At 30.7% G+C, this 143,401-nt stretch overlaps 5 protein-coding genes across 5 annotated transcripts; 2 read left to right on the top strand and 3 right to left on the bottom strand.

Moving 5' to 3' along the window:
- Positions 1-19,830: 19,830 nt before the first annotated feature.
- LOC139426442 (uncharacterized) lies at positions 19,831-28,302 on the bottom strand. The gene is made up of 4 exons (XM_071185330.2): positions 28,220-28,302; positions 24,802-25,115; positions 21,027-21,144; positions 19,831-19,971 (listed from the first exon to the last, which is right to left on the bottom strand). Exons 1-4 carry the CDS (start codon positions 28,298-28,300, stop codon positions 19,831-19,833), a joined length of 654 nt encoding a protein of 217 aa, XP_071041431.2. The 5' UTR covers positions 28,301-28,302.
- Positions 28,303-37,518: 9,216 nt separating this feature from the next.
- LOC107446194 (uncharacterized) lies at positions 37,519-55,331 on the bottom strand. The gene is made up of 6 exons (XM_087165213.1): positions 55,141-55,331; positions 52,753-52,805; positions 49,635-49,739; positions 46,853-46,900; positions 42,199-42,255; positions 37,519-37,730 (listed from the first exon to the last, which is right to left on the bottom strand). Exons 1-6 carry the CDS (start codon positions 55,280-55,282, stop codon positions 37,680-37,682), a joined length of 456 nt encoding a protein of 151 aa, XP_087021339.1. The 5' UTR covers positions 55,283-55,331; the 3' UTR covers positions 37,519-37,679.
- Positions 55,332-71,192: 15,861 nt separating this feature from the next.
- On the top strand, positions 71,193-74,820 carry LOC147808579 (uncharacterized). Its single transcript, XM_087163423.1, has 3 exons — positions 71,193-71,479; positions 71,616-71,716; positions 71,791-74,820. Exons 1-3 carry the CDS (start codon positions 71,327-71,329, stop codon positions 74,399-74,401), a joined length of 2,865 nt encoding a protein of 954 aa, XP_087019549.1. The 5' UTR covers positions 71,193-71,326; the 3' UTR covers positions 74,402-74,820.
- Positions 74,821-77,809: 2,989 nt separating this feature from the next.
- LOC147808578 (uncharacterized) lies at positions 77,810-84,370 on the top strand. The gene is made up of 2 exons (XM_087163422.1): positions 77,810-78,167; positions 83,245-84,370. The coding sequence occupies exons 1-2, from the start codon at positions 77,980-77,982 to the stop codon at positions 83,834-83,836; spliced, it is 780 nt and encodes a 259-aa protein (XP_087019548.1). The 5' UTR covers positions 77,810-77,979; the 3' UTR covers positions 83,837-84,370.
- Positions 84,311-141,733, bottom strand: LOC147808577 (uncharacterized). Its single transcript, XM_087163421.1, has 16 exons — positions 141,560-141,733; positions 138,663-138,770; positions 134,072-134,191; positions 130,148-130,261; positions 125,692-125,799; positions 123,277-123,390; positions 121,743-121,886; positions 120,488-120,541; positions 118,004-118,069; positions 116,782-116,886; positions 105,861-105,965; positions 102,398-102,631; positions 100,232-100,298; positions 96,291-96,349; positions 95,867-95,957; positions 84,311-84,612 (listed from the first exon to the last, which is right to left on the bottom strand). Exons 1-16 carry the CDS (start codon positions 141,636-141,638, stop codon positions 84,561-84,563), a joined length of 1,620 nt encoding a protein of 539 aa, XP_087019547.1. The 5' UTR covers positions 141,639-141,733; the 3' UTR covers positions 84,311-84,560.
- Between the last annotated feature and the right edge of the window lie 1,668 nt (positions 141,734-143,401).

The following is a 143,401-nucleotide window of genomic DNA, read 5'->3' as shown; positions in this document are numbered from 1 at the left end:
GTCTCGCTGAAAAACCAGCCCAGGGTGCTGCAAAAGTAACGATAGCAAAACAGGTCTTAGGTCGTCGACGTACCGCTGTGCAGTAAGTGTACCTCTAATGACAACCAAAGGGGTCCGGCTGTCAAAGGAAATGGCACCCCAGACCATAATGCCTTGTTGAGGGCCGGTGTGACGTGCAATAGTGAAGGCAGAATCCCCCCCCCTCTGCCCTGTGCGTCTCCAAACACGTCTTCAATGATCGTCAGGACACAGTTGGAAGCGGGATTCGTCGCTAAATACTCTACGTCCCCAGTCGGCATCATCCCTGCCTGATCTGTTCAAAACATTCATGCATACGAAATTTCAAAGCAATCGGATGATTGCATCTTAGTGCGCCGATTTTTTTGTTATACAGTGCATATTATTTTTGAGATATTTCAGTTTAAGATTTCCGGGTAAGAGTGGGTAATGTCATTATCAAGGAATATAAAATACTTATTTGAAAGAGTAAAATCTTGAACATTTATATTGCATCATTCTATTGCTTCAATAAGTAAAAAAAATGTGCTGAATTTTCTGAAGGTGATTTTAACTTACTTTTTCTGTAGAGAAACGAGGATATTATACACTTAAGAAAGAAAAAAATTATTTTTTGTTACTCGGGTCTATGTAAAGTATAAGCTAAGCACTAAAATCCTTTAGAACAAAAAAAGATGCGAATATTTTTGTTTATAAAGTACTAAAAAATATAATTTTGGAAGGAAAAGACCAAAAAAAATTATGGTTTTTTTGTATTTAAGGCGCCTTCTGGGTATTTTCCCAAACTTTCAAAACTTCATATTTTTCCCATTACTTCCCAGTTTTTTAATATTTAATTTGAATGAACAAAGCTGGTTACCATCAGTATTTTTTTGCTTAAACTGAAAATTCTAAAGAGAAATGTAATCAAACGTATAAATAAGACCTGTTTTTACCAAACCGAGTGAATTACGGTTTTCAAACAAGAAAATAATAATTATGAATCTTTTGAACCCTTTCTAAAGAACTTTACTTGTTGGGAACTTATAAAGTACTCAACTGTGAGAAAAACTGTTTACTAACTGCTTTTACAAAATATGGTTAAACAACCAGAATTTTATCTCTCCTTCTAGCCAATTAGTTTCTTGTAGCTGGGTTTTTTTCCGAAGAAAGGGTTAAACTATCAATCTCATGCCCGGTAGAGTAGGTGCTCGAGTCCCGGTGATGACAATACACTATTACATTCATTCCATTCATTCGCATATGAAGGGTTTAAAGTGATTGGCGCATTGTAATTGGCGAATCTGTGACCCTTGCCTATTAGAATATAATACTGTCACTCACACATAGATGGCAGCACGATAAAGCAAGTAAACTCATAAAATCTATTATTTACCACTTCTTACAATAAGTGAAGTAAGCAGATAAACCAATTAATCATATGTAATGGTTCATTTGTCAAAACACGACTCCAGACTACTGCCGGTTATTTTATCGTAATTTTAGAATGAAAATCTAGATGTGTAAGGAAGAAAATAATTTTCCTGCCAAAGAATTGCATTTTATTTCAACCAAGTCCATTCATATGCGAAAGAAAAAAAGTTTAAGAAATCTATGGTTGCATACTTTGTAAACATAAAATATTTAAAAAACTCCAAAATTTAAATTTAAAATCAAAATATCATACATTTTCTAGTGCATGAGATCACAAGATTGATTAATTCCACCGCATTTTTAGCTTACAACTTGGCTGCTAATAATAAAGATTTGAAAAACTTTTATCAAAAAAAATATGAAATACACTGGTGGACAAAATTAAGAGATGGAAGACATTTTCCCAAATATCTCAAAAAATACTGAATATAAATAAATGAAATTTGGTATGGATATATCTTATTCCATGATAATTAAATATGCAAAACATCTTGAAAGTGCCATTCACTAGCAAGACCTATTGCCAATAAATCCAATGTAGTCAGAACTTAAGGATAAAAGATGACAGTAAAAGTGAGGCTTGTACAGTGTGTGTTGCCTCTAGTATAGTGTATGGTCACCCCTGACGGACAAACAGCATGCACAACGAGTATGCATGCTGTCAATAAGGGAGTAAAGGAGGACTTGTGGAAGACCCTCCCATTCTTCCACGAAAGCAATTTTTTACTCCAGAATGGTTCTGAGGGGAGGTTGGCGCATCGCAATAGCTCTCCCAGAGCATCAAAAGCATGTTCAATAGGATTCAAGTCAGGGGATTTGTCTGGCCAATCCATTCGTTGAATATCCTCGCTTTTCGGATACTCATCAAACATGAGAGCCCTATGTGGTCGCGCATTGTCGTCCATAAAAATGAACTCAGGGCCAACAACTCCCCTGAAAAGGCGCACGAAGGGCTCTAGGACCTTCTGCCTGTACCTCTGGGCATTCACGGAACCATTGTCAAACACATGGAGTGCATGTGCGAATGAATGTGCGAAAATGCTTTCCATCTCTTAATTTTATCCACCAGTGTATGCTTTAATTTACTTTATAAGTCTTGAAGTTTTAGATTTTTTTTTACTTTATAAGTATTGTTATTATTATTATCATTATTAATTTTAATTTTGACTTTTTAAAAGATCATAACTTCTTATATTACAAACACCACAACTTCTTTCCAGAAAAAAATATTTAAAAACAATATTTTTTATGAATGAATGTACTTTTTAATTGTCTCTAAGCACATTTAAAAAATGTGAGAATTCTTTTTACTCAAAATCAGATTATTTGTTATAAAAAATGAGTTGTTTAAATTAACCATTTCAGTGATTATTAATGATATATTTAAAATATATTCAAATCATCTCACTTTCTTAAAAATAAATGTTGACATACTCATATCACAAAGTTCTTCATGATGAGGAGCATACCACACATACTCATCAATACATTCTCCCTCCAATTTCAATTTTTCCAATTTGCAATACTCGATACATGCCTGAAGAAAAAAAAGATATATATACAACGAAGAGCCATTACATATGACCACCCTCCTTCTATAACAATGGGCTCGCCCAGGTTTTCATGGTTTCTCGCGCAGGAACAACGTTTTCATGGGGCATGGAACAATCCCTAAAGTCTGTAAGCTGCTTGAAAATAGTTGCAGACCAGGATCACCCATTCATGGCAACAGTTTTTCCTGCGGGGGATGGTGTTTACCAACAAGATAATGCACCATGTCATAAGGTTCGAATCGTCATGGATTGGTTCGAGGAACAATCCAGTGACTTTCAAGTCATGTCGAGGCCCTCAAATTCACCTGACCTTAATCCAATAGAGCATGTGTTGTCCTACTTAGAAAATCAAATTCGTGCTGCCACGCTACCCCCTCGCAATGTGAGAAAATTGCAGGACCAGTTGGTGAGCGCTTGGTACCAGATACCTCAGACTACCTATCAGCACCTTGTGGAATTAATGCCACGGCGGGTGCTAGCAGTTTTGAGGGTTAAAGGTTGGTCTACAAGTTATTAGCAGGGTGGTCATAATGTATATATATATATATATATATATATATATATATATATATATATATATATATATATATATATATATATATATATATATATATATATACATATATATATATATATATATATATATATATATATATATATATATATATATATATATATATATATATATATATATATATATATATATATATATATATATATATATATATACATATATATATATATATATATATATATATATATATATATAGTAGTAGGATACATGAGAGTGAAAATATCAACACAATTGTACAGTAATCACAATCAAATTTAATGTGTAAATATGACGGAAATCAAAAGGTTTTAACAATTTAAATTAATAGAGCCATACAGTAAAGCTGCATCATTTAAGCCTTAAATTTTGCTAACTGTTTTCAGAAAAATATTTAATGTAAGAAATTTTTTTTGAATATTCCATTTTTTTCCTATCTTAAACATAAATATGCAATGCGAGAAAAACGAGCCTCGATCATCGGATCATCTGATGATCTTCATTCTCTAGCATTAATAGTTCGAGGGAACAACCCCAAGTATGCTAATTAATAAGAGCACATGATATTTTAAAATACGAAATCAGACGCAAAAACGTACTTTCTCTTAATAAACACAAATTTTTTTTCGACGGATTCGGATTTTTGAGCCCAAAATGTGCGGGTAACTGCTATTTGGGAAATATGGCCCAAAGCGTTTGGTCGGGAGACCGTATTTCGCCATACCTCAAGATTTTTCTAAGCGAATTTAAAAAAATAGTAGTCAGAATTATAAATTTTGTTTATCCAAAGATACATACATCCATGCAAAATAATAACTTTAAAAAAATTGTAATTTTTTTCTATAATTTTATTTAAAAATATATCGAAAAATATTTTAATTATAAGTCACACAATTTTTTACATAATTTTTAAGAACATAATTTTACAAGGAAAAATACAAAATTTGAGCATTATAAGTTTAATAGTTCATGAGAAATTCGGCTTTTTCGCTGGCTTTGTTGTAGAAAGGAGCCAATTTTTAGGATTTTGATTATAAACTTCATAAAGATAACATTTTAATTGGATTATAAGATAAAATAAGAGATTTTAAGTTTTAATGATATTAGTTTGATAAACTTTAATTCCAACTAATACTTTAAATTTTTAAAACATATTTTGTTTAATCATTAGGTTTAAATTTATTTGACGGAGATTTTCTTTTAGCTATTACGAATTTCTGAATTACTTTGGATAATAATAATTTTTCTCTTAATTATTGTAATTATAATTTCTTAATTAAAAATTTCTTAATAAAGTTCAATTAATTTGGTCGATATTGAAACCCGCATAAGTAGACCCATGTGGTGAAAAATGGAATTTTTTGTACCTTAAAAATATAGATGACAACACTTTATTTTCAGGAATTTTGCGAATTCGAAAGAGAAAATTGGAGAATTACTTTGGAGGAATTCGAAAGAGAAAACTGTAAAAATAACATTACTGTTATTATTTAATTTCGATTTTATGTTTTAAGAATCTGACACTTCACATTATTTTTAATTTTTCCAACTGTGTCTTCCTTTTAGTATTTCTCATATGAAGACGTGTCAGCCTTAGTTTTCTTCTCAGTGTAATTTTGAATATAGTTATTGTGCTTCACTGGATTTTCAATCCTTGATATTTTGAGGGATTGCATAATATATTTATTATCTATTGGCAAAATGGATGCTGCTTTGGGTTTGATGGCGTGAGCGCATTATTTGGATGCCATCACACTTTTCAACTGTGAGCAAGAGTAACAGTAGTGATGCGCATGGGCCGTCATTGCATGCTTTGCAACGACGACAGCTACTGTTTGATAATTTTTTTTTCACTTTTAATTTTGTTATGCATTAAGTTGGTGAGTTTATTTTTGTGATGTGGGACCGGAGAGGTTCCATAAATATTTCTTGAGGTGTGAATAAAATAAAATTTCATTATTTCAACGATATTTTTGTTTTAATTGTTTTAATTAAGAATCAGAAATTCTTACCTACAGTTAAAACTGGATCTTTTACAATACTAATTCAGGTGAATATCACAAATAAAGAGGGTTAAAATAAATAAATAAAAAAAAAATTAACTAATTATTTTTATTTTCGTTTTACTTGTATTAAATTGTCAAATATTTATTTCAATTGTTTAATTAAGATAATTTTAGTTTCAGCTGCTTTCTTTATCGCTTTTCTATTCTGAATTATTGTTTTTAAATTGAAGTTTGATCTTAATTTTTGTTGAATTCTATTTTCATACTTTGATTGGATTTAAACCATGTCATATCAAGTTTTTAAGTTAAAGTGGTAGGTAAAAGCAAGACTTATCCACTTGGTGTAGGCAGATACGCACTGCCACTTTTTTCAGAGAGTACTTTTATATTTATAAATGACAATATGTGCCTTGGCTTGAATTGGTTTAATACATGATATAATATATGAAAAAAGCTTACGATACAATATTAAATATAAAACTTTTATTGAAATTTGATTTCAAAGCAATTATTTTCCCGATTGCGTGTATACATTGCAGACAGTAAATTACGATCTTTAAAATGGTCTTACAGACTCTTTGCAGTTAAAAGCTGTTTAAAATAATAATAAAAGAAATCAATAATTATTAAAATTTAATGCACGCATAGAATAATTATTGAATAAATGAATTTCATAACTGTGTGCAATTTGCTAAGAAAATTAGTGATATAAGGTGAAATGTTCAATTTTCCTCAAGAGTTCTGAACTTGTAATTGCCTCAATGAATCATTAACCCATTAACCAATGAATCATTAGCCATACGTTGAGCGCAAACTTTGGAGAAATTGGTAAAGTCATTACGTTTTATACGTAAATAATTTCATGTCATAATGTAATAAAGAGACGCAGCACAACTTATTGTTTTAATGCTTTAATGTAGAATAATAATCAAAATAGAAAAAAAAATCGAAGTGATAATAGGGTAGAGTACCGAAAGTAAATATTACTCGTGAATTTGCCTTTAAATTAAGAAGTGATAAAGAGACATACATCAAATTTTTTTACCACCTAAGAAATCGTTAAGTAAAAAGTAAAAGTTTGTGAATTTCATTCGAGATTAAGTATTTGCATGTTAAATAAGTTTACTTAAGACACTAAAAATACAGCTAATAAAATAAATATATATAGTTACTAGATATATTATGCATGTTACGGTTAAAATAATAAACTGCCGATCATTAATAATTCATTGTCTTTATTAATAAACAACCATGACAAAAATTATGCACAATAATAACATTAATAGCTTATTATGAATAATTGCTAATGAAATTTGGGTAGTGTGTGAGTAATTAAGAATAGTGTATTGATATTTCATCTCTAACATAATTTTTGTCCGCTGAAAAGTGCCTTCGAATATTGTATAGTTCGTTCACCAGGAGTTGGCACTTGGCTCCACCTCCTCGGACGCAGAGTTCATTTCAGCGAGGGGGAGTAAGAGGAAAAACATTCCCCCTCTTGAAATTGAGATAACCTTTAATGTGCGTAAAGTCTCCACATGGTTTTTTATAGGTAGTCCGATTAGACCACTATGAAGACAAACCAGTTTACGAAAGAGCCCTTTAATAGAAAATCTAGTAAAAATAAAAAAGTGGTAAAAAATATATGCCTAAAAATTTTTTTAATTTTTGAATATGATTAGTTGGTCCTATTTATTTGTCTACCACTACAGATTCAGTTCTCAAGTATATATGACAAATTCCTCTCAGTCACTTTTAAAATAGAATTTGGTTTCATGCTCTCAAACTGTTCACTTTTTAAATAGTCTGCGCAACTACTTATAAGAAACTGTGTGGAGGCTTTCTGATGTAGAAGGTGATGGCCAAACACAAACAGTGAATTCTTTTTCAGTCACTTACTTCGCTTTATCATCAGCTATTATACCTTTCGTTATTCTAGCTAATTTACATTAAAAAACTTTTTCCCAGCAAAATATCGCAAAAGGAACAAACTATTCAATAAAAAGAGAGAAACATCAGCAAGTTTATGAAATAAAATGCACATGTTCCTTTTCTATAAATCTCTTCTATAAATATGCACATTCCTCTTCTATAAATAAATTCCTCTTCTAAAATTCCTCTTCTAAAATTCCTCTTCTATAAATATGCACATGAAGATTGCGAAATAAATATTTTTGTCATATGATCCCCAAATAGCAACCTTGTTCACATACTTCTCCCCAAAATAGCGAAATAGTATCATCCGATACCACGTGATGAAGGCGGAGCCAAGTGCCAACTCCTGGTGAACGAACTATATTTATATAGCCAAAACAAAATACAGTCAATTCGCTATAACTCGAAGTACGATAACTCGATTTTTTTATGAGGTCCCGACCCTTATATCTTCAATTTCAAGTTAATTATTCGCGATTACTCCAATTTTATTCCCTTTAACTCGATTTTTTTTTGATCTTTTGAAGCAAGAAAAAAAACCTAGGAGCTGATATCTTGTCCCTTCCTTTGCAACACAGACACAATGTCTTTCGCACTCTTCATGGAGTAGCTAAAGCTGTCCCTCTTGAAGTGTGTGAACAGTGGTTAAATGAAACGTTACCAAATTTACTTCAAGGATACAGTTAAAGTGATGTTTTCAATATTAATGAAATGGGTTTATTTTTTAAATGTCCTCCAAATAAGACTATGATGTTTAAGGATGAATACTGCTCAGGGGGTAAAATGAGCAAGGAACGTTTGACTGTCCCAGTTGAAGGAAATGCGTCTGGGACAGAGAAATTGCCCTTACTTTCTATCGGAAAATACCGAAATCCCCGATGTTTCAAGAATGTAAAAACGTATCCTTTGGATTACAAGTCTAACAAAAAGTTTTGGATGACATCAGTATTATTTGAAGACTATGTAAGAAAATTGGATCGGAAATTCTTCGCTAAGAAAAGAAAAGTGATACTCTTTATGGATAAATGCACAGCGCATAGTGATCTACCTAATTTGAAAGCAGTAAACTTGCAGTTTCTCCCGCCTAACACAACAGAAAAGTTGCAGCCGATGGACCTGGGTATCTTAAAGTGCTTCAAACAGTCTTATCGTAAATGGCTTGTCAGAAAAATTATCTTAATTATTGTAAGCATTTAGGAGATTTGTAATTAATAAGCATTAATTAAATAATCGGACAATATTTTGAAAGTCCAAAACCGAAACTAACGGTAAGTCGAACTTCCGTTAAGTCGAAGTTTTTCGTCAGTTCTATCAGATTCGAGTTATCGCAAATTCACTGTATATCAATACAATAGAGTTAAACTCACTCAAATACATTACATGCATTAGTGTTACACTCATTGTTCTCATTCATATAGCCAAAGCAAAATACATCAATAATCAATATTATAGAGTTACACTATTTTCTAGTGATAGACTAAAGCTTAAAATGTTGAGAAAACATGGAAAATATTAAAGAACAATGAAAAAAGGAAAAAGAAATATAATAATAATAAGAAGAATAAAAATTTGGAAAAAAGAAAAGAAAGGAAAAAAAATATTAATAATAATTAATAAAAAATTCGAGAATTAAAAGATATAATATTTTTAGAAGCTCACACGATTATATCAGCAAAAAGGAGTATTTTCTAATATTGTATCAATATAGCCAAAGATTTTATTTTCCAGAATTTTCATAAATATTTTTTTTTCCTTTTTTTTCTGGAGTTTTATTATTTTTGTCTTTATTATTATTTCATTGTTCTGTAATGTTTTCTCAACGTTTTGAACTTATTTTATGAGTTCTATTTACTTATTGTTTTTCTTAATTTTTTTTCTTTTTGTTATTATGCCATATATGTATGTATGTATATATATATATATATATATATATATATATATATATATATATATATATATATATATATACATATATATATACACATATCGAAACACTTTATCACACTTTAAGAATCGCATCATGTCCTTAAATATATTTTTTGCCCAAGTATGTATTTAATTAAAAGCGGAATATTTTTCCCTTTGCTCCCTGTGGGAATCGTTCGACATATTTGATAAACCAATTACAATTACTAAAATTTCCCTCTTTCCCCAAATTGCAACATTTTACGGATTTACTTTGCAAGACTTTCCCTAACATATAATGGAGAAGCACAACTTTTCGTGTACTCTTTCATGACTGTTCTGTCAAATAATTAATAAGTAAATTTTGCACCCTCCTCGGCTGCATGAGACCTGTTATCCTTCCACTCTCTCTCTCTCTCTTTGTATATATATATATAAATATATAAATATATATATATATATATATATATATATATATATATATATATATATATATATATATATATATATATATATATATATATATATATATATATATATATATATATATATATATATATATATATATATATATATATATATATATATATATATATATATATATATATATATGTGTGTGTGTGTGTGTTTGAGTTCTGCTACATAAAAATCCAATCAATTGAAAAGTTTAGAAATATGTTTATACATTTGGTTGTAAAAATGTAAGCATTTCTTCAATTTAGGTTTAAAAAAATATTTGCAAAATGTTAAAGCACATTTCGTAAAACTAAATTTTCCCGTATTACTTGCAATGTTTTACTTTATTTAAATAGTTTTCTTACCTTTAACTGTTTCACAAATTTTATAAATTATCATTTAGAAGACTTTCAAGATTTCATTTCTGACATTTGGTAAGTATATAAAAATTGCATAAATATGTTTGTATGAAATGTTATGTTGATCAGTAAATCAGTTTAAATAAAATTAATACTCTGAGTTTTGATTAAAAGGAATTAAAATGCGTTAAAATTTCTAAATTACATGCCATAAGACAGAAGTAGCTTGGCAACATTACGTAATTATTATATTTTCTGCAGTGAAAAATTATTGAAATATAAAGTAAAATAATCTTTTAGCATACCCTTTCGTTTAACGGTCCCGAGCCATTGTTTTCATTCCAAAGTCTTAAATAATCGGTGCAATTTGTAGCGTATGGATAAGAAAGTCTGATGTCTTCTTTCTGAAACGGTATGAGAAAATTTTCCAAAGATTATTTTCTCATAATGAATAATAATTGAACTCAAAGTTTATTAAAAATATATCATTTCGGGTATTATTATCATATTCGGGTATATATTCATAACTTTATTTTAAATCATGGCCTTTTTTTAATTCTAGATCCTGAATTATAAAGTAAAATACACATTATATCCTTGAGCAAAGCTTGTTCTGCAAATCTAAAAGGAGAGAGAATGCCATGAACAAGGTGATGGACAAATCAAACCCTTAATTTACACTTTAATTTCATATTTCGTAATCTGGCAGCTTAGTTAGGAAAACATATTTAAAAAAAATTTTGCAAGCTATTCACAAATACATGACATTCTTTCTGCCCTCTTGCTTTATATTTCCTTTTATTTGTCTTTTATTACAAAGTTTTCTGCACTAATTGAATTTTCAAATTTGAAAAAAATAAAATAAAAATAGAATTATGATTACGAATTGATCTTTCTTTGCTAATTTTCGCACTATCATTTCGCTATGTTTTGCTTTGGCTATATACAGAAGCTGGATTTATCTGAAAAGACGGCGCCAAGCCATTCCTGCGTCCTTGTTCGTCGTTGATTAGACCATTGGAGGCAGTCTGCCTGTGAAGCAGCTCCAAGAGTAGCAGAAGTCATGGTCCCCGTGTTGACAGTCAATGCTACAGCAAACGTTGTCGAACTGCTCGTGCAGACACTTGTTGTCTGGCCAATGACGTCATTTGTTGAGTCAGGGTTCGGCACGTAGCTGTATGTTCCCTTAAGGCCATGTGGATTATATGTCTGTCTTTTCGGCTGTTAGCATATATGGCAACGTTACTTTCAAAAAGTAACGAGTAAAAGTACAAGTATTTTTTTAAAAAAATAACGAGTAAAAAGTTCTTATTTTAAAAAGTAACGAGTAAAAAGTACAAGTAAAAGTACAAGTACTAAACAAAAAAAGTAACGATTTAAAAGTACATTTCTAGGAAATCGAAAATTCAAAGTAACCTAAAATTTTATTGAATAATATTCTTATGTTCTTTAATGTTTTTGCAAAATTGTTGTTATTTATTTAATTATTTTTAAATTTGAAAGTTATGGATATTAATTTATTTTTAAATTCGGAAGAATATTATAATTTAATTTTATAATATAATCGTATAATATAATTTTAATATCAAACTTTTTATGGATTTGCACAAAAAAGAAATTTTATCTATTGATTTTAATTCTTAGTTTATTATTTTTATTTATTTAAATTACCATTGATTTAAAATTGTTTTACTCTTTAGAATTGATTTTTAAAAGCACAAACATAAACAAAGCAAACACGGGGTTTCAGATAGCTTTGTGATCTTTGAGTTAGTAAAAAAAAATTGAATGTGCAGTATAAGTTGAAACCAGAGCTGGATTATACCTTTCGTAGGACCTAGGCATAGCCGTTTTAAGGCATAGCCTAGGCCGTTCTAGCCGTTAGCCGTAGCCGTTCTAGGCATAGTTATAACTCTTTCTAATTTTTTTTGGCAGGACAAAAAGTTTACTATATTTCAACAAAAAAAAATTAAAATCGTAATCTAACATACACCATAAACTAAAAGGTAAAACTTTCTACTGAAACTTTGACGGAAAGTACAAAATAGTTATCATTATTTAATAATACCCGTTCATTAAACATTATAAAAGAACTGTATTATTTATAAATAAAAAAAACATTACTTGCCATGGAAACAAATAATTTATATAAATATCCCCCTTTGAGAACAATTCCTTCTTTATATGGATTCACAAGATGTCGTCTATTGTGAACTACAATGTACATTAAGACATCATCTGTGGAAAAGAAGTATTCCTCCGGAAATGTTTGAAGTTGTATTTCATATTCTGAGAAATATTAAATAAAAGAGAAAATAATTAATAAAAGTATACTTATTTTCCTTCGAAAAATATAGCGGATGAGTTTCATTGTTATAAGTGAAATTTTTCTGATTCTCTTAGACACGCCACACACTAAAGCAACATGCTGTGGCTTCACTTAACCCTGTACCGCCCCCCCCACACACACAGGGCATCCAGGGAATACTATTATATTGAATGATCAGTTTAGGGCTAATCCTCAATGCTCTTTCAAAAAGTCTTTTAAATATCCCCTCACCGAATTTGTTTATTTTCTTTTGGTTCCAGTTTCCTTTAATGGTATCAAATTTGAATTGTTCGGAAAAATCTAATTCCTAAACTATCATAAACTGGGCAGACAGTAAGTATGTCAGTCCAATTTATGCGGGAAGAAATAGAGACGACTAAGATGTGCTGCTCATCTTAGCAGTACAGATGAAATACGATATACACTGGAGCAACAACTGCAGTTTTCCCTCACGCTCAAGTCCCGCAGTGGACTGATCGTTAAGACACGGTTCCCAGCAGATCACCGAAGTCAAGCATCACTGGCTGCGGTCAGTGTGCGGGTGGGTGACCACTTGGATCAGTCTGCGTAGGGACCGAGGGTGTGCGGTATTGGTCCTCGTTAAACTGTGCTACCGTAAAGTGCTCGACTTCGCGCGCAGGTCGTCGGGCTACCGAAGCGGGGGTGCCGTCCCCTGCGCAGAGGATCAAAATTGTGATGGCATGTCCTCGGATCATCCTCCGGGATGTTTCCCTGACCGTCGCCAATAGCCCATTGTGCAGCTCTAGTGCGACGTAAATTTACAACAACAACCCTCACGCTCAAAAGGAATATCCAGATCCACCAGGAATTGGGTATTTGCACTTCAAGAAGAAGATCACAGTAACCGCACATGTGACCTATGACTTCAGTGTCAATTTATAGCTTATAAGCAAAATGGCATGTTGAAGTTTAGCTAAGTTTCTCCACATGAGTTAGAGTGATAATTAACGTGAAGTTAATTAAATGCAGCTCCGTATCACATATGGAATTTGATGAAATATAATTGATTCTCGTCTACGCCTTTTATTTAACTTAGATTCATTATTTGCTTAGGTATTTCATTGTTATCGTAATGTATTTTGCGTGTGTACTTGGCAGCTTGGATGCATAACTAGTTTGTTTATGTCTTACATTACTTCGTGCGGGCTTGGCTTACTCGAAACAGAATGGAAATAACAATCGCTTACGCAATCATAGCGTTATGTAGGAAATCAATATTTCAAACGTAACGTTATTTATGAAATCAAGATTGCATGCATAATTCGTAGGAAACCTTAACTTCCAAATTTTTTAATTTCAGTAAACTGCAATACAATGGATTGCAAAATGCAGTAGAGTATAGAATATGCACTCTCAATTATACATATTTTTAGAATAGGCGTAAGGAAAAAAAGCGGACAAAAGGCATACATATTAGGAATGTAGGTCAACACAATTGTAATTTTGTGAAAAACTACTGGCAAAATTGGAACGGAAAGCATTACCATTCAATTCTATTGCTGGAACGGAGCTCAAGAATATTTATTTGAAGCAAATTCAAGTTTTATCAAACAGATAAATTGGTTTGGACATTTTCAGTTAAGTCATTATTAATAGTAATTCCTTAAACTTAGTTAGCATTTCGTTCTTCCCTTACATAGATGTTATTTTGCCAACCCCTAATATGCATACTTCTTGGCTTCCTTTTCAACGATTATTTTAAAAATACAATAATTGCCTTAAAAATTAACTCACGTAGAAAGATTGTCAGAATAAAACGAATTCTTCTATACTAAAATGCAGTTTTAAAAATCGATGCAAGTATTTTATACTAAAAGCAAGTATTTTAAAAATCGATGAAAACTTATTATAGGGGAAAATGCAAATGATTGGAAATTTCAGTAACCTCTTGCACCACCTCTACTGAAAATGCAGGATGAGATATGATCATATAGTAACACATATGAGTTTCTTATGCTCAACAGCACCTCGTTCACAGTTGCTGTATAAAAATTGCTAAATCAAATAAATTTGGAGGTTGCCCACTTGACTGAAGTGGGGCAACATAGGATCGTTCGGAGTCAAATCTGGGAAACTAGCAGGAAAATGTGATAATGTGACGAAGGCTTTCCTGGGGCACCACTGCTGTGTGTTGCTGAGCAATGTATAATTGAAAAATGCCTCCTGCAATTCTTCCCTTGAGTGGCAACACATTTGGCTGAAGGATGTCACAAACGTAACACTGAGCTGTCATCACATTATGGATCACTATTAGTGGTGATTATGTATGATATGCGATGACACAAAATATAATCTCATACCATCTGTAAGAGTGATGAGTAATGTAAGCAGAGGGGCATTCACCCAATGTTGCCTACATTTCGAAGGGTGCTTCTATCGACAGGATCGGACTGCCACCAAGTGAAACCAGGTCGTCTACAGTGATGAATCCAGATTTAATTTGGGCACTGATGACTAACGCATACAAGTGCGGAAGCTTGTTAGTGAATGTCTCAAACTTGGCTACAATGTATAGCAGTATGCCGTTTCTACAGCTAGTGTGATTATATGACCACACATTCCTAATATTGATCCATGGCAGTAGCATGGTAGATGCGCGATATCATCTGGCCACGTCTAGAAAGGCCACTCATGGTAGGACTCTTACGAGCCTTTTTTCAACTAGCAGTTCTCGACCACACGCAGCAAGAGTGTCACACGAATACCACCGTCTCATTACCGCACTTCCCTGACTTGCAAGATCCCCTGATTTGCCATAGATTGAGCATATATCTGGAACCATTTGGGACAGCAAAGTTGGACAACTTCCCAGTTTAGTCGATTTCTATACTGGAGTCATTACAGCATTACATCAACTTGGAGTCATTACAACAACTGTGTAACTAGATACCGCAGAGCATCAAAAAGGACTTGTATGCCTCAGAGCACGACTATGTCGTATCCTGCATTCGTTCTGAAGATGGTCCAAGAGTTTAAGAAAATCTCCACTCATTTGTGGCAATAAATGAAATTTTTTTTCTTATTTTGATCACTTTAATTTTCGATCAACTTTGTACTTGCATATGTATAATTTTATATCAACAATTCCTTTTCGGTGAGCTTATGTTTATGGTAATGAATGTATATAAAAATGGCTGTTGTTACAGAACATTCTGTTTTCCAAGTTCTCAAAACCCTTTCTTTACCCAGTCACTTAAGAACTTTAAAATTTAGTTTGTCTTAAGAGCAGGATACATAGGCTTGTTGCAGAAACATCTTTGTATAAATCTCTATATATACTTTTGAGATAATTCATACTTGCCAAAAGTGTTTGGATAGATAACATCAGCTGAAAATGGATAATTTATTTGCGACTCGACAGTGTATCAAAATGTTGGATTCACTCTTTGAGACACCACGGGAAATCTTCGAACCCTAAAAATAAATGTATTTCACCGTAAATTAAAAAATAAAGTGCATTTTAAGGTAACAGTTTATGTGCGTTTACTAACACTTCTTATAGAACCAATTCGCACAATATCTGCTAGTCATTATTATTTTACTTATAATGTATTTTAAGTTTCATTCATTCACAACGTTTTTCATGATTCGCAATAAGATTTTCAGTAAGCTTCCACCAGCCCATCGCTTTTATCATAGTAAACAACCATTTTGCTCTTTGGCACTTAATTGCGACAAGCGAAATCAAACACTATTATCACCTGCTTCCTTAATGGCCATCTGAAGGTTTTGAAGTATACTGAGGCTAACTACTGATTTAGATCAATGTTGAGGTTCTAACTGATTTAACTTGTACCCGTTATTCCTTCAACTAGGCATTCACTGATCATATTCATGGTGCTTTCCTAATGGGATCTGATCAGTAACCTATGGTTGGTTTTGTATTTCTTTAGGATGTGGAAAATCATGGACTTCATTTAGCCTTTCTTATCTTAAGCGATTTGTAACAACAACAAATACAAAGGGCTCAGAAGAGGGCTGACTGCTTTCAAAATTACAAATTCTGAATAAAAAGATTATAAAGGAGTAAACAAAAGATATGCTTATTATTAAAACTTTCACTTTTTTTACATTGAAAATTAGGAGTTTAGTAACTACAATTGCCATCAGAGGACGCTTTGAAACAACAATGATCAGAGCAATCAGTTTCAGCTTTACAACATAAAAGAGGCCTCAACTTTAGCTGATAGGAGTCCCAGGCAGTCAATCGAACATCAATGGCAAGAAATGCAAAGTGAATCTTACAGAATGGTAGTTGGCAAAATCCATTCCTTTAAAATTACGTAAATCATTCCTAAGCTTTAAAAACCAAATATCTTAATAGTAGTATCATTCCGTCATTATTACATAAAATTTATGTATAAAGAGTACTAACTTTCCCAATTTCCCCCAAATTTTCGTTTAATTTACGTATTATGCTACATGGGAGGTCCTGGACTCATCGCCAACAACGCCATGTCATTTTCCCGATTTGCTCCTGATGTTTTGGTCTAAGTTGCCACTACTTTATTAAATATTTATCATCCTAAATTATCAATACTCTAAACCAGCGTTTCTCAACCTCTCAGTATTCACGGCCCTGTTTTCAATCATAATTTTCATCGCGCCCCCCTTGTAATAAAATGTATACAACAATAAATGTATATTGAGTAAATAGGATTCTGTCTTAAAATTATTTTTAACTAACTGCCAAAACAAAAATAAAGTAAAAGCCAACAGCAATTAAGATTGTAGAAATTACGCTTGGAGATAATTTTTCAAAACACTTGCACTCCATACCTCTTTTAAATGATACTGTTGCTCGTCGAATTGGTGATATAGCTGAATATGTACAGTGTCAGGTTTTCTCGAAGTTGCATGACAAATTGTTTTCAATACAGCTTGAGGAAGCAACAGATAGTAATAATGATGCTCATTTAATTGCTTATGTTCGATTTTGTGTTAATATGTCAGTAGTAGAAAAACAAACCAATAGAAATAAAAACAACAGCGCTCGCATTATTTGCTATTTTGAATGATTTTATGAACGAGGCAAACATTTGATGGAAAAATTGCGTCGGAATATACACTGATGGTGCTCGCTAATTGTTCGTAAGATTAGAAAGTATACAAGCACTTGTAAAACGAAAATCTCTTCAATGCGTCTGGACAAATTGCATGATCCACAGAGAAGTTTTGGCTTCGAAACAAATGAGTCCTGGTTTAAATATTGTGTTAACTACGGTTGTAACCGTAGTAAATTATTTTAAAATGAGATCCCTGAAATCGAGAATCTTTTCCGTACTTTTTAAAGGCATGGGTCCAGTACATTCAGTGTTACTATTTAATTGCGAGGCAAGATGTTTATCAAGTGAGAAATTTTTGCAACGTGTTTATGAATTAGGCGAAGAAATAGCGATTTTCCTAGAAGAGGAAAACAGACCGAAAGCCGAGAATTTTCGTGATGGTTTATTTCTGATAAAATTGAGCTACTTGGTCACCATATTCGAGAAATTAAATAACCTGAATCTTCAACTCCAAGGAGCAAATTCACATATGTTGGATACTTTGGATGCTTTTTGTAGAAAATTGGAATTGTGGGGCAGAAATTTAAAGCAAAAAAACCTAACAATGTTTGCATATGTAGATGATTGTATTAGAACTTATAAGGCTGAAAAAGAACATGTAAAAGTTGTTTTTGTAACCATTGAAAATCATTTAGGCATGATGGCAAATAATTAAAACAAGTGTTTTCTTGCTGACGACTGACTGATAGCAAGTTGCGAGTGAATTCATTTCATAAGACTCCCGAAGGGCTCTCAATTGATGAGGAAGAAAAATTCAAAGACTTCAAGGCAAGTGGTGAAACCAAAAGACAATTTAGTAATAAATCACTGTTTGAATTTTGGGCAGAAGTAGAGGATGATTTTTCTACATGAAAAACAAGGGCATTTCGCATTCTATTACCATTTTCTACATCCTACCTTTGTGAAACTGTATTTTCTGTTGTGGCTTCTTTGAAGACAAAATATAGATCTCGGCTAAATATAGAAACAGAACTGAGAGAGGCTCTTTCTGATATTAAGCATTCCTTCGAAAAACTTGAGAGACTGGAAGTCACTAATAATTATTAAATTCGTTTTTAATTTAATATGTTTTGATTAAGTAAGATGGGTGAGCCAAAGGTGGCCAGTGCTCCTAACGTAGTCCACCCCTCAAAAATAGAATTAATTTAATTTCGAATCACAAGATAGCTCTACTGCATTGTAAATCTTGTGTCTGAGGTGCACGTGGCTGAATTGGAATAATATTTTGACGTTCTCTGCATTTTAGTATATTTTGCGATATTTTGTTTCAAGTGTTTTGTTTTGTTTGCATTTTTAAAGTATTTTTTCGGGTATTATTTGGTATTTTTGTGGTAATTATTGGTGTTTTTGTGGTAGATTCTGGTATTTTCTTGTAAATTTGAGTATTTTTATACTAGTTATGGGTTTGGTTAGTTAACTTTAGTATGGTAAGTCAACTCTTACTAACTAGTTATGGTTAGTTAACCCTTTTGAAAGAATTAACTAATTAATTCTAGATTAATTCTTTATTCTAATGGTCCTCTTGATTTCTTCAAAAGAATCGATAGTGACGTCGCACATGAACTATCAATGTAAATGATACATAAAAAAATAATGCACTCTAAAAACAAATATCTTTTTTAAAGTCGGGAAAGTTGTCCCTACCAGCAAGACACTTAAAGTGTCTTTTTAAAAGACGTTTGCCAGTCCGAGTATCTTTTCTAAAGATAATTTGAGTAAGTGAAAAAGTGATTTCAATATATTGCCCACCTTTGGAACCAGTGGGAAACCGCAGAAGTGGTGAAGAAAGCACAGAGGAGTAGAAGTTAGGTGCAGAAGGTACAATTTTAAAATTGTACTATAAAATAAATGAAATTTTATTTTACAACTAAAAGTATACGTGATATGTATTAGAGATAGGTGTAAGACGTTACAAAAAAATTTCAGCTTCTCTGACTTGACCAGAAAATTTGGAAAAATCCTCAAAGCAAAGCCACCTTCGACTACCCACCTTAAAATTCGACTACCCACCTTAAATTTGTTTTTTTACTTTAATAAGTTATTAAATATGTCCAAAAAAAATTTCTATATGCATGTGCGCTTTCCTTTCAGCCAGTAAATCAATTTTTTCAAGTTATATTTTCTCTTAGATATTCTCGCGCCACCCCACTAGTGTGGTCGCGCCCCCTTAGGGGGGGGGGGCGCCCCACAGGTTGAGAATCGCTGCTCTAAACAAAAAATTACACATACGAACAAAATGTGAAATTAGAATCTGTGATCTTTCTGCAGGTAGAAATCATTTCTTCTGTGGGGGAAAATTCGATGGCTTCTTCCCAAGACGTAGAGAATACATTACTGTAAGCATCCAGTACTGTTGGAATCTGCATAAAATTTTTCATTAAGGCAATTTACAAATTTTTTCACAAATTTTTTGCACTGATGAAACAAAAATTTTAAACATATTAAATATAATTTAACATATTTTAATATAAAGAAATAAATACATTTTGATGCAATTGAAATATTTATGATTTAATCTTGAACATTATGTCATTTTTTAAACATTATCATCCGATATGTATCCAGAGCTGTAGAAAATATAATGTTAAAAACTAATTTGTTTCTTTTATTACGAATATCAATTATATGATAAAATGCAAAGTTTGAAAGTTTCTCATTGCTGGGATTTTCCAATTGAATCTGGGATATGGAATAATATATAAGAGCATCTTCTTCAAGTTTTGCAGACGAGATGTCAAGATAAGAAATGATTCGAAATGAAACTTAAAGTTTCCAAAATCTGAGAGAGGAAAAAAAATGAAATTTTAGATTTTATTAACACGATAGATATGTTCGTTATCAAGAAATATTTAATTGCTTTACATTGTTGGAATCTTGGGAGTAAATTCAATTTCGACAATGCTAAAATTATTTCAACCCCAGTTACATCAGCTATTACTGTTTTTCATTTTTTTTTCCACTCACGACTTCTGTAGTTTTTCATGACTTGCTTATCACTTTTATTTTTCCATTTTTCTTAGGCAACTTTGAGTTTGAATTTCAAACCATTTTTGTTTCTTTACATTCATGACCGGCTGGTTTTGAAAATGGATGTCTATTTTTGATGCACTTTAAACATGTCAACTGTTATTTTCATTCTGTTTATTTCTTAAGTTTCCAATCAGTATCATACCATTTCAGTTTATTGGGATTATTTATTTCATTTTATAATAATATTTATATATATATATATATATATTACTGTGAACCATTAGCTTATATTGTTTTGAGAAAATAAAATTAATGAAATTAACTTTAGATCCAATTTTAATCATATTTCGATATTGTTTAACGGCCGAAATGATCAAAAATATAATTATAGAAAGAAAAGTGGATTTTAAGTTACAGAGAAAATGATGATCCCATCTATACTTACTCCGTAATATGTTTCATTTTTTAAGCAATATGAGGGAAAGGAGTTGCAGAATTTCTCATGATCATCAAAAATCTCACAGGAACTGTCATTTTGCTCACAGTAAACTTGTCTTCGAATTCTGAAATTAAAAATTGACAGCAATGAATTATCAAACATAACATCTTCATACTTTAAAAAATAGCGGAGAAAGAAACAAAACATATTTAAAAAGTTTAATAAGTTTTTAAGTAGAGATATACAGTTGTTGATTCCAAGATAAGACCAACGTTGGTGGCCATAAGGTTTTGCGGTGTTATTCTTAAAAGTTTTTATTTTGTTTCATTTGGAGTAGTCTCACAAGATAGAGGGGATACCATCTAAAAAAATAATGAGCTTGAGTCGTTCGTAAGTTAACCGCTGCATTTGCGCGGAACTAAAATTTTAAATCCGCGAGGGGGAAAAAATCAATGTAAAATAAGTCTGAAGAATCAACTTAGGTGTGATTTTTTTTTAAGTAAAGCTCTTATAATGATTTATATATTTGGCATTATTGTCTTTACTCATATTCATCTTTAGATATCAGATATTGCAATATCTCAGCATTCATTTAACAGTATCGATTTCAAATTTTTGAAAAAAGCAGCATTTTCTTTTCTTACAATTCTTGAAAACATTTTTTTACTTGAGAACACTGAAACATTTTTCAATATATTATCTTAACTATTTGAGGTTGACTTTTAATTTTTTGACTTGAACAAATTAAACGGAAATAAATCGTCGAAAACTAATTGCAGAGAGCAAATTAATAAAGTCGTCTAATGTTACAAACAGCCCGGAGAATTTAAATATCAGCACCTGCAGCAATAATAGACCAATTTACCACCTTAAATTGAACCATGTTTACATACAAATTGAACCGTAGGAAAAAGTACGATAATATGGTTATATTCAGCGCCTTATAGTAAGGTTGCAGATAAATTGAAAGATATGTTCATTCGATAAGCTCTTAATTTCCCAGCTGTGATTTTAAAATTAATATTAAGAAGCATTGCTCGGGGAAATGACAGGTGTATGTTTTTAAAATGGCAATTGTATTTTTTTCTAGTATTTCAGACTCTAAATCTATATATATAAAAATCTCTTGTCACAGTTTTAGTGGTTAAACTCCTCCTAAACGGCTCGACCGATTTTATCGAAATTTTATACGTATATTCAGTAGGTCTGAGAATAGGTTTATAACTAATTTTTTTTTCATTTTTTGGACAAATTTAACGTACATTTTAAATATATCTTTATTTAATCGTATTCGGATCCAAAAGAGACATAGAGACATGATAAATCAAAAGTAATATTCACGCACGTTGCAACAAGTCATATTAAACTTTAATACTTATGCTCGCCCTTAAAAGAAGAGCATCAAACATATTTGCAAGTATGTGAATGAAGGCAGTGATATGGCAGTATTTCGAGTCGAAAATACTGCTCTTCAAGTGAATAACAACGACGAAATAACGCTGTACCAAATTGGCAGGTACATCAGCTCCAATGAAGCTGTTTGGCGTAACTTTGGATTCCCAATTCATGATCCAACCGTTAGTCATTTAGCCGTCCATCTTGAAAACGGTCAGAGCGTATATTTCACGAACGAGACTGCGATTGACCGAGCTAGAAATCCACCAAAAACTACGCTAACCGAATTTTTTTGAATTGTGTAATCGTGCGAATGCTTTTGGTGCCTTTGCACGGACATTACTCTACTCAGAAGTACCACACTATTTCGCATGGGCTCAAACAAAAAAATGGACACCCTGCGAGCAAGGCACACCGGTTGATGCATGTCCCGGTTTATTCACATCAAACACCGTAGGGGAGAGTATTTACAGTCAATCCAAGGCAGACTGAGTGCTTTTATTTTCGACTGTTGTTGGTTAATGTCACCGGCTCATTGTCCTTTCAAGATATACGTAAAGTCGATGGACATCAGCATCCAAAGTAAAAAGATGCATGCCTTGCACTCGGCTTGATGGAAGACGACAACCCGTGGAAATGTATGCTTGCTAAAGCAGCACTGAACTGTACTGCAAAGCAAATTCGTCTACTATTTGCTATAGTATTAACTACATGTATCCCGGCCCGTATAGGAACGTTATGGGATAATCACAAAGATTCGATGACTGATGCCATACGGTATCAACATCGCACACGTTGCAACGATCTAACGATAGCATTCAGCGATGCTATGTGCAATGAAGCACTGATTGCTATTGAGGATCTTTGCATTATTATTGCGAACTTGCAACTTAGTCATTTCGGTATGCCTTCGCCAAATCGAAGTGCATCTGATTTATTAACCGCTGACATGAATCGTGAACTTCAATACAATACGATAGAAATGGCAGCGATTGTTACTCGCAATGCTCCACTAATGAATGAGGAACAAAGGAACATTTATGACCGCATTATGCTCGCAGTTTTGTCAGAACAAGGTGGATTTTTTTTGGATGCACTAGGTGGAACTGGCAAAACATTTATTATTTCGTTAATTCTCGCTGAAATGCGATCAAATAATGGCCTCACGTTGGCCGTTGCATCATCTGGCATTGCGGCAACTTTATTGGATGGAGGCAGAACAGCTCATTCAGTATTTAAGTTGTTACTAAATATTCAAAACAACCCAGATGCAGTGTGCAACATAAAAAAAGCAATCGTCTATGGCCACAGTGTTGAAACACTGTAAAATTATCACCTGGGATGAATGCACTATGGCACACAAACATTCGCTTTAAGCGTTGAACAGAACATTGAAAGATATAAAAAACAATGACAAATTATTTGGCGGCACTCTGTTACTCCTTTCAGGTGATTTCAGACAGTAGCAATAACAAGGCCAAACAATGTCTGTTTTTGTCTTAGATTTGAGCACACCATGTTTTTCACACGGAGTGCTCAAATCTAAGCATTCATACGTGGATAATAAGCATTCATACGTGGCATGCTCTCGAGTGGGCAAACCATCCAATTTATTTGTGTTAGCTTAAGATGGAAAGACAAAAAATATTGTACACTCCATTGCACTAAGAGATTAATATTGTTGACTAATACTTTCAGAATTCGTTGTATATATAATTTATAAAAAAAAGTTACAATAAATTAAAAAAACTATTATTTGGTGTGCTGTTATTTTCACATTTTGTCACCGTTCATGCCTCTTCCACTCATATACCACATACGCACACACTTACTATAAATAAAATGTATATTCATACTCTAGAAATAATTCATATGGCAAAACAACGTTTGCCGGGTCAGCTAGTATATATATATATACAATATGATTTGTTTGTTTTTTTTATTTGTGAAATTTATTTTGCAACTCTCATGCACATTATATTTTGTCTGATAAGTTCACGCAGTAAAATATTCCGGATCAAGTTGCGATAGAAAGTACCGGTAAACAAGGTACTGGTACATTTTACCGTAAACTTCATTCTTTCCGGAACATATTACGGAATAAAATATCTCATACACAGTAATTTCTCAGTTATAATTACAGTAAAATCATTGAAACACTGTAATTAAATAAATAATAGTAAAATTATGGTATGATATTTTACGATTAAAATGGATTTTACGGATGATGCACTCAAATTCCCGGTACTTTATACCGTAATTTGATACGGATTTATTTATTTTTTACAGCGTGCAGGTTAAATTAAATTTAAAAATGATCCATTTTTTATCACGATTAAAGCTAATTTTAATATTTTAAATTTTAACCGGGACTTAAATCTCTTACTGATTATTACTGCAGAAAGTTAATGCTGGCTGTACAACTTCATATGGACTGCTGTCTTCAATGTAAGAAACTGTAGGATACGTCCAAAAATACTGTAAAAAATTTCCTGTTTGATATAAAAATCCCATTAAACAAAACAAAAGAATTAATATTTTTCGAATTCTTCTTCTCCACGTTCTGCTGTTGGCAATCTGAGGCAATCCTGTTACTAATGACTTTTTAAATACAGACTTTGCATACATTTGAAAAGATTCGTCTCTTATGTTCCCCGAAGAGTTTTTGACAGATTTGTCAAAATTTGGAGATCCTTTTGCCTAGATATAAAATAGAAAAAAAATTATTTTTCTCACAATGATTCGTTGTTAAGAATTATGATAGTACGGCATGCATACAATTCCGAAATTTTACGAAAATGAACCAAACAAAATTTTGTTTTAGACGACATATGGAGTGATCGGGAAAGGATGTTTAAAAGTAGGAATTTTAAAATTCCTTTTTTGCATTCATTCGTTTTTATTAAAGCTATCCAATCTATTTAAAGCAGGTTGTTAAGCATACAGTTTATGTAAGAATAAATTAATACTTTGTACTGCATTATGTAAGGTATGAAGTTATAAACGCTACCGTAAGCAAATTTTTGATAAAACATTAGTTTTTGCTTGCTAAAGAGGTATATGAAGCTAAATTTTTAAAAAAATGAATACTGAAAATAAATACATATTTTCATTTAATAGAGATTTTTTTTGTTTTCATATTTCAAATAAAGAATAACTTGTTTAACGTTGGTTCAGTTTCGCGTATTATTAACAGGTTAAAATCAAACAAAACATAACTGGACACTTTCCCAATTTTTTTCAGAAAAAAATTTGCAAAAAATGAATATATTTTTTATTTCGCTAATAAATAATTTTAATTTCTTTATGTGTAAAAAATATTTAATTTACCATCAGTTTACTATCTCGGTCACATGGACAAAATAAAATATTAGTCTTTGTATTATAGTTTTTAACAACACAAGAGATACATCACATAGTGATACTTTCCATTCGCCATTTATTTAATCTTTCTTCTATGTAAATTCTACTACCATCGTGAAAACAACCAACAAAACTCCTAAACAAAACTTGGCAAATTTCCAATCTCGGCAGATGGTGTAAAAATATTATAGAACAAAATGTACAGACAAATTCTGCTACCCCCGAGTGTCCTCCGAAAAATAAATAGTTTTAATTTATGCATAAAGTGTTAACTTTGGATAATCATTGAAGCGTGATTTTTGAGGAAAGAATGTTGTATTTGCTCTCCTGCAATAAGCAGAAATCTATAAAAGTCTCAATCAGTATTTTAAACGTATTTAAGTAAAATTTTCATAGTTCACCATTAATTTGAATTCAGCTAAATAAAATGTAAGTAAATAAATGTTAAAAAGAAAAACAAATATTTTTGCTAACATAAGAAGAAGAAAAAATATGCGTCAAGTTTAGAGAGATATTGACATAGAATATTTAAATTTCAGACCTTCAAAAATTCAAATCATGGGACACTCATGATTTTGGAGCAGTGTAAAAAGCAAATGTGAAAACCAATTCCGATGCATTTCTGTTTAATTACTTTAATTAGGCCAATTTCAGTACTGCAAGCCGTAATGGCTTTGGGGATAGAGCGTTGGCCTTCCAATGAGGTGAAACCGGATTCGAATCTAATCAACGGTTGGTCGATATGAATTCAGCATCCGGCTTTCCCCAACCACAGTGCTGATATAAAATGTCCTCAGTGGTAGACGGATCGTGGGTTAGAGTCCCCTTTCCTTCTGGCTAATCGTGGCAGGCTCTCCATGTAACGCAAATGCGGATTAATTTCATCAAAAAGTCCTCCACGAAGGCAAATTTCTCCCAATACTTGATATAGTAGTTCACTTGTCTTCTGGATTGGGTTCAAAATTACAAGGCTACGTAGTTAAACATTAGTAGTCGTAAGTCCAAATTGGTTGGATTGGATCGGATGTTCAACAACGGTTATAAAATTTCAGTATTGCTATCTGACGATGCCACAACTCTCAAGAATCGAAAAACCTCAAACAAATAGGGGTAGAAACTGAATTTTGTTGTTGTTGTAGAGCTGCACAATGGGCTATTGGCGACGGTCTGGGAAACATCCCAGAGGATGATCCGAAGACATGCCATCACAATTTTGATCCTCTGCGGAGGGGATGGCATCCCCGCTTCGGTAGCCCGACGACCTGCGCGCGAAGTCGAGCACTTTACGGTAGCACAGTTTAACGAGAACACCCATACCGCACACCCTCGGTCCCTACGCAGACTGATCCAAGTGGTCACCCACCCGCACACTGACCGCAGCCAGTGATGCTTGACTTCGGTGATCTGCTGGGAACCGCGTCTTATCGATCAGTCCACTGCGGGACAGAAACTGAATGAGAAAAGGAACGTTATACATTGAAACTTGAAAAAAAAGGATAGTGTAGTTCTTCAGGACAATCCTGACTGGTCTGTTTCCGCTTTCAAAATGGATGTTTACCTTTTACAAAATCACTGATTTATCAGTACAATAATTAGCTAGATACCAGATTTGCGGGTAGATTAACCCTGCTTTTTTGAAGCTCTGTCACCAAGGAAAATAAAAAAAAAGCCATAGTCTAAGCAATGCCTCACACTTGAAGCAATGTGATGATTTTAAACGATATATATAGTCTTGCTATTATGAAATATCTAGGCTTTAGAGCAGACAAATAACTTAAGCTTTTTAGAAGTTATTGAACTGTCATTAAAATTGTCTATTCGGCAACTTTTTTCCACCTAGATGAAAATTATCAAAATGGCTGCCGTATTCTCAATTTCCGAAAACTTTTATGATCACAGATAAATGCAACATTGGAGTAAGTTTTTAACAATTAAGAAACTAGACCACGAACGCTTTTCATTTTCACTAAACAGTGGCTTTTCTCCATATTGACGTTTTGCGCCATTTTCAAAGCAACCGTAAGCAGCACTGGCTTTGGATAGGCTAAACTTGACCCAACTGTCATGAGTAACAGTTGCAACTCACAGCAGTTATGAAAATAGCATATTATTCGAGAAGAAGCATAATTTCATATTACGATGGAGCCTTCGAAAAATATTCTTCATCAGACCAACGGAGACCTCGATCTCTTTATTTATCTATCGTACATCGTTTCGTAATTATTCTTAAACAATAACTTAAAATAAACCAGTAGACTCGGTGAAGTTTATCCTATCGCCATAGAAAAAAAGAACTAAATATTTCTTTGTTAAGAAATATGATATAATTTAAAAAAAAAAAAAATCATTTTTTTTCTTTTTTCGAGTAATGATATTTGGAATCAAATTTTTTCTTTGAAGCAATTTTGCTTGCAAAAAAAAAAACAATAATTTCATTTTACCTTATTTCGAAAGCTGGCTATTTTGTAACCTGAAACTCTTCGATTTCGAATGTACCAAATGCCTGAAGAATTCGTATCCATTTGTCTCTAAAATAGAGAAAGTTATTTTTAAGAACTAATAATAATGTAACCAATATCAATTATTAGAAAATTAAACGTTGAACTGCTGAAAATTTTATATGTAAACAAGTTTCATATATTTATGACTAGCTGAATACCCGTTCTTTTTACGAGGTGAATAAAAAATGTCAATTTATCTGTACTGAACTACATTGCAAAATAATGCAAAAAACTAATGTTGCACAAATGTTAATTCTATGAAAAATAATAAAAAAAATCGGTAAAAAGCCCTAAGTATTAGGACATAAAAGTACAAAACTTCAGCTTGATGAGCGATAGCTCAAGGGATAGAGAGTTCACCTTCCAATGAGGGGAATCACGTTCGAATTCAAGCGATGGCTTGCGATACGAATCCGCATCCTTCTTGCACCGAACATAGCGTTGGCGTGAAATATTCTTAGTGGTAGACGGATTATGGGTTAGAGTCCCCTTGCCATTAGGCTTACCGTGGGAGTTTCTCGTGGTCTTCCTCTCCAAGTAACGCAAATGCGGTAGAGTTCCACCAAAAAGTCCTCCAAGGAGGCAAATTTCTACCACTACTCGTTCCAAGAGTTCCCTTGTCTTCTGGATTTTGTTCCAAATTGCAAGGCTACGGAGTTGCATAATAGTAGTCGTAACTCCAAATGGTCGTAACTCCGTGGTCGACTTTTTAGCAACGGTTCTAAAAGCCTTCAGCTTGATTTTATCGCATCTACAAACCCTCTCGTTTACCAAAATATCGACACGCCACCGAACATATTAATTCCAGCACATATCCGTTGTTTTATTGAAACGTACAGTGCGAAAATAAATAAATGGAACACCCTAAACGCGTTTTGACTTTTGAAGAGGAGATGTTGTCTCCTATTTTTCTTAATAATTTATAAATTTACGAACAGTGCTAATTACAGGATAAACAGAACTGAAAACATTATTGTTTTTTTTTGTCGTATGCCTGTCCAGGCAGTGGGGGTGCGATTGTTCCTGTTTTTCAGTGGCGCCATCTTTGGCCAGGAATTCGACTTCTGCCACGCCATTCACGCAACCACAACCCGTTTAGAGGGCGGGTCACAGTCACACACGAAGGAGAAAGGACATAGAACACACAGAGAGAAAGAAACATCCATGCGTTGCCCGGGATTCGAACCCAGGACCTTTCTGATACAAGGACAGTTCCCTGCCCCCTACAGAGGCCGGTCGGCACATTATTGGTTAAATGTAAGAACAAGAATTTAGGGGAACTCGTTAGCACACTGACATAAATTGTTCTAGCTCCAGGCATTTTATTATCTCTAAATCTTACTGAAGCAATCGGAAGCAAGAAGAACGGTTTTTCATGTTCCAGGACTCAATCTGAATGGTTCAAAAGGATGATCTCAATTAACTTGTTAGACAATATAAATTTATCTTGTAAGACAATATTTTAAGTTATGAAATTAGACTTAAAAACGTACTTTCACTGATTAAACATACCTTTCTTTAGACGGATTTTTGACCTCATAAATATAAGGGGCTATTGCAATCAGGTAAAAATGACCCATATAGTTTGGTCAGGAGGGCTGCCCAAAATTTTAACCCTTTACTGTTACTTTCTCTTTTGCTTATTTCGAGAATACTCGAGAAATTTTTAAGAGAAATGAACCATTTTTTCTTACTATTATAAAATTTGTTTTACGAAGATAATTCCAAGCAAAATATAACTTTTAGTAAATAATTATTATTTTTTACTACTTTATTTAATAAAAGACTAAAAAATTTAGAATTGTAAGGTATATTAATTTTCGCATCTTCTTAAAGAATTCACTTTTCAATGATATACCGCAAATATTGAGAGAAATTGATCTTACTGCTCCACTGAAAATGAATTTTAAAAGCACGACATTTTAAAAATTCTGTTATGCCTTTTTCTTATTTTGCGCGATGTACTTAAATATAAAAAAGATAACTAAAAGAAATATTTATCATAGGTAAAAACTTTTATAATTATACTTACCTAACAAAAGTGACGTAATTTGTTATGTATATTTGAATTAAAATTAATTCACAGTTATTTCTGGAGCAGAACTACAATTTCAAAAACATGGGAAAGTATAGAGAATTGAATTTATAAAATGCTCAAGTAAAATAAACAACCTGTGCAATAAAGTTGTTACTTATCGACAACATTCTAGAAGTTAAAAGCTGGAAGTTTTTTTATTTAAAAAAAGATTATTAACTTAAACGAATTTTCATTCTTTTTTTTATGACGAAAACGTAAAAGAAAAATCAATCAGCTAGGATAATAACACTTAACTATATTTATTTTCCTGCATGTTCAATAAGATACAACAAATTTATTTTCCGAAAACTGCCAATCTTAATTCGAAAATTAAATGAAGAAAAAAAAATTCGTAATTTGAGGTCACGCTTTATCGCTATTTCATTTGCAACATAAAATCCTTTTACGCTTTTTTAGCTAAACAAAGTTCCATTAATATTTCAATATAATTCGATTAACAGAATTGATACACTTGGAATTATTAATATTGAAATCGCATTAGCTTCTTCATATTATGCTATTGATTAGCAAGCTACTAAATAGCTTTCGTGCTGAAAAATTTAATATAAAATAAATTGCGTAATGACATGAGCAATCGATATAAATATGTATATACAGTGGGGGGATAATGTATATACTTCTATACTGATACAATTTTATTATATTTCACCAGAAATAATTAAATAATCATTTTAGAACTTTACCTGTATTTCAATCAAGCGATTTCTTATATTTAACATTTAAGTTTAATTTTTTTGTGGTTTGAGGGACCGACAATCAATTACAAACCAGAAATAATATTTTTGAATATTTTGAATTTTGAAAAAAATGTAGCATTGGCTTTGTAACTTGTAACAATTATTTATGCTACTATAGGAGATAATTGCACAAAATTTTGTAAGCCCGACTTAAATATTTCTGGAAATTTGAACATTTTTATAAAAAGGAATTTCTTTTTATATTACGTGTTTTTTGCTATAAATTAAAAAAATAACAAATAATAAAGCAAAATTTTTATGGCGATTTAAAATTCAATTAAATTTTTGGTTTGTGCCTTGAAAAAAAATTGGTTGAAAACTGAGCAGCATATAAGTAATTAAAGTAGTTCAGAAAAAATTTTAAAAAATTCTTAATTTTGTAGTAAATCGTATTTGGCAACTAATGAAAAAAGTCCGGTATATAGACTAAAGTCCAAAAAAGTCCGATATAACGTGCATGGACTAAAAATTTTAAAAAATTCAATCAATTTTCTATGTAGTTTTTTTATTTTTTAAAAGAAACTTAAAATGATAAGGGGTTTTCTACAAATAACATTTTGTATCCTAAGACAAAATTAATTGAACAAAAAAACTAGTGCAACAGTTATAGGTGATTGATCTTAAATTTTATTACTAAATTTAAAAATTATAGGAGGATTCATAATTTTCTTTTATCAACTCATTGTTTTCAAGTGTAAATATCTATTTAACAAAAGTAAGAAATAAGAATGTACTTATGAATATAATGGTTTTATAAATATATGGAGAATAATATTTCATATTCTCTATCCATTTTGAAAGATCTAGAAACAAAAACTTGTTTGTAACATCACCCAGTAAAAGAGCACCTTCTATTGTTATAAAATGACTTAAACGAAGTGAAAAGATTATTTTATTTTTGGATTTTGATATAAAAGATATATTTAAACTCTAATAAAAAGGTGTTCCACAATCCAATCACCACACTTAATATAGAATTCTCAGTTAAAATTGAAATGAAAATAAATAAAAAGAAGCCAGGCTACATATTAGCAAAATGCATGTTGTCTATTTTTTCTTGTTTTTTTCTTCTTTTTTTTTGAGAAGCAATTTTATTGTGTTTTCATCTTGGACATCTTTAACTGTTAATCCTGAACTGCTCGGTACACAATTTCGTAAACATATTTAAATGCAGCTCAGACACATTCTGTGTAAACTCTTTTGATGACTGAATAGCCATTGAACAGCCAATCGATATCAATATTAAAATTTTCGGATTGGTACGATGGTGCTTGAAGCAGATTGTAAGCTGCATCGCCCACCCGTTTCGGATTCACAAGTTCATACATCAAATGTGATTTGAAAGCTAGGCTCTTTTTTCCAATTTTACATGAATAGTGAATGAATGATTTATATTGCGTGGAAGACAGTCTACGGTCTTGTGCAAGTCATTCGGTACGTTGACAATGGATCTTTTTATCCCTAACTGGTGATCAACACCCAGTTCTCGTATTTGCATGAAAGGAGTTCGGAGACCCACCATTCGCTCTTCGGTAGGGTCCAATTCACTCAACCACTTTAGTACTTTCGTGAGGGGCGAGCTTCATGCTTGCATACGCGAACGGAATTCTTTTGTTTTTCTGTTTATGTGTAACCGTTTGTTTGCATTGCAATCTACGTTCTTTGGCTTTGGCTTTTGCAGCCTCAGTAAATTTAGGCCTTGGCATCATTCTTTTCTTGCTTCAACCCTAACTTATGGGACTGGGTCAATCAGTTTGGATACTCCTTATTTGTGATATTCGCCTGAATTAGTATTGAAAATGATCCAGTTTGAACTGCAGGTTAGAATTTCTGATTCTTAATTAAAACAATAAAAACAAAAATATCGTTCAAATAATGAAATTCTCCTTTATTCACAACTCAAGAAGTTTTTATGCGATCTCTCTTTTCCCATATCTCAAAAATAAACTCACCAACTTAATGTATAACAAAATTAAAAGGGGAAAAAAAAAGAATTAGAAAAAAATTATCTAACAGCATCGGTCGCCATAGCAACGCATGCAATGATAAAGCATGCGCGCTGTTTCTTATTACTCTTAAACACAGCTGAAAAGTGTGATGACGTCCAAATAAGGTGTGCACGCTATCAAACCCAAAACAACACCCATTTTGCCAAAAAGTGATAAAAAAATTTAAAAAAGAAAAAAAAAGATCTTAATTGATTCACGGTTCAGCAAATGAGCGAAATTGGGACACTGTGCATTATTTATCTAATAACAAGGAAAAACCGGTTTCTCTATGAGGTGAAAACTGCTGGTTGGAATACGACTTTTTACATGTAAAACTGTCAGTGGGTTAAGAGTCAGAGAATAAAATAAACATTTCAAAAATTTCAAAAAAAAAATTATAAAAAACAAAATATCCTTGTTGGCTAACACGATCATTTCCGCAAACATCGTGCTTCCTTTGACGACTTTTCATAAATGTTACTGTATGTTAAATTTCCTCTTCAATATTCGGGGTTAAGTGGGATTGTTGACCTTTGACATCAAATAACCCCAGAACGAAAATACAATGGTTTTAAGTCACATGATCTAAGGGACCGATTCTGTTCACATAGTGCAAACGGCCAGGAAATGCTTTATGCAGTAATTGACTTTTTTGAAGTAATTTTTAACAATAAAACGGGTTTTTTTTATGTAGTGCTACATTTTTATCTTATCACTAGAGCCCGGATTTTGATGACCTAAAACATCTCAATTAATGCCCTTTAAAAGTGCAAAAAATGCCCTTAAAAAGTGCAAAAAATGCCTTTAAAAGTGCTAAAAATGCCCTTAAAAAGAGCGAAAAATGCCCTTAAAAATGCGAAAATTGCGCTAAAAATGCCTTATGACATGATTTAAATAAAGTAAAAATATTGAACTAAAACAATGTTTTACTCTTTAAAATTACTATGAGTCACTTTAAAAAATATAAAGCAATGCAATACTTGTTCTACGTTCATTAAAGTTTTAAAAATATGTTTTATATCCTAAAATAACAAAAAAAAGGAAAATATATTGACTCCAAAACTTTTTCATTTTGTATTAAAACTTTAATGAATATAACAACTTCCATCTCATAATATTACTAAATATAAAAATTATATTGGATTATTAAATTTTTTTTGATATTTTGAAAAGTAAACGAGCGAGCGTATACCTGGAGAAGCTTCTTTCAACGTCTACTGATGTTATTGGTACTTACTTGAAAAAGATGTTCTCGCTTACTGACAATTCTTCTTCAATTTGAAAAGATGTTGCTTCACCTGTTAATATCCTAGAGATTTTCTTCACAGTTTGGAAGCCAGTGTAATAATAAAAAATGATAAAAAAATAATAAAAATTGGAAAAAATTAACAAAAAAATTTAAAAATACTTTAAAATGCAAAATACGCCAAAAAATTTAAAGAAAAATGCCCTATAAATCTAAAAGAAATGCTCCAAAGGACAAAAGTGTCCAAAAATGCAAAAAAATGCAGAAAAATGCAAATGTTATTAAAATTCGGGCCTTTCATCACTCTACACTTTCAGCTGTCAAATTATTGGTTGTCAATAATGAATTATTTAACCTTCTAATTACTTCCTATCTTGCGTAAATATTGAGACTTCCTTTACTATGTTCATTTTTCTTGAAATTTGCTGCAAGAAACTTAGAAAATTGTTTTAAGAAAGTAGGTGAATTTTGGTTTGATATTATTATTATTATTATTCAAAAACCACTGACTTTTCATATGCTCTCTTTCAAAATTTAATTGGAAATTCTTGCAACATATTTTAGGATAAAAGTTATATATTATGGGCATAATATCTGTAAAAATTACTGAGTCAAATTGCTATGTCTTTTCGATTCTTATAAGTTTTATTCAATATTTTATATCTTATATACTTTCTTGTGCAAAACAACAAAAGTTTTTCTTTTCAAAAAAATTAAAATTTTGCTGGTTTATACATATTTTTTTAAGATAAATAAACACTTTTTTAAAAAAAATATTTCTCTTATTTTTTCCAAATACTTTTGCAACTTTGTAAATTCGGTATTGACAGTAAAACTCGATATTTGTTTTCATTTGTATTACATATAATGAAGCAGAAAAGCTTGAAGAACAAAAAAAAAGATAAACATTTTTCTGTATTTGAATTGCAATAAAAGAACAAATTAATTTATTACAACTACTTGAATTTGATTGCAAAAACGATTGCATAGATCATATACTTTCCTGGAATTTGGTGGAAATTTTCATTCAGTATGAGACAGAGTCGAAATCAAGGTTCTCTAAAAATTTCAGAGTCTGAATTGGATTCGATTATTTTAACTTCTGATTCCACAGCTCCAAGCAGCACTACAAGACCTTGCACAAAACTGAAAACTATAAGAGTTCAGTGGACCTACACGTAACACGATTTCATATAAGTTTGTCCCACTTAGTTTTAACTTAAACTTATATTGGATCTCCTCATCGAAAATGGCTGTTGTATTACGATTTCAGTTCCAAAAGAATTTTTCTAACTGGAATTAGATTATTATCTTTAACTTAAGTTAAGAAATGTCGTATTTAGGGCATTTTTGTCGGCCCTTAATCAGCCCTTAAATGCGACACTCAAAGTACTTAAATACGACAGTGCAATTTTACAACGTTTTTATTCACTTGCTTCTGAGTCTCTAGCAATGAAATCTTGCTATTAAAATTTCGAACAATTTCTGATTAGCCATAATACTCCATTCCCGATGATAACACATGTATTATTCATTTCCTGATGAATGCAGGCAGCATTTATCGCAAATTTGAGGTTTATCATTAATCAAAATTCTGACCATTTTATGTCTAGATAAAGCACTTAAAATTCTACTAGAGTTCTGATCTGAACGACTAAGCAAGTTAAGACCATTTTTTGAATGCTATTTACAGAATTGATCACGATATTATTGTTGACAGGAATTTATCACTATAGCACATGCAAACTCTGCATATACAGACATAAATTTTTTGTTCGCACATTAATATATTTTTGTGCAGGGAACTGTCCTTGCATCTGAAAGGTCCTGGGTTCGAATCCCGGGCAACGCATGGAAGTAAGTTTTCATACATATACATAGCACGCAAAAACGCTTTGCGTGTTCATACATAGTATAGTATAGTGGTTAGATTCAAGAATAATTCAAACTGTACTTTACAAAAAAAAATTTGGATTTTACTTTGTCTTGATTTTTTTTCATTACGTATTTTTTCACTTACATTTTTTTGTTATTAATATTATATTGTTAATTTTTTGAAAAAATTAATGCATTTAGAATGTTTATTTTGGAAATTGCTCTTCATTATGAGGTTGCCAAGGGATTTGCACATTTTCTCGGGCGTTGACAGGTCGACGGAATAATACAAATGTACCTTAAAAATAGATTAAACAAACAATAGAATAAACTAAATCATGTATCATATTTTAACGTCATTATGCAAATCAAGTATCATAGTATTAAAGATAATCAGAAAAGATAGCAACCGGGGGGCGTGACCCTCTACTTTTTTCTTAAAATTAATTTGATAATTTCTGTTAGATATTTTTGTCACGTGATCGAATGATCTAAGGTGGTTCTGAATTACGTAGACATATTTCGAGGATCTTCATAGTTTACAATTAAGAGAAAAATAGTCAAAAATGGCTAACAAATTTCCAGAACATCTACAAAAAATCAACTACTTCGCATTCCCGAATTTTAAATAAATAAAGCAGGTTCAAGAATCACGTTGTATTAAATTTTAAAATGGTTTGTTGAAAAGAGTGCGTGAGAGGCGAAATTTCTTGCCGTTTTTAAAGTTTCTAGAAAATTTAATGGGAAAGTAATTATCAACAAATTGATAAAACAATTGAACTAGCTCTTGACAGAAATTAAAATGGATTATTCGCAAAAAATTTCCACTGTAACAGTGAACATTAATTTTAAAGTATATGTTTAGACACAAAAATAAAAATGAAACAAAATTACACTGTGCTTATTTTCATCATTATATTTAAAAAGCTTGTAATTTTTTTTCATAATCATGTATGGTTTTAATGAAGAAGTTTAAATGTTGTTAAGTTTACAAAGCTTGTGACTACCAAAAATATAATGGAGTTTGATACATGATAGTTTCCGTATCAAGAAATAAAAATATATAATTTAATAAGCAATAATGAGCAAATAATAAAAAGTAATAGGAAAAGATTAAAAAATACAATACATACTTCTTAATAGGGTATTTTTATAACGTAGTTTGAATATACAGGCAAATATATTGTCTTTTCTAGTGTTTGGAAGTGACTGTTATTACACTGCATTTTTGAACAATCGCAATGTAGTGAAGGGCTATTGTGATATATAATTTTGAAAATAAACAAACTGTAGAATAATTTATTTTATAATAAAGAAAATATTTATTTTTCTCTTCAAAACAATTTGATTGCTACTTCAGTAGTTCAACATTTATAAAATAATTAAAATTATTTCAGTTAAAAAATAAAAATGTATAAATTCCTGAATATTCGAAATCTTGACAGCATTTAATGCTTCAGCATTTGCCTTCAAAATGAACTCTATTTAAAACTGCAGCACCACAATCCTAAAAAAAATAATTGTATGTCGATATAAATTTTAATGAATCCTTATTTCCAAATTTAAAAATAATGAAACGTGTACTTAAATTTTCTAAAGGTAGTGTTTCTTTTGTATTCAAAATATTTTGAAAATTTCAAACTTAGATATTTTTTTTTGAATCTTAAGCCTCCCTGCTTATTTTAAAAATATATCGGTCTTTTAAAAATAATAATTATTCTTATACTTAATGTTGTATTTATTTCAGATTATATGCTTGCAATTATATCTCCCTCATCTTGCGAAATTGTCCATATCCAGGAATTAGTAGAAATTTTGACATCACAAAAGAAACGTGTTGTGCTCCAGTGGGTACCTGGGCACTGTAGTATCTATGGAAACGAACAGGCGGATTTCTTCGCAAAGAGGGGAGCTTGACTTCTCCGGCTAAAACATACAGAGATCTCCTACCACAGTATAAGGCTACATCTAAAACAAGTTTTTAAAAGAACTCTTGCTTCCAAATTACAAGAAAGAATAAAAGCCAAGCTGTGGAAAGATGACCTCCTGAATATCCCTAATGGTCCACGCCGTGAAGTGGTGGCACAGTTTCGACTCCTAACGGGCCACGACTGTCTGGCTGAACACTTGCACCGCATTGGTATTCTAAATTCACCTGACTGTCCGCTCTGCAACTTGGCAGAACTCATGAATAGGTGTGCTGCATTGCATTCCGGCTCTGAATCGTCGCTTTATTGTCAAGCCAGAGAACTTTTAAGACAATGACTTCGATCATTCCGTTTAGTTTATTTATTCACCTGTTTCATCTTTGTATTTGTTTTCTGTGTTATTTCTTGTTTATGCCCTGCCATTGGAAATTAAAAAAAAAAAAATAAAAAAATGTTTGCAAATTTTTTTAATCAAGTACAAACATACAGGGTGTCCCAAAAGGTCGTTTACAAACTTAGCATGCTGGTCTGTTATATCATGATGAACAAGATTTACATAGGAACTTGTGTCCGAAAATTAAAATTGAGACCGCTAGAGGGCGATAAGTGCAGGTTTGGATGAGGAGAATTAAAATGATATCGATAGCGGTGTTAATATGATTTTTATTATAAAACATCATTACATCGCAGCAAATGCTCAAAATTCCTTTCATTCGCCACAATGCACGTTTCACAGCGTCGGCGCATGGATTCACGAACCCGTTCAAATTGGCCAGGAGTGTCACGGACACGTGCTGCCGCTTCCGCGATCCTGACGATAAGATCCATGTCCAATGTTACAGGTGTCTCGTACACTATGGACTTCATGTGTCCCCACAGGTAGAAATCCATGGGAGTCAGGTCGGGGGATCGCGGCGGCCATGGGACTGGTCCGCCTCTACCGATCCAGCGATTAGGATAAATCCTATCGAGGTATTCTCGAACAGCGTGGCTAAAGTGGGCAGGGGCTCCATCATGCTGAAACCAGATGTTTTGGCGTGTAGCGGCTGGAACGTCACCCATCAGATCCGGCAAAACTCTTTCTAAAAAAATGCGATAATCGTCAGCGTACAATGCCTGTACTTTTTGGAAGTGGTAAAGGCGTTGCATGTCATCGTGCAGTATGCGCATTATGGTGGAACGAGCTACACCCAAGACACGTTCGCCTTCTCGGAGACTTATTTGATGGCATACTCCTGTAGCACGGTTTCCTCTACGACAGGTGTGCGTGTAGCACGTTCTCGACCGATGTGGCTACGTGCTACGAAAGCACCTGATTCACATAATCTGCGGTGCAATCGTCCAAACAAAACATGACTTGGCTGACGTCTGTTTGGGAAGCGCTCAAGGTACGTCCGTGCCGCGGCTCGTCCATTTCCATCAGCGGCGCCGTATACGTAATGCATGTCGGCCATTTCTGCATTACAAAACTCATTCATCCTTCTCCTTCAACGTCCACGACTGAAATAATTGTGTTTCCCACTCTCCCGTTTTCGTGCAATTATCGCCTTCTAGCGGTCGCAGTTTTAATTTTTGGACACAAGTTCCTATGTAAATCTCGTTCATCATGATATGACAGACCAGCATGTTAAGTTTGTAAACGACCTTTTGGGACACCCTGTATATAATTTTTTAATCTAATAGGAAATTCACAATCAGAAATTTGAACTTTAGATATTAAAACATATGCTCCCGTATTCAGAGATTACCTAAATTATAAAATCGTTTAGTTTTAAAAATTAGCTAAAAAGTATAAGAAGATATTTAGTTTGTTTCACTGTTAAAGTTGATAAATTTCTACAATTGAAACACACGTTTTTGGAATAACTATTTAATTAGATATTTCTGATCAAGTTGTTCACATAATAATTTCGTTTTTGTTAAGACAATGAAAGCTGTTCTTTTAGTGAACTAATATTTTAATGAATCACAATATTCGAGTCTAATCCAATACCTTTTGCCATCTTTCTCGCAATGGCGAGATTTCACTGGCACAAAATTTTTATATGTTGGCAAAAAAACATATCCAAGTGAATTTTGCTTATATTGAACGCTATTAGAATTTTCATTTTAAAACTGTAGTCAGATTAACGGCAACAGTCTGTTCTTCCAGTAGACCGTACAGTTTACTGTATAGAATGTTTTGAACTTTAACGGTTTTGAAACCATTTACGAATAGTACGATTAGAAAACTACGAATAAAAACAGTAAGGATTTTTAACCATTTGCAAATAACATGATTTAAAAACCGCAAAATTGGAAATTTAGCTGGATAGTGGAGATAGTTTAGCAGCTTTATAGTGCTGCCATATATGCGTGAATGAGAGCATCGTATTTAAATTTCCGGGGTGACAAATAGGGGTGTAACACTTTTCATGTGTTACTCATTCTTTCAGTCATGATATTGACAGATAAGACCTCTCTGCTATAAAAAGCACACATTTGAAGAAACTAAGTGGCTTCATTAGGAGAGGGGGCTCAGTTGGCGTAATGAAATTCTGGTTGCTTAACCGTATTAGGTGAAAGCTGTTAATAAACAGTTTTTCTCACAGTTTTAATGCCATCTTATTCATGATTATTTTACTGCTTTGTTGAAGTAAAGTATGGTAAAATAACAATTGAATAAATTGTTATTTAACCATTTTTTCCATGAAACTTCTAACAGTGAAGTAAAGATTTAACTGTTTAAAAATATTTAAATAAACCAGAGCATTGTTGTACATTGTTTCATTGTTTTTTGTCCTCAGGGAAAAAGGGCTTTAAAGAAATGGATAATTTTCTTGACGTTTGAAAATGAAATCATAGACATCAACGCGACGCCACGAGCTTCTTTCCGTAGGAGTAAGAATCCATATGTCGAGTAATAAGATTAAACTTTTACCTTTTCAAATGATCATGACGTGCGTCCGATACGATAAAGTTAATCTCTCAGTGATCTTATGAATTTTGACTCGCAGGTTTGCATTGATTAATGCTTTTATTTTGTCCTTATAAGCTTAAACTGGCTTAATGAATCTTCATGACTTTAATCGACATTTTACAAACCAATTTGGTATTGGCGCATTGATAGGGTATCTTCTTGATACGATATTTTTTTCCTTGTTTGAACAGCAATAAAAGGGGGGCATCAGTTAAAAAAAACTGAGTATAATCAATCGCACTTTATCACAATTTATGCTATATCAACAGTCGAAATGCATAATGATTACGCAGCTTCAATGGCTGCTAAAAATATAATTAAGTCGTCCGTTGGGAAAAAGCAAAATTACTTTCCGATAAACATAATCTATATTATATAAAACGGTAATACGTACGTATGTATCAATAAAACTGATGATATTTCTTTTCTCGCGTTGGCAACAGTTTTCATTTTTAATTGATAGGCTTCGGCGCGCAAGAGCACGTAGTGAGCATCATATGGCTGATCTATATTATATAAAACGCTAATACGTTTTAATTGATAGGCTTCGGCGCGCAAGAGCACGTAGTGAGCATATCATATATCTAATCAGGTGAATTCTCACCGAATTATCAAAACAATTCTTACAAAATTATCTTCATCGAAGCTGATGCTTTACATCCGGCGTTCAGTAGTATTTCATATTGCACATGGATTTAGCCCACTGGTGGGAAAGACTTTAAAATAAAACTTACAACAGTTACTTTTCTCAACAACTGAAATTTAGAATAGTGTGATTAAGAAAAATATGTGAACTGTTTGCAATTTCAAATTAATATTGAAATGCACAGGCTCAGAATTTTCTACAGTGAAAAGTTTTCGGAATTTCAGTGTTCAAAAAAGTATACAAAAGCTAGACATTAAGAACGTATCCAATGAGCGAGCAAAGCGAGCATCGGATTGCGAAGCAATCCGAAATTAATTGCGAAAGCAGTTCCGGGGGTTGGCGAGCGACAGCGAGTAGGGGGCGAAGCCTCCTAGTATATAAAAAAAACACAATATGTAAGAGCTTCTTGTAACATATTATGTTAAATATTAATGGTACTTACATTCATTTCAGTCATTTTCTTGCATGCCTCAGCCTGCATCATATCAGCACACGTCGCCTAAAATGTATAATTGCTTTTAAAAAAAAACAAGTAAACAAGTATTTATCAAGAAATTGTTATCCATATTTAACTATATACAATTTGACCACTTTTCCTGAACTTGACAAATAAGGATAAATAAGAAGAGTGCATTTTTTTTTCTTTTTTTGAAGATAAAGGTCCGCAGTAAGTTCACTTCAAATCGCATTGGTCTGTTGAACATGTTGCTAATAGTAATGGTATTGAAATGCTTCACATAGAAAAAAAAAGCATGGTAAAATTTGCCAAGTTTCTAGCTCTGTGGGATTATTAAAAATATCGGTAATTTTTATCGAAGCTCGTTGGTAATAATTTTGGTAAAATCAACAATAAAAGTTTCATAATTAATATGTGATAAAATCTAAACTGCTGTTTGTAGAAAATGCAACACCATGAAGGAATCATCAGAATCAAATGAAATTCGCAGCAAATGTCAATTATAGGATATTATGCAAATTAATAAAGTTTCAGAGCCATCGCGCGTGCGTGGCGCGCGCAGCGCCCTCTGAATTGATGCTGAAAGCGTATAAATAAAGTGCTGTAGCGGGACGTTGAAAATAGTCTATGATTATTTGTTAGTGGCAAACGTTTAGTGAGACCTGAGTATGCCTCCACGACGGAAGAATAAGAAATTCAAGCAACTTACGGAGTTTGAACGAGGGAGGATAATCGGCCTTCGAGAAGGAGGATTTTCCTATCGCGCAATAGCAGCTCGTATGCAGCGGAACAGTTCCACAGTGATGCGAGTTTGGAAGCAGTGGATCGACGAGCACCGAACAACTCGAAAAACAGGCACTGGACGACAGAAGGTGACGTCAGAGCGCGATGATCGACACCTGCTCCGCATGGCGGTGAATGATCGCACAGCTTCCTCCAGGCAGCTGGCAGCACATTGGTCTACTGCTACAGGTGTACAATTGTCGGCTTCGTCAATTCGTCGTCGTCTGCTGCGCCGTGGATTGCGTGCAAGGGTGCCATTATACAGGATTCCCCTCACGGCGGATCATCGACGGCTGCGTCGGCAGTGGGCTCTTGAGCACAGAGACTGGCGAGCTGATTGGCACCAAGTTGTCTTTTCAGATGAATCACGCTTCAATTTGTGGACCCATGATGGCCGTGTTCGTGTTAGACGTTATGCCGGTCAACGCTGCCTTCCTGAGTGTATTATTGAACGACATAGTGGTCGAACACCCGGAGTTATGGTCTGGGGTGCGATTTCGTATCATGGACGATCCAATTTGATACGAATTGAGGGTAATCTCAATAGCAACAGATACGTCTGTGAAGTGCTACAGCCCGAAGTCGTTCCTTTCCTTCAAGGCATCCCTGGAGCTATCTTTCAGCAGGATAATGCACGCCCACATGTTGCGCGGACTGTTAGAGACTTCTGTTCAGCACAACGCATGCAACTTCTTCCTTGGCCTGCTTATTCGCCGGATATGTCGCCTATTGAGCACGTGTGGGATATGGTTGGTCGGCGTCTCACTCGTGATCCGCGTCCTGCAGTTTCCAAAGACGAACTTTGGTTGCGCATACAAGCGATATGGAATTCTCTTCCTCAAGCAGATATTCAACATCTGTTTGACTCCATGCCACGTCGTATAGCAGCACTTATTGCAGCGCGTGGTGGCTGCACCAAATACTGATTTCGGACGCTTAATTTGTTTCTTTTGTTTTGAAAATTTCATCATTTATTTGTATCAGTACAAGTCGTTTCTGCATTAAATTTCATTTGATTCTGATGATTCTTTCATGGTGTTGCATTTTCTACAAACAGCAGTTTATTAAATGTGGTAAAATTTAGTAGTTTTATCACGATATCTTAGAGCCTGCCATCAAAACCATTCATTTTTATAAATTTGCTTTTCAGTTTTGTAATTTTTTGCTAAATGTGTGGTAATAAGATCTATAACTTTTAAAATCAGAATTTCCGGTAAACTGTAATCATACGAGTGGTGGAAAAATCACCATATGAATGGTTCAAGATTTTTTTTTCCACGTTGTGAAAGATCCCGTCTTCCGATGATTGCATAATGTGTATTGGAAATGAGTGGGAGAATTCCTCTAAAATGCGTAATTATGCGGAAGATTTTCTGTCCCATTTTTGAATTGTTGAAAATGCTATAAAATCACAATCCATATACAGAATGAAGATGAGCTATAACTAAGAATGAGGAGGTGAGAAAAAGAACAAAAGCGGATGTAACGGTCGAAAAATGGTAAATTTTGTTCGTTTCACTTATTTTGGGAAGAAAAAATAAAATTTTTTGGTATAGATTTTCTCTAATTTGTAAAATTAAATTTTTTTGCGTAAAATCATATTTTAGAATATGACATTATACATTAATAACCAGATATTGACTAGATTTGACAAAATGACCCAAGATGAAATTCATGACAAATTTGAACATATTTTTCTTCAACCAGCGATGGTAATATTTTTTTTTGTGTAAAACTGAATACAGAAATATCCGTTAAGGCATTTCAAAACGGCCTGTTACTCGTCAGAACAAAATTTTCGTCACATCTATACAAATACGTGATTTTGTCTTCTTCAGGAATGCGATCTCTAAATCTGCAATTTGTTTCTCTTTCTAAGCTGCAGATAGTTTTTAAATAGTATTTTAGTCGAAATATGTACATTTAAAAATGTTATATATAATAGGCGGACATATAAATTTTCTGATAAACTTCTACAGATTTAGGTGTCATCATCAAGAACACAATTGCATAAAAACTCATGCCCCGAAATATTGGTGACTTGTGGTGCTTCTGTATTAGTACCTGACCGGAAGAAAACAAATTAGCAGTTCATAATAAGGAAACATCCCTAGAGGCGTACGACAACAATTTCTCGTGTTCTCCTGTGTAATTCTAATTGTTATGAAATGCCCTAATTTTTGTAGATATTTGCCATATTATTTATGTGATCTCTAGTTATGTAAAACACATTTAAACTTGCGTATCTCGACAAAAAATAGACTAAGAATATCATTTAAAAATATGCTGTTGCTTGAAAAGAGAAACACCTTGCAGATTTGAAATATTCGCAGTGAAATTATCCGAAATCCGTTAAAATATCTCCTGTAATATAAATCCAAATTTAAAAAAAAATGCTTCTCTGTGATTATCCGACTGTGAATATTCATAATCATTCCATGTATGCATGTTTTAACACAAATGATAACAAAATTATAACTGTTTGCTATCAACCAACAATAACAGAATTGAATTTTTGAGCAATTGGACCTGAAACACGTAGTTAGAAGCAAAAATTGAGTTTTTCTGTTTGGTTTTCCGTTACAGAATTTAGGTAAAATCCTAAACAGAAAAAAAAACAGTCTGAGGATTCTAATATAGTAATGTATGCTAGAATACAAGTTAGAAATTGATGATTCATTACACGCAGAAGCCATTTTAAGAAATCTGTAAGCACAAATACAAGTTGCACTAACGCTACGAACAGCTAGAATAAACATTTAAACACAAGACAATATTATTTCATATCGTAAACTTCATTATTTGAAAACAATCACTCTTTATGTTTTTTTTTTGAAAGGCAATTTACAGTTTTTTATTCTATGCAATGGCAGTTGTGGGATTACCTGGATCTTATGAAAAACTTTATATAAAGTTTTTCTAAATTTGAATTCAGATTTATTATTTTTATTTTTGTTTTAGTTTAGTTAAATTTCGTATTTAAACAAAGTACCCATTCGAGTGTTCCTGCTTTTCTCTTTTACTACGTCTGTTGCGGAGAATCTAACAATTCTCTTAGTTGATCCGGTTTGATGTTCTGCGAAAATTAAAATTGCTAGAATGTCTCCTCTTTTGACGAAGTCTTCTAGCAGTTTTTTCATATTTATTTAATCAAAACTACATACAATCAACCAGTGTATTTCAGCCATTAATGATTTTTATCGTAGCCCCCTAGTTTATCGTACCTGATTTTTTTTTATTGTTTAAGAGAGCTCTAAGACAGCTCTTAAGACATTCAAATATTTCCAAATTGCTTTTCGAAACAAATATATTATTTGCATCATAAATAAATTATATATTTAACTATCGTTTTTCTTATCATCATACTGTATATTTTTTCACCTTTTTAGAAAAAAATATTTTTTAATTATTTTCTACATATTTATATGTTTTACATATTATATAATTTGGCATATTCAAGAACAATTTTTGAAATGTTATTATTGATTTTAATCAGTTCTTGAAAGGTACTGATTTTATTGCACTTATAGATTTTTATTTCATATTTTCCATTTACATTTATGGAATAATTCCCTTAGAATGTTGTTTTTAAGTAGACAAAATGCACATTGTAAAACTCAATACTATGCAGTAAAAGAATTTTTCACTTAAGATGCATTTTCAAGAGTTTGGTAGACTCAAAATAGGCAAATCATTAGTCCATACTGCCAACATCATTTTAAGTTTTGAAATCAAACACAAAAACGAATTTTATTTCATAGCATTTTATCAACGAACTTGTATTTTTTAAAATAAATAGAGGCTTGATGCAATTTGAGTTTGCATATGTATTGAGCTTTCTATTACAAATACTTACTGAATATTCCTCTACTGCACTCCGAGTAACTTCGAACATAATATCTTCCTTTAAAGAAATAAATACGTTATTGGAATTACACTAAAACTATACTCTTCAATATAATAAATAAAATTTTAATTGCTCTTTAAAATGCTGGTGTTCAAATGAAAATAATTTACAAAATTGAGTGATTATTTTCATAACCACAAGGAAGATTTGAATGAAATTTATTTTGATAGTAATAGTTGATATAATGCGAAAAAAAAATTTAAGTCAGTTTTAATAGAGGTGGAGGATTTTTCATTTTTACCGGAGACAGAAATGCATAAAATTGATGTCGTAGAATGGGATCAAAAAGTCAGTTGTATGACCCTTAAGAACATTGCCTAGAGAGATTTCGCGTGTTAATTAAGGCGGTTTTTAAATGCAAGCGCTATTATCCCTCTTATTAATGCTCTTTTTTGCCTTACGTGGTTTTGAGCGAATGATTGAGAGTTCCAATTGTCTTGCTTAAACTCTTTAAGAGATCATTTGATATACGCAGTCTTGCCAGGCCAACGCTTTTAATAAATATTCCCCCCAGACAGAATGAACGCCATTCTGCAGTGTGTTGTCTTCGGTTAAATTAATTAAGAGTCACTGTATACCTGTAATTTAAACCAAACAAATGCTTTCGTCATAGACATGGAAGGGAACTATCAAACCAGTCCTGTCATATTAGTTGATTTTTCAGATATTGAATAATTGTAACAAATTATTCCCCTTGGATTTCATTATGTGAAAGTATGCAAAATTTTTACTAGGGACCTGCTATTTGCATTTATCATAGAAATTTTTTTATTTTGACAAATGAGTTTATATTATTTTTTGTCTTCTTCTTGAATGGCTTTTCTGCTTTTGACGAATGCACTTTGTCTGGTTGAGTTTGCTTATGATACCGATTTTAATTTCATGAAAGACAACGCAAAGCCATATAGAGTCTATCAGATTGAAAATTTTCTAGAAACTCAAAATATTCGCTTGTTGGATTGGCTTGCCAGTTCTTCAAATTAAGGGAACAAGTTTGAGACACTCTGTGGAAATTATGTCTTCTCTCTTTCACTCTAAGAGAAATTATTTAGGATTAAGTGAATAAAATAATAAATTACAGTGTGAAAAAAGCATGGTCAAAGCTACAACAATATGCTAAAATTTATGATGTTTCTGACTCTATGGGAACACAAAATCCTTCGAAATTTCCCCTGAAGTGTTTTGGTAATACCCCACCGGAACATCAGCTTCTTCACCCCAGAGCCAAAGTCAAGAAAGCTTGGCCCTCTTTGGGCTGTCGTGCCACCGAGTTTAGTTTTGGTAATGATCATGGTAAAATTAACAATAAAATATGGTTTTATGATACGTGATAAAATTTGGTGAATGTAATTTTTTTTTAAACGGCAGGCACTGAACTTTCGTTCTTCGCCTAGGAAGATGCCGGAGGTGTTACTCATTTAACGTTACCCAGTGGGCACCTGTGAAACTAAGTCACGGAGGCGAGCAACATTACCCACGCCACACAGCCACATACTCGTTTATAGGGTGGACCACATTCACACATCACACAATAGAGAACACACACAGAGAGAAACATCCATGCCCTGAGCGGGATTCGAACCCGCAACCATTGGCTTCACAGTCAGACACGCTGACCGCTCGGCTACCTGGCCGGCCGGTAAATGTAATTTAATTATGTAATTTTGCCATGATATCTTAGAGCAAGGGTCCCCAATTTTTTTCGGTTGTAAAACTCTAAGTGATCAACCATCTTTTGACGGAACTCCAAGATTTAATGAATATACTTCATTAGCAATTGTAAGCAGATTAACAAACAGAAGACTATAAACTATTTTTTAAAATCTGTAATGATCCCAATTTTATAAATAATTTTGAAAATATTTAGTGGATGAAATTGTTCCATTATATCGTTTTATTAATTTTAATCTTGAAATCTGTTTTTATGTCAAACATTGGAATTCCAGAGTACTGGAGTCACATCTATAGTTTGTATTTTAATTTTAATTTCGTGCATAAATAGTTCGTGCCGAAAATAGGTTTCCATTAAAATAAAAACAAAAAAGAAAATAAGCGTAGAGAATGGTTTTCAGCGAAACATATTTCTTCATTGTCGAATTTGATTATTTTTATTCAAAGTGAAATTCTAATATATTTTTTCACAAAGGCATATATCCTTTCCATTATTAATTCATGACATTGTCATCAGAAAAAAGAATTTTGGTTTAAAATTTCTTTTTTTCACAAGCATTTGAATTAAATTTCGTAAGAATTTCCTAATTTCATAAATAGAACGGAACTATTAAATAAATAACAGATTATTAATTGGATATAAATTTAATTTTAGGCTGCAAAAATTATAACGAGAGCAAAAAAATTTTTAAATGTTGGAAACCCCTATTATCCTTTCGCGAAATACCAATTAGGAAGCACAGCCATTAGAACATAGCATAAAAACCATTTTTTCGTTACTATTCAGTTTTACTATTTTTTTACTCGTTAGTTCTCATCACATTCTATTTTTTTACTCGTTAGTTCTCATCACTCGATAAGTTCTCATCACATTCTTTAGCTGTCTCTCAGGACTTATCAATATAAAATAAGTCTAATCAAACTAAAATAAAATTGAAAACATATCAAGAAACTCTTTTTAAAAATATCATCCGAGAGGGTTACTGAAACAAAGTGTAGTATTCGAAGAGTATGCTCTTCACGAATTCTAAAATGAGGAGCATTCTCATACAACATATACCTGTTCTTCTCCATCCATTTTGCACATCTCATTGAACGCTGCTTTCATGTCTGGCCAATCTTTCGAGGCATAACTCGCCACCCGTTTTACAACCTTCAAAATTTTCTAAAAAAAAAAAAGAAAAAAATGGAAAAATTCAGTGGTAGATAGATGGCAGATTTCAGTGTAAGATACACCAGATAAATAAACACAAATTTTTATTTCAATTTTTTTTTCTTTTACCAAATCATTTGAAAGATGACAAGGAAAAAATAGGGAATAAATCTGCTTCATTAGGTTTTATGGATAATTTTATTTATTTATTAATTTTTTTTTTAGATATTTTTATTTGCTGTTAAATGCTTTTGTCTTTTAGGAAAGAAACAATTGTGGAGTGATTCAGGAGAGATTTCTTTTTTTTTTCTTCTCGCAATTAAAAACAAACTATTATTTCAGTTTTTACCAAGCCATTTAAAAGACATCCAGGAAGAAATCTGCAACGTCAGATTTTGCGGTTTATTTACTCAAGTGATTCAGGAGAGATTTCTTTTTTTTTTTCTTCTGGCAATTAAAAACAAACTATTATTTCAGTTTTTACCAAGCCATTTAAAAGACATCCAGGAAGAAATCTGCAACGTCAGATTTTGCGGTTTATTTACTCAAGTGATTCAGGAGAGATTTCTTTTTTTTTTCTTCTGGCAATTAAAAACAAACTATTATTTCAGTTTTTACCAAGCCATTTAAAAGACATACAGGAAGAAATCTGCAACGTCAGATTTTGCGGTTTATTTACTCTTTTTGCTACAAAATGCTAACTATTTCACTAAGGAAAGCTACAATTTTAGAGTGATTCCGAAAACATTTTTTTTCTTGCTACCAGATAAATAAAAACAAACTGTAATTAAAGTTTTTTACCAAGTTGTTTAAAAAGTACCAAGGTGAGACTGAGGCAGAAATCTGCAACGTCCGATTTCATGGATGATTTTCTTTTTTTTCTATATGGACTTGCACCACGTTTTTAGTTAAAATTACAGATGTAGCTTTGAATCTGGAAATTAAAGAAAGTTGTTTCATATTATGGGGTACCTGCAAGTGACGTAGCGTACGCATCACGATCTTGATTGGTTTTTGAATATGACATTTGTTTGCGTTAGCAACTGTTCTTTCCATTATATTCCGAGTAAGCCAAGCCCGTCTTTTAACTATACTGTATATTTCTTAATTTACACACAGATATTAAGCGATGTAGAACGTAAGCCAACTCATTATGCATTGAAGTTGCCAGGTACACAAAACAGAAATATATCACGGCTACAATAAAATGCATTAAACAAAAAATAAATAAAAGTTAAGTAAAAGACGTAGAAGAGAAAGAATTATATTTCAATAAATTCGATATGTGATACTGCGCTGTATTTAATTAATTTCAAGGTTAATTATCTCTCTAACTTATGAGGAGAAACTTAGATCAATTTTAACACTCCATTTACGGTCTTTTTTTTTTTTTTTTTTTTTGAAGTGCAAATGCCCAATTGAAGTGTAGAGAATGGTGAATATTGTAGAATTACATATTGTTTATAATAGAAAGGTGAACAGTAGTAACGTAGTTATACTATTGGAATTTCTTCAACACGGCAACAGAGGTCTGCATGATTGTTCATCGGAAATTGCATTAGGTTATATTAGTAGAAGACTTTAAGAGTGTGTACGGTACGCAAATAAAAGACGTTATTGAAGTTTTACTTCTTATGCGACTTCCAACAAGGTTGCGTTAAACGTTTAACGCTACATTTTTTATTGGCCGAGAAATCACGTGGCAGAATCCAGTTTTACCTCATTCATTTCCATATTGTTTTGGTTCTCACTAGCATAAAAATAATAAAAGTCATAAAAGTATTGTTTTTCTATAAGTATTTTTTTAGTTTGTTTTGAGACACACATAATTTAATAGGGTAGTATTTTTTATTTTCAAATTTAGTGGATAACAATTGTAAAAAATGAGTGAAAACAATCCCACGGACAATGCGACGGATTTAAGGTTACGTCAAGGTACGTCTCTTGTGAATATCAATTGATTGTTAGATTTTCTCTGCTAAAATTACATTATGGCGCATTCACATGCATTATTAATACAAATACATTTTCCATGGCGGGACGATGAGGCAACCACAAGCACTTCCACTGGTTCAAGAGGTCCACGAGGGAAAAATGCACAATATTGCCGTGGTTACAGAGCACGGAAGCCAGCGGAGCAGGAAAAAGAGTCGTTGAATAGAACTAGTGATCCTTCTACGACTGCTGATTCTTCTACAACTAACGTCGCAGATTGCGAAGTTTAACTTCTTCCGCGCGGAGGGACTCCACGCACTATTTATTTAGTCACTTTTTTTTCCTTTTTTTATTATTTTAAGTTTAAAAATTAAATGCTCTTATTATTTTGTGTACTTAAAATATTAAATTAAATTATTCACTTTTAAGGATTTTTTAAAATCAATAAATTCTCTACCGTATTTTGTATCAGGAATGTAGTTATAAAATGTTGTTGTTACTAATGCTAATTGCCAAAACCAGCAAGCCTGCTATGGGAAGCAAGCGATTTGAAGGCAGAGGGTGTTTTTTTTTTTTTTGTTCTACTCCATTTATTCATACACACATCGTAATTTTAAACTGAACCAGAGAATAATCAACCTCTAATTCAGTACCCTAATAGTATTTTGTTTTATTTTATGACCGTCGTTGACCATGTCGTTTTGGAATTCGACTGACAATGTTCAAAATCCGTAGCCTTGTAATTTTGAACCCAATGCAGAAGACAAGGGAACTCCTGGATCAAGTATCGGGAGAAATTTGTCTTCGTGGGGGACTTTTTGGTGGAACTAACCGGCATTTGCGTTGCATGGAGAGGTGAACCGCGAAAACTTCCCACGGGTACCGCAGAGGTATAGATTTTCGCTTAAATCAGTCACCATTTAATACACTGCTATTCTGCGGCTGGCGGAATTCAAGCTCATGATCTCACGAGCACGAGCCCAACGTCCTACCAACCAAGCTATCCCAGTTCATATGTATATAAAATGTTATTCAAACAGTTTAATTTTGCCCTTATAAAAACTGATATCATATTTATAAACGAACTTACATCTTCTGGTGTAATCTTTACACATGCATCATATTCATCATTTATCTCTTTATCTGAAAGTAAAATATGTATTTTATTGGATAGCAGCAATATCTCTAGGTGATTCAATACTAGTGAAACAATCTTCAATGAGCGGTAAACTACAAATGCAAGAAAATGTGTATCTAGAGGCGGCTAATTTTGGATGACCTTCACAGTATTCCGTGTGTTGCAAACGATATGGGTAATTAAATAATCAGGAATGACGGGATAACTTTATAATCAGAAAAGTCAATTTGTTTTCAACTTATAAACAATTTCAATTTTCACAATAGATTCGTTTTTCTTCCCATGACGTCTGCGCGTGGCTACTGATTACGAACCGGTACCAGCTTCTAAATAAGCCATTTATAGCTTCCTGCGATCCTGCTTTGTTACATAGTACCGGGTATTTATCTGTAATTAACTCATTTTCGAAGTTTGTTATTTTTTCGTAAAACAATTAGCTAGTATGGCATAATCCTTTCCTGGAACATACCATATTTGACGCACCGGACATTTATTTGTATTGCACTCATTTTTGAAATTTAGTTCTCTTTTTTCATTACATCATAAAAGCTTGTATGACATAAAAATTTGACGTACAGGGAGCGTACAGGATTAGACTTACCGGACGTTTATTTGTACTGCACTCTTTTTTGAAATTTAGTTTTCTTTTTTCATCACATAAAAAGCTTGTATGACATAAAAATGTGACGTACAGGGAGCGTACAGGATTTGACGTACCGGACGTTTATTTGTACTGCACTCCTTTTTGAAATTTAGTTCTCTTTTTTCATAACATAATAAGCTTGTATGACATAAAAATTTGACGTACAGGGAGCGTACAGGATTAGACGTACCGGACGTTCATTTGTATTGCACTCTTTTTTGAAATTAAGTTCTCTTCTTTCATTACATAATAAGCTTGTATGACAAAAAAATTTGACGTACAGGGAGCGTACAGGATTAGACGTACCGGACGATTATTTGTATTGCACTCTTTTTCGAAATTTTGTTCTCTTTTTTCATTACATAATAAGCTGTGACTTAAAAATTTGACGAACCGGGAGCATACAGGATTTGACGTACCGGAAGCGTACAGGATTTGACGTACTGAACGTTTATTTGTATTACACTCTTTTTCGAAATTTGTTTATCTTTTTTTCATAACATAATAAGTTTGCATGACATAAAAATTTGACTTACCGGGGACGTACCGGATTTGACGTAAGGGACGTTTTTTTGTAGCAAGCAAACTGTTTTTTAAGTTATTATTTCATGTTTTGATAAATGTATCTCTTTTGTATTAAGTAAAGTTTCATGGAGTCATTAAGATAATGTGTCAAGCATTGCACACCAACCACATTTACATCCCAGACAAGCTGGTTAAACTACTACCGCAGCTGAAATTTAAGTTCTTTACAATAACAGTTATATGTTTTTGTATTGTTTTTACTATAACAGTTATATATTTTTGTTAAGAGTTATACGTTTTTATAGAGAAAAGGTCAGCTGGTTAAAGTGTGTTAGATGTGTCATCTCTAACAATTGCATGCAGTTCGCTTGAACTTTCTATCTGTTTGAACAAAATCTAGCCCTAAAAATATTTTACTAATTATAATTTATGTTTATATTGTTTTTAGTTATTAAATTTCCGAACTTTCTTGAAAAGTTTGAAAAAAAACCTACTTGAAATGTCTAAGGTAAATGTGATGGGAAAAAATTTTTGAATTTCTCCGGGCCATTATTTTTCCTTTTTGTATTTACAATTTTGCAGTTCCATCAGCACACTAGCCGTGAATAAAAACTAAAATTAAGATGAAATAAAATTAAAAACAATGTAAGTATATTTTTAGTAAATACACTACGCTGTTAGATATTGACCACTTGGAAAAATATTCCCTTTTAAACATACTTAAAGTAGAGTCCTTGCATCGAATTAGAGGTTTAAGAGTTACGAATTCTCTTTGACTGAGGAATTGTCTTATCTTAGGGATTATCTATCTTTCTTAGAAATTACCTCTAGTAGAAAGCTTTGCAGACGTACTAAGAAAAATGTTTATATAGTACCTAAATTTCATGCAGTTTAGCGTGTCTTTTGGCATCAGTAATAATGATCTAAACAATGTGAAACTCGAAACAGTTAACACGATTTTGATCTGGATTAGGAAAAGAATTTTTTTAGAAAAGTTTTCATTAGCTGTGATGACCGTCTGCGATACCTTTGGTTTTCGGACAATTTTGAAGCTGCAAGTCGAAACTCTCTAATTGCATTAAGTATATAAACTCTAGTTACAAACACTGGGGCAGAATTATTTCAGTGCGTTGCGTGGACCAGTTGAACATAAATTTAAAAATTATATTCACCTCCTGAAATGCATTTAATCCATTTCCTGCAAGGTCCAAAGTGTATCACTTCCCCTAGATCGTCTGAACGCTGGGGCTTAGGCAGATTAAAACCCCGTGCAGTGTTGAAAACCATACACATTAATATCACGTTAATAAGCATCTTGCTCACAATACTCCTAATATAATATGAACTTAATTTAGTATCTGTTCTCAGCTATCTATAAATTTTACTTAGCTCAATCATCTTTAAATATGTGAAAAATAGCTGTGTAAACAAAGCAGCGAGCGTGCTTAATTCTGAATGGGGAAGTTATGCTTAAAACAATGCAAAGATCATTCCACGCTGGACTTATTTTCCTGGTACTTTGTTTTTTTTTTGAAGAACATGCAGAAATATATATAATAACTTTCATTTTAATATTAAATAAAAGTTTTTTATTGAATCTTATATTCTAAAACTTGCGCAGCTGATTTCCAATTTCTTTTGTATTGCAGTAATAAAAGAAACATTGCTTTGCTGCTGTGAATTTCTATTGCTATTGTTTTTCCTGTTTATTGAGCGTATTTAGTTTTTTGCGTTTGCTTTACTAAAAAAATAGTTTATTATTTACTATGTATTTATTTTACACAGACTGTGATTTATTGGAAAGAAAACTTGCATGGGCGGAAGAGGATGGAATAAATTGGCGTTGAATGAAATTATATTCTTTGAAATTTAAAACCTGCATCTTCCAGTTTAATATTGTAAAATTTAACATGTTTCCTTTAACTCGAAGCAGTTACGAAAAATTTTTGTATGCCAAAGTAAATAACCAACAGCTATTATCTGAGAAAAAAACCATCTTTGCTCATTCGGGAAGTGGTTACATACATACAGAACTCAAAAATTCTTAGAAGTACTACTTGCCCTGCTGGGCACGATTATCTTTTTCAATAACCTAAAAATGCCTATGAATGCTGCGATAATTAATCTGCAGAAAAATATATTAATCACATAGATGAGATTTTTATTTTAAATATGAACCTGAACCTCAAAAAATATTAGCAATGAAGCATTATTATTAAAAAGGAAGTTATAAGTATTGTTGACGAGAAAGAAGTATTATTATCAGAATTAATATGTATTATCGGCATGTTTATGCACTTTAACCTGATTCTTTAAGAGGAGGATATAAACCTTTATTACATTGTTTTCTCATGCACCGTGATTGGGGTGATCTTTTTTTTTAAAATTAAAAGTGAGCTTGGCTAGAGAAATAAGAAAAGTCATAAAGTGGGTTTAATTTATTCTCATTTGTATAATTTCATTAAATAATCTTTATGTTTTATTAAACTATAATCGATTATCCTTTTTCCTTCATTTTTGGTGCAATATTTATTTGACTCAAAATTTGAGGGATCTTAGTCGGTAAATTATGGTACCTCTGTTAATAACAACAGAGGGGAATTTTAGTCATAGCTACCTCCAGTCCTAATAACAGACCATAGGCAAATTTATTCATTATTTATGATTTGCTGCGTTAAATTATGCTAATTTTTCATACTTTTTATAAATAATTGATAATTAAATCCATTGATAACAATTGATGTTTTGAATAAACTTTTGAGTAACTGGAGTGAAATGCAAATATTATATCGTTTCATGAAAAGATTTGCACCGATTACAGCAATCAATTAAAACAATCGAATACAGTTGTAATCAGTTACATGTAATAATTACGTAGTAATCAACTACACAACTAACAGATGGTTAATATATGTAATCATGCTAGGCAATCATCACAATTACGAATTACAAGCGTTTATGATTATTTCTAATCACAACATGAAAACATAAACAAGTTATTATCATGATTATAGATATTTATTATGTAATCCCAATTCTATGTCACCATAATCATTTTCATTCAAATATAATGCAAGTAAGTAATCATGATTACCTTTATTCTTAATCTAATAAGAAATCCTTAAAGCAAGTAATATTCGATTACACTAGGAATAAATGTAATCATAGTTTCAAGTGATTTTGATAACAATACAATAGCAATTTTAAATAATTGATTACTTTTAATCAGAATACATTAATTGTACAGATAAATTGTATGAGTTCCATTGTTTAGTTTACTAAATGAAAACACTAATGCTATCACAAATGCTATTAGGAAGTCATATACCTATTGAGGTTTTACAGCGCTAAATGAAAGTTTACTAAATGAAAACACTAATGATGAGTTTACTAAATGAAAACACTAATGCTATTACAAATGCTATTAGGAAGTCATATACCAATTTAGGTTTCACAGCGCTGGTAAAATTCATTGCATTGAATATTATTAGGGATAAATTTTATTAGCTAAGTTTACTTATACCGCTTGTAAATATTTGTCGTTACATTGTCTTCCCTGTATTATTGTATCCTGGAACTTACTGGACTTTTTTTTCTGTGATTCGCTGCATACTTTCTTTTAATTAACGAAAAAGTTCTGCTCCAGAGGAAAAACGGAATTTTACATGGAATAACAGAAATTTTCTGCTTACCTTGAAGTGATTAACAAATTGTTTCCGTTGATCAGAGATTGAGGGAGCCACAGTCAGTGAAAAATAAAATCTATCCGGAATAGAAGATATTGTCAGTATACTCAGCAATAGCTGACGGTAGATCGGCATTGTTCATTGTTATTATGTCATTATGATTCAAAGAAAATGGTTTGATTTTACTTAAAAATCACCAGATTAAAAATCACGGATTAATCCGTGGTTAGAATTATTTACCAAAAATTCCTTTACTAAATAATTTCCTTTGTTAATCTATACAGTTTTTCCATGTGCAAATCCATTTCGGGCAAATCCGTGGATAAAATTGTTTGCTAAAAATTTCTTTATTAATTTATACAATTTTCCATGTGCAAATCCATTTCGGGCAAATCCGTGTTAAAATTATCTAGTAAAATTTTTCTTTGATAATTTAAATAATTATTCTATGTGCTAATCCATATCGTGCAAATCCGAGGCTAAAAATATTTGCAAAGCAGGCAATTTATGTTTCTCTTTTCTATTTTTTCTTAAATAAACATCTATCTTCTAAAACTATTTATGATCAATTTTTAAAATTATCCAGTATAATATTACCATGCGCACATCCATTTCGGGCCCATCCTTGGTAACTAACAAATCAAAACACAGAATAACAAATCACTTCAGCAGTGCAGTAAGAACGACACTTTAAAATCCTCTTGTTACACTCAATTGGCGCTTTTGTTTTCATATTTTGTAATCTGGCAATCTTTCTGCGAAAACATTTTTAAATCATTCTTGAAAAATATCCGTCCAAGTAAGTTGTTATGATTTTGCTACTCGCTTTATAGTCCCCCTTATTAATGTTTTTTCTTTTTATTTTATTTTATTATCTGTCTTTACATGTTATTTTTAATTTTTATGAACTATTTTCTTGTAGTTATTTTATAAAAATTTTTTTGAGTGCTCCTCACACTATTGTATTAATATATTTTGCTTTGGCTTTATTGATACAATATCAGAAAGCACTCTGTTTTGCGGATATAATCGTGTGGGCTGAAGAAAAGATTATATCTTTTTTTTTCGGCTTTTTTTCCGGTTTTTTAATTAACATTAAATTTTTTTTTTTTTTTAAATAAAATGTTGTTTGTTATTTTTTTACTTATTATTTCCCACCCCCTTTTTTTCATATGTCTATAATTTTTCTATGTTTTATTCTTCATTTTGAACTTATATATATATATATATATATATATATATATATATATATATATATATATATATATATATATATATATATATATATATATATATATATATATATATATATATATATATATATATATATATATATATATATATATATATATATATATATATATATATATATATATATATATATATATATATATATATATATATATATATACATACATACATACATACATATATATATATATATATATATATATATATATATATGTTGTGTGTCTGTATACGTGAATGTGTGTATAAAACATTTGCTCACACGATTTATCCTCAAAATAATGTTTTCCAATATTGTATTAATCTTGCCAATAACAAAATGTATCAATACAATAGTGTGAAGAGCACGAAAAGAGAGAGAGAGAGAGAGAGAGCGATTCGTTATCAATTAGACCGGTTCAATTAACAATTGAAAAACCGGCTCAATTAACAATTTTTGATTTTTCTATTTTATTGTTTAAAATCCCTTGTTTCGTTCTTGTGAGAGCTAACATCAGTGAACTTTTATTAAATAAATAAAAAAAATTAGATAACTTATATTTTGTTATTGTTTTTCAGAATCCCATTCTTGATGTGCTTAAATTTCATAATACGTTTGAGAATTAAAAAAAATTTCATTGAAATTTATTAACATAGTTAAAAGTTATAAATATAATAAACTCTTAGTTGAACGATTTTTAATTATATTGATATTAGCATAAAAAAAGGAAAAATTAAATTATCTCATTATAAAGTAGAGGAATTTTTAGAATTTATTGATGAATATAATCTAAATAGTATTACTGATAATTTATTATTGAAAGTTCAGAAATAAGAAATTCAACGTGAAAAAGCGCAAATTTTAGATATCTTTACCATATATCTATTCTAAAATACGTTCTAAATTATTCAAATTATTTTTATCTACAGATTATCAAAAGATTCTCTCTACGTTTAGGTCTGTTTACAGAATGGAAATGGACAATTTATCAGAGATTAAGAATCTTTCTTCTCAATTCTGAAAGAATTGTAAATTACTGTAATAATTCGATATTTTTTTAAAGTGATCTGGCTATTAAAAAAATTTTAAAGAATTTTATTATAACCCTCTTGTATTAAGCTAACTACAATTATGCTATCTTCTGTAAAAATTCTAAATTGAGCTTCGAAATAATAAATAGTAAAAATAAATAGTAAAAATTTCAAGTTTAACAATGCAAATTATATTATGATTAAAGAAAGTTTTTTTGATACCCGGTTAATATTTAAAATTAATCATTTACGCTTTCTATACTTATTAATCTGTCTAAAATCTCGTTACTAATTAAATTTAGTTTCGAACAATCACTTGTGAATCTAATATTTACTTAATTAAACCTGACGTTTTTTTTCAGCATTAACATTATTATTAAAGAAGGTTTTTCTTTGATAATTGATAATGAAAAACCTACTTAATACTTTATTAAACACAACTTAATTATATCTATATCGACATTTCAGTTCCAATTTCTCTGTAATGGCATTCCACTTCTCAAACTAATTTTATTATTATTATTTTTATAAAATTATCCTTAATCGCAAAATTATTTACTGGGAAATTTTAATTAATCTGCCAGGGTGTGGTGCTTTTTTAAAAAAGTGCATAAAGGCGCGAATTTTTGACTTACGTTTTTTAAAAGTCCTTAGGGGTGCTTTTTTTTATTTGGGGATTGTAAAAAGTGCTTAATTTAAAGAAAGAGATATTTTTCTTTGCCGTGTCGATTGTCGTTTTAAATTACAAAAAAAAAGATTTTCATAATTTTCTCTGCAATATTTATGAAAATCTAGTTATATTATCATGATTATGTAAAGTTTTTGAAAATGTTTTTAAATTTTATTGTTTTTATATTTATAAATTAAGAGCCTTAAGCGATAGAAAAAGAAATAATTTTTATACCTGCACAGATTCCTATCATGATTTCTTTTTGAAAGTGATTAAAAATATTTTTTGTATGCTTGAAAAGTACTTAGAAAGTGCTTATTTTTTGTTAAAAAATCTGGCTACGCATCCTGATCAGCATTTTTTTTAACAATTATCTATACAATGGAAAGTATTTTTCATTCAAAATATGTAACATCGCAAGGATCTAAAGTTACAATTAACTTTAGCCGTGTAGGCTCAAGGGATAGAGCGTTCGCCTTCCCGGCGATACGAATTCCGCACCGGGTTCACACCGCCCACAGTGCTGACTTAAGATGTCCTCAATGGTAGACGGATCATGGGTACATTATTTTAAGTTTTTTTGGACTTAAATATTCAAAAAGAAGAAACTATCTACATTGTTTTCTTATACGATAAAAAGAATGATGTTAAGTTTAAAATGAACTAATTGCGGGGAAATTAAATGTTTCTAAAAACATTTATTTAAATACATTTGTAATCGAATCAGTAATTTGCCGAAACAAATATGTCCATTTCCAGCAGATATAGGTTAACCGAATTTCTTAAAATTTGCCAATTCAATACTAAATATCACATAATTAATAAAAATAGTGATGTAAATTTTTAAATGCGTTTTTACATTTTTAACAATGTTCCATTTCTGAAATATTGACATTTGTCATAGATACTTTTTTACTGAGGGTGGGGAAGAACGCTTCGGCTGTATTCCAGAACTAGCCAACGAACTCCTTCAATAATCCATTAAATGTTTAACCACCTATTTAAAATTATTCCACCTTTTATTAATTGTAAAATTTGAATTATTCACACTACTGTATCATTATCTTGCAGAAATGCAGATTACAGTTCAATATAAGGTAACAAAAAAATCAAATGCATTACTTTATAAGCGCGTCATAAAATTGTAAACCAGTAGTCTATACTTACCCTTTAATTTCATACCTTGTAACCCGGCAATTGAATTACAAAAATATTTTAAATCATTTTTGCAAATTATTCATAAGTACTTGACTACCTTTCTCCTTTCATGTGTTCCTCTTTTGTTTCATCTATAAAAATGCTTGAGTTCGATTGAAATTTCATGAATTTTTCTAGAATTTTCATGATACTTTCACTTGTTAAAAGCTTGTTTACCAATCAGTCTCTTTCCTTTATAATGTCCCTCATACTATTATATTACTATATTTTGATTTGTTAATACAATATTTGAAAGCACTATATTTGCGGAAAAAATCGTGTGTTTTGATAACCGTATTATACCTCATCTAGGTCATTTTGTTAAATATTCTAGTTTTAATTAATTTTGTCTACTTTCTTTTAAATTTTCAATATTTTTTTCTCTTTCAAATAGTTTTTTGAATTTTTTTCTTTTTTTCTTTGCTTTTTTTGTCTTATTACATTATATTATTGGCTCTCTCTCTCTCTCTCTCTCTCTCTCTATATATATATATATATATATATATATATATATATATATATATATATATATATATATATATATATACTTTTTTAAATTTCCTGTCCTTAGGACGTTACGTGTGTTTAGGACGTTGCTCTATGAGCCTATTTTTATGGATTCAAACAATTATAACAATTTAGTTCCTGGTAAAAAATGTGTTTAATATTTAAATTATTCTTCATGTTTTACCCGGTACGGAGAGCCTAAATCAGAGGGTAACTTCGGATCGACATCCTGCCACTCTGAAAGCAAAAGCGAAAGTAAGCGATTTTTTGAAATGCATTCTATTCCCGAAACTTTACCGTCCGTGTGGTGATAAAAGATGCAAAACTTGCCCTAATATTGACAAAAAACATACATTTCTTTATAACGCTAGCTCTAAATCTTTTTGTAAAATTAAAAATGTTATTTATATGTTAACCTGTGGCTCCTGTAATATGAAATATGTTGGACAAGCCAATAACTCACTTAACATTCAAATTAATCAACACCGTTTTGATATAAACAGTAATAAGACTATCAATAACCTGGAATTGAATAATTTTAGAGTAGTTAAATTTAACAGTGTCAAAATTAATATTTTAGATATTATAGAAGATTTAGATTTAAGACTACAGAAAGAAAATTACTACATGCTTTTAAACAAAACATGCAGTTTCGTCGTAAGGGCAAAACGATACCTCCCAACATACACAGATTAACTTTAATAACTCCTCAACTTATTCACTTTTTTATATTAAAGATAAGCGTACAAATCGAGGTAAACGGGGTTCAAGAAGTAATAGAAACTCTCTTAATAGTCTTTCTAATATGGAAAAAGATTTTAATAAATATTATAGCATTTAACCAATTACAGATTTTGTCTTCTTCCTTAAGAATTATGATGTATATAAGTTCTAAGATCTTATTATTTACTTTTCTTTTATTAATTTGCATTTCAAAATTCTTTGTTTCGATCTTATAAAGGCCAAAATGAGCAAAATTTCGCCAAATAAAAAGAAAAGTTTAGATAATTTATATTTCGTTATTAACTTCTAAAATCCTATTTTCGATAAGATCAAATTTCACAACATTTTTGAAAATTTCAAAGCTTTATTTCCATTAAAAGATTTTAACATAATTAAAAGTTTCAAATATAATAAATCTCTTGGTAGAACCATATTTAATTATAATGATATAAGCAAACATTTAGGGAGTAGTAATATATCCGATTATGAATGTCACTGTGAGGAAGAGAAATATTTTGATTTTGTTGATAAACATCATAAACATATTATTGCTGGTAATTTAAATATTATAGAAAATTTAGAACTTAGGAATTTAATGATAAAAGGCACAAAATTTAGACCCATTTACCATATATCAATCAATAAAATTCTAAAATACTTTCTTAATGATCTCAATAGTTTTTTTTATAGATATCAAATAGATTCTCTTTACCTTTACCAATCTTTACCTATCTTTAGGTATGCTAACAGACTGGAAATGGGGTGTTTATTATTACTTGAAAAACTTTGTTTTCAATAATAAGGATAATTTAAATAAGAGTAACAATCCAACAAATTTTTCTGATATTATCCAATCAATTAAGCAACTTTAAAAAATTTTTTTAATTACTCCCATAGACAAAGCTAACAATAACTATGCGATATTCCGTAAAAAATTCTATGCTGAACTTTTAAATACGGAATTAAAAAATAGTAAAGATTTTAAACTAAGTAATTTCAATAATAATATTGTCATTAAAAAAATTTTAGCCTTTTATAAGAGATTAAAAATTAAAATTCGCAGTGTACAATTTCCTTACTTAATTATCAGTCCTAAATTTCATAAAGTTCCTGTAAAATTTAGAACTATCACAAGTGGATCTAATACTTATTTAACTAAACCTGGTACCATTTTCTCTAACAACTTAAATAAAATCATTAACAATATTTCTAAAGAAAGTCTCTCTTGGATTATCACTAATAATCAACCGATTTTAGATTTCATTAAACATAATAAAATTAATTCTATTGCGACTTTTGATTTCCAGGATCTTTTCAATAGCATTCCCCTTTCTAATCTAAAAGATGTCCCTTTGAATTATTACTATGATTTTCAAAAAATATCCTTTGTTGTGATTTTGATTATTGGAAAATACTGATTAATTTTTGCCTTTTTAATACTTATCTTTACAATGGAAGGGCTATTTTTCTTCAAATTGATGGAATACCACAAGGATCTAATTATTCATCTCTCTTAACTAACTTATTTTTGCTTTATTATGAAAAAAATTATACTCTTAGTATTAAATTTGTTTTTACATATATTGATGTTTTAATTATCTTTAATTTTCAAGATTTGACGATTTTATTGAATGATATTTTCCCTGAGGAATTAATCTTACTTCGAAATCATGATGATAATATTAATTTCAAATTTTTGGATTTGGTTATTATAAAAATTGAAAATATCTGCTTTGTTGATTTATACGATAAAAGAAATGATTTTAATTTTGATATTAATAAACTAATCCCTTGGAATTCTGATGTTTCTAGGAGCATCTATTTAAATACCACTTTTAATGAAATGAACAGAATTAAAAGAATATGTAGTAATATTTATTTATCCAAAAAACACATAGATAAACTCTTTCAAAATGCGATAAAAATAATGGATACCCAACTAAAGTTATAAAATTTTATGTAAAATCATTGAATTAATCGTATATTTTTGTGGATATATTTACTAAACATTTTCTTCGTTAATTTATATTATTTTCCCATGTGCAAATCCATTTCGGGCAATTTCGTGGTCAAAATTATTTACTAAAAAATTCCTTTACAAAAAAATTTCCTTTGTTAATCTATATAATTTTTCCATGTGCAAATCCATTTCGGGCAAATCAGTGGCTAAAATTATCTACTAAAAATTTTTTCTTTGTTAATTTTTATCATTTTTCCATGTGCAAATCCATTTAGGACAAATCCGTGGGTACAATTATTTACTAAAAATGTCTTTATTAATTTTTCCATGTGCAAATCTATTTCCGGCAAATCCGTGTTAAAATTATCTATTAATTTTTTTTTCTTTCATAATTTATATAATTTTTACATGTGCAAATCCATTTCGGCAAATCCTTGGCTAAAATCATTTGCAAAACAGGCAATTTATGTTTCTCTTTTCTATTTTATATTTTTTCTTAAATATTTATTTTCTAAAATTATTTATGGTCAACTTTTTTAAATTATCCAGTATAATATTACCTTGCGCATATCCATTTCGGGACCATCCTTGGTAACTAACAAATCAATGCACAGCATAACAAAGTACTTCAGCAATGCAGTAAGAACGGCACTTTAAAACAAAACCCCTCTAGTTACACTCAATTTGAGCTTTTGTTTTCATATTTTGTAATCTAGCAATCTTGTTGCGAAAATATTTTTAAATCATTCTTGAAAAATTTCCTGTTTATGTAAGTACATCTGATTTCGCTACTCGCCTTATAGTTTTTGTTTTAGATTGTTTTTTCTTTTTCTTTTATTTTATTTTCTGTGTTTACGTGCTATTTTTTCTTATTGTGTTCTATTTTATTTGATGTAATTCTTGTAAAAACAATTTTGAGTGCTCCTCACACTATTGTAATAATATATTTTGCTTTGGCTATATTGATACAATATTAGAAAGCATCCGCACTCTTTTTTGCGGATATAATCGTGTGGGCAGATGAAAAGGTTATATCTTTTTTTTCCGGTTTTTTTAAAAAAAATTGCATTCTTTTCTTTTTTTTTAATCAGTTGTTTGTTATTTTTTCAATCATTATTTCCCCTTCCCCCATTTTCATATGTCTATAATTTTCCTTCGTTTTATCTTCATATATATATACATATATATATATATATTTCCGTCATTTTAGAAGTTCAAAAGTAGCATTGATTTTTTACCACCTGTCTTTCAATTTTGATAATTCTTTTTTCTACTCCTTTTTAGAATCTAGTGTTTTCAGCAGATTTGAAGACCGATCCAGAAAAGCTAACTCTAGATCGGCTTAAAGGCTAAAAGCTATAATTATAGTACTAAATGGCAAAAAAAGTATATCAGTAGATATTAATTAAAAAAAGGCAGTTTTAATATTTTTTTGTTTATATGTAACCGTTTGATGTACTTACACACTTATTTCAATTTTTATTATCGTTCCTAAATCAAAAAGCTTGTAAAAGTTAAAAAAAAAGAAGAAAAAATAAAAGAAATTCTGTTTTGGAGGAAACACATATAGAATTAAAGAAGAATTAGCTTCTTGAACTTGCTAAGGGTAAATTTTATTTTTTCGAAAATAATTAGTTAGCAAATGCTTAAATGGTTGAAGCTCTATATTTGCATTATCGAAGAATATATTAAGTCGATGCTATAATTTGAGTCTTCAGCATTTTCCTTCAGCATGAAGTCTGTTTAATATTTCTGTGCCGCAGCTCTATAATAAGAAAAAAACATATGTAAAAATTAACTAAAAAAAAACTGAAATGAAATTTTATATGAATTATTTTTCGTATTTTAAATAATTTTTCGACGGAAAAAACAAGTCTATAATACTGCTTGAATAAATATGTCGACACGACAACGTAGTTTATAAATGATTAGCAAATAAACCATCCCAGCTTGAAACAATTTTAAATTTAACTATCATAGTTAACGAGCATGAAGTTCGTATAGATGGCCTCTTCCTATCGAAATTGGATGCAAAAACATAACAAGTCATCATAAAAAATATTTATAACAAATAAAGGAAGAGGGGAAAGAAATAAAAAAAAATTTGTAATAAAAGCTTATAAAAATATTTTTTTGTAAAAATGCCTATGTTTAATCTTTTGAAAAAAATAAAATTATCATTCAAGCATGTTTGCTGTGTAAGAATAACGGTAAACCAATCAACCTTAGTAAATTATTCAAAAAAGAAAAAAAAAACATTTGCTGCAAGGTTGCTTGCTTTCGGCGCCTTACGTGTCAAAATAAGTTCTTTACTGATTAGTTACTATTCCGTTTCTGGAAACTATAAGCAGAATTATTGTCACAATACTTATATGAAGTAGCTATTTTAATTTATTAAGTACTTATAACCCATTCCCAATGTATTTAGTGTCAGTAAGTCAATAATAGTTCGGAAAAAAAATATTTTATTTTTATTTTTATTTGAATATCTTTTAAATATAGTATCGCAATATTGATATAGTATGTTTGATACAGTAGAGCAACATGCACTAAACTTTAAGAACCATAATTTAATTAATTCTTCAGTGATTTCTGGATAACTAAATACTATTTCTAAAGATCATACAAAATATAAATTTATAATAACATCAAGTGATACTTATACTTACACTTGCTTTTTCTATTCCATCACATGCTTCAGATTTGGTGAAATCAGCACACGTTGACAAAAATACTATAATTTTTTTTAAGAGAAATATATATTTAACGCTAATAATACAAATATATTTTTCTCCGCTTGTGGTTTGATTTATTGATTAACTATCATTAATTTTCAAGATTGTACAATTTTATTGAATAACATTTATCCCGAGGAATTAATGTTGCTCCGTAATCATGATGATAATATTAATTTTAAATTTTTGGATTTGGGCATTAAAAAAGAAGAAAATAACTGCTTTGTTGATTAATACGAATTGTTGAAAATAAATGATTTTGATTTTAATATAAATAAGCTTATTTCATGAAATTCTTATGTTTAGGAAAACAACTACTTAAATACCATTTTTAATCAAGTGAATTGAACTAAAATATTATGTAGTTATTATGTACCTATCCAAAGCGCAAATAAACAAACTCTTTCAAAATTGGAAGAAGAAAAAAAACAATACCAAACGAAAGTAATTAAATTCTATATAAAATCATTGAGTTAATTGTATGTGATTATTAATTAATTTACTCAAAACTTCTTTGTTAGTTTTTAATTTAACAATGTGAAAATATAATTCGGACAAATCCATGGGTTAAAATCTCTGCAAAACGGGCAAATGATGTTTTCCCCTCTCTCGTTTTTAAATAAAACAATAATCATAGAACCAAAATCATAAAAATTTTATTATTAAATATCAACCTTCTAAATTATAAAGCTCTTTAAATTATCCAGTATAATATTATTACCTTACTCACATTCATTTTTGGGTCAATCCATGGTAACTAACAAATCAAACGCGCTTCAGTACTGCAGTAAGAACGAGCCATAAAATAAAATCTCCTCATTTTTTAGCTCTATTCGTGCTTCTGTTTTCACATTTTGTTATCTGGTAATCCTATTATGAAAATATTTTGAATCATTCTTGAAAGTTTTCCGTGCAGATAAGTTCATTTGAATTCGCTACTCACTTTATAGATTTCGTTTTCTTCTGTTTTTTAAACGATCTATTTTTTACTTAATGTGTTCTATTTTGTTTGAATTTTAATTTTCAAGTGCTTCTCACATTATTGTTTTGATATATTTGGCTTTGGTTATATTGTTGAAATTATACAATCGTCTCTCATTGAATAACATGCATATATCCCACTATTTCAGTGTGCAGGAATTATGAGTGAAAAAATTGGTGCGCTATTTTCATTTTCAAGTGAATATAGCTTGTAAGCATTTTGTCTCAAAAAATGTTACAGAAATTTTGTAATAAACAGAAAAAAGAAAAGAAAAACCCTGATTTATGGAATACTCCGAATCACTATTTCCATTATCAAGATATTTTCGTTTTTTATTCCCACATGTAACACCGCTGACACTCGGCAAATCCATATCTTTCAATAATGCTAATCGCGTGAAAGAAAAACAAACAGCAAGCAAACTCACAAATACACACGGGACAAATATCTATCAAGTGAGGAAGCAAAATTCATGAGCCCTCTAGTGCATACCTGCCAACTTTCACTCTTTCCGAGAATGGATTTTCAGAGTGGTTGTAAAACAATAAACGAAAAACAATCTGACTCAAAAATATATCTATATTTTGATTCTGTTGAAAATCGCTTGAGCAATGATTATTATGCTTTCATATATTTATTATAATCATTTATATGTAGTGGTGATCAAACTCATTTATAATTATCATTATAATTCAAAAAGTTTATTGGAATAACCTGAGTATTGCTACCACTTTAAATGTGAAAATAAAATCTTCCGGAAAATCCGGAAGAGTTGACAGGTATGCTCTAGTGTCATCCAGCAGCGAAAATAACCATCAAATTATGTTTTTTTTTCTTTCTTTTTTTTTTAACCTACACGGTGAAATAGCGGGATCAGTACTGAAACAAGGGGAAAAAAATTTCTTCGACCCCTCTCAAATCGCAGGAGCCGGACTCGGACAGTTAAAAAAATCTGTTTAATCTCATCGGGATAAGTTAACTGGCTCAATACTTACTACCCCATCTTCTGTTGCATACTGAACAGCTTCTACAAACAGTTTTTCCTTAAAAAGAAAAAGAAATAATTTAGTTTAATTTGGAAACGACAATATTTTTTTTAATAAACATTTATAACAATGATTTGAAATCACATTTTTCAAACATCAGTGTTTCTAACACACTTGAAAAATTTTACTTTCCTGACTTACGTTAGAATAACCGCCGCAATATGTCCATCTACAAATCATAAAGTTTACGCAAAGAAAAGTTTTTACCTTTACGATTTTGAAACCGTGAACATCTAGTATGGTTAAAAAAGAAACACGAATACAAAACTGTTCTGTTCCTCAACCATTTGCAACTGGCATGGTTTCAAAACAGTTAAAAAAAACTGTACTGGGCATTGGTCTTTTTGTTAAGTAATAGGCATTAAAGTTACGTTTTAGTTGAGTTGTGTTTTATGAAAAAAACCATGGGATGTGATTTTATAAGTTTATTTGATTGTTTCCTCTCCCGTAAGAGATTGGAATTACAAGTCGTTTTTGTGTTAAGCAGTTTTAAGGTGCTGGCGTCTTTGTGTGAATAGAGTTTTATGTTATAATAGTCCACGGTTACAAATAGGGAAGTGCGGGGCACTCTTTAAGTGTTGAAGGGAATGGAAAAAATATAGTGGAGCCAACGCTGGGGCTCGAACCCAGTTGTAATATGTACAAAACTGCAAAAGAACTAATCGGCTTCATTAGGTGAGCTGAGTTGCTGCGATGGTTATTTAACTTCATTAGGTGAAAGGCCGATATTGGTTGTAAAGTGACTGTAAAATGTAGGGAGAATCGGACAAATCTAGATAGGATATATAGACCCATGTGACTATAGGAAATATTGGTCTTTTCCAAATATATAGACTGATATCGGAAAATAGCAGCAATTTGAAACATTAGTGAACTAAGATTAGTGAATATTGGCCCGATGAGGGCCCAAATCATTTTGCAGCTAGGGCGGTTTGAGCTTGTCATTCCGCCTTTTGTTGTGGTTAGAAGAAACGTACGATTTCTTGAAGAATTTTGATAAATATTCTGACATTTTCTTTCTAACAAGTGCTAATGAATGGAAAAATGGTTGTTTCTTTTCAGTTTACGATATTTTCTGCGCAATATACGTTAAATACATAAATAATCTTCCCAAAACCATGAGACAGGCATGTGTGTATCTACCACTACAAAAATACAATCACAATTCAGTAGTAGATAAGGCATGTTAACTCGAATCTATGGTAATAACCAGAATGAACCACCCGAAAGATCACAATTCAAGACGAATGGGGTATTTGCGGCTAACGGCTCCAGCCACTCAGATAAATATTGATGATGATGATGAATCTATGGTGGGGTACCTTTTCATAGAAGAAGGTTGACATTATCGATAACTACTTTCTCCACATTGGTGACCTTCGGTCGTGATGTGAACCGTGACCTACGAGATGAGAAGGCCTTCCAACTGCGTCATCAACCCCTCGTGACGTCACCATACTTCGATCATTCCCCGCGACATGTGACACTTTCTTCTTCGTTTGTTTTAGTCAGGCGTACTAGTATTTTGATTTGGATATTTGTAATCGAAACTCATTCTTATGCAATTAATTATTACAAAATTTTAAACAAGGTATGCCTCATCCATGTTGTGTACCAGCATGTCGAGGGAATTACAAAAATGGCCCTAAAGTCAGTGTTTTTAGCTTCCCTAAAAATGACGCATTGAGAGAAAAATGGATTCGCGCCATTAAAAGAGAGCATTTCAGTCCTACAAAACACAGCAAGGTAAGCATTATGCTAGTATTTTTCTTTTTTCTTTTTTTTTTCCTTTTCTTTCTCCCATATATTCTCTTGGCATTTGAAATTTTGGAATTTCTTCAAAGATTTAAACATGATTTAACCTATTCTTAATTGTTTTTAGGTGTGTGAAAAACATTTTAGTGAAGAAGACCTCCTTACAACTACATCTGCCTATGATAAGAAAACGGGCCTACTCATAGAAGCCGAACTAAAGATTAAGAAGTAAAATTTATTTTAAAATCAAGTATTTGTGTCTCTGGTTATATATTATATTCTAATTTTCTTTTTACTTATAGATTAAAGCCTAATGCAGTACCATCTCTCCATCCAAATTTACCGAAGCACTTCTCTTCCACAGCTGTTAGTAATCGAGAATCTTCGGATGACCGAAAATTAAGAAAGGAAATGGAAAGTATTCAAGCTGCAACAGCTGAAAATGTAAAACGTCAAGAATTGTATGATGCAACACAAAAATTTTCCTCTTTTTCAGACCTAAAGTCTAAGCTGCCGGATACGAAGAACTCCTGGAATATTATAAAAAGTGAGAGTTACATTCTTTTCATGTTATTAGATGTTCAGCCAGTACCAGAAGTAAATATCTCTTTATATATAGATTCCAATTGTGAAGTAAAAGCTTATGTTAAAAAAACAGAAATAAAAGTTTTAAAAAACTTTAAATTTCCACATCAGCTTGTTGCTATTGATACAATAGATGATATTTTGAATGAATTAAAAAAATTAGCTTTGGATACACCACCAACGGATAAAGATGTAAAAATAATTATAAATACTGTTAAAGAATTTTTAAAATCCCTTTTAAATGTCACAAGTGTATGCAACGATGTAATTTTATTCATTATCGATCAACTTTCTTACATAGGCGATGATAAGCATGCATACAGGTATTCTGCCGAAACTTTAATTTTTGCTTCCTTAATTTATACAATATCCCCTAATGCATATAGATTTGTACGTAAAAGTGGCAATATTATTTTACCACATCCAAACACAATAAGAAACATCTGCTTAAAATCAAATATTAGTCCGCAGTTCGAACAATCCGATGAATACTTTTTAAAGTATATCCAACAAAAGTTTAAATTTTTAAATGAAGACGATAAAACTGTCCTTATAATGCTAGATGAAATACACATAAAAGAATATTTTGATTATAAAAGTGGCAACATTGTAGGAACTTCTTATGATGGTAACTGTACTTCCAGTGCCCAAGTATTTATGTTGAAAAGTGTTCTCTCTTCTTATAAAGATGTAGTGCACGTCTTACCCGTAAAAAAAATAACTGGGGAAATACTCCACGAATTCCTAAATAAAGTAATACTGGGATTAGAAGAGTTAGGATTCTTTGTTATTTCTGTAACAACAGATAATAATTCCATAAACAGAAAAGCTATGTCCCTATTTGTTAATCCTCCTAAACTGCAATTTGTTTATCCTCACCCCATTGACAATAATAGACCTCTTTTTTTCTTAATTGATTTTGTGCACCTGTTAAAATGCATACGCAATAATTGGCTTAACCAAAAAAATCCCGATAAATGTTTTTTTTATCCTATGTTTGGTGAAAAATCAGGTAATGACGTAGGGCACAATTTTTACACTGCATCATTTTCAGCATTAAAAACGCTTTATGATATTGAACTCAATAGCCTTGCAAAATTTGGTTTTAAATTAAGTCTAAAATCTCTTAATCCTTCAAGTTTTGAAAGACAAAATGTTAAGTTAGTTTTGCAGATTTTTAATGAATTTGTCCCTCAAGGATTGCTTGAATTAGGTAAAAACCATAGTATTGTTCATTATGAAAATACTGCCAATTTTATAAAAATTATTAATAACTGGTGGAATATAGTAAATGTAAAAACTCCAACTAAAGGTTTTCACCTAAAAAATGAATTTCAATATCCCCTTTCCTATAAGAACGAAAGAAGCATAAACTTTTTAAACAAATTTTTAGACTGGTTGGATGCCTGGGAATCAATGAAATGTGATACAGGAATGTTTAGTAGAGAAACGCATGCAGCTCTAAAATTAAGTACTGAAGGTATTCTGCAACTTATGGATTATTGTGTCAATGAATTGAATTTTAAATATATTATGCCTGGGAAATTTCAAACCGATGATTTGGAAAGTAGATTTGGTTGTTATCGACAATTAGCTGGATGCCAATACAATATCTCAACTAGGCAGTTATTTGAATGTGAGGCAAAGCTCAGATTAAAGTCCCTTTTGTATTTAAACATCCCCACAAAATCATTTGGTCTTGTCCAAGTCACAGAGTTGCTACACAATGAACATTTTGCAGAAGAGTTTCAAAATGATAAGATATTCTCCTCTTTAAAAATTATGACACCTGATCTATCCTCTGCAAAAACTCAATTGCCTGTTATTGTGTATGTTGCAGGTTATTGTGCCTTTAGTGCTTTAAAAAAAACCAACTGTTTAGATTGTAGAGAAATTCATTTATTTGACAAAGAGCTACCTATATCTAAAGAATACAATTACACTCAAGCTCTTGACAGAGGGAGCCTCTTACTTCCAAAAAAACATGTGGTAAATGCGGTTCTGTTAAATTATATTATTGTAAAGAAGTTATGTTTTGAATATGAGGCCGAATTTAACAAACAAATTAATCAGCGAAATGTTGTTACAAATTTAACTAAAAATTATCTTGTAGAAAAGGATTTGCTTGGAAATGAGGAATTTTGCCCCTCTGGACATTATATGGAAAAATTTTTGGATATGGTTGTTTGGTCTTCCACTAATGTATTTTTAAACAACTACACGAAAACAAAAAATGATGCTTTACTGAAGGAGAAAAAAAACGCAGCTTTATTAGCTGAAGTAAAGAGAAATAAGAGAAAAATTGAAACATTAAGCAAGAATAAATAATACTAAGCATTAGTTAATCCTCAGACATAATAAACACTAAATTTTCAATAAGCAACTTTGTGCATGTCAATTTTTAGTTAAAACATTATTATACATAATTTTTGAGTTGTTAGGTTTTTATTTTTATTATCCAGAAGAAAATTATTTTATATCATTAAATATATTTTTATTAGTTTTTTTTATTTTTACTTTAATTTATTAAATAAAAAATAAACTAAAATAAATTAAACACTTCTACAAAACGTTAAACTCTCTACAAAATTAAAATAATTAAATAATGAAACAAAATAATTATTTTGTAATGTTTGATCACTGTTTCTCTGCAATATCAAATTTGTTATAAATACACTTCAGTAATATTGTTATGTTAAAATCCATATTATATTTCAACAATTGTATTAAAATTTTAATCACTCTTAGTTTAAAACTTGGAATTTTTTCTAATTGTACTTCAATAATTGTATTATTGAAAATCTTTTATATTTTTCTAAGCATTTAATGCAATTTTTAACACTCATTGTCTAATGATTTTTATAATGATTTACAATATATTTCAATGTTTATTTTTAAGTAGGTAAGAAATGGAATCTAATTTTTTTTTCATTTGTTGTGATAGAAATAATGTCAAAATAAGCATTAAAAGTTTGTTGTTACTTTTTTGTGTAATAAAGTATTCCTTTTTTGTGATTTACCATGTTTATTTTTCTATTAGTATTCGATAGGAAATTTTTATTCTGTTCACAAATAAAATATTCAAAAATGGTATCTAAGCTCCAAAAATCACTCTTAGTTTAAAACTTGGAATTTTTTCTAATTCTACTTCAATAATTGTATCATTGAAATTCTTTTATATCTTTCTAAGCATTTATTGCAATTTTTAACACTCATTGTCTAATGATTTTTATAATGATATACAATATATTTCAATGTTTATTTTTAAGTAGGTAAGAAATGGAATCTAATTTTTTTTTCATTTGTTGTGATAGAAATAATGTCAAAATAAGCATTAAAAGTTTGTTGTTACTTTTTTGTGTAATAAAGTATTCCTTTTTTGTGATTTACCATGTTTATTTTTCTATTAGTATTCGATAGGAAATTTTTATTCTGTTCACAAATAAAATATTCAAAAATGGTATCTAAGCTCCAAAAATCACTCTTAGTTTAAAACTTGGAATTTTTTCTAATTCTACTTCAATAATTGTATCATTGAAATTCTTTTATATCTTTCTAAGCATTTATTGCAATTTTTAACACTCATTGTCTAATGATTTTTATAATGATATACAATATATTTCAATGTTTATTTTTAAGTAGGTAAGAAATGGAATCTAATTTTTTTTTCATTTGTTGTGATAGAAATAATGTCAAAATAAGCATTAAAAGTTTGTTGTTACTTTTTTGTGTAATAAAGTATTCCTTTTTTGTGATTTACCATGTTTCTTTTTTTATTTAGTATTTGATATGAAATTTTTATTCTGTTCACAAATAAAATATTCAAAAATGATATCTAAGCTCCAAAAATCACTTTTTTCTTAAGGACTGTGATTCATATATTTGTACGGATAACATATTTTTTGATTATCACGAATTTTTTAGTTTTCAAATTTTTCTTTTAACAGTTTTATTAATTAAATTTAAAGAGAAAGAAAAAAAGGTTTCAGTCCTTGTTCCCAACTATTTTTGCGGCATTTTAATGAGTGTCTAATATTATATGAAGAGACAAAGTAGAAATAATTATATTAGGAAATCTTTCCCCATGTTAAAAGCTCGCAACAAGCGCAGAGGAATGATCGAAGTACAGTGACGTCACGAAAGAGTTGTAAGGCCTTCTCATTCTCGAAGGTCACGTGTGAACACGCATACTTTGATAGAAACGCCTACCTCGATAGATATTCCACATTGCTACATTAGCCAATTCCACGCACTGGTGCTACTCAGTCTCGTATCAATCTCACACAATGTTAGTTTGCATACATTCGACTGCTAATGGCAACACAGGGAGCAACCACGACCGTGAACATAATACAACACTTACAATCAGCAAAAAAGTACGGTGATCTTAATACAATTCACCCGGCATCTCACAAAAAACAGTAATCAATCAACTAGTGGTATCCGTTCATTGAACTCTATAACAGATATAATTCTGGTGGGGGAGTAATGTAGTGTATCTACCATTACAAAAATATAGTCCTAACTCACTAGTGTATAAAACATGGAACTCTTATGTATCACTGTTGTAGCACAAAACACAAATAAATCAGTTTAAATAATAGTTCACGAAGATATATTTACAGTTTCAATTGTTTGTAAACGCGGCATAAACACACGTCATCAACACTCCAAATTAAATGGTCAATAAATTATAAGTGAATATCAATAGCGATTCAACTTACACATGAGAGCAGCGCGCTTTCACGTCGATATGGATCCAATTTCTTTCACGATTTCAGCTTCATAAACCACTTTCGCAAAATCAATTTCAATCCGAGATCAAAAACAATGAATCTGCAGCTATCAATTCCAACTCGAGATCAAGAGATAACTGCAATAAAGTTGGATTTCATACGATAGTGTGAATTTTAGATATGTGGTGGTGAAAAAACTATTTAAAATGAAAAATACTAAACAAAAAATAACTTGAATTTTTCCACCCTCTAGAAAATAATTTTTTTACCAAACCGGAACAAGTTGGCTTCTTTGTGTAGGATATACTAAACAAATGTATACTGGGCTGTTTTACCCTACACTTATGCTTTTTTTAAAGCTAAATGACACTCCCAAGTATTCAATAATGTTCGATATACCTTAAAATAACTACAAAGGTAGATCGCCTGTTGGAAAAATACAAATTTTTGTCGAAATATTTTTTCTTATTGAAAATACAAAATAATTCAACTACTTATAACTAATTGGATTTTTTTATGGTCTTAAACCTTCGTAACCTGTAAATAATGTCATTAAATCTATTTAATGCATGTAATTCAATTAAAGAAAAACTAAAGATAGCAGACACGAAACGATTGAAACTTGCTTCCATCTGACAATAATCGAAAATTGTGAAATTTCGACCGACAATAAATTCTGCTTATAGCGATAAGGGAACTATTGACGCGAAACTCCAGCAGACATTTCACATTGATAAACATGGAAGGAAGTTAAAACGTGAGGAAACAATATAAGAATTGCACACTGTTCATACAGATTACTAGAATTTTCCTAGATAATTAAAAAGGTAATTACTTTTTCGGAATGCGTGCTTTTCTTCTACTTTTTCGTGCTGTCTGGAACTTTTCTTATTACCATACCACTTGTTAAGCCACACATCACGATACAGAAATATGTAATTTAAAATTTGTTTGCACAGACACCGATGCATTCTAACTTTAGAAATGCTTCACGTAATTAGTATCCAATCAATACTCGTGATTTAGGTTGCAAAAAATCTTACTCCGTTTCATATAAGAAAACCCACATATTTAAAAGTTGCAATTACTATAAAGAAATTCGTTTGTAATATGTATGCACGATTTTGAAATATTTCACGAATATTTTTAATATTCTATTTCGATTTTGAAATGAAATTGTTTCATGTCTTATTATTCACAATTTTAAGTTTACATTTTACTAATGCTAAACGTAAAAGTAGAAAGCTAATTGATATGACTTATGTATATGATGAAACTACGTTACGTTATCCAATATACAGTAAATTCAAAATTGAAAAATTAGTTAAAGGCCCCAACAAAGAGTTGGTAACAAAATGGTAAGTATTGTCTTCAACTCTCTTACGAACTTTTCATAAACGACTTCATTTTCCCCCATTTCAAATTCTAAAATTTAGATAATTCCCAAATAATTTTTTAATTTTTAAAATACATGTTACAAAATGTGTTTTGTTGCTCTTTTTAATGATATTTTATGTTATAATTGCTCATATTTTTTTTCTCGAGACTGTGCATTTTTCTAACCGTTAACACTTTTTAAATATTTATAACAAAGTAACAATAAAGTAAGTGAAATGGTTTTTATCTCCTTTAGAAGAAAGTAAATTTAAAAATAGTACTTATAATTGTTAAATAAAAGTAATTTTAATAATTATTGTCCCCCTAACTTTTATTTAAGTACAACAACAAGTATTTTATGTGACATAATCAGTGGTCGGAAGTAGCACACTAAAATTAGTGAAACTACTGTAGTCGCTAATTTTATATTCGTTTGTTGTGTAGGGTGACAAAAAAATTCAGTTTGTAGAAATTCTTGAAATCTACTTTTTTGTGTACAGGAATCTAACGCAACTAATTTATACAATTTGATGGGATTATAGAATTATAGAATTTATAGAATTATAGATTTATAGAATTATAGAATTTATAGAATTCTACTATAAATTCTAGAATTCTACTATAATTTATAGAATTTATAGAATTCTATTCTTGAAATCTACTTTTTTGTGTGCAGGAATCTAACGCAACTAATTTATACAATTTGATGGGATTATAGAATTATAGAATTTATAGAATTATAGATTTATAGAGTTATAGATTTATAGAATTATAGAATTTATAGAATTATATAGATATTCGCCCGGTTCTGTTAGTGGACGCAATTTAAAATGTCCTGTGACTGCGAGTTAATAAGAATTGTGTATTCAAAGAGTCGCATAACTAATAATTAAGCTAGCGATAACGAATAATTAATTATTTATCACTTTGGTCACACTTTCGCACACATGCGAATATATGCTTGCGAAACGCAGATGTCATTTTAAAGGTAGGAAACATATTTTCGATGTCCTTAATTTCTTAGAGGAAATAAAAGAGCATTTAGAACTTAACCCTTTGACGGTTATGAACGAGCTCATCTCGCAATGGAATCGTGCCTCATAATGCGCGCGAACGAGTTCCTCTCGGGAACAAGATTTTGACAGTAATGGTTAGTGACGAGCACTACTCGCATTGTGAAATTTTCCCCCAATGCGCGCTGACGAGCTGAGCTCGTTCACCATTATTATTCTGCATTGACTATGATAAAAACGAAAAGTTCGTAAAAACTGTTACTTATGTTCTACGAATACTTTAAGAAATTTTTAAAACGCTTGAGGCGAGCTATCAACCGCATCCAGAGATGCCAACTTGCTCCGCTTTGTAAAATAGTATTTCCTAGTGATGGCAAAAGTCAAGTTACTTTCAGTTTAGTATTTTTCCTTTCAGTAATTTTTTCACCACTAAATATCAAAAACTATAAGTATCATATAAAATGCATGTTAAATACATGCACTGGCTACTCTATTAAAAAGTAGGCGTAACTGTCCTTCTCCAACGAAATTTACTACATAATTTGCTACCACTTTATTATAACAATTCCAGAAAGCGGAGCAGTTGACATTTAGCCAGAATAGAGTGACATTTTCGGTAGCACGGCGGTGGAAAACAGCTGCCACTTTCGACTACTGTTTGCTCGTAATACTGCGCGAATTAATGAAACGAAAACTGCTCATTTCACTGACCGTCAAAGGGTTAACAAAATTGCTAATATTTGATAATATCCTAACATTTCTCAAATCAATAATTCGCTGCCGAGAAATCATAAAATGTTGAAGGGATACTGAACAAATTGAAATAATAATATCTCAGAATACAAACTGGCTCGTGTGAACAAGAATAAATATTTTATCATAATTCCTTATTTTTAATGCAAGACAATTTTTCATTCGAAACCATTTTGAACATGGCAGTAAATTGTTTTCTCCAAGCAAAGTTCACCTCCCTTAAGTAATGAAGTAGTTGCTATTTCGAAAGTAGTTTGAAGTAGTTGAACTACATTTGAAGAAAAAAAAAGTAGTTGTAGCTGTAGTTAACTGCATATGTAATAAAATAGTTGTAGTAAACTACAAAAATATTGTAGTTTTTCCGACCGCTGTACATAACAATACTAACTGTGTATAAGTTCTTTGCACAAGGTAAAACAAATTAACTTAAGCATACACTATCTACCAATAAGTATTTGGACACGTGTGATTGAAAACAAACTTTATTCATAGTCAATAGTTGGTGAACAATCCGGGGTATACTTTCCACAAGTCCTTGTGTGACGGCTTGTGGTATTTTCTTCCACTCGGCTAGGAGAAGACATGTAAGTTCCTTCACCGATTTTGGGCGGGTAGTATACCCCTTAGTTCGGCGATCCAACTCGTCCCAGAGGTTCTCGATAGGGTTCAGGTCTGCGCTCTGAACCGGCCAGTTAATTCGATCAACCTCATTAGCACCATGCCAAGCCTTGGTGACCCTCGCAACATGACAGTTGGCATTGTCGTCACGGAAGTAACAGGGGTCCACCCCGTTAAACTGCCACAACGTAGGAAGCACATTTTCTTCCAAAATAGTGCAGTAGGAATCGGCGTTGAGTTTACCATGAATGGAGACCAAGAGTCCCAATTCATATTAGGAGGGCGTGACGTATCTCAGGACCGCAGATAGAGTCATTTGCATATTGGTAGGTAGTGTAAATCAAAACTATATAAGAAATGAAATAACTTAAAATTTCATTTTTTTTAAGAATTATTTGTTGCCTTATCATGTAGATTTACATTATAAGTTTAGGAAAAGAACTCTAACGTACCAAAAAGAGGATTGACTAAGCTCAGTTTCAAAAGATACAGTATACAAATTTAACGAAACAAATTTTCAATGAATAAAATGCGTCGAAAACTATTCACAAATCTCAATTAGTTACATAATGCCGGACAGATAATTTATCATAGGTTAGCATGAAAAAAAAGTCCTATTTCTGTCTAAAATGGTTCTTATTTTTATTTATTTAGTTCTAAAATTTCAAATATTGCAATAGGGTCTATACTTAGGAATTAGAAAAATTCTCGTTAAATTGAGGTGATTGCTCAATGCTAGTTCATGATTAGTATAATAACTGCATATTGCTTTCAGATTTTTTTTTTACTGAGAATTAGAAATATATGTTTATCTAACGTTGATTGTTTAACTTTAAAAAACTTTCTTTCTCTTCTTTTTGTCGTAATACAATGCTCCAAATGTTTAATCATCTCTATTTTCTTCAGTTTAAAAGAGTTGTTCAAAATTTTGAAATGATTTTACAGCATTAGAACTAGGCGGTATTTTAAATAAAGTTTCTTAGTCTGAGTCACTGCCTTCCTTTTCATTTCTTTGTTTTCAAAATTGTTTTCAGTATTTTTCATGCTATTTTTCTCGTTAATTCCTACCGGAAATGAAAAATGTGACTGAAAATTGCAATTATGAAAACCTTTTACCTCGCCATTAAAAATAGAGGAAAAAAAGCTTTACCATTTTTTCTGCCCCCTTCCTCCGGGAAGTTATACATTTCATTAAATGAGGGTGTGCATTTCGTCAAGGCTTTATGAGAGCCATCCTGGCCAAGTAGTGACCCACCAAATATTCTGTTTAGTATGGAAGTGACGATTTAAATCTCGTCCAAATTTCGTAATTGCCTTCTCTAATTTGCTCTATCTGTTCTTCTACATAACAAAGGGTTATAAACATTTATTGAACAAGCAAGCCTGCTAATGTTTGTATCACTAATGTAATATTTATGTTTCATATTAAATTAACAAGAATTTTTATAAATGTGAAGTCATAACTTAAAAAGCGTTATTTCTCTATAAAATACTCTGTATTTTCATAGAGAAAAGTTCATCACTTGCGTGCAAAACTTTGGTAGTCCTGTTAACTTCTTTGAGATGGTTGAGTCACCTATGCATTCTTAGGGTGGCGACATTAAAGATGAAAATGATGTAACTAATAACACGTTTTTTTGGGTAGAATAATAGTAGTTTGACTTATTTAGTTCACCGAATCCAATACGAAAATTATATTGTTAGACTATTGCATTCATTAGATATATTAAAATAGAAGTGAAAGAAAAATAAGAATGATAAGCCCACATGTAATCTAACAATTTTTATTTTTTCCCATCAGAAGTCTATTCGAATGCTCGACCGTCCCGAAGAGGTTAAGCAACTAATCAGATAATAAAAGGGAATTTGTGTGATTTTTCAAGTTCTGCAGGGAGGCTAATTGTTCCGTTTTCTGTATAAGGTTTTATTACGAAATAGAGATTTACAAACCAAACTCTCCGAATAATGGTGAATGTCACCCTCTCTTTAAGAGGCTCATTAAAAGATAATTACAAAAAAAGTCTAATTTTATTAGAATTTATAGTTTCCGGCGGAGAAAAAAAAATACTAAATTTTTAAACCACTAGAGAACAAGATTGTTGACAAAGCGGAACAAGTTCGCATCTCTGTCTTGGTACTTGAAAGGTGTTCAATATACGAGGATGATCAACTTAACAAATATGCATCTATAATGCCGTGGTGGGTCAGTGGATAGAGCTCTCGCCTCAAAATGAAGTCACCCCATGTTTGAACACTAACGACGGCTGGTCGATAAGAATTCTGAACCCGGTTTGCAACGACCACAGTGCTAGCTTAAAATATTCTCAGTGGTAGAGGCATAATATGTTGGTATTATCTTTCCATCAAGCTAAACATGGGAGGTTTCCGTGGTTTCCCTGACCATGTAAGGAAAGTGCGGATTAATTCCATCAAAAAAACTTTCACGCATTCAAATTTCTTCCAATATTTGATCCAGGAGTTTCCGTGTCTTCTGGATTGGGTTCAAAATCACAAGTCTTCGGAAATGAATTGAAATTGAAATGAATTGAATTGAAATGAAATGAATTGTTGAAATATTGGTAGTTGTAAGCTCAAATCTGGATCGGCTATTTAACGACGGTTATAGAAAAGTGTCTTTGTCTTTCATATAATTTTATTTTTTATTTTATTTTAGGGGTCAATATGAAGATTTCTACACCTCTACGCACACTGGTACGCACATGGATGCTCCGGCACATGTTGTCAAAGGAGGGATTACCGTTGATGAGATACCAGCCCAGTCCTTCTTCGGGAAAGCAGCTGTCATAGACATAACTCGAAAAGCATCACTTTGTCCGGATGCTGTAGCTAACGTTGAGGATGTCAGGAACTGGGAACGCACTACACAAAGGAGTTTGAATGGAACTATAGTTTTATTGAACTCTGGTTGGGGGCAGAAGTGGAACGACCGTGATGCTTTTTTCGGCACCCCAAGCGATGACCCCACAAAACTGCACTTTCCAGGATTCTCAGAAGAAGCTTGTAAGTGGTTAGCAGAGAATAGAAGTGTCATGGGAGTAGGCGCTGACACCGCGTCCATTGATCCAGGTACAAGCACACATTTTCCATGCCACGGTTATATTCTAGGGCGTAGGTCTTTTATTTTAGAAAATGTAGCCAACGTTGGTGAAATTCCAATTGCAGGTGCAATGCTTTATGTATTTCCTATGAAAATTGGTAAAGGTAGTGGAGCACCAACTCGAATAGTAGCATCAGTGCGAATTTAAAAATTGATAAACACGAGCACTTTCAATCAGGATAACTAAAAGTTTTTCAAAAACCTATGAAACGAAATCTTGTAGCACAATTAAAAAATATTTTTTTTTGATGAAACTAAATTAGTTTTCTAATATTTGTCAAAAAAAGAAATAAATTAAATTTGTTTTCAATTAAAATTGTATCGTTCTCAATACATTTATAAACAACGCTTGAACCAAATAGTGTAATTGTATTAAATAATAAAATATGTAACAGTTTCTGTATTAATGAAACTAAGTAGTTTTGGAATATTTGTCGAAAACGAAGTCAAAAGTGTGAGGCAAATTAGAAGTTGTAAACAGATTTTTAAATGTGAAAAAAAAAAGTTTCTTCAGAAATCTAAGGAATCAAATCTGATGAGGAGGGAATCAAAAACATCAAATAATTCCAGAGTAAACAGAAAAAGGCTGTAAGGCAATTATAAAAAAACAGAAATCGAATTGTTTTTTGTAAATTTTATTCTGCTTTCCTTTCCAGTTTTTATTAAATTTCTATAAAATTTTGTTTCCATCTTTGTCTTTGCTGTTCTGTTTACTTCATTTTTGACAAGGATTTTGATTTTAAAATGTATATTGAGGACAGTGATAATGAAATATATACATTCCAAGAGCATCTGAATAGTAACAAAAATTAACTCTTTTCTATGATCAACATATGAATTTCTTGAATATTTTTAGTTGTCACGCATAAATCTCATATGAGATTTACTTTTTCGGGATCTTGAGTGAACACCTTACTTTTCATTCTGAAATTAAAAGAAGGCAAAATTAAAACACTTTTCAATGAAAAAATTTTCTAAACTTTGTTTTGATGCACATTTCAATGCGGGTTTATTGAGGCATTTGCTTATTTTTATTTATTTAATAATATAATTTTTATACAGCAATTAATAATTTATAACAATGATTTATTTTTTACAGCATAGTTAAAGTCGAATTTTCCAGATTAATAAAAAAAATGCAATAAAATGTAATCATAATAAAATAAATAATTCACAAATAAGTGCCCGTGTTTTAAATATTTATATTCCCAAACCCTTAACACTTATAACTATTAGTGATGAACAACAAAATAGAAAAAAAGGTCTTGTTTCAAATGAACAAATGTTTGATTATATGCCAACAAAAGAGGCTCTTTTGTTTGCGTTTATAAATTCATGCAGCGTTTTTGACATAAGTGATTCCCTAACAGTGTCTATAAATTTAAAAAGAAATAACTTTATAAATAAATAGTAAAAGAAATAACCCCTAAAAAGAAATAACTTTTAGCAAGGTTTGAAATGTCATGAGTTTAATACAGAATCAGTTATAATCCATGAGTCCGAAAAAGTGTACATAAGCTATTGAGAAAAAGAAGACAGTACAATATATATATATATATATATATATATATATATATATATATATATATATATATATATGTGACATTAGGTCACAGCCTAATTTTCTAAATATCCTGTTTTTTTTAATCAAAATACTAATTCTTTTGACTTAATTTATAATTTTGTAATACATTTTTTTATTTCATCATCTTTCTTTAGCCCCTTAAGCGGTAGCGCAATTTGGACAGTCTCCCCCTAAAATTCCTTACCAGCTCCTTGCAGAGCCCCTTTCTTTCTAGAACATTCCACCCTTTTTCGTTTCTGAGAATTCGCACTGGTTGTCGGCATCTTTCATCTCCGCGTGTATGTTGTGTTTCTCAACCGTAACTGTTAACGTATAATCAATTTTTCGTCTCAACTCCTAATTTTTAGATAATTTAACTTTAACTTGCACAACATGTACTACAACTTCAACCATTAAGTTTTTGTCTCTTATAAAAAGAGCGCGCGAAAGATGACGATTGCATTCGAAATTCGAGAGTATCATACTCCACGTCGCGCTGTTGCGTGTTTTATTTTTTTGATATCCTGTCCTCGTTAGGAGGTGAGGATGGCGTCTCCTTCGCCATTTTTTTGTGTAGTTTCTCATTTATGAGATGAACCTTTTCTTCGGCCATATAAAAATTCCACTGACTGCCTTTTTGCTAATATAGTAGCTTCAATATGCCTTCCAATAAAATTTCCGAATTTTTGATAGCAGATCATAAAAATCTTATTCATAAAAACATAAACGTTATCTTCAATTTTGAGAAAACTGTTTGCGATGGATGCTTTCTTATCAAGAATCCCAAATCCGGGAGTGTGCTTCAACTGTCGGTACTGCTGCTAACACCTTGGCTTCCGGTTCTCACTTATTGATTAATGGATAAAATTGATCTCTAAGATGGAGGAGAATGATCGTCAACATGCAATCTGAATTTGATCTCGTCTAAGTCAGTTTCATCCAAAATTTCCGTGTTCCTGAATTTATTTACCCTTCACCCACTTCTCCACCAGAGACTGTGTGTTGGACACTATTTTTGCCGTTAAATATGGATCCTCAAAATAAAGAGTTTTTAGTTTGAAATAACTGTTTTATTAGTGACTTATTCATCTGGATTTCCTAGAAGGTAACCACAGATTGTTGGAGATTTTCTTTGTAAACTCATCTCTGATCCAGGACTGGATATCTTCTATGGAGAGGAAGGTATGTTTTTGTAGAATACATTTGTTATCTTCTGGAACTTTAAAAATTAAGATTTCTTCTGGGTTGTAAAATTAGCCAAACTTCGAAAATGCACCACTATATTGTTTTCACCCGGCCATTAATTTTATATATTTTTTTAAAATTTGTTATCGCTTGCTTTTTTTAGCAACTTTTCATTTTATTTCTTTTTTATACCCAACCGTAACAGGACAATATATATATATATATATATATATATATATATATATATATATATATATATATATATATATATATATATATATATATATATATATATATATATATATATATATATATATATATATATATATATATATATATACTAGAGGGCTCCGCCCCCTGCTCGCTGTGCTCGTCAACCCCCGATAATTGCTACGCAATTACATTTTTGTTCGCTTCTCGAACAAACTTAAAGTCATTTTCCTGGCAATTTTTCATCCTCCAACATCCCATAGAGAGAATATGGTTGGATTGTAAAATGTCACAGGTGCTTATTATAAACATTATAAACTAGTATAAAGCAATTTTAATACAAACAATGTTACAAACTTAGATAATGCGAGGAAGCAATATTATTTAGCACATTACTAAATGGCATTAGCCGGTGATTAATCTCCGTATTCGAAGCACGCGTGGCAGAGCCTAACTCAAATCATTGTTGATCTTATAGGATGCCGGACGCTTCCTATATGGTGCTTCATCTCTACCCCCCCCCCCAGGAATTTAAATTTTAAACTGAAAACAATTAAAATTTTAACAATTAAAATTGAAAAAAAACGTTACAATATGGCAAACAAATTAAAATATGTAATATTAATAAGTTGAAGCTAAGTAATATTTCAAAAGCAAATACCATTGCAAGTAATTGCCCAATTAAGTTCAATACTGGTAACTGACAAAATATTTTAGTTTCCATATGTAACTGAAATTCGACAAATTAAATTAAGCAATTCAATTTTTTCGTCATACTGAATACTAATAAAAAAAATATAAAATGAAATTATTATTATGTTATCAATAATCAATAAACATTTTTGTCAGAATTGTTATGAAAAAATAGGTAGACTATATTTGAGGATGCCCCTTGATTCTCGCTACGTTGAAACCTAATCGTGATTCTAATAGGTTTAGATTTCAGCTTCATTTTTAAATGTTCAACAGTATGTGTAATTTCAGAAGTCCGTTAGTTCTACGTTGGATACCGACTGGTAAGGTTACTTTTGCTTATGGTCAATAAGATCGAAGGTATGTGGGCAGTCATAAAACGGGACTATAATAAAATATCACCACCAGTCCGGTACCACAGACGCCATTTTCGATTTGTATTTCACCGAATTTATGTGGTGATGGAGGTAGACAGATTCAATTCATGATAAATTTAGACAGTATCTAACTGCTATTAGAGAATTCTGTGAACCTAAATCTGAGGATATTGAAGTTTAATGAATAAATCAGTTTTTTTCTTTTCCCTTTCCTAATGTGCTTACTCTATTAATTTTTGCTTCGATTCAAAATTAATTTTATTGTGTTAATTAATTTTGCTTATAGTGGGTTCATTACAATTTTATAAAGTTTTGGCCGCCATTCCGGTTACCACAGTGTTCTACGCAAACAAGAATGGCGCCAAACATGAGTCGCCAATTTCGCCAAGGGGCACCCTCAAGTATATTTTAACCGAAAAAAATAAGGTGAAAACAATAAAATTAAAATTAATTACAATAAATCTCTGAATATTAACAAAACCTAGCTATGTACATTTTTCATTGATCTTTCTTTTCACATTATTTTCTGAATCAATGATTTGCTCTTTTATGCATTATTTAAGAAATATCTCAAATATGAACGGTTAATTAATATTTCTGGTTGAACAGTTTTTTGAAAGTAAGTAAAAAACAATTAAAAGTAAGTAAAAGATATTCATGCCTAAGATATTCACGGCGATTCAATTTTATATAACAAAGATATATATAACAAAGATTATTTGCACTGTATTTTTACCTGACTGTTTAATCGTTACTGGGTTGGGTAAAAAGTTAAAAATTCGGTGTTCCGCAGGGCTATAAGCGTAGGGAGCTGGTTATGCAGAGAAGTAACGCATGACAGGTTTTTGAAAATTATTATTTAGCTTTTCTGTAAAACGTCCTTATCAAAGCAGACCAAATTAACAAAACCATTGACGCACCTAGAATTAATTATTCTCTCATGTATAATGCAAGCTAATTTCTTTTTCAAATCTATTTAAAATATCGATGTGATTTTAGTACTCCAGCAAAGTTCATCTCCAATAAGAAGTAGAAGTAGTGACTACATTATAAAAAATAATTTGCAGTCTCTACATAAAAAAAGGAGTTGTCGTAAACTACATTTGTAACAAAGTAGTAACAGTAAACTTCAAAAACAATGCAATTTTCCCAACCTCTGACCGTAGTTTATTTATTATTTAACTACCACTTGGAAAAGTCATTCTCGATAAGATCAAAAGTTGGCAGGCTTGCATGAATTGATTTTATAAAGTACAAAATAAATATCATAAAAAATGAATTCCTGAGGAGGATCATTGGAGCCACCAGATTTTTAAGAACAGAAGTCTTGAGAAAAGACTTCAAAGGTGCCAGCATTAACGAGTATATCGCGCAGCAAAGTGCCACATTCTTCTAGTACGCACTCAAATGTGATAAATGTAATTACAAAAAAAAAAAAAAAAAACTTTGAGAAATTGGAGGACAATATAAAATAAATTCCAGCGACTGCATTCTTCCTATGGGTACTTTCCAAAAGATTTGGCAAATAACTGCATATGCTATGATAATTTCTCCTTTATTTCAAAATTGGCCAGAATATCTCCTGTGTACCTCGGGGTTTGATTCCCTGGGGAAGTCGAGGCAAGAGACCATTGTCATTTTACCACGTTTATATAAACTTGCCTTCGTGTATGTCTGTCCGGGTGGAATTTTGCAATCGATTTTAAACTAACTTCCCGACTGGCCACAAACTTGTGGCGAAATCATCGTACTTGATTCTAAAAGTTCATGCTCTGGCGAACCTAAAATATGCAATCTACGCTCTACGCTCAAAATAATTTTTGTTATCTATTTGAACTGAACTGAAGTTCAAGAAATAAATCGTGGTCATCTCAAACTTCGTTACCATCGAAACCATTTTGCGATACTTTGTTCTTTTTCTCTACTTTTCTTTACTTTACTTATCTCTTTTTTCGGTAACCTGCCTTACGTTTTTCTTCAGCTTTTACTTGTTCAATTTTTCTTTTATGGTTTTAATTTTGTTAAGTTTTCATTAAAATTATGTTTAAATTTAGCATTTCTCCAAATTATTTATCTTCGGTGACAGACTCAACTGAACACGCAGACTCATAAATAACGCAGCCGTTTTCTCGCCAAAGATAAGTGGTGACCTGGTTTTTTGTGGATTTATCGCCTCTATTCCAGTTTGTGGATTGAATTCTTCTCGTATGCAATTGTACAACATTAACATTTTCCATTGAAATTTCATGAATACTGTAAAATATGCCATTGCCGGAAGATAAAAGTTCAGAAGCAGTACCAGTGTCGGAAATATCACGAATAGCAGTCAAACCTCCACCTTTTTGGAAGAATAATCCTAAATTGTGGTTTGCCCAAATCGAAGCCCAATTTGAAATTTCTGGCATAACAAGAGAAGACACAAAATTTAATCATGTTGTTGCCGCCGTTGAATCTCATATTTTGGATTCCATTCAAGACTTGATTATCAGTCCACCTGGAAGTAATCAATATTCCGTTTTGAAGACACGACTCATCGAAATCTATGCTGAAACCGAAACTTCAAAATTACGAACTTTATTACAAGGTGTTGAACTTGGCGACCAGCGCCCATCTTTACTGTTAAAAAGAATGCGAGATTTAGCAGGAAAGCATTTCAGCGATGATTTACTAAAATCACTGTGGCTTGATAGACTACCAGCTAATATAAAATTAGTGTTGGTTGCTTCTAGTGAACAGTTAAATAATTTGGCAACTATGGCTGACCGAATTCTAGAGTTTGTTCCTCAAACTTCAGTCAACTCTACTACAGCGCCAGACCCTACACCGGAACATCCAAGTTTGGAACATCAAATTTCAGAGTTGTCTAAACAAGCTGCTAACTTGATGGAAATAGTACATAATCGTCAAAATTTTCATAGGTCTAGAAGTCCATCTTTTAATCGCCAAATGTCACGCAACGGACGTTCTCCGTTCAGACGCCAATATGTTGAACCTTCTAATGAATTTTGTTTCTACCACACTAATTTCGGAGCCTCAGCAAGAAAAAGCAAGAGTCCATGCAAATTTCGAACTGTAACCAGCGACGTAACTAAACATTCGGAAAACTAAAAAGGCGGTTGCCTAACGGCCGAAGAAGATATTATATTAGGTAAGAAGATATTTTCTAGTTTAGATTTATGTAGAGCGTATCATCAAATTCCAGTTAACCCTGAGGATATACCAAAGACAGCAATTACAACCCCATTTGGTTTATTCGAATATGTATTTATGCCATTTGGACTACGGAATGCCGGCCAAACTTTCCAGCGCTTTATAAATCAAGTATTATCAGGTTTAAATTTCTGTATACCCTATTTTGATGACATTCTAATTGCCTCCACAGATGAACAAGAGCACAAAGTACACCTTAAACTCGTATTTCAAAGATTGGCCGAACACGGTTTAACTTTAAACGCTTCTAAATGTATCTTAGGCCAAGACTCTGTTTCTTTTCTGGGATGCTTAATCACACCTGAAGGGGTTAAAGCACTCCCGGCTAAAGTTGAGACTATTTTAAACCTGCCAAAACCTAAAACAATATCCGACTTAAGAAGATTCTTGGCAATGCTTAATTTCTATCGTCGTTTCATTCCTAATGCTGCACAAACCCAAGCTGTACTTCATGATTTTCTTAAAAATGCTAAGAAAAATGATAATAGATTGGTAAATTGGACTGATGAAGCTATATCTGCGTACGAAAAGTGTAAGCGTGACCTCGCCAATTCAGCCACATTGGCATATTTTCCTTCAGCTCATCCAATCTCCATTACAGTCGATGCTTCAGAAGTTTCCTTAGGCGCAGTCTTACAAGCGCACACGCCAGATGGTTCACGACCTATTGCTTTCTTTTCACGGAAATTAACTCCAGCTGAAAAGAAGTATAGTACCTACGATAGGGAATTATTAGCCATCTACTCTGCCATACGACACTTCAGAGATTCAGTCGAAGGAAAATCTTTTTCTATCTTCACAGATCACCGTCCACTGGTATACGCTTTTAGGAAAAAGCATGATACTTGTTCGCCAAGACAATCACGACAACTCGACTACATTTCCCAATACACCACAGACATTAAGCATGTTTCTGGAGCTGACAATGTGGTAGCTGATACCCTGTCTAGGATAAACGATATTTGTCTAGCTAATGCAAATCTGGAAGATATTGCTAAAGCTCAACAGGATGACCAGGAACTACAGAACCTATTGACAAATTCATCTTCATCACTTCAGTTACAGAAAATGGAAGTTCAGCCGAACGTTTTCCTCTACTGCGACGTGTCCAACGACCTTGTGCGACCGTACGTGCCTGTCAATCATCGAAAGATTATTTTTGACAGTTTGCATGGCCTTTCACACCCAGGTATCAATAGCACTAAAGTACTGATCAAGCAGAGATTTATCTGGCCGTCAATAAACCGAGATATTGCACACTGGACACGTTCTTGCATAGACTGTCAAAAATCGAAGGTTCAAAGACATACTAACAGTCCTTTGCAGAGTTTCAAGTTACCTGATCATAGGTTCGAACACATCCATATTGATTTGGTTGGACCTCTCCCACCTTCAGAAGGCTATCGTTATTTACTAACCTGCATTGATCGCTATACTCGATGGCCTGAAGTCATACCCATCTCTGACATCTCTGCTGAAACTGTTGCAAAATGTTTCGTTACCAATTGGATTTCCCGGTTTGGAGTGCCAGCTGTAATAACAAGTGATCAAGGCCGACAATTCATGTCAAAATTGTTTGCCAATCTATCGTCCATGCTGGGAATAAAAAGAATACGTACCACTCCGTATCATGCTATGGCAAATGGTATGATCGAACGCCTGCATAGAACCTTAAAGCAAGGTATTATGTGCCACAACAAACTTCGATGGACCGAGACTCTTCCTATCGTTTTACTAGGAATCAGATCAGCATTTAAAGATGACTTGAAAGGTTCCTGTTCCGAAATGGTTTACGGCACAGGTTTACGCCTACCTGGCCAATTTTTTAACCCTTCCACAAAACCCATTGAAGAGTCAACTTTCATTGAACACTTGAGGGAGACAATGGAAAAGCTTACACCCGTTCCTGCTTCTGATCATTCTCGTCAAACCTGTTTCGTACATCCCGCCTTAAAAGATTCTACTCACGTTTTCATCCGAAAAGATTGGGTAAAACCTCCGTTGACCCCTCCATACGACGGACCTTTCCAGGTACTCTCTCGACAAGGTAAACATTTCACTCTGAAAATTGGATCCCGCCCAACTACAATAAGTATAGATCGTCTCAAGCCTGCCTTTTTGGAAACTTCCATTCCTTTGAATTGTTCAAAATCAGAATCTCAACCTCAAGTGTTCACCAGGAGTGGTAGACGTGTGAAATTCAGAATTCCCTAGCTCCATACCTCCGGTATTTGGAGGGGGAGTTTCTGTGGCGAAATCATCGTACTTGATTCTAAAAGTTCATGCTCTGGCGAACCTAAAATATGCAATCTACGCTCTACGCTCAAAATAATTTTTGTTATCTATTTGAACTGAACTGAAGTTCAAGAAATAAATCGTGGTCATCTCAAACTTCGTTACCATCGAAACCATTTTGCGATACTTTGTTCTTTTTCTCTACTTTTCTTTACTTTACTTATCTCTTTTTTCGGTAACCTGCCTTACGTTTTTCTTCAGCTTTTACTTGTTCAATTTTTCTTTTATGGTTTTAATTTTGTTAAGTTTTCATTAAAATTATGTTTAAATTTAGCATTTCTCCAAATTATTTATCTTCGGTGACAGACTCAACTGAACACGCAGACTCATAAATAACGCAGCCGTTTTCTCGCCAAAAACTTTAAATTTGGCGCATAGTTAAGAATTGGATGACAATGCATGAAAATGAAGAGAAAAAAGTAAAATAAAATTAAAATTTAGAAAAAAATTCATTTTCGAGATTGTCTTTTGTTGTCGATTCCATTATTTCAAATTAGTATTACATGTCAGGTGAAAAGATTTTTATTGTCGGAGTATTTTTATTGGCTGAAAAATCACGTGGTAGGATCCAGTTTTTCCTCATTCATTTCCAGATCGTTTTGGTTGTCATCAGCATAAAACTAATGAAAGTCGTAAAGGTATTGTTTTTCTAAAAAGATTTTCGGATCCCTAATTTAAAATGAAAGTTCTATTATTTTAGTAGTGGTCTTGTAGTACTCTTGACTACTCTTGACTAAGAAAAATAATCTAAATAAAAATATATATTTTTAGAAACCACGATTTTTGTAGTGAAGAATATTAATTAAAAAGTAATAATTTTAAAAAATATGAAATAAAAATTAAAAAAATTTTAATTTAAAATAAAAAAATTCAAAATAAAAAACAATATTTTTAAAAACCACGTTTTTGTAGTGGAGAATAATAATTAAAAAAAATTGAAAAACGAAAAACGTGGGGCGAATGAAATACATAACAGAACATATACGCATATATATACATATTTTCTATACACATTTACACATGCACAGCTACATACATATGCATATACACAAACATATTCCACATCTACATTCAGATACAATTACAATTACAGATATACATACACATATTCTCAAGAGCACACATACACACACTAATATAACATTACTGTTATGTATTTCAAGCGCCCCACATTTTTCGTTTTTCAAATTTTTCTTTAATTATTATTCTCTACTACAAAAACGTGGTTTTTAAAAATATTGTTTTTTATTTTGAATTTTTTTATTTTCTGATTCGCAATTTGAGAATCTATTGTTTTTTCTTTTATCACTCAACTCCAAAGGTCAGTAATTTTTACTCATTAGCCATACAAATGAATGAGTTAAAGGCCGTCGTAGGGCTGAGACTTAGGTAAACAATACACATGGTGTTAATTTAACCTGTAGTTACAAGAAAAATTCCCTTAACTGATTTTAATCAGTAAGGAGAAAAAATTTAACTGGTAATAGGGCTTTTTTCACAAGATGGGAACAATAATATAAACAAAATGGCTATTTTTTTCGTTTTAAACACCAAATATTCGCATCAATTACGCAAAATATTTTTCTATTGCAATTAATTTAACACTTTAATAACTATTTCCTAAATGTTTCGGACATCAAACTATTTAAATAAATGTACGATGAAAAATTTCTTACATTACTTGATGTAGTCGATCATACGCTTCACGTGATAAAAAAATGGTATTTGTTATAAAATATTCCATTAAAATATATATTAATTATGCGCATATTAATTTTCTTTAAAATGTTGATTCTCTCAAAGAGCTTACCTTTCAGTTAAAAAATATGGACATTTTGTTAATGAATAAAAATGGTTGAATGAAACCAGTATACCCCTTTTAACAATGTATTTTGAACTTATAATGTATTGTTTTAAAAGGTACTTTCATACTGGCATCAATATGCATGAAACAAGTTGCATTGATGTCATGTTTTGATAGTTCCCTTATTCTTATTAAAATATAGGATAATGTTTTCAAAATTAGTCTAGCATACCTATGGTATTTTCTGATTCGGATTTGGACACCAAATGTCGCTTTTTCGAGTAACTATATATATATATATATATATATATATATATATATATATATATATATATATATATATATATATATATATATATATATATATATATATATATATATATATATATATATATATATATATATATATATATATATATATATACATATATATATATATATATATATATATATATATATATATATATATATATATATATATATATATATATATATATATATATATACCTAAAGGCAACTTAATCTCACGATATTTTTAACTAAATAATATAAATCAAAAATCTAAAATATTTCTGGATTATGGTGATGATCATGAACAGTTGATGATCAATTTTTAAAAATTAGAGATATATTTTATGATATAAATTTTGCTACCATGTTCAAGCATTAAGACACTTTTTTTATAGTTTGAGTGCCTCGCCTATGATATGATAATCAACTTTTACAAAGAATTATTATAATTAAGTTCTAAAATAAATTCCAAACACGTAGTGAACATAGAAAAACGTTTCATTCTCAAAGAATTTGGACATTCGAGATATTAATAAATATAACCATTACCTTATTAAAGTGAGCCAACAAACTATACCGAACATAGTTACTGCAGTCATTGATATGGTGATAGCAAAAATAGTTACGATCAGCTCGTTATCTGAAACAGAGAAACAAAAGTATAAAAATAATGCGTAAATATTATTAGTAGAGTAAAAATAGGACTTCGTCTGCACAATCAAAAATAAATAAAGTTTCCCATTGTGATCATTTGTTATGAACACTTTTTTAGGAAAAAGTTACTACTGGCTGGGTATCTTGTTGTGGAGAAGACTTTAACCATTAACGGACAACACGCTTGAGTATTTGTTTGTAAAAATGATAAAAGCTCATAATTTCAGTATTTTTTTGAAACGGTAACATATAATCGAAGGATGCAAAGAAAAAGCTTCGCAGCTTTTCCGATTTTTACTAATTCTCGGATTAAACTTACCACGTGATTCTTCCAATGATTTTTTATCACAATGTTTTCCAGTATAGTCAGCAAAACATCTGCAACGACAAAGATCATATTTAGGACAAATCATAGAGATCATATTTACAGTAAAAAGCATAGTTATAACAGCAACATTGGATAACATTTTTCTTTTCTGTTGCATGATATTTTTGAACAGATGTTAGATGCTTTTGTGTCTCTGATATTAAACCTGTAACCGGTTTCTCTCCACAAGCTACAATTTTTTTCGCTAATTAATTAATAATACATCACTAACCAGAATTTTTTTTGAAATTACCTCCAGTAATTACCTCCAGTCCAGTCCCCACTTTTCCGCTGTGTAGGGAGAGGTACGACGAAGGCGATAGTAAATTTTAGTTTATGATGCGATGCGTTGCAGTCATAAGATTTTTGCCTTCAGTTTCGTTTTCAAAAATAGACAATTGTATAAACCTATAGGGGAGAGTGGGATCAATTGTAACAGGGTACGATTGTAACAGAGCAAAAATTTCGAGTGTCGGGTTCTAGATTTGGTTCTTAGGTGGCACATAAGGTGCATTTAATAAATCTACATATACACCCCTTCTGGCAACCATTTTTATGTACTTTTGAAAGAGTTACATCACAAAAGATATTTTCACGCTACGTAAGCACATTTTTGGTATCAGAATATTATATTGTAACAAAGCAATTTTGTTTAAACAAATAAAAATTATTAACCGAATATGTAAGTGGACACCTTAATTAACATTTCAATAAAAAAAATTAGTTTTGTTAATTAACTAGCATTGTTTTTAACAAATGAAACTGAAATGGCTTCTTGGGGACGATTGTAACAATAGGTAAAGGGAAGATTGTAACAGCTGAAAATAAATAATCTTATGTTTACAAACCATTACTTGACTCTTTTAGAACCAACAATAGTTTCCTATATTATTTATATTATGTTGCATGAGCATTATTTTATTTGTCACCTTTCACAGCATAAATTAAAGTTTTTAACCCCTTAAAGTTAAAGGTTTAACACTTTAGGTCTCTGCTCATTATTATTTTTACTCCTAAAATATCACTACTATTTTGATCAATAAAAAATATATCACAACTCTGATAATATATATAATTAACTATGTTTTAGTTGAATTTATGAACTATTACAATTGACCCCGTAAGTGGGGACAATTGTAACAAGTGCACGACTGTCAAAAATTGTTAATAACTAATATAATAACATTGAAAATAAAGTATTTTTTTTTTCTAGTAGAGGATAGTCTACTTTACTCGTCTGTCAATTAATAGTAATAATATATTGGATTTTTTGTTAGTTAAAAATAGTTAAGTAAAAAATATTACAATTGACCCCACTCTCCCCTTCATTCTGTATAGCATTGTACAGTGCGCAAAATAAAAAATGGACCAACCTTTAATAACTTTTGATCTAATGGTCGAACATAGATTTCTAGGACTCTATCTTAATGGTTTGAGGGGGTGACCACAAATATATACTAACTAATGAGTGCAGACGATATTTTAAGTTACGAAATCAGACACAAAAACGTACTTTCTCTGAATAAATATACCTTTTTCCTGACGGATTCGAGTTTCTCACCCCCAAAATATTAGGGGTAGCTGCAATTTGGGAAATATAGTCCATACAATTTGGTCAGGAGAACGCTCCAACGTTTGGACTCCTTAATGTTAATTTTACTTTCTGCATATTTCACCGAATTGAAACATTTTTGCGCAAGCTTATAAAATTTGTTTAGTCACAAATAATTCCAGGCAAAAGATAAGTCTTTGTGAGTATTTATTATGTTTTTATTATTTTATTTTTACTGGTCGAAAAAATTTTGAATTGACCTCTTATATCATATTAAACAAAGTATTTTTACACGGCAAAATACTTTTGGCAAAATTGGTCAAATAGTTCCTGAGAAATCAAAATTTAAATAAATTAAAAATAAAATTTTAAAAAAATAGCTTTTGGAAACAAAACTTTTTTTGGATTTGAAATTTCCACTCCCAAATTTGGTCATAATGGATAAGGTAGTTGCTGCCCAGTGTGATCTTACTTGATCAGTTCATTAATAAAGTGTAGTTTAACCCTTTTTCTGCAGATGGGTGAGAAATACTTTTACCTCAAAGATGATAGAACATTTGTCCTTAAAACTAGGTATTATGCAATTAAAAAAATGAAATCTCATCGTATTAGATTGAAATCAAAATATTTAGATTATTTACACAAGGCTGCTAATTTTCAACGCATTGCGAAAAAAATTTCGGTTGGTAATGAATTTTATATTTAAACTAGGAGGCTTCGCCCCCTGCTCGCTGGTGCTCGCCTACCCCCGGAACTGCATTCGCAGTTCATTTCGGATTGCTTCGCAATCCGATGCTCGCTTTACTCGCTCATTGGATACGTTCTTAACGTCTAGCTTTTGTATACTTTTTTGAACACTGAAGTTCCGAAAACTTTTCACTGTAGAAAATTCTAAACCTGTTCATTTCAATATTAATTTGAAATTGCAAACAGTTCACATATTTTTCTTAATCACACTATTCTTAATTTCAGTTGTTGAGAAAAGTAACTGTTGTAAGTTTTGTTTTAAAGTCTTTCCCACAAAAGGGCTAAAGCCATGTGTTGTAAAACAATATGAAATAGTAGTCTGCAACTGAACGCCGGATGTAAAGATAATATGACAAAACGTGGAATAAAGCGCTCAATTCAAAATAAAATAGCAATAGCATAACACTTCTCATTTCTGCCAATGAAAAGGAACTATTTCAGTACTCATAACCAACCAACCGTTTTTTTCTCGGTGACAATCGGAGATAGATAGACATATGATGCTCACTGCGTGCTCTTGCGCGCCGAAGCCTATCAATTAAAACGTATTAGCGTTTTATATAACATGGATTAGCCATATGATGCTCACTACGTGCTCTTGCGCGCCGAATCCAATCAATTGAAAATGAAAACCAGCGCGAGAAAAGAAATATCATCGGTTTTATTGATACATACGTACGTATTAGCGTTTTATATAATATAGATGTTTGTTTTTTTGTTTAATATATTCAATTTTAAATTATTTTTGATACCGCTACATGTGAATCATTCAACAGTTTATACAATGAACTACTTTTCTCCTGTTCTATCATGGCATTTGAAATACAGTGAAAACTCCAGGAAAGACCATCAAAACCTCTCCCAGAGACCGGGCGATTGTCGGCACGAAATCCAGAAAAGGTCAATGAAGTGAACCGTGTTCGAATCCCAGCTCTGGCTGGTTGATACGAATTCCGCATCCGGCTCTCACCGACCACAGCGCTGACGTAAAATATCCTTGGTGTTGGACGGATACTGGGTTAGAGTTCTCCTGTCATCTAGTTATTCGTGGTAGGTTGCCGTGGCTATCCTCTCCATGTAATGCAAATGCGGGTAAGTGCCATCAACAAAAGCAATGCACGAAAGCAAATTTCTCCCAATACTTGATCCTGGAGTCCCCTTATCCTCTATATTGGGTTCAAAATTACAAGGGTAAGGAAATGAACAATAATAGTCGTAAGCCCATAATTTGGTCGGCTGTTCAACGATTGTTTTGAAATTCCGTATCCGTTGTATCTCATAGGAAATGTAAATGTGATTTCTAATTTGTGTCACGAAAATATTAAAAATATTTAACTTTAGCTTTCCAGCTATTTCTGGAACTCAGACACTTCAATTATTCATTGGCTGGAAAATAAGAAAAGTTTATTTGGGCAATTAAAATGTATACAATAAATGATTTTTTGAATACATGTAAACTAAATTTAAATTTTAATTTAAAAATAAGCTTAAAGCTAAATTTGAAACTAAATAAATTAACTTCAACCTAAATAAACCAGGAAAACTATAATAGAAGAATAGTGGCAATTAAAATGGATATAAATGTATATTTTACCTGCATTTATAAGAGTGACCAAAGATTTCACATTGTCCATGAATACATTTTGATGCATCACAAATTTCTGAAAAAAATATATGAATAGAATTAATTTAATTCAAAATACATAAGCTCGTCCTAAAATAGTATTACTTCCTAGATATGAACCATAAGCTAAAAATCCTTTGTTATATAAGGGTTGCCAAGGTTTTAAAACATTCAAAAATTATTGAAAACTTAGGGATAACAAAATCTTTTATCTACTTCCTATAAAACAGAAAATATTTTTTTATTATGAGAAAAATTTTTAATTTTAGAACTGTTTCCTTATAAAATTTTTAGTGAAATTAAAACCTATTAAGTTTAAAAAAGTTCCGTAATATTTTTCCAACATTTTTTTAAAATTATTTCCATGCCGCTGCAATCTATTTATATTGAAGAGCTTATGCGAGATATTCATATAGGCATTTTTTTTATTTCCGTATAGCCTGTTATGTAGAACTTAAGAAATTTTTGATAATTTTTTAGCCGAATAAATGAAACCATTGATGGGACAGGATTCTACGCTATGGAGTATTTGGCGGATCGGCATGAAGGTTAGGTAGTATCGGTGAACGGTTGAGATAATAGACACCTTATCGGAATAGTCACAAGGGTTAACACAACCACCTCTCAATTCTGATATCCGTTATTGAAAGAAACATATATCGCCAACTTTGACATCTCCCATCTCCAACAGAGTTGGTAAATGTGTTAAACATATCGTTTATGCATTCTTAACACTTTAATTTTTTACCCTTACATTTCAAACGTAATATGGCCAGCGTCTCTGGATTATCTTCCAGACCTCACCAGCGTTGTTTTTCAGCAGAAAAATTAACTACAGCATCTTACCTGCACTGCCCTGATTTTCCTTAATCCAGAATATGTTTGACTGTTGCCATGACCGACACTTTCTTCTGAATAATAGAAAACGTGTGGTTAATGGTTGTTGAATGATTGTCATCCCATTCCTTACTATTAACTCCGGTCAATAAACATTAGCATTTAATTGAAGCTATATTGACTGAGGATCCCCGAATCTCCATACAAACTCTGCATGATGTTTCAAACGAATGAAAACAGTTTTTTTTCCTGCCAGAGTTGCCAATGTTTACTGATCGCATGTTTCTTGCAGTGTCTTGACCTTGCTTAATTTCATAACTTGTTAGACCATCCAGAACCCTCAATTATTTTTGAACAATCGAAACCGTCTGCTCAATGTTTGCTCATTGATTGGCGCATTATCACTTACTAATATTTCGTGCCAATGAAATGCATTGAAACTGCGTTCACTGAAATACGTGTGTTCATTGGTTGCCGATGAATGAGTGCTTCATTACTTTCTATTAACTTATGTCAATGAATTGTGGCATAGCGGTGAAGCTGTGTTAATAAGTTTCCTAGAAATGCCATACAGTCTCAGTATGACACCCTGAATAAGAAGATTATAGCAGAGATTCCAACTTAGTATACCGATTTTCCAATATCTTTGCATCCTAACTCTGAGTAGTTAATCACTTGTACTATAATTTTAGTTCAACTAAACATAATTTTCTGATTTTAAAATTATTTAAAGGGTAGAATATTTAATTACCAACAGTTTATTAAGTTTAAATTTAAGCCTCGTTGAATGAGAAACCTGTTTTTTTTTCAATTGATTCTGCAATTGAAAATTTAAATTAAATGTTTCTCTTAGTATTGATGTATCAATCCGTTTAAAGAAATAGAAATTATTATAAATATTTTGTGGGTGTTGATGATGAATCAACACCTACCAAACGCCATGCTCCGTTGGTTGATTTTCGTCACTGTATTTATCAAAATATGATGATATGTGATTGCAAACTAACAATTAATAAAAAGCTAAATTTCATATTTAACAATGTTATTCGTAATAAACTAAACCAGTATTTAAAGATAGTTTTAAAACAATAACTATTTCAATTGAATTGAAGCCTGATAGTTTGATTTTGAAATCAGATGCAATAGCTAGTTAATTTTAGTTAGGTTTAAATATATAACTACTTTTAAAACTAAGTAAGTTCGTCATGCATACATTTTTATAGTAAATAAAAAATATTTTCGATTAAGCACTAAATTCTAATATAGAAAACTTGCATTACGAAAAATATTTTTTCTTACTTTTACAAACCCCTTCTTGGTATTCTTTATCAGGAGGACACTCACACTGAGGTAATCCATCGTGTATCACACATATGCCGCCATGTTCACCACAAATGTGGTCTAAATGCCTACAAACATTGTTGACTTCACATCTGTCTCCACTGTAATCCGCATGACATTCGCAAAAACCATCACTGCTATTATGTTTACAGATACCACCATTTTGACAATCTACATCATAGCTGCATGTTTCTGATAAAAAAATAGTTTTATTTAGTTATAGTTTTATTTAATAATTTTAATTTTATTTATTTAGTTTCCGGTTACAAAATTTTATGAATTCTGGTTTTAAATTCTGGTTAGAGTTTATGTGAATTCCACTTTTTTAGGTTGATAACACTTGAAGAAATATCACCTGAATGTTTATCGCTCACGTAATCTCTTCATCGCTACCAGCACTGAGCATTCGCCCTTTTATTTTATTTAAATAATACTTTGGAGCACTTTCTTCTATTGCGTAAGAATTTTTAACGCTTACGCATCATAGATTCTGACTCTACAGTCAGTTTCTCTAAACAAGATACAATTTTTATGCAATTTAAAACTGTATATTCCTAACAAGAAATTTTTAAAATTCAACCAAGTTTCCTCACTTATTTGATAATACATTCCTGATTGTGAAGCGATAAGTTAAAGTCATATTTGTCTTGTATTTAACACTATTTTCACCGCAGCGTTATTTTCTTCCTATTTCTCGTATTTAGCACAGCAGACAAGATTTATATGTATATATAAATCTATACTTTCTTTATAAACTTTTACATTCAAGTAAAAGATAAACTAAACTAAAAAGAATATTCTTAAAAAAATATTCATATTTCAGGACAAAACTGATATTACACTTGAAATCCTCACACTGCAATTAAGTAAGATTAATTGCTTGTTTAAATTCACCAAAAAAAAAACTGGTTCCTATTCTAAAACGTTATATAAGAGATGGTGGACGTAATTCTTATATTTCAAATTCATTAAAATATTAATACTTTAACTATACTACCACTCGCACTCGGCAAGGTATTTTCTGAAAATATGCATATTTCGCTATCACTTTTTAACCTGATAACACCAATAGATAACTTTTTCACTATCCCAAATAAATTCAAACTAAATAAAATTGCTTAATGCATTATCTCTCTATATTTGTCTATGTAAGGCTTTTCTATGTAGCTCATTGATTTCGAAGCTGCAAAGGTAGTTCAAATTTTTAGTGAGACTTTCAAAAAAGTAAATGGCTGGTTTTGACCATCATATCCTACATAAAAAATTCTTCACTGGGTGTTTTATAAGTATAGTCTGATCAGACTATCTAAAAACCAAACTCTGTTTTAAAAGTACCGATTTAAACATTTGATACGGAGTACGTAGCCAGATGGGCTATCTGCTCCGTCACCTAAGTTAGGATAAAAAGAAATTAGTGAAGAAGGGGGTAGGATATATTTACGTAAACGTAAAACTTAATGGGAATTATTTTTTTTAAAGTAATTGAGAAAAACTTATATAATACAAAGCAATCATATTCAATAAATTAAACAAATTTTTAGACATGTATTTTCTATCACTTTCTTATTTTCATTAGATTTTATAAAAAACTAGTGGGCTGTGCCCTCTGCTCGCTAACGCTCGCCAACCCCTGAAAATTGCTACGCATTCTTATATGGTTTCCTTTGAAAAACCAAGCTCGCTACGCTTGCTATTAAATTAGGTACATTGTTTTAAGTTCTTAGAATTTTGTGTATTTGTAATCATTCAAATACATGTAACAACTTTTTTTTAAAAAAAAATTACATCTTTTCAGCAAATACTAAGTCATTAAAATAAATTTGAAGCCAAATGACATGCAATTCGTTAAACCTATTAGAAATGTGCTATAGTATAAAATCTTAAGATAAAATTTCTGAAACTGATATCTCTTTAAAAAGGGTAAAATTTTGGCTATAATTACGTCTATTAAAAATTGAAATAAGTGAATTGCAATGGAAAAACCTGCATAAAAAAAAATTCTAGTAAAACAAATAAATATGTGATGTAAATCAAAAATCGTCAAATAAATTCGTAATATATAAATTCGTGAAAAAAAAGCGTTTTCGACAAAATACTAAAATAGAGATCTATCGGGAAAGACTACTCACTTCTGCCTAGCTTATGCTCTCTCTGGTTATTTTAGTTTTCGTTTTTAAAAGCGCTATATGTTGAGCCATCTCAGCTAGATTTGGCATGTGACATTTTTAGCGGCAATCATTGGTCGATTTTCTAGCGTTGCCATTCGGGAAGTTGTAATGAAGGTTTTTTTTGTCGCCGTGTAAGAGAAATATATATTTAGATAGCTCTTCCGTTAGCTTGTTTACCTTCATAGTGGTATGATTGGACTACCTACAGGAAACCACGTGGAGGCTTTCAGTTGACCTATTTATGCCTACCGTCCTTACAAATGGGACTTTTGCTATTTTTTCACTTTAAAAAGTAAAAAGTGGTAGCACAGTTTATTCGCGTAGCATTCATTTTATAATAATTATTATTTTGTTTATGTTTGTATTTGAAGTGAAAACACTAAGTATTTTCAAGCTTTATTGAAGGTAAACCTATAAAAACATACTATTACATAATATACAGGTACCAGCACTTTCCTCAGAAAGGTAAGTTTTAAATCATTAAAAAATTTGTGGTTGAGCATAAATGAAAAAAAAATAGAAAAAAAAATATTTCATGTGCTTCATCATTACACGGCTTTCGTAAGAAACAAAAAGGACACTACTGATATTTTTATACGATCGTCTTATTGTGAGACTACTAAAAAATACTACTAATAATAATCTTATATGTCGGAGTTTTATTATTATGTCTTAATGTGTACTTTTTAATTGTGTATGTGTGTCATTAATTTTTCATTGCATTTGCATTTCAAATTTTCGAATTGTTTGTTCTTATTTTGTTTATCCATTATCGGGTCTCGGAACACAGTCAGTTTTTGGTATTACCACTGACGATAGAAAGGTGTGTTGACAGGCTGTGTGTCCCCTGATGAAGTACTATCTTGCTAACACACATATGTTATTACATTTTTAGTTTTCTGCAAGAATTTCTGACCTTCTAAAATACAAATTAATACACTAATAATTAGTTCTAATAGTTGAAAACTGAAATTAAAAAATATAGTTTATGTGATATTGATTACAAATGAGTTTATTTTACAATTACTTTTTTTCGCCTTTAATAACAGCGTCAAAAAAAGTGACTCGTACCAGTTTTACAATAAATACTTTATTGGTACTGCAAATATATATTTAAAAAAAATATTTTTTCAGTGTTACAGAATATATAAAAAAATATTGTTATATTACTCTGTAAATAATATTATTTCTTTACAAAAAACATGGCAAAACAATAAATTTTAGCAATAAATATTTATAAAAACAGAGCTTACTTTTACAAGCTCCATGCATTTGGCCATAACCTTTATTGCACCAGCATTTCTTTTCCAAGTTTCTTCCAAAAGAACAGTTTACAGATTTCTCACCACAATAGCAATCTGTTCAGAACAATTAAAAGCTGCGTTTTTGTTACATTTTTACGCAATTATGATACGTTACTGGAAGCTTAAGAAAAGCTATCACAGAAAGCTACAAAAAGCGTGCAGGAAACTTGAAAATTTTTAGTATTTGCTTGGCAAACTATTTTTATTCTGTCTTTAGAAAGTCTTTATTCTGTATTTATTTTTGGTCGCTATTAAACATTACTGCTATTAAAAGAGTTTTTTTTTTATCAAATCGTTCAAAATTATATTGAGAATATTTTCAAACTTATTAATATAAATTTTTTATTTAGTTTTTATTATGTATTAAATATTTATTTTAATTATTAATGGATTTTTAATTTTTAATTATTATTTACTTTTAGTTTTTATTATTTATTAATATCTATAAAAAGAGTAAAACTTGCTCTGCGAAGTACAGAATACCTCGTCAAGAAAAGTTGCTTCTATTTTATCAAGAGACATAATAAAAAAATAATTATAAGTTAATTATTTACTTAGAGCTTCCAACTCAGGAGTTCTTGCACATAAAAATTAGATTTTTGAAATTTTTTAATCACTCAACCTTTTGGAGACGGGTGAGTTCTCAGGGTGGAAATAATCAGGGTAAAAAATTATAACTGGTAGCCAAATTATTTTGTTAGCAGTTTTGTTTGTGGATGGCGGCAATTTAATAATTAGACATAATTCACCACTGCTTATTTTAAAATAAAGAATACATATTTACACTATAAGCAAAATTGCGAACTCATGCTCAAGAAAAAAAAACCCTAAAAGGTAGAACTCATAATTATTTTAATTAGTTTTTGATTTTTTTTCCACAAGTCGTGTTTATATCCACCTCCCTCTCATCTAACTTATGCTTCGTCAATTTTAACTGTATTTCAATCAAATGAATGAGCTAGAGCCTATTCACGGGCTGGGACTCAGATAATTAACATAGATGAATAGGGGATGACAACTTGCTACAGACAACAAATAAATATTTTCGAGTGGTAGTCTTTCAATGAATTATTCTTATTTTAATAAATTCAATTTATATGATTTTTACTCATTAATAAATTCAAATTTTCTAAATAATTCAAAGGCTTTTGCGATATGCCACTTTGTTTCGGTAAGCCCGTATGGAGCCTGTTAAAAAGTTGGCAAAATTAACCGCCAGTCTGCAAATTTTAGTTCGTACTTCTCTACCGTTTTTTAAAATATTTTGTCGAATCCGGAGCAGTTGGCATCTCTGTAAAAATTAACAGTTTCATGTCCGGTGACACCAACGTGTTGTCACGTGAAAACCAAACGTTAGCTGCCCGTAACTAGTGATGTGCGAAAAACGAACGAATCGATATTTTAATCAACTCTTTCTTGTGAATCGATTCATCAAGTTCGTTTTTGAAAAAGAATCGATTCTTTTTTTTTTTTGACAATATTTTGTACTCTACTTTTTATAAGCTTATTCAGAGTTAGTACTTATACTTACTAAACATCAGCATATGCATTTGATACAGCATTTCGTTTATACAATTGGAGCTTGCTAAAATCCCAACTCAGTCGAATAGACACAGGTACAGTCAGCAAAAAAAAAAAGATATCACCCTGAATAACTTTTGTTATAATGATCGGATTTTCACGATCTAAGTGTCAATCTTAATGGTTCCCGGGGGTGACCTCAAATATGCTAATTAATTAGTGCTAACTATTAATTAAGTTACGAAATCTGACACAAAAACGTACTTTCTCTGAATAAACATGTACTTTTTTTTACATATTTGGATTTCTAACCTTCAAAATATAGGGGGTAGCCGCAATCTGGGAAATGTGGTCTCCATAGTTTGGTCAGGAGAGCGATCCAAAGTTCGTACCCCTTAATGTTAATTTCGCTTTTTGCGTTTTCAGTCATATTTTCAAAACTAATGAAGCAATTCAAAAAAAATTGCACCCACTCATAAAACTCATTTACCCAAAGATAATTTCATGAAAAAAATAATTTTTAATAATTATTAATTATTTTTTATTATTTAATTAAATTGAGGATGAAAAAATTTTGAATTATAAGGTATGAATTTTTTTATACCATAATAATCTACATATTTTTCAATTGAAAAATCTAAAGTTTCAACTGTTTTTATTTATTAGAAGCTGAAAAAAATTAAAATTAATTATTTTTAAAAAAATAATTTGGCGACAATAAAAAAATGATTAAATGGGGCGATTAATATTAAAATGTGATAAACTTGCGAGGAACTTGACTTCGCGCGCGTAGTGTAAAATTTCATTCATATTTTTTTCGCTAATAATCGTTTGCTAATCTTTTTATTTTTATTTCTTTCAAACTATAAAATACGATGTTTCTTTTTAGTCATTTAATAATGTATTTGTAATTTAGTAAAGAAATTATGAATAAAACATTTTGAATAAAAAACACTTTATTCAACGAATGTCTAGTTTTATAAAGGCGTGCTTCTGATAGAATATGATTATGCACCAGATTGTGCTTACTTAATGTGATTATTTTTTAATTTTTGATTTTCTTTTTCAATAACTGATACAATTTCAATAATATACACACGTATGCATAGATTTGGAATAATATATTTATCAATTTCTTGAATATATATTTTATAATTATTAATACGAATGCGTAGTCAACATTTTTAATCATCTTAAAACTTCCCCCGGTGGCTGAGCGGTAGCGCTTCGCCCTGTCGTTCCTCGGGCCGGGCAAGGCTGACTCAGCCTTTCATCCCTTCAGTGGGTCGATAAATAAGTACCAAGCATGATTGGGAACTAAACACTGGGGGTTCCGCGTTCGGCTGACCACCTGACCGGAACATCTGCTCCTGCACCCCAGAGCCCTAGGTCCAGAAAACTGAGATGGGCATAGTAGGCCTTGGCCCTCCATGGGCTGTCGTGCAGCTGAGTTTAGAGTAGAGTTTTTTAAAACTTCTTTACATCTTATATATCGCCTTAATCTTAAAATAAATTTGTAAATTACCTGTCTATGCGTGTTTCGCAGAATTATTTTTCTAACTTTTTTATTGAATTTTAATGCCATTTTTTTTAAAATTCTATTATGTATATTTTTTTCCAATAATATACTAATCAATTGTTTAAGTACTTTAATTTATGTTTTTCTTTAAAATAAAATTACTTTTTAAATTATTGCTAAGTTCTTATTGAACGAAAACTTAAAATTATTGCCAGCTATCTGAGAATTAAATCTTGTTAAGAAATTAAAAATATTCTACTGATCACACTCAATATCATTCGAAGCAGAACAGCTGACTATTTACTAAAAATACTATTGTTTACGAAAAATGAAGATAAATTATTAATTTTATTTTTTTTATTACTTCTTATTTATTCGAGTAATGAAAAGTAAATGCGTATGTGCGCACAGGGGAAAAATTTAACAGATTGTTTTGTTTTTTAAATGAACAAAAAACTATGGGCATGCAATTTTAATTCAACATTCAAAGTTAATCTTGTGCGCTAACCCTTTTAAGTTATCTTTTGTCTTAAAAAGTTGAAAATATTTTCTTTAAAAGTTGTTTGTATAATTTCTCAACTTTTGCACAGTTCAAAAAAATATTGCTATATCAGGAAAATGTTCGATATGCCTTGTTTTGTTAAACAACTACTAAAATAAAAAATTGCAAAAAGATTTGAAAAATGTGCTATTTTTAGAATCATCATCTCAAAAATTGTTCTTTTACTCCATTTGACTTTTTTCTTCTTAAATAACTTATAATCATAGTTTTAACACACGTTTTGAAGAAATTATGTATACAAATTTCTCCTAATATTTCGTAATAAAAAAACAAGAATATTAATGATTTATTTATACAGTGAAACCTGCCAAGTTGACCACACTTGTAAGTTTCACACCTGAATAAGTTGACCTCAATTATCAAGAACGGAAATTTTCCTACATAATAAAGAAGCAAAACCTTTGTAACTTGACCACCTGTCTATCTTGTATGTTGACCACTGAAATAAGTTAATTTTGTCTAGGAGTATTATGAAATTCTATTCTAAAACCCTCATAAATTGACCAGAAAAAAAAATTCAGAAAATTTTCTGTCATTTCGCAATGTATGTTAATATTTCACTTGTTTGGCGAAATAGTGTAAAAAGCTAATCTAAACCTTTTTGTGAGTTGACCATCTGTGGAAACTGTAGGGAGTCAGTTTTTGACTATTTCTTTCATTCATTCATTGAAAACAGGTGTGTTAGTTGAAAAGTTGCTCTTCCAGTTGCAATAGTGAGCAAATAGGCTTGTATGCGTAGTAATAACAGAATAAATTTTAAAGTGTTAAAATAATTTTGTTTTGTTAAAGTTTTCAATGTTTTCGTGTTCTGATATTTTAAGAAATTATTTTTATTAAACACTTCACATGCATAACTAACAAAATAATTTTTTTTTAAAAGTTAGTTAAATATTAAAATTATTTCTGTGTAACAAATTGAAGTTCGTTTAGGTTTAAACACATTTCTTGAGATATTCATTTGGCCATTTGCTAAATCAAATTTTTAAGTCAAGTAAAAAAAATTTTTTTTAATGTATAGCAACATGTAGGAAACGAAAAAGTAAACAATGTCCCACCCCTTCTATAAGTTGACCACTTGTCTACGTTGGCCACTAAAACAATGCACATGAAGTGGTCAACTTACCCAAGTTTTACTGTAATTGTTTCATTGAACCAGAGTAGTTAATTGTTTTCGTAATAATCGGCCTTACAACTATTTAACTTAGATTCTTTGGACTAGGCGTCACTTCATGCATGTCTTTCGAGATTGAAATTTCAAAGATAAAATGTAAAAATTACAAGAATGCGTAAGCTGGTTTCAACTAACAAAAAAAAAAGGGACAAAATCGTTGGCAAAAGAAGTTATCTCATGAAAAGAGTGTCAGAGTTGAAAAATTATTGTAAGAACTGTAACAATTGTTACTCTTGTTTAATTAAGGGTATTATAAACCTAATTTTCGTCATGTTTTTTAAAGAACTAACGAAAGGAGTGTGTAAATAACATCAACTCTTTTTACTGCAAACTAAGTTTACTTAATATCATTTGCAAATATTAAGAAGTACAAATTCTTGACTTGCTCCTTAAAATAAAGTTTTATTTTAATCGTAGTTGAAGAAGTACGGATATAGTTAAGGAAGGTATGCGACATTCGGAAAAAAAAAGTCGTGTGATAGAGATAGTTTTAAACAGAATGAATTAGTTCTTTTAATTGAAATGCTGACAATATCATTACAGCATTTTGGTTAACAAGTGCCATGAAAAAAGGTTCTGAACTTAAGATATGGATTTTAATATATTTTCCTATTTACATACCTCCTTGATCTCCGCACCGTTTTAATATTCTGTAAAGCATAAAATGAAATAATGTTGAATAAAAAAATAGATTTCAAATGAAATATTTTATTTTCCTTAATACAGGGTATCTGTTACATTTTAGATTTTCAAATTCATAACTTTTCATGTCTAATTCCAAGAATTTTCATGATTTAACGAAGTTACTATTTTCTCCGATAAAAACAGAATAATAAATTCAAAAAGCATTATAATCACATTATATAAAATAGGTATAACCAAAACACTGCAGTAAGAACGCACTTTAATACAAAACCCCTCTATTTAAGCTTTTAGCTCAATTTCCGCTTTTGGTTTCATATTTTGTAATGTGGCAATCTTTTTCGAAAATATTTTAAATAATTCTTTAAAAATTTCACGTTCATGTAATAAGTTCATTTGAATTCGCAGCTCGCTTTATAGATTTCGTTTCATGTTTTATTCTGTTTCTTCTTTATACTTAATTTTCTGATTTCGCTTGATATTTTTACTTATTGTGTTCCATTATGTTTGTAATTTTTTTGTAAAATTTTTTTGAGTGCTTCTCAAACTATTGCATTGATATATTTTACTTTGGCTATATTGATACAATAATAGAAAGTACTATTTTTTTGCTGATATAATCGTGTAAGCTGATGAAAAGATTATATCTTTTATTTTCCGGATATTTTTAGAATTTTTTTTCCGGTTTCTTGCTGTTTTATTTTTTATTATTATTTTTCTTCCCCCCTTTTTTATTGTTCCGTAATTTTTCCCAAGTTTTTTCTACATTTTGAACTTATTTACTTATTTTATGAGTTCTATTTACTTGCAGCTTATGCGCAATAAATAAATAAAACTTATTATTTTTCGTAATTTTCTTCGTGTTTTTTTTGTTTTTATTTATTATGATATATATATATATATATATATATATATATATATATATATATATATATATATATATATATATATATATATATATATATATATATATATATATATATATATATATATATATATATATATATATATATATATATATATATATATATATATATATATATATATATATATATATATATATATATATATATCAAAATGCTTCTAAAATGCCTTATAACATTTATTAAGTTTTACAATTTTATCGAAAATAAATACCGTGATTTCTATAAAATTTTGCGATTATGCATCAGAATAGCTATCTTTTTTCAGGTCCACCTTTGCTTGATCACTTTTTTTTCCTTTCCTAAGAAACTCGAAGTGCGGGGCAAAAGCATTTAACCCTACAACTCTTCATAAATTTATGATAACTTATGAAAATTTGGTTTTAATTCAAAACTGTCATACAAATTACATTAAAACAGCTTTACAAAAATAAATAATGTCAGATAAAAATTCAAAGATTCTATAATCTTGGAGAATCAAAAATAATTTATTAATTTATTTAAATTTCCTTTTTAAAGGAGATTTTAAAAAAAAAAGCCCAGAAAGCAACGTGAAAATTCTTTTGGTTGCTTAGCAACGAGAAGCACTATCTTTTCCCATCTTGTCATTCATTCAGTTTCTTTATGGTTGTTATAAATTATTTCCCCTTCTATGGCGAGGTAATTTGGCATATTTTTAAACCATCGCCAGATATATAAATCCCTATTGCGACCTAATTTAAAACCCATTTTTTTCGAAATTTTGTCTACCCCCCCTATTTTAAGGGTCAGGATTCCAAATATGTAAAAAAAATTACATGTTTATTCAGAGAAAGTACGTTTTTGTGTCTGATTTCGTAACTTAATTAATAGTTAGCACTAATTAATTAGCATATTTGAGGTCACCCCCGGGAACCATTAAGATTGACACTTAGATCGTGAAAATCCGATCATTAGAACAAAAGTTATTCAGGGTGATATCTTTTTTTTTTTGCTGACTGTACATTCTCACTCGAGTATCATGTGAATGACAATCTGATTGGTTGAAAATATTTACATGCGAACAACTTGCCAATAAGTTACTCGTATGTGTGAGAGTTTTCGCAAGCGGAAAAATCGCATCCAATGAGAATGACCCCGATGTCAATGCTTGCGCACAACCGGTTTCCGGAGGTGATTAATAAAATGAACTCACTTGAAGGATGAAGGGAATTGAAAATGCTATTAATGCAATGCATACTGCATTCTGATGCAGTGAAAGGTATGCATCACTCTCTTTTTTTTCTTTTCATCTACGAAATTAATAAATTCTATTGATAAACAACAATTTAAAGATGGCAACAGCAACTGAAAAGCTGTCTTCTCCAGTTTCGGTTCTTACTTTCAAATAAAAAAGATATTGATGCTGTAAAGCTCAGATATTACTTTTCAATCCTTAAATATTAAAGAGCGAATTTTTTCATTCGTACGGTTAATTTTCAATTTATAAATTTCAGTAAATATGAAGCAAAGCAGAGTCTTATGTTATCGTTTAATCTATGCCCAGGAACGAGAGCCATAGAAAATGAAACCGTTGCGCTGATTGGGTAATGAACTTACGTATGAATGCAAATGTCTGATTGGTTGAAAATGAACTGAATGAGAGAAAAATAGTCGAGAATCAAATGACCGATCCTCTGATTGGTTGAAAATGAGTTGAGTCGAATAAAAGACTCACTGAACTGTTTGCCTATCTCTTAGCATTAAAAGAATCATAAAGCCAAATGAATCGATTCTTTTGAACTGTTTCCTATCCCTTAACATTGATATCGGCTCAAAGAGTTGATTTGGATTTCCAATCAGTTCTTTTGAGTCGTTTTCCTATACTTTAACATTGCATTCGATTCACTGAACTGTTTAAATGATTCATTTGAGCGGTTTTATATCTTTTAACATTAAAAGAACTGTTTTGAGAAACGAATCGATTCTTTTCGCTATTATCTTTTTTTCTAAAATTAAAAGATGCCTTCAGAGGGATGGGGGTTATGAAAAGGGGCAAGTAACTAAAAATTTTCAGAAAAAAAATTGAATTTTTTTTTTTTTTTTTTTTTTTAACGAAAAGATAAAAAAAAATATTTATTTTTTTAATGATTGAAAAACTGTTTATTGCGAAAAATGTGAGTATTTAGAGTAAATATTCTTTTACTGCTGGGGGGAGGGATATTTTTAATTATTTCATTTATTTATTTTTTTTCCCCCTTTTCTTTTTTTTTTTGTAGGAATACTTTTAGACAAACTTATTGAATATCAATTCATATCCTCTCACTTTTTCAGGTTTTAATTTTTTAAGTTTTAAAACGCAATTTAACTATTTTTTTATTTTGTTTCACGTTATACAATTTGAATTTTTTTCATTATTATAAGTGAATTTACCGTTTTATTTTTTTACGAATATCTTTATTATTCATTATTGGTCTTTATATTAACAATTTTTTTTAAAAAAAAAGTTATTTTTTAATAAAATTGATGAATCAAACAAATATTAAAAAAAATAAAAATATTAAAATTCTAAAAAAATTATTAGCATTGCCTAGATTAGCAGTTCCTAAATGGTGTTTCGCGGAACCCTTGGGTTCCGTTTAGAATTACAGGGGTTCCACTAGTTAGTACTTTTTATAGCCACATTTAACTGGACCACCCAAGTGGAACATTCTGCTTTTGAACCCTAGAGCCCAAGATCTAGATTAATGGTCCCCATTTGGTGTTCCGGAAAGCTCAATGGTTCCGTGGAAAAGTTACAGCGGTTACACGAGATAGTACTTTTATAGCCAGCCAAGTAGAACATTCAACTTCTGACCCCTAGAGTATAGGATCTAAAAGAGTGGTTCCCAAATGGTGTTCCATGGAACCCTAGAGTTCCGCCAAGAATTGCAAGGGTTTCTCTAATTGGTACTTTTTTTAGCCACATTCGACTGACCACTTAACTGGAATATTCTGCTTCTGCACCCTAGAGCCCAAGATCTAAATTGATGGTCCCCAATTGGTGTTCCGGAAAGCTCAATGGCTCCGTGGAAAAGTTACAGCGGTTACACGAGATAGTACTTTTATAGCCACCCAAGTAGAACATTCAACTTCTGCCCCCTAGAGTGTAAGATGTAAAAGAGTGGTTCCCAGATGGTGTTCCATGGAACCCTAGAGTTCCGTCAAGAATTGCAAGGGCTCAGCTCGTTGGCACTTTATTTAGCCACATTCGGCTGATCACTTAACTGGAATATTCTGCTTCTGCACCCTAGAGCCTAAGATCTAAATTAATAGTCCCCAATTGGTGTTCCGTAAAGCCCTATGGTTCCGTGGAAAGGTTACAGCGGCTACACGAGATTGTACTTTTATCAGGTGTTCCGCCGAAAGAACGTTAATTATTTAGAGTTCCATGGCAGAAAAATATTGAGAGCCCCTGACCTAGATCAACTAATTCAAATACTAAAACAGTCTAAACTAATTTGTACGACCACCTTTTATAAAGACTTCCATTATAACGACCATTTAAAAAAGAATCAAATAATCGATTCATATAACCGTTCATTTTAGTGAATTGATTCTAAAGAATCGATTCATTTAAATGAATCGATTGGCACATCACTACCCGTGACAACACGTTGGTGCCATGTCCAAGCAAAACGTTAGTGGCCGGTGACAACATATGGATGTCGCGCGTTGCAACCTGATATTCATATGACCTTTTGTCAAGGGACAATAGATTACAGGGATGCCAACTGCTCCGCTTTCTGGAATAGTTTTAACAAAGTGGTAGCAAATTATATAGTAAAATTCGTTAAAGAAAGATAGTTACGCCTACTTTTTAATATAGTAACCAGTAGTTTGATGCTTAAACGTTGCATTTTATATCATACTTATAATTTTTGATATTTAGTGGTGAAAAAAATTACTTATAATGAAAAATACTAAACTAAAAGTAACTTAAATTTCGCTACCACTAGAAAACACTATTTTACAAAGCAGAGCAAGTTACACGGAACCGGTCACATGGTAAACTTATCACTAAAATCTATGCAGACAGCATAGTGTTAACGTGTTAAAATTAGACGGAAATCAAAAATAAGTCTGACAAATTAACTACGCCCGTTTTCAACATAAACACATATTGACATTATTTAGCCTAACAAGGGTAAGAGAGATGACTATTTTTCCAGTTATTGTCTCATATGTTATAATCATTTCTTCCCTTTCGAAATAATAATTATTTTTTTTTTTTTTGTAATTTAGCATAATAATCAAATGCATCAAAAATACACGTAAATTATGCTGAAGCATGTTTTCATGATTGTCATGATGAATAGATTAATTTTATGACAAATTTCAAAAAATCAGTTTTCTTTATAAATCAAATTCTATGCCCTTGAACTTCACATTTTTCTGAGGAATAAATTGAAAGGAGTGTAAAATTAAAAGGAGTACACGAATAAAATATTACGTGTATATCATTGACAGATACCGGTTTTAGACAAAGTGAATCACACATACTGTAAACATGATTTAAGAGTTACATAACTTACCAACGCAGACATCATTCATTTGTGAAAAACCAGTCTCACAGGAACAAATTTTATTCCCTTCGTGATTGAAATCGCAAGATAAAGAATGAAGTCCACAATCACATGCTGTAATTGAAGATAAAATTGATTGAAACTGCAAGATAAAGATTGATTGATTGATCTCATTAAAAACAATTAGTTTGAAACCGCGGGATAAAGAATGACGTCCTTAATCACACGCTATAATTAAAAAACAAAATTGATTAAAGAGGCGAGATACATGTCTTGAATCATAAATTGTAACAAAAGCAAAATTAATTAAAAACAAAATTGTTTGAAAACATAGTATAAAGAATGACATTTTCAATCGCACACTTTAATTAAAATAAAACTTGAACTAACAATGAAATGTTTCACAGCTCCCCCTAGGTCCCTACGCAGTCTGATCAAATTTTAAAATTTTCAGTTCAACAAAATAACCATTAGCTGTGGTAAGTATCATTTAATATGATGCTGCTGATTTAGGCCTTCTCATGGTAGTTTAAATTCGCCAGAATCAAACAATTTCCTCTGGAAATAGCTCTTTTGTTGGACCCTGAAACGACTGTTGCAAAAATAACTATATTTATAAAAAATCACATCCATTACCATAATACCTGTATTAGTCGTAACTAAAATTAATTAAGCTTAACGGAGTCAATAATAGCATAGGGATTTTTGTACGGTATTTATAAACTCAGTACCATTTTTCTATTAACCTTTGTCGTTTACTGCATAAATAATATTTCTTTATTTCAATCACTATTTATTTTAAATTACTTATTTTTATACAAAAGTGTTTTAAAAGCACAATTATAAGAAAAGCAACACATGGTTTCAGATAACTTTAGAAATACAAATTCATTGACGTAGCTTTCAAATTTGATTTACGATGAGTTGATATAATTAAATATTATAAGGAGTGAAATAAATTCCTGAACAGAATTGTCTACAGTTTAATTTATTGCAATGGTTAATGTTGAACTAAGGCAAATAAAATCATTTTTTATCAGCTTTCCAGAAAGGAATAACTAAAATTTTTAAAAGAGTTTTAGTATATGGGGATATAATTGCTTTTTGTAGCCTATGTCTTAGTTACAGGATCCTAGTATAATTGGTTTTGGGGTTATAGCAGATTTGATATTAGTACAGCGGACAAAAAAGTTTCAGTAAACACAAAAAAGATGAAAAAAGATAGGCTTACTTGAGTATGTTGTTTTTAATGAAATATCCGTTTTAGGGGGAATAGTTGATTCAGTTGATTCATGAGCTGAAACAGAAAACTTTTAAATAGTTAAATCTGAGCAACAATAAACCTACTTACTTATCATACATTACAAAACATTTTTATAAAAGCCTTGATTTAAAGGCCTTTAAAAAAATTTTAAAGTTTTTCTGATTTTTTAAGAGTCATTGTAAAATAACTGATTGCTTATCATAATTATTGCTCGAATTATCTTCCAATGTAATTGCAATTGAAATTGGGCGAAGTTTCCAATACTTTTGTGATCATTGCTTGGTAATCCTTAATTATTTGGAGCTGTCGAAAACACGTGTTTTTGTGTTTTCTAAGCAAAACTGTATAAAACTGCACGTATTATTAAGTTTTACCATAGATAAAATATATCTTTAAAACATCCTGGCCATTAAATTTTTAAAGTAAGGCCTAATTATAGCTAAATTATATCAGATAATATGCTAATTTTTAGCTGAATGTAGTCTTAAAAATTTTTATACATTAATGATCAATTTGAAAATATTTAGTAATTATGATCAAAGTTCTCAATAAATACATTCATTGTAATTTTGAAGCAAAATAAAACAGTTTTGTATGCTTTAATTAAAAAAAAGAAATTTTCTGTTACTGAGAAAATGTGATCTTGTAATTTTATCAATCTGAAAGTCATGACAGCGTCAACTGGTTGAGAAATAGTGATAAAAAAAACTTACCCTCCAAGACAAAGACAGCAATCCTTAGTAATAAATTTCAATTTAGAACAGACAGTTGAATTTATTCCTTTATCTCTAAATTTCTTATATAATAAAGGTAGTAAAATGAAATACACATAAGTGTTGCTTCTGTTTTAATGTTTTCCATTTTTTTTAAAAGCAAAATTCCAAATTTTAAGTTTTAATAAGTATTCAAGTTTTACTTAATTTTGTACTTGAACTAAGCCTTGAAAATTATTGTTATCAAAATTATTGTTAGCAAAAGTTTATTCATTCCATAATTCATGATTTATTTGATTCATGCACGTTTTTTTTATTTTTATTCAAGGCAAGAAGTCTTTCATAATCTGAGAACGACGCTCGTACGAAGAGACTGAAATTATGGAAACGGTTAAATTACTCGAATAAAACCTAACATCAAATCAAAAACCTAAAAATGCAATCAACCTCGATCCGATGCCCTGTGGCTGTGATGACACTCTGAGGGTAGAAAAAAACCCTGAGGGTGGGACAGCTCTTTGAGAATGGGGTGAGGCTCGAAATATGAAATTAAATACATATTTTTAATAACATTTTTCTCAAAATATCCCTTATGTTTTTATTATGTTTTAACTTTTACATCCAAAATTTATTATTTTTAAAAAATTTATGCTCAGAGCAACTTAAAAGCACAATCACAATCAATAAAGTAAAAACTTCCTAGAAAACAGATATAATAAGAGACAAAAAAAAATAAAGTAAATAAAATAAAATACATATGAAGAAATGAACAATAACAAAAAAACTCCCTCTAAAACTTAAATCTCAATAATAAGTAGCCAACTTGTTTAATGAATTTTAGAAATAATTTTTTAAAAAAATGTAAGGAAAAGTGGGGTAAAACCGAGTATCTAATATTCGAAAGCGTGTTGAAACTAAATTGTTCGACCCAAAAACTGTCAGATTTAATCAAGATATCGCACCCTTGCAAAAAAAGTGACTCAAGTAAATAAACAGCAATTTTGAAGTTATGTCAATAAAAAATATGTTTGAAGTGTTCCTTCAAGCTCAAAAAGTGTCACATCTCTAACTCGCAATTTATCCAGCTGAGGGCAGTTGTATCAGTTCTGAGTCGAATTCAGAATAAGGGTTATCGTATTAAGCTGATTTGTCTCAAATGCTGCATTTTAGAGTTATGACACTTGCCAAGGTGCGATATTATTTGCTTAGTTACGTGTAATGTATCATTCTTAAAAAAGTCATAGATGCACGATTTTTTTTGAGGGAAAAATCAAGTCAAATTACCTCATCTTACCCGAAGTGTTCGCAATATACAAGAATTACTTTCATTACTCATATTTCACTCGGTCTTTAACTAATATTTCTTAAATTTTAAAGCAATAATTTTGCAATAATTTTCAATTAGTTCCAACAGTTTTATTTCATACCTCTCTCTCTCTGTCTCTCATATAACTATTTGCAAATTCATATGTACATTTCACATCAAGGGTTTTAAGGGAAATTTATATTAAAGTATTACCAATTAGAATACAATGGCATATTTTTGCAAATAACAGTCTTTATCCAATTATGAATATTTAATATGGAAAATGTGAGCGCAATGAGTTGAAAATTTAGGCTCAAAATATGGTTTATATATTTCGACAATGAAGATGCAATTTTGTGACACATAGCTCATTTTAAAATGACACAGATATTTATAATTTGAAGAGAAAGAAATACCCGAAGGCATACTCACAATTTGTTGAAGTAATCCTTTCTGGTTCAGTTGCTTCCGGTGTATTTGAGACTTCTAAAAAATAAACTATGTTGGGTATAAAGTATAGAATTAAAACAGAACTATAGACACGAGATTTCCATACTTTGTCAAAGATAAATTTCGTTTTCTAGAGATTGATGAAGTACATAAATATTATTTAGCTTAATTATTTTAAAATTAAAACTATAGACTTTAATTTATTTTAATAGATTTTTGCAATTCATTAGGCAATTATTAAGTCTATTAGGCATCCTTGAATAAAGGATCAAAAGAGCTTAAATTTTCCCTCTCGCTAATGCATTAAAAAGGGTTCCCTACAAATCAACTCTAACAAACTTGCATATTTTATCAATTTTTGAATTATTTAAATTTAATGATGAGCAATGTAACTTTGAATAAAATTTAAGAATTCGAATTAGATGTTTTTACTACCAGAAATAATATTTCCTCAAAGTAAAACTAGGGGGCCTACCTGGCCGAACGGTATCTCCCTCCAAACGCTCTGTTGAGCATAGAGGAGGCGGGTTGGAATCACGCCGCAACCCTGGATGAATTGTTTGCCGTGCCCTTCTCTGTATTGGGCAAACCTGTCCTACTTGACAATGGTTTGTAAGCCTTAATTGAGCTTACAAGCCTGCAAATGTTTGTTGCACTAATATATAAATAAAATGAAGTAAGTTGGCATTCATGTTGAAGATACCTTTTTGCTACGAGATTCGAAGTATTAAGATAGTGGAGAAAACAAATGACGCACAAATAAGAAAAAACCAAGAGGTTAAGTTTCAAAGATTCAGCTTCTTCAAAAAGTGCCAAATAATTTTTTTAAAGAAGAATTTATGCTAAAAATTTGCGCTAGAGGTTTTCAATTTTTATTTTAAATATTAACAAAACATAATATTGATGCCAAAAATACCTTTAACACATTTCCTATTTGCATCTTCTTGAAACAATGGGGGACATTTGCAAATGGGTTGATAAGTTTCGTATATTATGCAGTTGGCTGAGAGTTTTATGCATTTTTCTTCATTCTTTTTAATACGGCATTTGTTTGATATAAAAATTAAATTAGATTTCAAGATTTCATAATTTCAATTTACTATTTCATGAATATAAAAAAAAATCTTCTTTTATTGGAATGAGCTTTCATAAGTTGCTTTACATGCAACCTGATCTTTTAGATGAACTCAACAATTTAAAAAAAAAAAAAAAAAAAACAATAATTGAAAATACTTACGAATGCAGAAACCCGTTTCATCTTTATCGTACCCGTTTTCACAATCACAAGCATAACCTTCACTTAAATCTAGTCTTTCAATACATCGAGCATTAAGCTTCAAGCATTCTTTGTTTTTACCTCCTTCTAAGCACATTCGTTTGACTAAAAAACATAAGTTATTGTTGAAAACCATCAATCTTAGGGGGGATACAGTAAACATTCATAAAATACTCGAAGCTTTATAATCGCAGTTTTTTATTTTGTTAAATATAATCTGCGTTTTTTGTTTAAATATTGTGTAACTTTTCATTATTTTCACTACTTCCGCTTTGGTTTTCATGGATTATTTTGTTTCAGGTAGAGTTATAAAGGTTTTATTTGTAGATTCTATATACATTCAAATATCCAAAAGAAGTGTACCTGATAAAAGTTATTTGGTTTTTGAAATTTTCAGAAACTTACAGGTGTAAAAAAGAAAGAGAAATTTATTGCAAAAGTTGGCAATGCTCTGAATGCTCTACTTTGTTGTTCACATAAACGAAAGATGACACTGCACCGTAAACGACAGTTTAAAACGGAATTCTATTTTACTGCAATTGCGCACAGTTTCATTCTTTGGGGAATCGTAATTTATTTTCTATGCTCTGTGCTTATTACAGCACTTCCAATTTGAAATTTTTGTTAATAATTGTCAATCAGAACTTTCACCTTTTCATCAATAGAACATTTAAATTTTGTGTACGTTTGCAGTCCTGTTAAGCGTATAGTTTCATCTGCTGTAAAATGTAAAACTTTACTAGCAAAATGCGATTGTTAGCCTTTTAATGCTTTCATTTTTTTCCATAATAGATCTATTAGTTGCAATCATCAAGTTATGTGAGGTGAATTAAGTTAAATGAGGTCAGTTCACTTATCCGTCAGTTATATGAGATAAGCCTGAGCATTATTTTCCAACAGTTTACGGGTCAGAATGCTAACTGAAGCAGGAACTCAACTTTAGACTAACATTTAGAAATTGATGTCCAAGAAGAAGATTTGACTTTCCTTGGAGGAGACAAAGCAACAAGGGGCTGTAAGAACAATTAAGGTATTCCTACATCCATGTCAGCAAGTTTTCTCGATTTTAAAGTTCATAGATGAGATTGGTTAAGATTTGTAGTTATTTAAACAACTTATTGGGATTAAACAAAGTTCAAAAGTTCAACGATTTGTTCAAATTTTATTCGTCTAACAAATGTAAGTATCTTCCCGGCAATATTAAAAAATGCATTTGCTTCAAAATTTTAATAATAAATTCCTTGTGATATTAATTATTTTAATTTTTGTTGTTTATCGAAATTTTAAAGAAAAAAAATTTTAGATCTATCCCCTAACGAGTACAACTTAGTGAATTCAAATATTCAATTTTTCTCATTTATTAACAGTCTAGATGTGTCGCAGTGAAAAATGCAATGATACATTTTAAGTAGAATCTGCTCTCTAATAATTTAAAAAAGTCATAAATGTATTAAAACTATTGAAAATCGCTTGAAACATCCAATTAAAATTTTACCATTCTCGCAAAATGTTCCGTAATAATGTGGCCTACATTCACATTTGAACTTGTTGGTTCCATCAGGTCGGCACGTACCTCCATTCTTACAAACATCTCTTAAGTAGCAGACGTCTGCAGACAATAAAAACAATTGTTAATGAAAATTTGCACAAATATCTATACATGTTCAAATAGATTAAAATACATTCTATAAAAAAATTAGTAATCTGCTTTGTCGCATTTTTAATTCATATTATTATTTTTTGAAATACGATATTATACCAAATGCAAGAAATCAAAATCGTGTCTTAGCGCCTACCCTAAAATATTTGCCATTTCTTTCCAGATGTAGTAAATTGAAACAGAAAATTTTAAAACAAATAGAAGTTGCAAGTTTTTTTAGTAGAATCCAATTCAGAGATTCCTTAAGTCCGAAAAAAGATATTCAATCTGCAGCAAACAATCCTATTTCAAAGCAATTTGCAGAATTCCGAATTATGCAACTACTTCAATTTAAATAATAATCTAATATGCATACATGCTAAGTTTTACGCATTTTGAGTAAAATTTTATTTTTGTATTTAAAGTAGTAGTTTTACATTTAATGTATGCTTGCTATTTATTCTTTGCATCCTATGAACTAAATTCCAAATGATTTTAACCACCACTACATTTAAATAAATTTCACATACATATATAAATATGGATAATTACACGACATAAGTTGATTTAATTTTACACAAAATAAAAAGTAAATTATAGCTCGATCTCCAGGAGTTGGCACTTAGCTCCGCCTTCATCACGTGGTATGCGACGATATTATTTCGCTATTTTCGGGAGAAGATTGTGAGCAATCCTGAAAAAGGTTGCTATTTGGCGATCGTATGGCAAAAATATTTATTTCGCAAACTTCGTCTGCATTTTTTTAACATTAAATATTTCGTAAATTTGATGATACTTCGCTCCATTTTTTATGATATTTCTCACTTTTGAGTGAATAGTTTGTCCTTTTTGAGACATTTCGCTGGGAAAACAGCAGTTTTTAAATTTAAAATATGTTTAACTATCTAGAGAAACGAAAGGTACAATAACAGATGATAAAGCAAAGTAAGTGACTGGAAAAAAGTTCACTTTTGTGTTTGGCGCGCATTAAGGGTTGTCTCAATTTCAAAAGCGGAGATGTTTCTCTTTTTACTCCCGCTCTGAAATGAACTCTGCGTCCGAGGAGGTGGAGCCAAGTGCCAACTCCTGGTGAACGAACTATATTGCTTATGAATGTAATTTACTGTTAATCATACTACTACTGGGTGTATATCATCTTCGGAAAGATTAAAGGTGGGCAGATATTTGTATGTATCAAACTTCCATCCAAACAATAAGTGATCAAGAAAAATTAAATGATGCATTTATAAAAACATGGAATGTTATTTAAAGTAACAAATTTACTGCCAGTTTAGAAATATTATCAACAGCATCATCAAATAAAATATTTTTTTCCAACGTCCTCAAAATACTAACACTTTTCTTTTAAGACAAACTGATAGAAAAATTTTAAAAAAAATTGGGAACTCAAATGTTTATGTAAAAAAAATCTGTTAGATAATTCAGGCGAGAAATCTCTTTGAGAACGCTGATCAGAATTACATTTTGTTCAAACGTCATAGCAAATTTAACTGTTTTTTGCGATTTTTTTCACCATTTTGGCATTAAACATTGACTATTTAATCCCTTGTAGTAGAAAATTTGATTTTTCTCTCGATATCTTCATTTCTTCATAAGCTCGCGTGAGTGTAGATGTCAAGAAGGAAGAGAGAGATTATATGTTGCCAGTTACAAATTTGAATATTTACGTAGAAATTTTTAAAAGTAAAAGAAAAAAAAACTCTCAATAAAGTCTCATCAACGGGTAAAATTAATTCACATTTATTTCTGCTTATCGATTCACATAATGTGGATTTCATAAGCTAATTTTTTTTTATAAATACAATCCGAGCGATAAGTAGGAATTGATAAATCCTACATAATCGCCTACTCCGTTTCGATTAATGTATTGGCAAAATGCTTTTTATTTAAAACTATAATATATGTGAACCATTGGAGTATATTGCCCAGCACTGGACCCGGGACACAAACCGGTGTGCAACGACGCCTAAACGACAGAGAATTTTGATGTGGTGGCTTTACGAGGGAAAGGATAAAATTTGCAAAAATGTAATTCTGTGACCAGCTGTCACGGCTCGCTCATTACTCCATGGCTCAGTTACGAATATATGCAGATATTCGCAAGATATTGAGTCCTTAATAAGCATACCTTTTTTTTCATGGGGAAAATTTAAAAAAAAAATCCATACTACGAAGGATTACTACAGAACACATCCTTTTTGTTGTAGATTTAAAGAAAAAAAATAGACGTGATAAGAAATTTCAAGTTACCCTTTTCACATTTCTCTCCATAAAATCCAGGTAAGCAATCACATTTTGGTACTTTTGAGTACATTGTGCACTTCCCTCCGTTATTGCACGGGTTATTTGTGCAAGGCCCTATAAGTACATAAAAATGAGCTTTTTTTTTAATTCACATTTTTAGTTACGATAACATTAAACTAATTAATAACATTGTAATCATTTTCAAAATCATTTGCTGTATATTAATAACAAATCATACCCTATATAGCATTTGAGATTATTTTTCGAAAAACTTTTCTACTGTTAGTGAACTGAAAGAAAAATTTTGAAATCGTATCGAATTTGGATTAAGCTTTCAAGACAAGAACATAATCAAAAGATTATTTGAACATTGATATATGTGTTTAAACTATTTATCGGTCATGGTGAACAAATTTGTTTTAATTTACTTTACAAACATTATGGGGTATTTTGAGTTTGAGATGTTTAAAAAAATACACCTAAGGTAGAAAATGAGTTTATAATTTGCACTTAAAATAACCTCATCAATGAGCCTCAATTTCAGATTCATTTTACGTCATAAAATTTAGGCTCAGCTATGCTTTTAGATAAAATCCGATATCATTCACATCCTGAATATATACTTATTTATTTGAAGTGTAGAAAAAATAACCTGTTCATCTCAAAAACAAAATCTCTATGCTGGTTGCTCTATGGTAGATTTCTATCAACCTCAATACAACCTCAAGAATTTTAAATTAAAAGAATTGACTAAAAGGTTACTTGTATTATAAAAACTATAAGACGAAGCTAGCAAATATTAAAGATGCAATGCAAAATTAAGAAAAGTAATTAAATTCTTAAATTAGTTCAGTGTCTAAAAAAAGATCTTTACAAATGTATTTTTTCTCTGAATGCTAACAGATAAACTAAATCTATGATATTGAAATGATGAACTCGATATATGTGTTTCTCTCTTATAACTCCTAAACCGTTAAAGCTAGCGTCACGAAATTTAGAGATTGGTCTTGATAGTGGCCATTCTATCTCCCCTGTGCTAAAAATCGTACTAATATTTCTTTCATATCTTTCGGAAGAGTTGTTTGTAAAACATATTTTTTTAATTGATTTAGATGATGCCATTTATAAAAATTAAGCAACAGGCGACTTTTTTTTTCAAATATTTTTTCAAGATAACAACAGTAATGCTTGCTAGCTTCTAACTCTCAAAAGTATGTTGCACGTTCTTCAATATTAAATAATTCTTATCCGTTATGTTAGATAAACTCAATTCGCGATCGCAACGAACTATAGGGGTCGTTGTTGTATGAGACTAATACCTGCGATTTCTATATGAACAGTCATTCATTTACTCTAGAGACGTCGTTAATGTAGCACGTAGCATTGCAACGTTCCTTCTTTAATGTGGCTAATTAAATTTAAAAAAGAAAAATGCTTGATATTCTTTCTTATGCAAACGAAAACAAAATGGTATCTCTTTTTATTAGAGAAGGAATATCCAAAACACATCGAAAAAATATTTGTACATTAACAGAAAAAAATATGTATATTCTTATAAGAGTTAAAACCTAATGCCCGAGAAATAGTATTACTAAATTTAATGATATAACATGAAAGGGCCATTTGAACTTTACATTCTATAGTTTTAAGAATCATATTACTTCAAAAATTAAAATGAACAAAAAGTATACATAAGCCTCATAATTTTATGAAATTTAATTTTGGTAAACAAAGTTTTTTGACAACAATTTTGATCAAACAATTTCAAGTTTCATTAAAAATCATTATTTAGAAACTAAGAAACGTAAAATAAAGAATGCTGACGAAACAAAAACAAAAAAACAATTCTTTTTTGTCGCCATTTTTAGCGCTACGAAAATTCGTCTTGGGGATTTGCCAAAATCAAAACAAGATGCAATTTTATTTTTTCAGGAGGGAAATATTTTACCGAAAAAACGAAAATGTACCAATTCCCACAACATGAAACTTTATCTTGGTAAACGTACGTTTTGGAAATGTTATTTCATTTGGAATCTTATTTATCAGAGTTCATATGGCGATATGATTGTTTTGAATCTATGCTAAACTCTATATCGGCTCATTTTCCACCGAAATCCGATCGACTATTTTGATTTTAAATAAAGTGTTTTATTTTATGAATTGTCGCAAAATTTTAAGTGTAGATTGGCGGCACTTAAAAGCCGCCAAATCTGTAGCGGCGGTGGCGTTAATACGTAAGTACCGAATTTTTATTCCATACTTTTCTGAATCATATTACTTCAAACATTGGAATATACAAGAACTATACATAAACACATAATGTTATACCATTTAATTTTTAAAAAAAAGTATTTTGAGAACAATTTTTATCAAACAATTATAAACTAAAAAACGGAAAATAAAGAATTCTTAGGATAAAAAAACGATTTTAAGAATTCTTTACATTGAAATAAAAACTTTCATATTGTTTCTTTTTTTATTATTCTTATAGTTCTTAATCAGACGTAAAAAACAATTCTGTAGAGAGCCATCATCAAATGAAAAAAAAAATATTTACAGGCAAATTTTTTATTGTAAAGATCAGTGCACTTACCTGATTTATAATTCCCGGAGAATTCCAAAATGATAAGTTCCTTGTTTGAAAACTTTATTCTCAAATAATAGATACATAGTTTATCCCTTCATTACTTTTAGATAACATACTACACAGCAAAATTTTATAATTGATATGAATTTGAATATGTAGCTAAAAACAGAATAGCTGAATTCTAGTTGAACTTATTCTTTCAAAACTAAAAAATACTTACCAAGAAAACGATTAAAATTAATTAAGAATCAGCACAAATGGCACTATTTCAAGTAACTTGGATAATTTTTTATTGTTGTTTTCCGAATTATATGGATACAGAAATATATACTAGTCAATAAAGAAGAAGAATATGCTATAACTATTACAATTCTGTATGTTCCGAATTCATATTTATTCACTGGAATGACGAAAGCAATGTTGACTTCACTTTAATTCGTAATGAATTGAAGACAGAAGAAATGCATTTTACCTTAATACACACATCTGTAACAGTATCCGAAATCGGAAGTCATCAGTTGCAAGTTTGTTGATAATAGAAATTAAAAATTATTGAGGAATTTTTCTTCAAATGTTTGGCGTGTTCTGTTCCTGAAAGATTTACTAATATTCTGAAGATTTTTTTCAAGTTCTTCGGCCTTTTCCTTAGGGAAATTTTGTTTCTTATTTGCTGCTAAGAAATGGCGTCTGATTCAGTCAATGATTTTGATGGAACTAAATGAAAACGTGATAAATTAATGTCTGATATTTACAGGCTCCAGCTAGACGGCGTACTCGAGCGTTGCGATCGCGAATTATTAATATGAAGGTGGTAGCATAGGCTGACTACGTTCCCAAAATTAGCTCTTCCAAAGCTCCTCGTGTGTTAATTTTGTGTATAGTTATTTTAAAACATTTTTCTATAAAACTAAATAATTTGATATCAACAGAAATTGTACGAAGAAACGTAAAAAAAAATCCTCATATTGTTATTGAACTTAATGATACTTTATTAATATTGGTAATAGGTAATACTTAAAAGTTAAAATAAAATAAGCTATGAACTAAAAGGCAGTTATTTTTGGTAACATGCACTACTGATATTAGGATAATTTCTGCAGTTTAAAAGGGTACTAAATATACTAATATAGGAATTATGTATTTTGCACATATTAAAACTTAATTAAAAATATGGAATTTTATATTAGATAATGTTTTTTGCTCTTCTAAATTTAAGGGGAAACTAGAAAAAAATCCCTTGATTGAAATTATGATTAGGTCTCGACCAATAGCATCGTGATAAATGATTCTGATTACATTTAATCTTAATTTTTATTGATGACCAAAAACGTGTTTTGCTTAATATAATTAAGGTAAAGCCACCTAGATGGGAAAAATAATTATTTTAGCTCTATTAACTATGTTGGTATAAGTCTTTGAGTTTAGAGCATGATTTCGAAGAGTTGTTTATTACTAATTTATTGATTATTTACGCCTTTTCACCTCGTACGAACATCTAGACATTGCAAAATAATATATTTTTGTTCAATTTAATAATAAAAAATACACTTAAAAATTTATAAGAAATGAATAATGAAAAATATTATACACTAAATTTATGCAAGGAATATAATAAGGAGAGCATATATATATATATATATATATATATATATATATATATATATATATATATATATATATATATATATATATATATATATATATATATATATATATATATATATATATATATATATATATATATGTATATATATATATATATGTATATATATATAATAATAAGTTTATTAAAGCAATTAAAAGCAATGGTAAAATGTTGTTAATCGTTATTACTGATTTAATAATTATTAATTTAATTGTAAAAGTTAAAAGTACCTATTTCACAATTGTCTCCTCTATAAGGTGATTGACATTTGCAAATTTCTTTACCATCTTTAACCATGCATGGAAATCCATTTTTACAGGGATTCGGATGGCACAAGCGAATGTCTGAAAAATTTTAAACATTTAGAAAGCTAACAAAATTTTAATATACCAATAAAAATAAAGCAATACATTTTTTTTTATGTTCCTAATAAGCAATGTTATGAAACGATAACGAAGGAGGACAGAAATCCTCTACTTATTAGGTATATAACAGTATCGTTTTGTCGATAGAAAGGACTCCCCTTGCCACAAACTCGGAGATTGTCTGCTGCTATGGAAAAAAAAGAAAAAAGAAAACAAATTTCAAAGAGGCGAGCTTCTATTTCCCCATATTTCTTTTCTTCATCTGACACGAGCCAAAACATGTCTTAAATATTGACCTAACACCCCGACTTGAAATAGTTATACCTCGTAACCATAGTTACTGCTACTATGCCAAATGAATGGCGAGGGGAGTTATTTCCATAGACAGACTGCAAGTTAGGTTAATCGGATAAAGGTGATCATCAGACTCAATATTCTGAAAGGTTTTGTGAGTACTCCCTCTTCTTCCTGAGATGTAAGAACTGTGATATTATATCTCCCCAGATATGATCTTGAATAACTCAAAAAAATTTGTGAAGAGACACTTTATTTCGGACTAATACTAAATTTAGAATTCGAATAAAATTTAAAAAGAGTAATTTAAATCAAGCATCTAAATTCGTAAGTTGTATAGCTCATTCTAGTGGAATTCAATTTATTTCTGACCTTGGTTCTCTCTTTTATCAGCGGATGGCAGATCTGAGAAGTTAGTTATGACGTCAGAGGAGGACTTCAATACTTCCGGTTTTTCTTTTTTAGGATACTGGGTGAATAAGTCTTACATCAAACTGTCATAGCAATATTCCTTTCGAAAATTACTTTCACTTCCAAAATAATCAATATTGGCGCGATATGAATATCAAAAAATTCAAAAGCCTCCAAGAAATAAGAGTTGTGCCTGGTGTTTCACTAAACAAATTTGGTACAAAGTAATTGCCATCTTTTTTGGAGCTGAGATGCGCCAAAATTTTTTTACGCTGACAAGGGAAACTAGGGAAGTGTGACTCGCCAATTTTGAAATAAACTAGTGGGATGCATGCCTTATGAGGAATAATTTTAGGGGGCAACATTCGTTTTGGCCCATAGAGGGTTCTATGAGAGATAAAAAATAATTAAGTATGTAGAAAAATCGGTATTTCATTACTTCAATGCAGACTATTAGTTATTGTAATTATCTTATACTCCAATTAATTTTATGGTACTTTCACGTACTATATAATGCATATTTATTGTCAAAATTGATTTCGAAAATTTTATATATCTGTAGTTTTTCAGAAAAAAAAATAAAAAAAATTGGCATTTTTAAAAAAAATTTGGCATCAAATTTTTTAAATTTTTTTTTTCAAAAAATTTTCCAATTTTAAAACTAGTAAACAGTAATAAATTTCATTTATATGAGAGTCGAAATATAATACGCATTTTCCCAAACTGATGGAATTTTTTCATATTTACAAGGGAAACTAAAAAGGGAAACTATCCAAAAATGTGATTTATAAAAAAAAAATTTCATATTGTTAGATCTTGCAAAAAAATCTGAAATCATTTATGTGATTGCATAAAATTAAATTGCATTTATAAAAATGTTTTCAAATTTGTTTGGCGGGAAATTTGAACTTAAAAAAATATTTCAGTTTTCAATGATTTTCTTTTTTTCTTGAAAGGTCAACCGTACTATATAAACAAAATTTGTAAGTATTTGTCGCTTTAATCGACACATTTTTTTTCTTAATTTTTTTTTATTGCACAACTGGTAAAAAAATGGAAAAAAAAATAAGTTTCAAAAAAATTTAAATTTTTTGCCAAAAAATTAAAATATTATTAAAAAAAATTGTCCTGTGAATTGTTCAATATTTCGTCAAAACATTCCTATTTTTGAAATATTATTCATACAATTATCTTTATACCTGATATTCTAGCTAATGCCAACTTTTAAAGTTAAATATTTCAAAAATTAGCTAGGATATCAGATATAAAAATAATATTATAAAGATAGCAATGTTTTGACAAAATATTGAACAATTCACAGGACATAGCTATCAACGGATTTTCCACTTAAAGTGACATACTTTGTGCATACAGTACAGTTGATCTTTTATAAAAAAAATCGAATTGAAATATTAAACATTTTTTAAGTTCAAATTTCCCGCCAAACAAATTTGAAAACATTTTTATAAATGCAATTTAATTTTATGCAATCACATAAATTATTTCAGATTTTTTTGCAAGATCTAACAATACGAAGAAATTTTTTTTTCTATAAATCACATTTTCGGATACACATTAAATATGAAAAAATTCCATCAGTCAATATTGGAAAACTTTTTGAAAAAAAAAAAAATTTAAAAATTTGATGCCAATTTTTTTTAAAATGCCAATTTTTTTTTCTGAAAAACTACAGATATGTAAAATTTTCGAAATCAATTTTGACAATAAATATGCATTATATAGTACGTGAAAGTACCACAAAATTAATTGGAGTATGAGATAATTACAATAACTAATAGTCTGCATTGAAATAATGAAATACCGATTTTTCTACATACTTAATTATTTTTTATCTCTCATAGGACCCTCTATGGGCCGAAACGAATGTTGCCCCCTAAAATTATTCTTCATAAGGCATACATCCTACTAGTTTATTTCAAAATTGACGAGTCACACCTCCCTAGTTTCCCTTGTGATTGCGTCACTAAATAATTTTGTTAAATAAGTGCCACAATTTTTGGTGTTGTTATGCTTCAACTTTTTTTTAACATTGAGTGTTTCACTAAACATCTTTGGTGTAAGGTAATTCTCCCCATTTTCGGTACCAATTTTCTTTACACTAAGGAAGTTTGGCAAACTTGTGCTTTATCGAGTCCAATCTGAACCATGAAATGGATTAGCTAATTAATCTATCTTCCTTTTTATTTAAAAAAAAAACAATTTTAACAGTAAAATTTATCATCATTATTATTATTATTATTGTTTTTCCTCTTACAATGGATCCCATTACATGTTGGGGTTCCTAGTAATAAAGTCGCAGATCGCCAAGCTAAAAGGAGACACTACTTAGGCTACAACATCTGACTACCTCATTACCAATCAAAAAAATTTCTCCCTGAAGAGAAACTGCGACAGGCAACTCTGGTTAATCCCTCCTGTGGCAGAAAAAAACCTTGGAGGTGCTCTAGAGTTCAGGTAAGATATATCGGATCAATGGGCAGTTTCACAGTTCATCAGTAGCCATTTAAAAAGTTTGACTTTACTAATTTGGTGAAAAGTCTTCCCATCATGTAGCAAGTGCAAATTGAAGCATTCTTCCCCCGACCACATGAATGATAATCTCGCATTCTCCTTGGATAACATTCTCTTGCGACCAATTTTGGTGTGCAACTTTGCCAGAGAATTTGGACTAATGGATTTGATATAGCTGAGGCTATATTGTGAAGGATTGGACACAACAACAACAAAGGTGCCATTTTAAAATCGGCATAAAAATTGATACTAGGGTATTATAATTTGGGAGCTTTGCACATATGTCATTAGAAGCAACCAGAAACATTCCTTTAAACTTTCAGGATTCAACTTTTCGTACTTTCTAATAGATTCGTGAAAAGTGGAGGAGGATATTTTTTTCTGTGTGATTACTATTGCTAAAATTGTGCCAAATTAAATCTTATTGTGAATTTTTCTTTTATCAGAAAAGTGCTGTCTACAATAACTTTTACTAATTTTCTTCTTTCTGCTATCAAACAAGTACTTTTTTCGCTTAAAGTGATTAATAAAACAAAAGTCAAAATAATTTACCAGTTTCACAATTTGTCCCATTATAACCTTCCAGACAAACACATTCGTACGTAGTCGCTCCAGATGAAGATACACACACTCCATCATTTTTGCAAGGGTTCGGGTGACAGTTTACTGTTACTAAAACAGAAAAAAATAATAATCAAAAAATTAAAGTTACAAAACATCCAAAGTGCGAACAAAGTACTAAAAGAAAATCTAAAGAGCTGCGAGGAACGTCATCGTAGTAAAAACGTAGCATTCTTTTACGACAAGATTCAGAAGCCAATCAGGTTCGACCTCAGGGCTAAAGAGAATAGAAGGGCTGGTTCACTCCTTTGAAGTATCTCTTGCCGCTCCGATCCTCCGACGTCACTCTAGTGACGTCACTTTGGCGCAAAGCTCGCACTTTTACTTCAAGAACGGAGCGTTTGGCCTTACTAGCTCTAACTAATATTGGATCATTTCTTTTTGCGAGATATTCTAAGACATTTGTTATTTTCTATAATGACTTTCCTCAGTTTTTGCAGTGAATTTACAAGAATTTAAAACTATTATCGAAATGCCAGTTTGCGCGATTGCAACTTGCAAAAATTCTGATATGAAAACAAAAGGAAAAAGTATAATTTTTCGCGTGTTCCCTAAAGTAAATGAACAACTATGTAAAGAATGGATTCCGAAATGACACAGTTAATATAAAACCGCAATACGTTTATTCTGTCGTAAAGAACTTTTATAAAAATTCATTATCTAAATAGAAACCGCCTCGCTACTTCATAAAGAAAGGCAGGTGAAAAGAATTAAAAAATAGATAAAGTCAAAGAAAATTAAAATGTAAGTAAAAAGTATAAATAAAATATATAGTATATAGTTGAAATTCTCCTAATTTCATAACATATTTTTTAATGTAGTTATTCTAAATATTTATGATTTTTTTTAAAGATTATATTCTCTTCAATTTAAATATCTATATATTATATCATCGTAAATTTAAATGTCTATAAACAATTGTAAAATTTCTAATGTCATTATGAACCTAAATTATTATTTTGCTTCAGTAATTAGCGTTTAAGGTTGATGTTTCCTAATGGTTAAGTATGAACAAATTGCTATTAACGACATATTTTAAAATCAGGGATTCTAAATTTAACTTAACTTATCTTTATAAAAGAATATGTAGATAAAAAAAAAAGTGTCGATATATGCCTTCATTTTTCTTAATAGTTAAACTTAAAACTGAACTTTTTAAAATAAAGTATTTATCGTGTTATTTTCACCAACTAGCAAAACATTTTTATAAGTTTAAAATGGTATTTTTTTAATATAATAACCAAGAAAGTTTTTTTTGAACTATGTTTATGAACGGAAATAATGTGTTAATTACGTAAAGTTTGAAGGCTAATAACCAGAAAAAGTCTAACTTACTTTTACAAGAGAAAGATGCAAAGTTATCATATCTTTGCTTGCGATCTCCGAGATCTGTAGACAGAGTGACGTCATGAGGAGGGAAATCGTAGCTTCAGCTCTATACAGGTGTCCAATTAAATTTGTTTCGAAAATCAATTCAGCGTGATAATAGACCAAGCTTATTTGTTGTAGCACTAATCCGCCAAGCACGTTCACGTGTACAAGCGAAAACAAGTTATTTAAATCACTGTGTTAAGCCTAATCACGTATTCTACTTCTCAAATTGAAAATACCCTATCCTTAGTCACAAAAATTAAAATTTTAAAATGTCGTAAAATCTTTACGTTGTCAAAAAAAAACTACTATTTTTGTCAAAATATGAACACAGCGATGAGTATGAATATGAGACAAAATATGAATATTGAACAAGCATAGAAGAAATTTCAAAATCCAAAATTTTCTAGAGGATGGCAACGATAACTTCTCAGCAATTCATAATGATTAACTAGTTTATAGTATGGTTTGAAAATACTTTATAGTGAATGGTCCTTTAACTTGCATGTAAAAGTTTAGGGAATAACGTAGAAGTGTTAACTGTTCAAAAAGGCCCATAAAATACATAAAATAAGTTATTTCCCCGATTAATCTGTTTATTAAGAAACAATAAATAATATACATTAATAGCATTGCCCGATATCCCCTACATTGATGTTAATAATAATAGCAGTTATTACATGGCACGATGCAACGATAGACGACAATGTATTTTTTTTAAATATTAAGAATAATTTCCCGGTATTCTCTGCACTAAAAATTTCCTGCTTTACCATAAGTAAACAATAAAAATGTCCGCAAAAAAATTATAAAAACCTAAATAACTTAAAAAAAGGAATGAATATAATGAATATATAAAATAAAATAAAAATTTGGGAGTGTAAGAAAAACGTCGAAATAAAAAATTAAAATGTTGTATTTCATTTTACTGCAATCTGTTATTATATATTCTAAAATCGAAGATAAATTCTGTCAGCTGTATTTGTTTGGGGAAAATGTATTCATGCATTTCTTATCAAGAAGAGATTTGAGATAATTTACTCTCGTATGAAGCGAGATTGTAAATGTATAGAAATCTACTAGACTTATTATTACCCTAGTTCCACGGCTTATTAGACTGATATACACGTTATTAAATTCTGAGTTACATTTGAAGGCAACTAAGCTTTTAAAAAGACAATTATTTTTATTTACTTATAGTTTCTATATCTGAAAGAAGTAATGTGACTTACAGATCAAAGTGTATGATAAATAAAATCACGAGTGTGCGAAAGGTGCTCGATAAGTGTACGAAAATTAACAGAACGGAAACTATGCAAAACACTTTCCCTTAATATTCATTGATTCAAGGTTAATCTATGACATGGAATTTGTTACTGTAAAAGTGATAAATCCGGTTATTATTAATAATTACCGATTGTGTTTAATAATTATCGGTAATTCTTAATAACAACCGGTTATTATTAATAATAACCAATGAAGTCTTATAAATGTGATTAAACGGTTTATTTTGAATTGGGACATGGGTGTGCGTCTTTGTATATGTGTTACGGTTGAAGAGATAAACCGGTTATTATTGATAAAAATGCCAAAATTAACAATTATCGCTTCTTTTGGTCAAAGTGAAAAATAAAAACGCGAACTTGCACTGCATTCAGTGTTAACTACAACGAGAGAAAAATTTTAAACAGCATTTAGAGACGCTGATGAGTATGCTGAAACAGCTTATGGTTTGGCTATACCGGGAACAGCCTATACTATACCAAGCAGTGGCATTTCAAAAACATCAGTATGGGGCATACCGGCCAAATGGGTTCCAGGCAGCGATACTAACTTTAAAAAAAACCGGTGTAGGATATACCGGACAAATGTATTCCGGGCAGTTACATTTAATTTAAAAAAACATCAGTGTAGGGTATACCTAGAAAATGTATTCCGGGTAGAGGCACTTAATTTAAAAAAAAAAAAACAACATTAGTATAGGGTATACTTTAATTTTTAATCACATCACTTTTCAAAAAAATAATAGAAATGCATAACTGCTTTGAACTGAAATATTACATATTTTTAAACAAGTTATTTATTTTGGCAGGAAAAGCTATTGTGACATTCGGAATAGATTTCATTTTTACCTTTTTGTTTTGTTTTGTTTCGAGCATGTCTAAGTAGTGGTTAAAACGTGATTTCATGACTTCTCTAAAACGTTATCTATTGTGCAGCTGCAAAATACGTTAAATAAACTATCTTGTATTGTGAAAAACTGTAATATACTCGCAAGAAAATGACAAAGAAAGAATTGGGAGCCTAAAATCTAAACTAAACAATCAGTTTATTTATTCATGGTGTTGCAAAAGCTTGAAAATATGCGAAAATATTACATTTAACAAACTTCATTGGTTATTATTATTAATAACCGTTAAATGTAACAAATTAGCTTAAATTAATCACTTTCACCCTCTTCGTTGGTTATTATTATTTATTGCCAGTTATTATTCATCTTAACCAATTAACAGATAATTTATAAATGGCCTATTTTATGAGATTAGCAATTTGAGTTTGCTGCCAATTCTTAACAGTTCATAAAATTTTGAAAACCTAACCGACCTTTCCATCAAATGTTGGTCTTAAATACCAAATTAATTTTAGGTAAGTTGAATAATGAATTTCTTTTTACAAATAAAAATCTCATTCTCAAAAACATTTTAGTTGGAAAATGCTAGAATTTTTTTTACTTATAACGGGCTAAGCTAGGCAAATTCAAAGGGCAGCTTAAAACAAAAAATATTTTTATTCAGTAATAAAATAAAAATAAAAATATAAATTTAGTAAAAAAATTATATTTACGCCTAACAGTTCTTTCAAACACTTAATATTTCAGCTTTTGCGAGCAATTTTAAGGTTTTGATAAAGAATTATAACTTGGACATCCAATTAAAAAAATGTGTCTAAATCATTTTTAAAGACGAAAATTCTTAATAAGATTTTAAGGAATTTACGTCAAAAAAGATTACACTTCATATTTCTGCCTACATGAACAATTTAAGGTTCTGCTAAAAAATTATCAGTTGGTCATCCAGTTAAAGAGAAGTGCCTAAATAAAATTATTACTAAGAAGTCATAAATTAAAGAAAAAGAAAACAAATTAGAATACCACAGTTTTCAGCGTAAGAAACTCCATCAGCGGGACAAATGCACGTATAACTGTCACCAATCTCTACACAAGCTCCTACTCCACAAGGATTAGGATGACAGGGAGATTCTATAGTGAAAGTAAAACCAAAATAATATTGAATTAATTCCAGAGAAATATTTTATTCGTTTGCTTTGCATAAATTAAGCACTGGAACATTTATTTTTCGGACGGAGTTTCGGGATTTTTGAGTCATTGACTCCTAATCCGTGATTAGTTTCTGCATGCTACAGATCTTAAGCAATTTAATAATATAATCACAGACAGAAATTTTTGAAATTCACTCGAGTGGATACTAAGTATCCCCACTTCTCCACTACTTAGAGAGTGGTAGAATAAGGTAATGAATACACATCAATAGATGACAGCTAATACAATTTCTTAAACAGCTGAACACTTTTTTTTAACACAATTAAGAGCTAAACTTTCAGAATTTGTGGAAATTTTGATTTTAAAAGCCTCACCACAAGAGCTGGAAAAAAGCCGTGTCTCCTGTGAGGTTTGGAAGAATTTACAAGTGGTGTGAAAAATAACTTTAAATTTATATCAAATTTATCAAACATTCAAAGACAATCCGTAGCTACAACTAGAAGACATTTTCTTAAAAAAGCACAGAGAAATTTTTCTTTCTGTATTACTGTATTGAAGTTTCTGATGCATACGTTCAAGTCCTACACGGGTTGGAGAAAAATATTTTAACACTTCTAGACTTACTATACGTAAACATTTTTCAGCCGTAAATGCTTTAGAAGATTTCATGTAACTAAACTATCGGCACAATTTGAAAGAACATTCTTGAAGCTCTTAGAAATAATGACATATATATAAATAATGACATAATATATATATATATATATATATATATATATATATATATATATATATATATATATATATATATATATATACATGTAACATAAAAAGCTTCAATTAATATTTTTATGTTAGTTTCCTTGCTATAAAACTTCATGCTAATTATTATTCTAATCGAAATACTTTCTCAATTTTTTAAAAGCCACATCCTGTTCTTAAATCTATTTTTGGCACAAGTATGCATTTAATTCAAAGCAGGACATATTTCCCTTTGCTCTGTGTGGGAAACATTCGATCTATTTCATAAACTAATAGCAACTACTAAGACTTCCCTCTTTCCCTAAATTAAAACAGTTTACGGATTTTACTTTGCAAGCTTTTCCCTAACATATAACCAAGGAGCGCAACTTTTCGTGTTCTCTTTTACTCACTCTCATGACTGCTGTTGTCTAATAATTAATAAATAAATTTTGTACCCTCCTTCCCAGCCTAAGACCTGTTTTAATCCTTCCACTCGGCAACGACGTTATATATATATATATATATATATATATATATATATATATATTGTGCTTGATTAAAGTATTAAAGTGAATTTCGCAATTATTGTAATTAGATTTTATTTTTTTTTAATTTCTAATTACACACACTAGCTTTAAAAATACTTTCATATTGACATCTGGTTAAAGTATAACCATTATTAATATATATACTACTAATATATACCACGTGAAAACCTTTACTGTATAGCTTAAATTTCAATGGACCTATACCTTGTATAATGGCACTATAATACACTGGACAATCCTAATATAGGAAAAGATTGATAAGCGTTGACAAAATCATTATGATTTGCATTAAGAGAATGAGAAATAGAACCTGTATGGTTAGTGTGAATGGAAGAGATGTTAGAGAATAATGAATGAGATGACAGAGAATAATTGTACTAGGGGCGTACAATACTGGACAAACTTCACATTCGAAGTTTAATTTTTACTTTTGAACTGTACTTTATGTGTTATTTCTTACTGTATTTTTATGTATGTAACTACAAATGGCATCACTTTATGTGATACTACATGAGCAATTTGCTCATTACTAATTTTTCTACTTTCAATTTTAGATTTACAGCACCAGAAGGAAACACCTCCAGGAACTCATCTCACGATGAAGGGGTAAAGGGCCGTTCCGGCCTCAGGCACCCCGGCCAACCAACAAGACAAGACAAGACGTGAAAATCTTTTCTGGGTTCCGCAAAATAAGAGGAAACGTCTTTTTACTTTCAAAAAGAAAATTGTATTTTTGAAAGAAAAAATAAGTTTTTTAAAAAAAAAAAAATTCCAATGCCCACCTGTGTTAACATCCGTCAATTCAGGCATATACAGGACGATTTTGTTGGCCTCTTTCAGGGGCACGTCTCTCCCACAGTGAGGACATGTGGTACAGAGAAGGAAAGAACATCCATGCCTTTCCCAGGATTCGAACAAAAAACCTTTCGAATGCAAGGACAGTTCCCTTCCCCTTACACAGACCGGTCGGCCATTTTTAAAAAGTTGCTGAATACATATATTTTTACTCGTAAGAGATGCATTGGTTGAATCAATGAGTTTCATAGAAATTGGAATCATTCTAATTTATTAAAATGTTTGTACGACTGGTCATAATAGGATTTATCATGTCCAGAATGAGCGCAAAACATGTTTTAAATTAATGATTAAAAAAAAATTCTTTCATAAGTTATTAGTTTTTTTTTTCTTCTGGAAAATTTGTTGTTGGATTATTTTTCTTAAAATATAAAAGTTATGTAAATAAGAGTATTAAAAAAATATACGTTATTGCTTGCTAAAACGATAGATTACAGATTTCATACAATATGGTAAGCTTTGTATGTTCGATTAATTAAGAAAGTTAATATCATTGTTTTTCCTCATTAACACAGTCAGCATTAGACCTTTAAAATATAAATATCATGAGAATAATAATTTTTATTATTCGCAAATAAATTAAAATTACATCTAAAACTAATTAAAAAATTACTTCTTTACCTTTAGAAGTCTGAGAAGCAGAGCAACAAACTAAAGAATAAATAATAACCAAAAATAAGTATTCGTTTACATTGGTCATTATGTGAAAATTGTTTTATTCTTAAATAAGTATCAATTAAAAAAAAACTCTTTTTCAACCAAACTTCTAAAAAAACATTCTTTAAAGAAGGTTAGAAAGAAAGCGTTCAAAGTATCCAAAGATCACTAATAATGTTTATCTTAAAAAAACACCTGTTTTTCTCAACAGATTAAAAGCTCATTTTATTCTTCTGCTTCAGAAATAAAAGACTGCGCAATACTACCGGCTTATATTGATATAGGTTATTTAGCTATATATCGTGAATTTATCTCTGCTAATGTAAGTGCAAGGAATCTCAAAGTAGTTGTGAAAAATTAATTAAAATACAATTGTACGAGAAGAAAAATTATTAATTTGTTAGAGCTTAAGCATGCTATCATTTAAACAACTTATTTTTTTCTGTATGACTGATTTATTTTTTATGGTGGTCGAAAACATTTCAAAGAATTTAAAAATACAATAATTAAAATATTATTTATATAAAGCTTTACCCCTTTTATATGAAATTAAATTAAGAACGCAGAATCCGCAGTTGTTGACTGTTCCGAGCAAATTTTAAATCTGTAAAGTTCGTGGAAAGACTGACCTTATTAGTACGTTGAAATATTTTAAATATTTGCAAGATTTATAGCATAAAATGCGTTCTTTTCTAGTTTCATAATGCATCTACATTGCATGCAGTCAATTTTTTCGAATTTTTCATAATATTTTAAAATAAGTTATTGCTCTATCTTCTCCAATTTGTTTCTGGCATTTATAAAACTTGTTTAAAATCATTTCAACCACCACTCGAAATGAAAACAATAAAACCAATTTTTAAACGTATGATTATATAATACTATGATTTTATCCAATTTTACGTTGACGTAATATCTTCTCACTCCCCCTTTTTTTAAATAATTTTATAATGTAATTTCGATGAAAGAGCAAATAGCTCTGCGGACTAGGTACTTTGAACTTAATGTTTAAATCGGTGTGTATTTTCTGACTAATATGAAAATATTTTCGTTCACAATTGATTACTTAACTTGAATTCCACTTCCATTTAAGGAAATCTTTTATGATATGCAAAAAATCTGCAAGTATTATATTAAATTCTCTTTCATTAAAAACCCACTAATTAAAAAGAAAAAAAAAGGGTGTTTCTTCGCAAAACTTAATACCGATGATTCTTTGAGGATGCTATGCTGTTATAAATGCTACCTAAAAACTCCTACAACTGAAAGCCTCCACACGATTTCTTGCAGTTAGTTCGATCAGACCACCATGAAAGTAAACCAGTGTACGAAAGAGTTCTTTAATACAAAATCTAGTAAAATAAAAAAGTGGTAACAAATATATGCTTAAAAAATTTTTTTATTTATAACTATTGGTTTGACTTATTTATTTGTCAACCGCCAAAGATTCAATTCTCAAATATATATGATAAATTTCTCTCAATTATTTTTAAAATAGAATTTGGGTTCATGCTCACAACTGGTTCATTTTTAATATAGTCTGCGCAGACTATTTATAAAAACTATGTGGAGACTTTCTGATGTAGGAGGTGATGGTATAAATCACCCGTTTTTGGAAGAAATGGTGGTGATTTGAATGGAGCATTGAATTTCTGCCCGACAGGCGAGTGAAGCATTTGTTCCCGATGTATACGTTAAATTCAATGCTACTACTCTCGAGTTTAGAAGCAATTTGTAGTTTAAAAGTAACAAGGGTTTTATAATACAAAAAGTAAAAAGTTGTGCTTGTAGCTATTTACGCCTTTT

Source organism: Parasteatoda tepidariorum, chromosome 5, assembly GCF_982258835.1.
Source record: "Parasteatoda tepidariorum strain Cologne lab strain chromosome 5, Ptep-v5.0, whole genome shotgun sequence".
Lineage (NCBI taxonomy): Eukaryota > Metazoa > Arthropoda > Arachnida > Araneae > Theridiidae > Parasteatoda > Parasteatoda tepidariorum.
The sequence above is the reverse complement of the archived record's forward strand: the minus strand, read 5'-3'. Positions and strand labels throughout refer to the sequence as shown.

Coding starts and splice junctions, on each gene's coding strand:
- LOC147808577 (XM_087163421.1), bottom strand. CDS start 141,638: ATGACCAATGTAAACGAATACTTATTTTTGGTTATTATTTATTCTTTA. Junction 130,262..134,071: donor TGGGACAAATTGTGAAACTG/GTAAATTATTTT, acceptor AAAATTTTTCAG/ACATTCGCTTGTGCCATCCG. Junction 96,350..100,231: donor GGTCACTCTTATAAATGCAG/GTAAAATATACA, acceptor TTGTCGTTGCAG/ATGTTTTGCTGACTATACTG.
- LOC107446194 (XM_087165213.1), bottom strand. CDS start 55,282: ATGCTTATTAACGTGATATTAATGTGTATGGTTTTCAACACTGCACGG. Junction 52,806..55,140: donor GATTAAATGCATTTCAGGAG/GTGAATATAATT, acceptor TTTTACTTTCAG/ATAAAGAGATAAATGATGAA. Junction 49,740..52,752: donor TAAAGATTACACCAGAAGAT/GTAAGTTCGTTT, acceptor TTTTTTTTTTAG/AAAATTTTGAAGGTTGTAAA.
- LOC147808579 (XM_087163423.1), top strand. CDS start 71,327: ATGCCTCATCCATGTTGTGTACCAGCATGTCGAGGGAATTACAAAAAT. Junction 71,480..71,615: donor GTCCTACAAAACACAGCAAG/GTAAGCATTATG, acceptor AATTGTTTTTAG/GTGTGTGAAAAACATTTTAG. Junction 71,717..71,790: donor GCCGAACTAAAGATTAAGAA/GTAAAATTTATT, acceptor TTTTACTTATAG/ATTAAAGCCTAATGCAGTAC.
- LOC139426442 (XM_071185330.2), bottom strand. CDS start 28,300: ATGGATACGAATTCTTCAGGCATTTGGTACATTCGAAATCGAAGAGTT. Junction 25,116..28,219: donor TAGCCAGCTTTCGAAATAAG/GTAAAATGAAAT, acceptor TTTTATATCTAG/GCAAAAGGATCTCCAAATTT. Junction 21,145..24,801: donor ACTTTCTGCAGTAATAATCA/GTAAGAGATTTA, acceptor TTTTAATTTCAG/AATTCGAAGACAAGTTTACT.
- LOC147808578 (XM_087163422.1), top strand. CDS start 77,980: ATGAAATTGTTTCATGTCTTATTATTCACAATTTTAAGTTTACATTTT. Junction 78,168..83,244: donor AAAGAGTTGGTAACAAAATG/GTAAGTATTGTC, acceptor ATTTTATTTTAG/GGGTCAATATGAAGATTTCT.